The following is a 107,934-nucleotide window of genomic DNA, read 5'->3' as shown; positions in this document are numbered from 1 at the left end:
ACTCGTGACTGTCTCCAGACAGCAGGACACAGCTTGGACCAGCTGGCCAAGGAAACAAAACAATCCTCAGCAGAATCCAATTGACAAATCACTTCAGGTAAACAATCTTCCGAACACATTCCACAGGTGCAAACACAACAGGAGCAGAGAATGGAGATAAGAATTGTTTTCTCTTCTCTGAGGCTTCTTGCTGCCTTTCCCAAAAAATATCCTTGGGAAAAGTTGTGTCTGCTTGCTCTATGGGAAGAGAGCTGTGGTTGCAGATGTGGCTTTATGGTGGTGGGGGGCTCAGGGGCTGCCAGGGGCTCACACCTGTGACTGTATCCACAAATTTCCATGTTCCACCTGACAAATTAATCCAAACACACAGACATCATGTCCTGGTGTGCAGTGGATGTATCTGTGCAAGACAGATGTTTGGTTTTGAGTGAGCATCATTGCTGTAGCAGAGAGGGTGGGAGCTGGGACAAATGCTTTTCCATTGATGCCTCTGATTCAAAGTTTTGAAACTGGTTTTTGAAAAACCAGTTTCAGCTGCTTTTATTCTGCTGGCAGCCAACTCTGGGACTGGGAGCTGAGCTCAGAGCTGAATGGAGCTGGCTGTCCCCAGCTGCAGGGTGGCGTCCCTCTCCAGCTGTCTGACAGGTAATGTTATGCTATCAAAACATCCCTGCCTGCAAAAATACCTGGGAAAGAAAAAAATGAGAGTCTCTGGCTTGATGCAGGCAGTGCTGGCCTGGAGGTCCCTGTGCAGCAGCTCCCTGCAGCTCGTCCTTGGTGCCATCACCCAGCAGCAAGTGCTCTTCTTGCCAGGTAATATTGAACAAACCCACTCCTGTCTCTGCATCTCTGCAAGTGGGGTGACAAATGCAAAGTGCTTTAAGGCCCTCTGTGGGAAATAACTCACTCCTGTTGCCAGACCTGAGTGTGTGAACATCATTTCATCTACAGGGAATGCAGGTCCATGCCTGGTGAACATGGCTATAGACCACATGTCATTAAATGAACCACAGAGGCTGGGAGAAGGAAGGAGCAGTCTGAGACAGGGAGCTAATAAACACTAAACACACACTGAGGTGTTTGCAGGTCAGATGCACGGCACAGAAACCCTTCTCTGCTGTGTCTCCGCAGTGGATCTGTGCCACCTCCCCACAGGCAGGGCTCCTGTGCAGGCTGTGAGACCCTGCAGGGCCAGGCACTGTCACAGCTGACATGGCAGGAGGAGGAACACTCTGCTCCCTGTCCCTCCTGCTCTGCCCCCTGTCCCCTCCTGCTGCTCTGTTCTCTGTCCCCTCCTGCTCTGCTCCCTGTCCCCTCCTGCTGCCATGCTCACCCACTGCTCCATAATGGCTCCATCTTCCCAGCTCTGTTTGTTGCTTTGCTCTTTCCAGCCCAGCTCAGCTGCTTTATTCCTGTGGGGATTCACACAGTGTCCTAAATTGTCTGAGTCTGGGCAATTTCAGCTTGGGCCAGGTCCCAAGGACCTTTTCACCTTTGCACTTTTCATTTGGAGAGGATGAGGCAAAGTGGGGCAGCATTGTGCACCAGGGTACCTGAGGTGGGTACCAGGCAGCTGCACCTCTGAAAGCATCCTGGGTACATGGATTATTATTATTATGATTATTAAATGTTATTTGAGGAGTAGTGTGGTAACACACTGCTATGAAAGTGTCCTTGTCACCATGGCTGTGTCACCTGCCCTCACAGACTGATCCAGGCAAAGGCCCCTTTCTGTCCAACAGCTGTGCAAATGCTGTTTGCAATCCCTGGCCTGCAGCATCCTCCCAGGACAGCACCATCCTCCCTGCCCATGCCTGCTTTTCTGCTGGGCAGCAAAGAGACAAAGGGCAGGGAAATGTTCACCAGGTTCAGGGCTGGATTCATACCTAGTTCTCTCAGCAGGATGAGCACTTCTAATTTATGGTGCCAGAGGGAAGTGATTTGATGTTTTCTGCTGGCTGCACTCTTGTATCAGCCCAACCCTAACCCTGGTGGTGTGAAGCCTCTGTGGAGGCAGCTGCCAGGAGAGGAAGACAAGGGCCCTTCCTTGCAGCACCTTTGCCCAAGCAGCACCATCCTGGTGCAGGGCTGCTCCCTCCTGCCCAAGCCACCAGCTCTGTGCCAGTGACCCTGGCTCACTCCCACTGCGGTGCTGCCGCTCTGGGTGATTAATTCACTGTGAGTAATTTTGGAGCCGATGATCTCATTCACGTGGTTCCTGCTATTTCCCTGGCAGAGTGGAGAGAAGGGGGGGAGAGGAGAGGAGAGGAGAGGGAGAGGGAGAGGAAGAGGAGGAGAGGGAGAGGGAAAGGAGGAGATGGAAAGGGAGAGGAGAAGGAGAGGAACGTGATGTCCATGGGAGTTGTCCCTCTGTACGTGCTCAGGAAGCCCAGAACCAGTTTGATGACCACTTAGTGGTACAGTGCTACAGGCAGAGTGGAAGAAAATTTGCTGGCAAATTGGTTTCTCCCAATAGAGAGCAATTTGATCATTTAGCACAATAGGAGCTCAATTACGGCTTTGTAACAAGGCCAGCATTTGGGGCAGCAAGTGGCTCCTGTGGCTGAGGAGCAGCCTGGCTTGCTGGGCTCCTGGGGGGCTGGGGAGGGCCCCCAGTGTGGGGTATGGCACTGGAACTCTGGGACCTTGGGGACTGCCAAGTTCTGCCCCTGCCAGGGGCTGGGGAAGCTTTGTGAGGAGCTGCAGGGACTCCCTGCAGTCCCCAGGTACCAGCAGGAAAGCCCAGTGGATTTAGAAGCCTCCAACTGCCTGCTGAGAGAGTCAGAGATGTTAAAGAAACCTGTGAGGCCATGTTTGGAGAGACAGGACCTGCACTGAGGTGGCTGCTCCACACTGGCAGCATGATGGGTGCAGGGAGAGTGAGGGCAGCAGCACTGCCCTGTCCCGGGGTGCACCACGAGCAAACTGGAATGAACCCTCTGAAATGGGATGAGATTAACCAAGCAGCTGAATTATTCTAAGCTAATAAAGTACCAAGTCCAGATGGCTCCCACTATGAATACTATTAAAGAGAAAAACTCAGGGTAAATTAGGAGATTTGAAGCTAAGGCTTTTCTTGTACAGAAGATGCTCTGTGGAGTGGACAGCAGTCTCCTCTCCCTGGCTACCTCCAGGGACAGAGATTTGGTGCTGTTTTTCAGCCCTAGAAAAAAAGAGCATGCGCTCCTTTTCACTCAATTTCTGCTGTCTTTCCCTTGGAAACCATGCTTGTTGCCTCCTGGCAGTGCCAGGCTTGGAGCCATGGGGGCATCTTCCTGCCACACACACGCCCCAGCTGCCTGGGATCCATGTGCAGAATTATTTCCCATCCCCAGGAGTGGTGTGAGCCCTCAGCCATTTCTGTGTTAGCCCCCTCTCACTGTCTGATGGGATCCCACTCAAAGCCTTTCTGCTAAGGGAGTAGAAAACATGAATTTGGTGCCTGAAATCAGCAGCAGCCGCCCTGTGCTGTGTTTGCCATGGGAAGGGCTGGGCTGTATCCCTGCATGGAGGGGCTCAGCAGGAGGCTGCATTTAAGGGCCAGATCCAAACCACAGCATGCCAGGGGCTGTTTGTCCATCCCTCAGCCTGGGAAGTGGCTCCAGAGGCAGTGAGTGGCTGCAGAGCTGGGGCAGCCCAGCCCTGAGCTGCTGCAGGGAGTGGGGCAGTGGTTACCAGGGCTCAGGGCACCTGGGACATTGTGCCATGCAGAAGGGAGTGACAGCTTGTGACATGGGGCTGGCACCAGCCAGAGCAGCTCAGGGCAGGGCAGCAGAGCAGGCAGGACCCAGTGGGTGCTTAGAGGCAAAATATTTCCTGCCCACTGTGGTGTCTGGCTGAGGATGGACATTTAAAGCACATCCTTGTTCCAAGAGGGAGGAGAAGAAACCACAGCAGGGAGAGAAAGAGCTGGTTTTGCTCCATCCACAGCCTGGGGCGATAGATGGCTGATGTGTTTAGTGTCTGAAGTACCCTGATGAGATGTATAAGCTTGTTATTTGTTTTAATTAATGAGAAGGAAACTGTTAGAGTGCCAGAAAGCGTGAAGAGAGGGGGAGCAGAGAGGGGAGATGGGGACATTTGGAATGGAAGGATCCTATTAATATCTCTGCTGTTGAATGAAAGGTCATTAATGATCCAAAGAAAAATGAGCGTGGAGAGAAACAAGAGAACCAAATCCCTCCCATCACCCACGTCGTTAACAGAACATCTTCCAAACCCTGCTGCAGTCCTGCTGCCCCTTGTTCTCTGCTTTATTTCTGCTGTCTTTAATCTGCCACCCTCCCCTTGGTGCTGGATGGGGTGGGAGGGTTTCAGGGAAGATGAGAGTTGGTGCCTCACAACACTGACACAAAGCTCCTCAAAACTGCATCCTCCTGCTGAGATCCACAGCAATGTCTCCTGCCTTTGTCCCAGGACCTCACCTGGACACAGCAAGTCTTGATCTCTGCTGAAGGCATCGAAATACCAGCCTTGGAGTGATGTTTGACAGGCAGAGGTGCTGCAACAGGCAGAAAAACCTTATTTCTGGTAATTTTTTCTGCTCTTTTTGAGGTTTCCATGACCAGTGTGTGTTCCCAGCCCTGTGCTGAAACTGTGCTTGCCCAGGAATTGGTTTGTCACGCCTGAGGTGGAAGCAAACACAGATTAAATTTAAGCTATTTGTTCAGTACCTCAGTTACGCAATTGGACATCACAGATTAGGGAAGGTGACCTCCTGTAGCACAGGGGGGATTTACAGAGATGTTTGAGCAAATATTACACTTCCTGGGATCCAGCACAGCTCAGGATAAAGGGAAAGAAGGGACTGGCTGGCTGCCTCCCTGCACAAGCACCTGAATCCCTGTGATCTCTGCCTTCCCTCGAGCCTCAGGCTGGAGGACCCAGGATCTCCAAAGCAGGGCCAGCCCTGGTTCCTCCTGCAAGAAAGAAAAGGAGAAAAGGAAAGATAATTGGAAGGAGAAGGGGTGAAATGAGCCTTTGTAGGGTCTCAGCCACCTGCTAAACATGACCAGCCCCAGGAGATGCAGGATTTTGTTCCAGTCACCATCACCCTGAGACTTTCATGGTGTTGGTAAATCCAAAGCTCGAGGCTCTTGCTTGCTGCAGGGAGGCTCCCAGGGTCAGGGCTGGTCCGAGGGCTGGGGCAGTGGGTGGGGAGCAGGCAGAGCAGAGGACACAGCTCTAAGGAGCACGGGAAAGTTCATTTACTCAAGAGGCCAGCAATGGACCTGCAATTTAAAATTTCAATCCGTGTGCTTAAAAAAGAACAGAAAGGAAAGGAGCCAGCCAGGCTTGGTGTTTGCACTGCAGACTGTCAGTGTGTGTTTGTGGAAAGGCTTTTGACTGACAGCAAAGTTGTCAGAGGCCCCTGACGTCAGAGCTGCACAGCGAGGTGCCGAGGGAGCCGAGGGCACCATTGCCAACGGCAACAGCAGCATCAGCTGCCTCTGGGTGGCTCTGAGCTCTCCTCCTCCTCCTCCTCCTCCTCCTGGGCTCGATTTTGGAGCAGACAAGCAGGCTGCCCCAGCACTGATGTGTACCTGCTACCTGTGGAGCTCCCAGGTGGAGGAGGGAAGGGGAGATGCTCCCTGGATGCTGCACAGCCCCAGAGCCATGGATGTTTGAGAGGGTGACATCCTGGCACAGGCAGGGCAATGCCCAGTGCCACCTCCTTGTCCCTGAGCCCTGACCTCCCCGGGCTGGGACAGGCTGGGCTCAGCCTGCGCCTGGAAAGGGAGAGGGGAGGGGAGCAGGGATCTCACCCAGCACTGTGCCAGAACAGAGTCTGCCTTGCACTTCCCACAGCCCTCCCACTCCTCCAAACCTCACCAGGGTTTTACCCACCCAAGTGCTCCACAGCCCCTTCTGTGGCTTCAGAAAACTCCTGCATAAGCCAAGTGCCAGTGTAACACTAACCCTGGGCCTTCCCACTCTCCTTGCCTGGTTCTGTGCCACCTCCCACACGACCTGGATGAAACCAGGGCTCTACCTGAGCAAACCAGGCAAACCAGATGGAGACCAAACCTGTTTCTGCATGCTTTGGCACTGAAAAAATACAGTATCTGTGGCCATGGCAAGAGCAGGGCAGAGCTGGGACAGAGGGGGAGGCTGGGGCGAAGGCAGCATGGATGGCTCATGTTTGCTCTCTTCATGTGAGGTCTTGCAAATGGAAATGATTCTCCAGGAGCATCTGTTCCTCAGGCAGGGGCTGTACCATTGCAGGCATCCTCCAGAGACACCCCTGGCATACTGTGCAGATAAATAAATCAATAAAAGCAGTGCCTACAGGAAGGGATTTGGCCTTCTTGTCTTGGAAACACCTGGGTCACCCAGGATAATCACCCTGTGGCCATGGCTGGGTGGGTTTTCAGAGCCCTGAGACACCTGCTTGCTGCTGAAGTGGTTTAGCCCATCTTTTTAATGCTGTGCTAGCTGCAAAATTGTTTCTCTGCTTTAGCTTTAAGTGATGAATTGTTGCCTGAAAGATTATCCTTTGTTTATCTCTGTTCCAGTGACCCCTTTGCTGCCTCTCCTCTCCCCTCTGCTTGGGCGTTGCACAGCCAGGGCAGCAGGAGCAGGAGATGTGATCATTCCCAGCCCTGAGCACCAGGCTGCTGACCTTTCCTCTAAGCCATCTCCATTTCCAGATACAGTTCTGCCTCTTGTCCAGTTCATGGTTTCTCCAGAACACACAGAGACTGGAAAAGAGTGCCTGAAATATGGAATAGCTGGGGGAGAAGGGTGGGGAGGAGAAGGACCCAGTGTGGGCGCAGCCTGTGTCACTCCAGCCCCTCAAGTGCCAGCACTGAGGGCACCTCTGTGGCCCAGCTCAGAGGATTTCCTGTTTTCCCTGTGCCACAGAATGGTCTCTAGAGCGGGAATCTGCCAGCTTGATTTGCATTTTAGATTAATTCCCTTAGAAACATCCTTGGGCCATGACTCTCTCAGAAGGGCCAAATGTTTTCTCTCTGGAATCTGGCGTAGCCTGCTCTGTCAGTGCAGGTGTGAAACTGTTAAACATCCAAAGCCAGCTGGGTCTCTGACCCTAAACTGAAGGGAGCAGCAACCCCAAGTCCCCAAACCACCTGTGGGAGCTCCCACTTCATTTGTGTGCTCCTGAGAACTGCATCCTCAATCCCTCTCTATTTCCTGACCAACTACTCGGGAACTAGGTTTTCATGCAAATAAATTCAGAGAGGAAACAGAGCCATTACAGAAAGGATTGAATCTCACTGAGAAAGCTTTGTGCAAGAATAAAGCAATGAAGTGACAGGATGGATTAGTCTTTAATTTGGTTAAAGCTGGGGTGGCAAATCTGCAGAAGGTCACAGTGACACTAAATAAGTGTCTTGTATTAAACCCAGCTCAAGTTTTCATGTCTTGGTAAAAGACTGGAGCATCTATAACTAGTAACAGGTTATTTTTGGCATCCCAACCTATTTTGTAGCTCCCAGGAGGACAAAACTGCTTCTCTTTGACTTTGCAAAGCCTGGATTTCTTTTTGTGTCAGCAGGATGCTGGGATCTGCATTTAAATTCTTCTGACACTGCCTGTCTTAACAAAAACTCCCAGGTCCAGGTAATTACTGCTCTTGCTTGCTTTGCTAGTCCAGTCTAGATGAGGGCTGTGTTCAAAATAACAACACAAAAGCCGTATTGAGTGACCAGTTCTGAGAGGATTTGAAAGACATATAGATGTGGTGTTGTCACAGACATATTTTATGAAAAATCCTTTTGTAAGGATTTTTTTCTCCTGAGAAGCTGGGAAGCTTCAGCTTCTCCATGTATTGCTGCTTTGGAATGTGATTTGGAGAATTGTTTACCCAGCACGTGAAATTGTTTTTACTTGATGACCAATGGCAGCCACCTGTGTCGAGGCTGTGAGCAGACACAAGATTTTATTCTCATTCCATTCTTTCCTTTGCTGGCCTTCTGATGAAATCCTTTCTTCTATTCTTATAGTATAGTTTTAATATATCATTTTCTTTTAATATAATATATATCATAAAATAATAAATCAGACTTCTGAAACATGGAGTCAAGATTCTCATCTCTTCCCTCGTCCTGGCACCCTGCAAACACCACTCCATGGTGTGTCTTGGGAACATGGATTAGTGGTGGTCTGGGCAGTGCTGGGTTAAACTGGGCTCAATGATTTTATGGGTCTCTCGAGTGATTCTGTGATTCAATTAAAAGGTGCCACAGCACTAAAAAGCCTCAATCTTTAGTAGACACAGTGCTGCAAGAGGTTGTTGCCTCCTCACAGGTCACAGGGCCACAGACATTTGTTCAAGGTCACTTGGGAATCAGCTCTGCTGCCAGAGCTGGGCCATCAGTGGTTGCTGGCCCTGTTGTCAGACAGGTTTCCATGGCTCTCCCTCTTCCTGTGCTGTCCCTTCCTGTGGCCCAACTGCACCCACACCATGTTCCCACTCTTCCTGAGGCTGTTTGCCAGATGGGTGCCAGATCTCCAGCTCTGCAATGCACAGTGTGTCATCTGCTCTGCCTTCCCTCCTGCCTCTCCCAAGTGGGGATAGCCAGAAAAATATTGAAGCCAGCATACACAGAGCCATCAAAATCAAAGTACTTCACAAAATTTACTGCTTTTCACTGGAATTTTGTTTTGAAACAAAACAAACAAACAAAAAATCTGGCAGAATCAAAACATCTTGTTTCAGTGTTTTCAGAAGAAAGAAAACCTTCCTGTTCTATTCTGAAAAGGCTTTTCACTTCTGAGATTGTTTCAGAAAATAGCTAAATCAAGCAGAAAGCAAATTAAAAAATCAAAGTCTCTTGGAGATGGATCCAATTTCCAGATTTTTCCCTAACTGGCAGCCAAGAGGAGCAGTGCCCCTTGGGCATCCCAAGGTGCTGGTACAGCACTGCTCTCCTCTGGCTCCCTGGGTGCTCATGGGGGGGACAGGGAAGAGCAGGGATGTGACCCAGGGCTAAAACCTGGGAAAGGCAGGCAAAATCAGGGAAACCCTACTGTTGGTGAGGAGCTTGTCCTCCTCTCATCAAGGACAAACCTCCAGAATAAAGTTGTGCACTGATGATAAAGAGGACTCGAGATGTGACAAGAGCAGATGTCCTAGAGGTGTTCAGACAGCTCCTGCCTCTGCTTGAGGAGGAACTGAGTGGATTTTCCATTGCATCAATGCACAAGCACCCACAGAATAGAGGTGGGGACAGGAGTGCTCCCACACTGTGAGTCCTGTGCCAGCAAGGTGGGGACAGCAGAGCTGGTGCTGCAGCCCCCTGCAGCCCCCCCAGCAGCCAGGTGAGGGGAGCAGACCCTTCAGAGCTGGGCTGCAGCTCAGGGCTGCTGCTGCAAAATCCATTATGGGAGAATTTGCATGGAATTCAGGGCTCTGGCTTAACCCTGCCTTTCAATTACCCAAACATCTCATCTCTTCCCATGTCAATTTTATATGTCCTTCAAATATGTGGATGTGTAGGCCCCTCTAACGCTCACTGGCACTATGGAAAGCAGCTTTGTTAGGAAGCAGAGCCCCTGGCACAGGGAAGCTGGGCAGATGCCTGCAGAGCCATCAGCTGGAGATGGGGAGGGTGTGTATGGGGGAGCAGCTCCTGCTGGCTGTCCAGGGCTCCACATTGCGTGCATTTTGCCTTGAAAAACAAAAATCAGCATCTGCTCCAATAAGTGATTTGCCCAGGGCAGCAATGCATCTGCTGGAGCAGGAGCACATCTGTGCTCAAGGTAAAAGTGGAGCAGTCAGTGGAGCTGGGATGCTGCACAGGAGCAGAGCACAGTCCCAATGGCCCTGGGAAACAGGACATCTCCTGGGGTTACACACCCAGGTACAGCTCTGCAAGAACTGACACATACAGATTGAATTTGGCCCTTTGTTCAAGGAAAACAAAAGTGGATTCAAGCCCCTGGACCCCCCCATGAGCTGCTACAGATGCTGAGGAGTGTGTCATCTGCCCATTAAGTCCTCTGGCAGGTGCTGCTGGGTAAACAAAATGCTCATCTCCTATGGTGATGTGAATTTTAGAGACGCAGGAGAGAAAGAAACTGACAAGGTGTTTACAAAATTAAAAAAAAAACAAACCAAAACTAAACCTGGACCTCCAGGGCAGGGATCATGCTGTCCCCCCAGTCCCTCAGGGATCCAGCCAGGAGCTGGAACAATCTGTGCTGATGCATCAGGAGCAGTGAATCCCCCCTGCCCATATTTCTATGTCCCCCACAGTTTTACTGATATAAACTAAAAGCAATCTCAGACCTTGTAAGACAAGGTAGTTATCTCTACAGCCAGCCAGCAGCAGATTTATTGACCTCTAGGATGCATTCAAACCATATTTGCTTTCATATGACAAGTGTCCTGTTTTATTGAAGCAGCTTTTCAGCAGCTCTGAATCACTGCTGCAACTCCATTTTGTCAGAGGCAAACTGAAGATGTTTTCCACTAGAGTCAAGGCAACTCAGCACAATATCTTTGTGAAATGGGGGACATCAAACCATTAATGATAAGAATTGAAGTAAAAAAAGGGCAGATTTTCAGGCAATGAGGATAAACACTTCAATAGCTGAACTCTAAAGTGAGGGAGTATTTTTGGCAGCAAAAGCAAAATATGGTAAACTGTTTTACAGTACTTTTACTAAGTATTTGAATGAGTAGGACTAATATTTTGAAGATTGGAAGCAATGTGAATGAACTTGAAAATTTTTCCTTGTGAAAAGTGTGAAACGCAGCCTGAATTGCATTAGGAATGCTGGCAACCATGCCCTGAAACAGACTGAAAAAAAGGGTGAATGATTTGATGAGACTGCAAATGTAAAAAAGAGTTGAAATTAAATGTGAAGAAGGGAATAAAAACAAGACGGGTGAGATAAGAAATGGAGTGATATATTCCAGTACTTGGGGTGAAATATAGTGTCTGTAAAAACATGAAAACATTATCTGGATTTTCACTGGTACTACCAGTGTATCTTTATAGGCAGATGATAAGAAATATAATAACTCTGAGAGTACTAAAACAATCAATGTAAAAATATATTTCCAAGACATGCTTGTAGTGAATTTCAGAGTGTGCTGCTTTAATTTTAAGCTTGCAGAAGATACACATTCTGCCCAGTACAGAATCCCCTACATTTCCTTCTATATTTCCTTCTGTAGTTTTCTATACTTAGAGATTTAAGAGAGGAGTTACAACACTTGAAGGAGCAGTCTGTTGATGGCATATATAGATAAGGCATTTTGAAAGGTAGAACACTTTTTTCACTTCATTTTTTGAGGGGGGGGACTGTCAGAAGACAGAATGGAGTTGTGAAGCTAAATGTGAGCTTGCTGGTGATAACTACAACAGGTCATTAAGATCTCTGTTTATTTTCAAGCAGATGCAATGTTTTAGGGTATTATGATCAAACATGTGTTGTCACTTGGTTGATCAGCACTGGCCTTGCTTTCAGTTTGTAGTTCCACAGTTTGAGTCACAGCTTTGAACTATTTGTCTTGTGTAGTGTTCTATAGACAATCTGTTAGGGGCTTCTTATGTAACATTATTCCTCTCAAGTTCAAGCAAGAAATGCTGCATCGTGAAGAATGTGCATAATGTATAACAAATTTAGCCCCTCTGCTAACTGCAGACAAGTGAATCTTCCTTTCCTTTGGGGACACAGTTATCACAGCCTGGAGGAGGGAGGGAGGAAAAAGGCAAAGCAAAACAAGAGAAAGGGTTAAAGCAGCTTCTGTGGCAGAGCCATAAACATGGAAACCCATTTCACCAAACTGCTGTTAGCACTTGAGGTGAGGAAAAGGAATTTTCTCCCTTCTCCATTGGCTCCTAGTGCCTTGCCCAGCACTGTGGGGCACAAAACCCCTTGAGGCTGAGACCACCCCCTGCCCAGGTGCAGGCACAAGATGGAAACACATCTGAAATATCCTCAAGTGCCTGCAGGGATTTGTCCCCACAAGTTCCAGTTGTGCTGCACCTGCATCACCTCATTCCATTAATCTGCCAATGTCCATCCAATCCTGGAGCAAATCCGTTTGTTACAACATTTACAGGTACTAAAACCCATCTGTAGGAAGCCTCACAGAGGATTATTTCTGTCGTCTTCATATTAGAGACTCAGCGGACTCATTTAAAAGAGATATGTCACAAACTGGTTGCCTCCCAGGCTGGGAGCTGTGCAAAGGGGCTCTAGTCCAAAAGCCACTGACTTCAGCAGCATCCATGGCCCTGGTGGGCCCCTCCTGCAGGGCAGCAGAAATGCTGGGATGAGGCAGGTGGCATGAGGAACATTTTGTCCACATGGTTAAATGTTCTGGCAACTGAAGGACCCAAATCCTAACATGAAAGATAAATTAAATTATCATTGGGCTGCTGAGAGGTCTCTGCTCTAAGGGATGTTTATGACAGGGATTGCAGCAAAATCAGCAGGTTGGGGACAGTTCTTTGCTCTGGTGAGACCACTCCTGCAGGGCTGCATCCTATCAGGTCAAGGCATCCCCAAGTGGGTAATAATTAGCAAAGACTCCATGATTCACAGAAGGCTGATCAATAATAATCTTTTTTAAGAAACCCATTGCTCTTTTATAGACAGTTGTCATACAGGTTGACCTAATTGGTCCTCCAATCCAAACACCATCACCAGTGGCTAATTAAGAAACCACCCTTTGGTAAACAAATCTCAGTAACACATTCCCCATGTTCACAATACCAGGTGCTGTGAGTTAATATAAGAATTATTTCTCATTCCTTTCTCTAATCTTCTCACAGCCTTCCCCAGCACAATGCCTGGGAAAGCTGTGTTTCTCTCTGTGGCCAGAGAGATGCTGCCACAGCATCCAGCTCTGGGGACCACAGCATAAGGACATGGAGCTGCTGGAGTGACATCAGAGAAGGTCCCAAAGAAGCTCCAAGGGCTGGGGCCCCTTTGCTCTGGAGACAGGCTGGGAGAGCTGGGGGTATTCACCCTGGAGGAGACAAGGCTCTGGGGAGCCCTGAAGCCCCTTCCAGTGCCTAAAGGGGCTACAGGGAGCTGGAGAGAGCTTTGGACAAGGATTTGCATGGATTGACAGGACAAGGAGAGATGGCTTCAAACAGCCAGAGGGCAGGATTAGACTAGATATTAGGAAGAAAGTCTTACCTGTGAAAAGTCTTACCTGGCACAGATTCCCCAAGGAAGCTGTGGCTGCTCCAGCCCTGGAAATGTCCAAAGCCAGGTTGGATGGGGCCCAACCTGGTCAAGTGGAAGGTGTCCCTGCCCACAGCAGGGGGATGGAATGAGATGGTCTTCAGGCTGCCTCCCAACCCAAACTATTCTGTAAGTTCATAAACCCCCCCCACCCCAAAAAAAAACCCAGCTTCAGGAGCACATTGGGCACAGAGCTCATTTGCTGGGTTTCTCCTTATGAAGGTCTGAGCTGGTTTAGTGCTGGAGGGACTGTCCAGGGCATGGGCAGATCCTGCTATGGAATGCTTCCCAGAGGGGCTGGGAGCTGTTCAGCTCTGAGAGCTTCTGAATGCCAGGTCTGGCAGTAGCTCACAAATGCACTCTTAGCTAAAAAGCTAAATTCACAAGCTCAGAACACCAGAAAGATGAAATATCTGTGATGTTATGATTCTATTTTCTGTATTCCTTCCAAGAAATGCTGTAGCTGCACAGGTAGCAGAACTTCCCAGTCTTGGCACTGAATATTGTTGCTACAACAGTATTTAAATATTTCCTCTCCTTTCCTCTGTGCCTGTGTGAGTGCACAGGGGAATCAGATAGAGACACAGCCCTCGAAGTGCCAATGAGAGAAGCAAGCCTGACTCTCTCTAAGCCTGGCCTGGGATGGCTGCCATTCTATTAATATGTAATTTGGCTGGGTAGTTCTGAGCCATCTTAATTCTCCAGCCATCATTACTTTGCTTGGTTATCATTCATACATTTCTATGTGCTAGTTTGCTTGGAGGGAAGAGATTGGACATTTAGAGTGGATGAGTCTATATTTTTGGAATTGGAGCTAAATTACCCACCAGTTGAAGCATCTTTGTGTTTTACAATAATTGCTGATTAAAATCCAAATGCACTAAATTCCACCTGTCATTCCCAGCATTGCCTCTGTTGTGACAATGCCAACACCACGAGCTGATATGAATGAAAGGACTGAAGGAAATGGTTTGCCTGCAGATATCCATCCTTTCATTCTGCCACAATCTGCCAACCTCCTCTCCCAAACCCTTGGGAAATTTGCCACAAAATGTCTGCTCTGTCGGATGCTTCACAGAATGAAACCCCCGTGGTTCAGGTTTCCACAGCAGCCTCTGTGTTTTTACAGCCACACAGGACAGACACCCACCTGCCTGAGCTGCACCCCTCTCTCATGTGTGGTCAGTCAGCCAGGTGCTCTAAAACACTGACTATTGATGGAGTTTCCAGATGGGCTTCTCTCTTTTTGGAGGAGCTACATGGGCTGTTGGTGTACATGAGCTCCTACTTAGTGTCTCTTTTTCTCCCAGCCACAGGATGTGCCCAAGTCCATTTCTTCAGATCTCTTGAACTTGCCTCTGGCTGCAAAACTTTTCTGGACTGGCTAAACTCCCCAGTCCTTTCCTTCTCCTCTTGTGCCTCCCACACTTCTGCATTTTTGACCTCCTTCTTGCTTTTGATCTTCCATTCCCTTTTCCCCAGATCTCAAGCTTTTCCTCACTGTGCCTAGCCATCTCCCAGCCTGGAGAGCTGGGGAATAGCACAGCCCCGGGGAGATGGTTTGTTTATTGTAAATCAGGGAAGTAGATAAGCAACTACTTGCTCTTAACAGCACTTTCTACATGCAGGTGCTTCCTCTTCCCTTTTGCATGTGAGTGAATATTGCAACAGACAATGTGTCTGCAAATCACCACTACCCTGCACTTCATCAGTCTGGATGTGCATTTTAGTCATCAGAAGAGAATCAGCCTGATTTAACATCCTTTTACTCATCCTGGCTGGCTGAACCAAAGAAAAGCCTGACCCAAACCCCAGCCCTGAGAAGGACACAGTGAAGCAGAAGATGGTCTGCTGAGTTATACCCCATGGGAGTGTCCAGCTCATCCAAACTCCTGCTGCCAGGGCTTGGAAGTCACTGAATGGGCTGAACCCATTCAGTTTTAGTGGATACCAACAGTAAGAACAGAGCACAGCACGTGCTGTGCAGCCTTGAGCTCTCTTGCCTCAGGAAAACCCTGGCTAGACAAACGTGAGAAGCAGCAGGGCTAGCAAGGGACCCGGGGCTGACGGCTCAGCCTCTCATTACTCATCCTCTGGGCTCTGCCTCACCAGCCACTTAGCACCTTTGTGGGCTTGTTTTCGATAGCTAGAGAGGGCGTGAGAGAGATGTGACTAAAACAACAGGATCTGTGCTTTTGGATGGGCTGTCCGGTGGAAGTAAGTGCGGAGCACTGTGAAAGGCTCCACACAGGTAGCAGCCTGGCTGCTCTTTAGGGCATTATGTGGTTCAGCTGTGACAAACCAGAGCGCTCCTGGCTTGCCTGGATCCCAGCCAACAAAGGATGTTGCAAAAACCTGTCTGGCTTATAATTTAATTTTGCTAAGGTTAGAACATTGCTTCTATTAGTGAAAAGCAGAAGGTAGTTTTGAGATTGTGGCAGGAAATCTACAGTCAGTTCCTAGCTCCAACAGAGACTTTCCTTATACAGTGTTGGGCAAGCCAACCAAAACTCATATGCTTTGTACCCTGACCTTGAATTAAAAAAAATTATACTTCCTTCTGTTCTTTGTCTTGGCTTCTTGGACAGAGAGCACTTGGGGAACAGCAAGGCTTTCACTCTATATTTATTAAGGCTTTCACTCTGTATTTATACTGTGCCTGGTTCTTTGAGCCATCAGCCTGCAGTATTCCCTCTACACACATAGCAAGAAAGAACAAATAAGTTAAAATATATATTGTTATGTAAGTGTACAACAACCAAGCCCAGTGAAGCTGTGGTGCTTTGGTGTGTTGGGCACCTGAACCAGTAGCTCTGGGCATCACCCAGCACTAATGCCATGCCGTGGCACCACAGGCCCTTCTCTGGTGTTTAGTCCCTGTTTCTGGGTATCCATGCTCAGCACATCTCACCTCCTGCCCCCCAGCCTGCCCAGAAGGGCCAAGAGGAACTCCTAAGTGGAATCAATTAGAGCCCTGAAGAGCAGGGATTGTCAAGTCTGTGTTTGTTTTTGGGTGCTGGAGAACATTGTGTGCTACCAACCACGAGCTGCCTGGCTGCAGCATCAGCCTTGCTCAGGGCAGGGAAGGGGTAGCACGAGACAGGGAGGAGCCCAACCCTCCTCACCCTGAGGAATGCTGTATTTACTCTGAGCAGATTTATGCATGTGTTTTCACTAGCAGGGCTTGTTTCTGTGCTGCATTTGAGCTCCCAGCATGTGGACTATTTTTTGAGCAAGCAGTGGGCAGAGAGAGCAGAAAGAGCAAACATACACAAATCAGAGAGTTTGGATTTATTTCCAAACAGGCATACACAAAACCATAGGGAGTACAAGAGAGAGAGGGCAGCATATCCTCTTGCTCCAGTATAAAAATGAACTTCCTAGGCTGACCTAGACACCTAAGAGTAAAGGCAAAAATACAAGCTATGTGACTAGTGGGAAGAGAAAGAGCCAGCAGGAAAAATCTATCAGAGCTTTCCATGGTTCAATCAGTCAGAGCCTGCTTCACTGGGGAAACAATCAATTAAGCACTTCCACTGGGGCAGCCACAGACGTGCTGCTCTGGAGGCAGTAAATCTTGGAGTTTATTTGTTCTCGCCTGCACTCTCTGCTTATTTACAACACCACAGGAATCTTCCCCCCTGTTTATCCTCACTTCTGCAAGTCCCTCCCAAGGATCTTGCTGTCCATGGCGATCAATGAAGAAGAACTCTTAGAGATTAACAATTTCCAGCTTCATTGCAGATCCCTGTTTCCCTTAAACAGGCAGCCAAAACAAACAGTTTCCTCCAGGCATCCGGAGGGCATTACTCCTTTAACTGTCCATCCCATTTCCAGCTGTCAGTGCATCTTGGCTCACTTTAAGGCAGATGGTTTTGGTTTAGGATGTTTTGGCCCAGCCAATAATCAAACAGCCCTGCAGGACACATATTTGCCCTGGCTCTGAGGAGCAAAATGTAGCAGTCAAATGAGAAGCAGGTGACACCAAAGCTAAGGGATGATGTTTAGAGCACTCAGCCCAAGCCACTCTGTGGCACACAAGAGCAGGGAAGGATTTGAGCATGGCTGGTCCCACAGATATAGAAAAGAGGGAGGTGGAAGACAGCCTGGAAAAATGCACAAAAGGAGCATTTAGAGAGTGTGACCAAGTGGTGCTGAGTTGTGCAGGTGCAAGGGGTTCAGGCTGTGTCTCTGGAGGAAGCTGGCAGATGGATGAGCATGGAGAAAGGTCCACAGAGGTGGGTGGGGATGATGATGGTCCTCCTCAGAACCTCAAAAGGAGGCCACAAAGCACTAAAAGCAGAAGGGTCTTCAGTCCTAGTATGCTGGTGAAGAAAACAGAGTATTGAAGACAGAGATTCACTCTCCAGGCCTGTGTCTCCCATCACTGTGCTTCCAAGATGTAGTGAAACAAGTAATTTAGATGGACATAGCATAAAGCTGAGATTAAACTCCTATTCCCCATTTAAATTTTTTATTGCAGTCTTTAAATGAAAAAAAATTAACCAACCAGTTGTCAGCACTTTTAGGTAACTTCTGTGCCTGGCAACCTGGAAGCAAATTTTGATTCACAGATGCCTCTTGCTCCTCTGATCGAATGTGCTGGCAGGACTGGTAGACAGGAGCTGTCTTAACAGTTTTAATGCACCTAAATTTGTGCCTGTAGCTGCTCCTAATGCCTTGATTGGTGCTATTGAAATCTCTTCTTAAACATATGGTAATACATTCCTCACTGATTCCTTTGCCTTTCAAAACTCAGACCTGGAGATATCATTGTCTGTAATAAGTTCATTCTGTTCCTTCTGCTTTACTGCCTGCCTAGCCTAGCTTTGATGAAGTAATTCATATAACTCACCAACTCCAGAGCAAATTTTGATTAGTTTTTGAATTAAATAACATTTTTCTTTTAGGAAGTCCTGCAAACTCATCTTGGCATCTGATATTCATATGACCTCTGCCATTCTGGATGCATCACCAGTAATGAAGAACCTGGATGTCAGGGCTGAGTGCACTAGTTGGCTGTAATTGCCCCAAAAATCTTCATTTGGACCTCACATTTACCCCCTCTGTCATGAGATCCATTTAACCTCCAAGCCTGGTGGGCTTCTAGCTTTGCCTGGGCTGTACTGATGTTTGGCTTTCCATGGATGACTTTGGGGCTGATGTGTTGACAGGAGGCACTGCCATCACCTCCTGCTCTGCCTCCCATGGCAGGGGACTGTGCCTGGCCATAGGTTTGTCCCTGCCCTGTGCAGAGGCTGCTCCTGGCACCCCATTCCTGGGAGCAGCCCTGCTCCTGCTGCTTCTGGGCACTGGCGGCCACAAACGCAATGCAGCTCTGGTAGGACTTTCAGTTGACAGAAAACTTTTAATGGATTGATGTATTAACTGTTTGAGAATGGAGAATACAGGCTGTTTAGCCACACTTTTCCTAAGGGAGATATTGCATTCAATATTCATTTTTGAATTAGCACAAGCAGGCCTGTCATTTCAGTGGGGTGACATTTAGTTTTCAGGATGGGGGGACAGACCAAACACAAGGAACATCTTCCTTTGCTCCCTGAGGGAACAGCAACCTTTCTGTGCAGACCACGCAGAACACTCTAATACCATCCCAGGGCTTTGTTGCACTGAATAAATAAGGCTATACTGCATTTCCTTCCCCAAGGCAGGACTGGGAGATGCTGTGATGTCTCTGCCATAGGCAGCACCTGTGGACAGCTGGCAGTCTTGAACCACTAATTCTCCATAAAGCTAGTCGGAAAAAAAAGAGACTTGGGGAAGGATCTAAAATTCTCTCATTTCACAGAGCACAGCAGCTTCTATCCCGTGGTGTGCTGCAGAATGGGCTCAATGCTGAGCCACAACAGGCACCAGCCTTCCTATTTAATGTAACACACCAAGAAAAACCTCCTGGCTTGTGTGCTTTCTGCCTGGGAGCTTGTATACATCCAAATAGTGGCTTTTATACTTTGGGAAGGGATTTTTTGTGTGTCTAAAGAGAGGTACGTGGGAGAAGGCTGGGAGCCAGGCTGCTCCTCCATTCACACCTTACATCCCCTCTCTTTTGGAAGAAACCTTCAGGGTTCTACTCCTGAAACCTTCAAGGTTGTTTTTCTGCTGTCGCACTCTTGAGATGAAAGCCAGGACCACGGTCTTCCTCCTGCATCTCTTCCTCTATCAATTTCACTTTCTCGGTGAATAAATGAGAAATAAATTTCTGTCTATTTCAAAAATAAATAGTTTCCTGTGTATTTCAGCAATAAATAAATAATTAAATTTCTATTTCAGAAATAAATGTCTGTCTATTTCAGAAAGAAATAAATTTCTGTCTATTTCAGAAATAAAGAAATAAATAAATTTCTGTCAATTTCAGCAAGAAATAAATAAATTTCTGTCAATTTCACTTTCCCAGATCAATTCACAAGCAAACCTACACCTGCATTATCCCAGGGATGCGAAGCATCTTTTCCAGACCGGGGAAGGCGAGAACACAGCCGGGGCTGCCCGGCCGGGCTCGGGGCAGGGCGGGGAAGGCGCAGCGCGGAGCCGGAGCCGCCCGGGCAGGGGGAGCGCGGAGCCGGGACCGCCCGGGCCGGGGAGAGCCAGGGCCGCCCGGGCGGGGGATCGAGAGCGGGGGCCGCGCGGGGGAATCAGTGCCGGGGCCGCTCCGGGCGGGGGCAGCGCGGCCGCGCCGGGCCCGTTCCCGCCCCCGGTTCGCGATTGGCGGCGCTGCGGCGGGGCGGGGGCGGGCGGCGCGCAGGGCCGGCCGGGCGGCAGCAGGTGGCTGCGCTCCGCTCCGCGCCGCTCCGCGCTCCCGCCTGCCTCGCCCGCCTCGCCTGCCTCTCCTCTCCTCTCCCCGCCGCCTCAGCGCGGCCCCGCCGCCGCCAAGACGCCGCGGGCCGTGCTCCGAGTGAAGAATGGGGCGGCCAAGCTCGCCAAGCCGCCCGCGGCCGCGGGCGAGACCCCCGGCGGCGCCCCCGGAGCCGGGCTCTTCATGGAGCGGTCGCAGAGCCGCCTCAGCCTCTCCGCCTCCTTCGAGGCCCTGGCCATCTACTTCCCCTGCATGAACAGCTTCGACGAGGAGGACGCGGGTACGGGGGGCCGGGGAGCCCCGGGGGGCGGTGGTTCCCGGGGCTGTGTGTCCGCCCGGGCGGTGTGGGTAGGCGAGGGTGGGTGTGCTCCGTGTCAGCGCCATCCCCGACCCCGCCGGGGGTTTGGGGCCGGGGGTTCATCCCGGCGGTGTGCGAGGGGTGCTGGGGACCGCTGGATGCGTGTGCCTGTGGAGGTTAAAACCGGGAATGTGCTCCAGCGGTGGAACACGCTCCGACTGCTGATCGATAGGAAACACGGGTTATTTGCAAATGGAGGGGCTCACGCTCCATCCTCCTCTGTGAGAATGAAGGGCAGAGCTCAGGGAGGAGGCGCCCATCCTGCCGGGTGGTGTGTCCGCTCTGATTTATACACCATCAACTCTCGGGCTGATTGTTCCCAGGGGTTGTTAGCGCCGTGCACCGTGCTGCTTTTGGGGAGAGAAATAATGGGATTCCGTTTAAAGGAGGGCAGAGTAAATCCCAAAACAAAAGCCTTTCAGAATGGATGCAGTGATTTTTTTTTTTTTTTTTTACCGGCATCAGAAAGACCTTTCTGGCCTCAGACTCCTGACTGTAGTCATGAAATGAGACCAAGCATAAAAAACAAGGGGCGCTGGTAGGGAAAAGTAGGAAAGGCATTGGGTTGAAGGGGCGAGGAAGGGTGGTGGGTGCTGGGGAAGGTGCTGGGAGTAGAGGGCAGCACAGCCGCTGCGTGGGTAGGGAGAGAGGGAGGGAGGGCGCGGGAGTGGATGGAGAGCGGTCGGAGAGCCCTCTGTCCATTCCCGGCGGTTCCCTGATAATTGAGGGGTGTTTTTCCCAGTGCACACTGTACCAGAGACTGAACCTGTGAGCCTTGTGAGTGGCAAATAATAAAAAGTTGGTAACTAAGGCGTATTTTAACACTGACTGTCATGGTTGCATCCCTCAAAATGCCGGCATGCTCCTTTGTCTAGTGGCTCATCCCAAGATGTGCAGATGCCAGCAGGAATGCATCAGCCCGCCAGCTGCTACACCTGTAACGATGTTGTTTTTAAAAGGAGTTGACGTAAGAATCAATTCATCATCTGTGTGATTAACCTAGACTTGTCATCAGCATCATGCAGGGGTGGCAGGCAGAGGATTGTCTCCTCCAACAGATGTAGTTTTAAAAATTTTTATCTAAAAATTTTGCTGATGATTTATTTGCACTTCAGATTTAGCTCGAATACCGAGGAGCGTACAAGACAATAACGGGAGCTTTGGGAAGTCTCAGCGCTGTTGCTTCAGGAATGATTGATAGTGAGACATGCTCAAGTATGAGAACCCAACACAATGCCTGGGACAGCATTTCATTCCCTGATGTCCAGCCCCTCCTGCCCTGAGCAAGGTGATAGTTTAGGTGAATGCTTCCTCTTCCAGCGCTTAAAAAAAAATGTTTTTGCGCTGAATTTTATTTATTCACGCTTAGTGAATGTTCGTGATTGAATGTTAATAAGCTGCTCTTAATACAACACAGGTACTTGTCTCTGAATTAACTAAATCTGCAATTAAAACCTCATTCTCCAGCAGCTCATGAGCAGATCCTGCCTGTGTGAGTTGTCTGGTTAGTGAAGCTGTTCAGGGTGGATTCAGTGTGATGGGGATGTTGCAGTGTTGCTCCTGTATTTCGTGCCTGTGAGTGTGTGCTCAGACATGTATGAGCAACCAGCCAGGAGGAACGTGTGCTGCTTTTTATTGTTGGTGTTAAAACTACAAGTGTATAATTTTCTCAAGCAAGCAGATTACATGAAAAAGAAATTATAAGAGAAATGCTGAAATTGTGCCAGATAAGATTCTATATTATTCATACCCATGCATGCTTCTGAAATAGTGAGAGATTCTGATCAGTTTGGGTTGCAGCGTGATTTCTGTCAAAAAAATAGATCTCGATAGCTCATTCAGGGAGATGAATACTGCACTTGGCAAGATGTTCTCTATAGGAGGAGGCAGAAAAAAAATGAAATTGATCCCAGGGGCATTGACAAAGTAAACAATCCTATTTCAAACAGACACATCATCCATTTTGTCTGAAGCTGGGAACCACATCTGTAAGAGAATAGCTGTCCTACAAAAAAAGGAGAAGAACTGATAAATGACCAAGCTTAAGGGAAATGTGACATTTTCCTCTGAAAGGGGAAAACAGCCTAATGATTGTTTAAATCTACAAACAAGAAAAATTATTGAGGTGTTTCATTTAAGTTGCTATGGGTGGGTAATATCAAAGGAGCTTAAAAGGAAATTTACAGATGTGTGAGAGCCGTGGCTGCATTTGGGCAGTGGTAACAATACCTCTGGCTTCCAGTGTTTCACCCTTTTAGTCTGGAAAAATTACTCTGCTTTTGAAAAATACAGAATATACTTTAACTTATACATTATTTCCTTTTCTGCCATGGCTCTTTTGTTCTTCTTTGCTGTCTACCTTGTGGACATAAGGTGAGAAGACTCTCCTCATCTTCCACTATTCCTTTGCCTGGTAGACCTGCAGTGTGTCTGGACAGGGTTCTGAGGAGTGAACTGGGTGCAGATGATCTCTTCATGTGCAGAAGCAGGCAGCCAGTGGAGGCAGGAAAGCAACAGAACAAGAGACAGGATCACATTTGAGTGCTTCCAGAGCATGAGGGTGGTGGAGTTTCAGATATTTCATGTCCATGTGTCTCTCCAAAGAGGTGGATGTAGACTTCAGGGTTCCAATACCCTTTTCATTCCTCAGCTGCATCTACAAAAGATGCTCTGAGCAAATGCGGAGCTTTTTTAGCCAGGAAGTTGCAGTGGGGCTTTGAAATAGCCAAAATGCACTCAGCAGACCAAGGACTCAGGGTTAATAGCTCTTTTGATCTCAGCATGGTAATGTTGCTGGCCTTCCTGCTGGCTGGGTGCCACTGTCTTTGCTCCACTGAGGTCCCCAGCAATGTCAGTGAAGTTTAAGGATTTTTAAACTGCAGTTATTACCAGAATAATTGTTGGTTTAACTTATGCAAATGTCTATCCTACATTTCAGTTATGGAGCAGTAGAGTAAGAGGAGGTAAAAGTCAGTCATGCACTCATTGTGGGCACATTTCTAGAATGCCTGTTTCTGACACAAATCTTGTGAACACAGATCTGAGCTGTTCTGAGGATCTGCCATACGTTTGGTCTTGGCTGGAATCAGCTGTTTGGAATGCTGATATTCCTGTGGGAACATGTCAGAAGGAACCAAACTGCTGAGGACTGAACTGCCAAGTGGCAAGTGCGTGTAGGTTAATAGCAGGATCCATGATGACTGTGGGCACCTGCCTCGTAGGCAGCTTGTGGTGCACCTGGGTGCAGCTCATAATGAAAGCTGAGGGAGTGGGGTGTATGAAATCCCTCTTTGATGGTGGCCTTAGCACAGCCCTCCCCAGTTCAGAATGAAGGTCACCCTTAAGGCTAATGGTGTGGAGGAGAACCATTTTACTCCTTGTGTGGGGCATGAGGTTTGGAAACGTGGCTAAAGCAGAACAGAAAGTAAATGTTTTGTAGAGAGTACCAACAACCGACTTAGAGCTGCACATGCAGACCAAGCAGGCTTTGAGCAGGAGAGAGGAGGTGGTTTGAGTAGCTGGGACAGCTGATGTGGCAGTGCTGAACCCACTGGGAGCTGGGAAGTCAGAAGCAGTGCTCAGCTCTGGAGGGGTGAGAGCTTCCAGACCAGGACCCCGTGTACTACAGAGGACAAGAGCTACACCTAAAGACAGGTAGGTAAATGCGAAAAACCACTGGAAGGGATGGGGTTTCCTTTCTTGTGCCTAAATTGCGGGACCCAGCAGCACTGCTCAGGTCTGGGTGTGTGCTCCAGTTGTGCTGTGGCCCAGGTGGGTGAGACCCTGCAGTGCACCAGCTCCTTTCATCCTACACCCTGGTTTTCTTGGGAAGGACACCTGCTTGCACTGGCAGAAGGCATCTGTGGCATGCCCTGACGGGGATGCAGATTGGGATGTGTGGAATTGTAGCCATGGGTCACACTGCGCATGCAGCTACCCTGGAATCCAGATCCAACTTGAGCATCTACACCAGGCTCCTTACCTGCACAAGTGTGAAGAGCAGGGCTGCTCTGGTCAGGCAGCAGGGGAAGGTACAGAGCAGCTCTGAGGGACTGGTAAGTGTCCCCTCCTGGTCAGGACCTCAGCACAGGGACTGTCCAGCTTGGCAGACCCCTGTCCTTGCTGCAAGGCAGGAGAATCAAATCATGTCTCAGCCAGCTGGAACCAAGTGTCTGGCAGAGAGAAAATGGTTTCCAAAGTCAAAATGTCTCCTAGATACTGACAGTAAGCCTTCCTTGTGTCAGCTGCTCATTCAGAAAAGAGTTGAATTAGAGATAAAATTCAGCCCAGGCTGCTGCTTTCACACATTATAAAGTACTGGCAGAGGCACTGTGTTACGATCAATTGCTTTGGAGAGAAACTATGTGAAATACTAATTTAATGGATTGATAAAAAACATTTAAACTATTGGGGTGTATGAAGGGGCTGTGGATATTTAGGTTAGTTTAGGATATTTTTTTGTTTGGGTTTTATGCATTGAACTTCCTCATAATTTTAAACATTGACCTGCTCTATAATTTCAAACATTAAGCGTTACAAAGCTATTAAATAGAGAGAGCCCCTATGTGTGTTTTCATGTTGCCATGGATATATCTCAGTTGCAGCACTGTATTGGGGTACATATGGTTTAAAAGAAAATTATGATTCAAGACTTAACTAGTCCATTTTTATTTTTTTTTTAAATATAGCCCAAGTGTGTTAAGTCCTTTTTGGGCTTACTTTGGTTTTGCTTCATCCAGAGTTAATTTTTGGAGCTCTGGAAGCCTCTAACCAGTTTTGTTAGTTGTTTGTAAGCTAGGTAGCCATGCTCATGTGGCCATCATATAGGGAACGGGAGAAATTATACATCCATCTGGAATGTTAGCTATTTTTTTAATCAGTCTTTTATAAATGAATGGATAGTTTATCCCTGCAAAGATAGGCCCTAGAGCTCACCTGGCCATGCATGACCACAGGGGTGCCAGCTCTCCTTGGTTGGTGCAGGAGGCACCAACCCTCTTCTTGCCCAGTAAGGAGTGTATCTTTGGCTGTAGGTTAGCCTAGTGATTGTAAGAAATGCCTCTCTCCCTGCTGGGCACATTCTAGCTCTAGGTAAACATGTTTATTTCATAAATGGATTAAGTTGAAATAAAAAAATGAGAACAGTTCTGGAAGAGCTGCTGCAAATCAGTCTTCCATCAGAGGGAAGTGTATGAAAGGGACCAGCAGCCTGGAAGAGGAGGCTGTGGGTAAGATCTGCAGAGGCTGGTGATCCAGACCTGGTTATGAGTTAATCAGATCCTAAATACAGTGACTGATTCTTGCACCTAGTCAGGCAGAGCTGAGCAATCCTTGCTGTCCCTTCCCTCCCCTGAGCACTGGAGCAGCTTTCTGCTGTCAGGCCCTGCTGGTGCTGCACGTGTGCTCAGGGGACCGCAGGTACAGACAACAGGTTTTGTCTTTAGTGGCCATGGGAGGCTGAGAGTGAGTCAGCACGAGGAGCAAGCGATTGGAAACCTTGTCCTTGTTTGTGTTGCTCTTGGTGTTGTGGCTGCACGTGAGAGCCGTGGTCCTGGGCCAGGTTCATGCTGTGCCTGTAGAAAGGCAAAGCAGAATGTCAGCGTCAGTCGCAGGGCGCTCGTGGTGCGTGGCAGAACCCGGCAGATGGGGACGGTGGGACAGATGGGCGAGTGCGGGGAAGGGTGACGTGGCATCGGTCAGGCCTCAGCGTGCCAGGCTGCCTTCCTGGGCCACCAGCTGCTTCCCACTCCTGTCTCCCATGGGGCATCCTGCAGAGCCCTCCAGCACCCCCCAGCCGGCAGCATCCGCCTGTGCCGTGTTGGGAATTGTTAGAAACGCTGATGTAAGGTGGGGGGAAGAGCAGCAGCTGCTAGCCCAGGGATCTCAAGCGCTGTGCCACAAAGTGCTGTGTAAAAGTTTCCTTGGTGGTCATCTGGGTGTGGGTTTATGGGGGAGAGGGATGTGGATGGGGTCATGGGCCGTGATGGTGGCTCTGTGCTGTCCCCTGAGCTTTTGCAGCACACGCTTGCAGCCGTGGAGAGCCCAGGGTTGTGTCTCCTTCCCTCGAAGGTGGCCTGATGTACTTCAGGTATTCAGAGGATGATGCTGACTTCCAGCCATGTGTGCAGGAGTTGTTGAGGGTGGGTCAGATGTGACCCCTGCCAGCCACAGGAAAAGGATGTCTCTCTCTTATTCTGCTGTCAGCTGGTTTCCAAGTAGAAGAATCCGTCCCTGGAAAGCTTTCTATCTAGGAGACACTGTTTTTTTACTGCTTCTATTTCATGTGCAGTTAATTCTAATGCAACATTTATTAATTCAAAAGCACTCTGTTCTCCAGGCAAAAAAAATTATCTTTGCTCTGTCAGATTCTTGCATCAGGACAAGTTGTGAAACGCTGTAGCTACTTTGCTTCAACATTCCTGTTTGACGGAATGTGTGGATCTGCTTTGTGTAGGGAAGAATTAAGTTTGATTGGAGTAGTTGTCTCGAGGAATAATTTATCTGTGCAATTGTTTTCTGAAGCACTATTTGCTTATATTTGAATGCCTTCAGTTAGATTAGAAATGTGAACAATTTAATTTAGGAAATGGTCTGTAAGTCATTGATGGTTTTGGTGGGGCAGTGAGACCTGACTCACTCAAGGCTCTCAGCCCTGCTGTCTCCTCCTCTCTCCCACAGACATCTGTTGAGAAGCACCATTAGCATATTTGAGTAAGGATTTCTGCTCCTCTGCGGAAGTATTCAACACATTTTGAATATCCCATCTATCCAGATGATGTTCCCTTGGGGTTTGGTTTTATTTTCTGGGAGGTGGCTGTACTGTATGGCAACACGTGTCACAGCTGGGGTTCTGCAACACAATGATCCATCAGTTGTGCCATTGCTTAAGTCATCTGCTGATGACACGCAAATTAGGCATTCTGCTGTCCGTCAAACCATGCCTTGAAATCTGCATTTAAACTTTATCTTTGGCTTTACTTTTGCAAAACAGCACACTTGTAAAGGCTGAGTAGCCCTGATACAGCCTCCCTACACATCTGAATATAAGCTCTGTAGCCCGACCTTATATTCAGATCCAGCCACAGTTAAATAAATCACTGAGATGGATAATGTTCCACCTTCGTGCCATTAGGGTGTTCTGTCAGCTTTGTCCAAAACACAGAGCACTCATACAGCCTTGCAGAAACCAGTCTAAAATGTCTGAGTGCTCAACTCTCAATTTGGAGAGTACACCGTGTACAGAGGTAAATAACACATTTTTCTCAAAACTGTTTTATGACTAAGAGAAACTTAAGCTATTGTCTGTGTCCTTATTCTTGCAAATGTAGAGGTAGAGGGGTCACTTATATCTGTTCCCTAAGTAACTAATCTACTCCTAATCAGAAGAATAGTTTACCCTAAAATTTAGCTTAAATCTGAACAGAAATAGCGGATTGCTATTGCATTGCTCCCAGCAACATGGCAAGCAATTGATCACTGCTCTTCAAAGCAACTCTTCACATCACAAAGCTGTTCCTTCTTGTGCCAGTAATTCCAAGCCAAGAAATGGCTGTAATGACAGCCAGTGCTGCCTGGCATCCCTCTCCCTCCTTTTGCTGTTTGGACCAAAGAAACCTGATGGATGGTTTTGTTTTTGTCAGGTGGATTTGGGATTGTGCAGGAGGAGCAATGTGGACAGTGCCCTGGTTGCTGTCTGCCCCTTGCAGTGAGGAGTATCTGTTTCCCACACTTTGTATGCAGTATTCCTGTAAATACACACTCTTGCTCCTGGCTAACACTCAGGGTATGATCCATGCTATTTTCCAGATTATTCCCAGCATGAGTGCTGTTGGCTACTCATTCCCTTTCTGGCATTTGTATGTTAATTTTTTCAGTGCTCTGAAATTACTGGTTTTTACATATGCCTTTAGTGATTTTCTTTGTGTTGATTTGGAGGGCTGAGCTATTTCATCCCATGGGTATTGGTCTGAATTCAATATCTGTTGTTTAGCAAGACCCATGCTTATGGGATGTTTGTGGGATTGGGAGGTGGGATAAATATCTGTAATAAGATGCTTTATCCCCTGGGCTCCAGAAATGCAGCAATGTTTGTGGATGAATTTGGGAGCTGGAGGAGATGTTCTGTAACGGAGTGAAATGCAGCATCCTTGAAAATCTTTGCTTTCAGAGTGGCCTGTTTTGTCAGGCGCCTTCTCATCACTCCACTCTGTGATGCTCAGGTCAAGGGGCTGCCAGGCTGTCATTCCCAGTTAGCAGCTGGAATGAGGATAATAGTGGTTCATACTGTGCCTCACATTGGTGACATCTGATTTAAGAGGTTACAGTGTCTCTGCCCAAGGAACACATGGTTGTGTCCCTCTCGGGAGCTGCCCATCCTCTGAGGAGCAGCAGCTCAGCTCTTGGTGGGCTCAGACTTGCAGAATGATCCAGCAGCAGCAGTGTCACCAAGGGACAGGAGTGTGGGGACAGGCTGCCCCTCGCTCAGCTCCCTGGGCAATATGGATGAGGCTGACATTTCCCAGTGGTGACAGTTTCCCAGTGGTGTGGGACTTTTGCCAGCTGCCCACCAGCAGTATGCATATTTACAGTTAGCAGGGAATGTATCCTGCCACGTCGATGGAAAACATGTTAATTGTGCTGCAGCCAAGATGTCTTAAGAAGATTAAGATTTATTTTTTTTGCTGTTGTAAATCCAGCTCCTTGTTTAGCACTTATCAGCATCCTGGGAGGATTGTGTAGGTGGGTTTTTCTTTTTTTCTTTTATTTTTACTATTCACCTTTCTTTTCTTGTATTTCATGCGTGTTATCACAGCTCCAGCAGAACGTTAGTAAACCTTCACTCAAGATTGTAAGGTGGCTGCTTTATATCCAAATTTGTGTTTTAATCACATTGTTAGAAGAAAAAAAGAGAAGGCTTTTCCTTTCTAATGCCTGTTGGATTTCCAGCTGCTGTAGTTGATTAATTCCTGAAAGTATCATGACAGCTCAGACCCAGTAACTTTCCCTGTCCCTTAGGTTCAGGTTGTGCTGCTGTCCCTCTGCTGAAGGCGTGCTGCCTCCTGCCCTGAGACCTCTCCAGTAGCCTGTGGGATTAGAGCAACTGCTCTGCACCACTTCTGCAGAGCCCTTCCGCCTTTATAGCAGTTTGAATTAAATTCACAATGAGGGTAGACAGTGCTCCAGACTAACTTCTGAAGCTTGTCAGTATTCTGCTTTCCCCCAGATCCCTCCAAAGCAGAAGGGATTGCAGAATTGCTGTCACAACCCACTGTTGCATTTCAATGGTGAATTTGGTATGTTTGCCAAAAACCCAGGCATTTTTGTGTGGGTTGGTCCCCACACATCTGCCTTTGTGGATCATGTAGTCCACAGTACATCCCCTCCAGATACTGGATTTTTGTTGTAATGTAAGTAAAGAGGAAAGGCTTAGATCACATTATCTAATGTACCTTGAGATAAAACCAAGCATTCTGCCGTGAGCAGTTTCTACAAGAGTCAGTACTTGTTTTAAATATTAAATGTGCAAAGTTGGGCTTTTTCAAAAATGCCTGTGAGTTTTGGTCTCTGGAATTTGTTGAAAGTGAATGGGATTTGGGGCTGTGTCTGCTTTTGGCAGTTCAGATCATCACCCCACAGCTCTGCAGGTGTGGGGCTGAGTCTGCTGCTCTGGTTGTGCAAAGCCAGCTGGAGCAGAGGAGCAGACCCTCCCTGGGACCCTGCAGTTCAAGAAGTTGAACTTGGATGGGGGAGTGTAGCATTCACATTCTCTGAAAAAATCCCTTCACCCAGGATTTTTCTCCTGGGAAGCTGAGAAGCCTCAGAGAAAAGGAAAACAATTCTTATCTCATTTGCTTCTCCTGTGTTGTGCTCCCATGTGGAATGTGTTTGGAGATTGTTTACCCACAGGTGATTGTTCCATTGAATTCTGGTGTGGGTTGTTTTGACTCATTGGGCAATTGGGGCCAAGCTGTGTCAAGACTCTGGAAAGAGTCGCAAGTTTTCACTATTATCTTTTTAGCATTTTAGTAAGTATCCTTTGTGTATTCTTTAGTATAGCATTCTTTAATATAATATGGTATCATAAAGTAATAAATTAGCCTTCTGAGAGCATGGGGTCAGATTCATCATTCCTGCCTTCGTGGGGACATTCCCAGCAAATGCAATAGGGGAGCATTGAGGACGCTGGTGTGGAAAGCAGGGCAGGCAGTGCTGGAAGTGGGCGTGCAGGCCAGCGCTCAGCCTGGCAGACAGAGCCTGTTAAATCAGGGTGATTTATGGAGCAGTTGCTGTTAAAAGCTTCCTCGTGCACTTTAGGAAGCGGAGCTGCCAGATTGGTCAAACTCCAATGCCCAGACAGTTTGAATTGGCTGCCGGCTGCAGGAACAAGTGTGGCAAACTCGCACAGCCGCTTCCTCCTGCCTTTGCAGGCTGCCACATCGCTGCTGCTGCTCGCCAAACAGACAGTGTCAAAATGTTACGTGCTATGAGGACATTGCCATGGCAACCTTAGCATCCCATGACACCCATTCTCCTGCTGCGGTGTCAGCGCAGGCTGTGTCGATGTACTTTCCTCCTCCATCTGGGGCCTTGAGGAGTGCTGTGGTGTGGGATCATGTGGATTTCTTCAGTTATGGGGCTGAGGGTGGAAGAGAGGCTCTCACTGGGCTTTTGGGTGTCTTAAGTAAGGCAGTGATTCCTTCTTCTGGCACAGCAACATTCTCATGATCATGGTGGGGCTCAAAAGCACCTGGATTTGCTTTCTGCTGTGCTGAGGAAGCAGCTTTCCCTCCGTCAGATGGGCACAGCTGCAGCAGCTGTGTCCTACCTGGCATCAGAGCACCCACCCTCCTATCAGGCAGAGCTGAGATCACTCAGTTTGGACAGACACTCTGGTCTTGCTTTGGGACATTCCTTTCAGCCCAGAGAAAGCCTGTTGCTGATGTCCATCTGCAGCCTGCTGGTCTGCTCCCTCCTCCCCTTCCTTAGCAGGAGCCATCAGCTGCCCTGGGCACGGCTGGTTTTGGACACCTGCCTCACACCTTTAGGTGGAGTTTCCTCCATGGCTACCTGGAGATTTCACTATGTCTTGATCAATGTTTTGAACTTGCCTAAAAATATTTCAGTTTTTGCTGCTACCTCTGTGTCCCACCAGGATTTTCAGTATTCCCCAAGGTTTATTTTCCCCTTGTCTTCCTATATTTCTGTATTTCTGCCAGGTATTCCAAAATTAGCATCATGGGTTTTTTTCCACACATGTTTATTGGCTCTTTTCCCTTGACATAGAGAAAGCTGTTCTCAATATAAGCTAGAGCCTTGGCAAGAAATAACAAAGGTGGAGATGTTTCCTGTATGGCAGCCTGTAGACCTTCCACCAGTGCATGTTTCTGACTCCTGCTTGGTATTTTATGAGAGTAGGAGAGAGATCTGGGGTTAGTTATTGTGCATGTGAAGGTTCTGCAAATGGCAAAGAGATGTTTAACTAAAGATTTGCCTGCCCAGTGTGTACAGGTTGTGGATGTGCAATTCAAGGAACGTGGGTACACAACAAGGGTGTTTTTCACACAGTGGTGCTACAGCATAAAGGGATCATATATGATAGAACCCAGAGCTTGTGATCTTCACATCTGGTCTAAAGGGTAAATGTGAGGTGTGAGAAGGCACCTGTTAAAGCTAGGGGAAGGAGCAGAACTTGATTTTTTCAATAATTTCTGTTTGTCCAGACCCACTTCTGAACTGTTTCACAACAATAATTCTCAGCTCTCTTGTCTTGCCCGGTGCTCTGCTTTGAGTCGTGCCAGAGTCCCAAGTTAATAATTCTGTAAACTTGTTTTTCATCTGTTTCCACTGAATTCCTGGCATCTGCCTAGTAACAGGAGTAGGTCTGTTCCTGTGACCTGGCTGCTCAGTCTCTGCAGAAACACTTTTACTGCTCCTGCACAGGAGACACTGCTATGTCCTAAACTCAGTTTTTCCCAAGACCCAATCCAAGCCAAGTGCCTCTAAACCTGGCATTGTGTGGGCCCTATTTCAATATTTTTCTATTTCTGTCTCAGTACTGCCTGGCTTACCTACTAAAACACTCTATGAAATATTGCATGGTTGGTTGAGGCAAAATCTGGCTTGTTGCTCTAGGCAGGCAAATTATCCACAGTCCATTTTATTTGGTGAATTTGACTGTTTTCACAGCCTGTTCACAGCAGCTGTCTGCTGCAGAATGGCAGCAAGCTTGTTGGACAGAGTGACTGTAAAAATCAGGAAGCCTTATTTCAGGCCAAAATTTTGTTTAATTTCCTGAAATCTAGAAAGCTGTGTATTTTCTAAAACATCTTTGCTCTGGACCTCTAAGGCTGGGTTTCCAAAGACTAGGGTGCTACCTGCCTGAAAAATCTTGGTGAGAGGATTGAATCCTGAAGCAGGGACAAAATGATGGTCTGAAAATGCTTCACTGAGCAAAATATTAATAACTTCACAGGCTTGTGCCAGTTTTGTTAAGAATGTGCTTTTATATACAAGCTGACCAAGACAGGAGTGTTCTGTGAATGTCAGTTATGCAGATTAAAGCAGCATTTGGCATCTGATACTCAGTTAATACTCACTTAATGGTTTGAAAACTGGATTTTGCCTGCTTTAATGCTAAACTACTATGTCAGGAAAGATTATCAGCCTGTTATTTCAGTTTACAAAGACGGGGAAAAAAAGCTTAACATCCTGATACAAGTACATCTTGGAGGGTTTACACATCATAAAAGGTTTGGTGACCTGTTCTTTTAACCACTTATAGTCTTCAAATTTGAGAGGAAATTGCAGTCAAAAGTGCACGTTTTAAAACCTGCTGATCTGAGTGGTCTGAGGGTCAACCTGCTTTTTCCTCTTGTTATTCCTCTGCTTAGTCCGCTAAGGCTGCAGTGCAGAAAGGGGGGAAAGAGCTGCAGAACTAGGACAGACTTGGGGTATATTTAACAATGTTCTATTTCGATGTGACAACAGCTATCGAACACCTACAAGATTGCAAACTGTGATTCACTCGGAAGCTGATATAACTGATGTCACGTTGTATTAATAGCTACAGAATTGTAACTGCTTTTAGCACTGAGATTCATTAACAGCCTCTACAAACACTCTTGACAATCAGTTGAAAACCTGAAAATATTAGGTGTATGTAAAAATGGATTATGCCATAAAGGAACCTCCCTGTGCTGCCAAATGTGTTTACAGCAAGTTCTTGAGGGTGTTATGCATAATGATTCGCCTTCATCACTTTCAGGAGGTCTTAGTGATAGCAAAAGGTGTTTGAGGACTGATCCACACTCTAAATTAATTAGGAGCTGCTGATCTAATGGGGTTGCATGATGTGAGTGCATTGGGGGATTATGGTGTCCATGGCATTTTTCTTGGCACGTGGAAGCTGCACAACTTTCCTGCATAGTGCTGATGATGTCTTGGAAGGTATTTGTTCCTTCATCTGTTTTAGCTGCACATTTTGGCTTCAATGGGTGTGGCAAACCATGCCTGGACAGAATTCTCCAAGGGGTACCAAGTGCAGGGAGTTCTGCTCCCCTCTGAGCTGATAGCTATGTCTGAGGAGATGGAAGAACAGGAAATGTTCAGTTCCTTCTATCCTTGAAGATACTGAATTAGTAGCTAACAACGATGGCATATAATGGCCCTCTCCAGCCTCTGGTAGCTCTCCTCTGGGCTGAATGAGTTGGCTGCTCTTCCAGGCTCTTCATAAACTCATCTCTTCATTACACACATGTGGTTTTAAGCTTTGCATCCCCTGCATGACAGGTCGGGACACGGTTGTAGAAGTGAAATGAAGACTGAGATGCAAGAGAGGAAGTGTTCAGGGTGACATTTGCTCTGTGTCAAGTTGTGTAGTCAAGCTTGTCACTGGGAGCGAATGTGTGGACGTGTAAAGCTGGGCTGACATTTCCAGTGCTCTGGGTGTTCCTGGGAGTTGTTCCATCATGATTGGCCACCTACTTCCCTCAGTTCCTTCTTTCCCATATATCACAGTACTTCTCTTCCTTTTGGCCATGAATAATTGCCTTTCCTTTAAGTTTTCAGGTGATATCTGCTCTGTCTCATTCATCTGTCGTCAGGTTTTAGCATCTCTCATTTGGATGTGACCTTCCTTTTGGTGGCCTGTGACTCTTAGGCTGTGGTGTGCTGACTTCTGGAGATGGAGTCTTCTGAGACTGGTAGGAAAGGTTGGCTCAGAACACAGCAAAATTGCAAATAACAGTACTTTGAAACCAGTACTGTCTGCCAAGGAAGCAAAGCTCTGTGTTTTGAGAAGATGGAAACCCTAAGCCCTTTTTTTTCCTTTTTCATTGTTCTTTTTTACAAGATTGGAAATCTTGGTTTTGAGTACATTGTTAAATGGTCATTTGCCCTTCCTCCCTAGAGTTACAGGAAGCTGTCCAGATAATTAAGTACAGTTGATCATCTTCCAGTGACACTGTTTATATTTTAAATATCTCAATAGCAATGGATTCATTGGGCACATAAAACAGCAAGTGATCAAACCACGTCTGGCTCAACATGTCTGTTGAAACAGCCTATGACAGTTAAGGAGTGTAATTAGCAAGACACATAGAATGGGATTGAAAAAAGATGTGAAAATAAGCAGAAGGATTTGAAAAGGATTAAGAATGTTAATGACAAACCAGTAGTTAAATGGTGCATGATTAATGACTGTAGAAGTAAAAGGTTGACTAAATATTGTGACTCTGTAATGGCTGCCCCAAAGTTATAGAAAAATACTCTTGTTCAAAAGAGTCCAGACCTGAATTTATATTGACACATATGCTGACTCTGGATTTAGACCTACTTCTTTGACTTGGTTTAGGTGAGCATCCCCTGAGATGCCTTTCATGGTTGACTTGATGACCTGAGATTCCTCTTCCATCTTTAATATTGATGATCAGGATCAATATCTCGCCATCCCACTGAAATGCTGAATCTCCTTCTGAACTGTGGTATAGCTGGACTGGACAGGCAGTTTGCAGCCCTTCAGTAAAGCTGTTCTGAGGAACATCAGGCTCTGTGTTCAGTAGCTCCCAGCTTACAGAGTTTAGTTTTGTCTCTGAGCGCTAAGTTGCTTTGATTTTAATAATTCATCTCCATCCAACTGTTTTATTGTCACTTGATTTATTAATGAGTTGGCTTAGACATTGTCCTAGTGCTTTCTCACAGCTGGCTGAGACCAAGGGTTGTGCTAAGCACAGATTGTGTGAAAAACACACCATTTCAGCTGGCCCCTGAGGGGCAGCATGGTTAGACTGGATGTGCAAGACCTGGAACTCCCAAACTATGACCTTGTTATCAGTAGCCCTTCCCAGCACTCATTCTCTCTCTCTTGTTGTAGAAGAACTTCAGATCATGCTTTCTTTTTTTTCTAGGAGTGGATTGTGATGGTTAATTAGATAATGTTTGTAGAACAGTGTACAAAACCTGCCAAGGGTCACTGTCCTCACTGGTATTATTAGAGCTGGAGGAAAACTGCCAGAAGGTATTGATTACTTGGTAAAAATAAACCCTTCAAACTTCTTTGGGTTTTATTCATTGCTACTTTTTTATCTCAGCATCCTGCAAACATTTCAGAGGGTGGATTTGTTTGCCAGAAGATCAAAACAAAATGTTGACAACTACTGGTGCCAATTTGTAGCCTTCCCGTGTGGGTGGCATCAGAGGAATTTGTGCAGTGCTCTGGAAAGTCTTTCGAGGCTCTGAATCCCCTTGGATCCTGGAACTGTTGTTTGAGTAGAGCTTCCAAGTGTCCAGGTGGGATAGCACATTGAGTACCAAGCACAAGAGGATTTCTTTGGGGCTTGTGAAACTCTGTTGTGTATAGAAGCTTGTATAAACTTCCTGAAGCTGACATTTTGATTTCTTTAGTGAAGTCTGTCAATTAATTGAGTGAAGCTGAGTCTTGCAAGGCGCAGTGGGTGCTGCTGAGAGTGCTGTGCCTGGCTGGTGGGAAGGGCTCAGTGCCCTCTGTGTTTTCTAGTTCATCTCTCGGCCATGGTTTACACTTCTCATACACCTCACCATGGAAAACAAAATGTCACACTTTGAATTCATTAAGCAGCTGTGACTTTTGAAAGGGAAAGCTGTTCCATATGGCAGGAAAATACGGGGAAAAGTCACGTATCTGTAGCAGAAAATACATGGGAAAGACAAATATTGTGTAATGTTCAGAAGGGCCAAGTCATGCTTCATAAAGGGAAGTTTCTAAGGAGAATGGATACAACAGGAGGACAATTCAATCAGGAATATGGCTTATGTGATAGAAGGAGGATGTATAGTCATTCACGGATCCAGAGGAATAGAATTCAGTAGTGACTTCAAATCAAGTGTGGCCTTGTGGTTTCTCTCATAAAAATATGCAGTTGGAGCAGAAGCAAAATGTTACATCCTTCTCCAAAACAGGCCAAGGACAAAGCACAGACCTCCAAACATCTGCATGTGTTCTGACCTAAAAATTGCTTCAGCAGGGAAACTAAACCAGGCTTTGGTGGAGACTGCAAAGTGTTTTCTGTGCATGTGTCAGACTTGCAAATGGGTTCACTTTGATTATCACAAGTCCTCTTTGTGTTCATTCCAAACCATTAAACTTCTTTGAATGGATATTTGGGTGAATGAGAAGTTTTTAAGTGGACTGACTGTCATCCAGCAATCTTAAGGACTGACTTGTCGTGGAGCAAAGGGCAGGACTTGTCAAAGCTGACCAGTGGTGCTTGAAGGTCCAGTGTTGGCCTGGCCTGCCAGCCTGCTTCCTCAGGCACAGAGCACCTGCTGGGGCTGCACTGACCACTCATACTTTGGTAATCTTGAACAGGTACCAGCTGCTTTGCTTTTAAAATTCAGGATAATTCATGAGCGAAGGAAGAGCAAGAACCACCAGCAGATGCTGTCAACTCACTCCCTCGGTGCTAGTTGCTCAGATTTGTTCCAGAAGTAACTGAGATGTGAGCAAATCTTCCAGCTGCCTGCTGCATAAAGAACGAGTGAAAATGGTTAAAAAAAAAGGCAGATGACAGAATTAACATCTGGCTCTTTAGGTATATGGCTGGTGAAAGGAAAGAATGGTGCTAGTGCCTGGAATTGGCAAAGAGGTTTCTGTTATTAAGATTTCTGTTATTTCGATATGTCACAACCCATCAGTAACTGAAAGATGGAGAAAGAGACATGGGAAATGGGACAGTAAATACCTGCCAGCCCAGTTTTAATGCTCTTTCGGTTGAGCTGCTTAAATGTAGTTGCCTGTTTGAGGAAACCACTCACTATAGATTTTAATGCTTTTGCTGCTTGGTAGGTTCTCATGTGGGCATTGCAAAATCATCCCTGATGGTCCAGGCACAGGTGGAGTTAGACATGAGCATGGGAGAGGAGTGGCAGATACTCTACAGGTGTGACAGGGCTTGCACAGACCATGCAGGGCATTTAGTTTGCACAAACTACAGAGGAGGAGAACGTGGAAGCAGCTTAGGAAATGGATGGGAAGCTGCTACTGTCTGAGGACTGATCTCATTTCTCTGTTGTGGCAGAAGGGAAGGAGTAAGAGATCTTTGTGCTTGTCAAGGTATCTGGAGAAAGTCAGGCAAGATTTCTTAGGATGCTTCTTCAGGATGCTGGCCCACCTTCCACTGATTCATGGCTTAGGAACTTTCTCTTCTCTTGAATTTTTTCCTCATTGATTTATTCCAGTTTCTTTTTGACTCCTCATAAATGTCCATGGTCACCCCAAAGTCCTGCAGTGAGGAGATAACCAGCAGTGCCACTGCCCCTGTTGCCTCATGAGGATGTCTCATAAAGTTGGCATGATGAGTTCTCTGCTGTGGGTTGCCACAGAGCTGTGGCAGGGCAGACCCTAATTATAGCACATTATGCTGGTTTAATGACAGTAATAGAAAGTCAATTTATAGGCAAGAGCAAATTGCCTTTTTATATGGGGAGGAGGATAATTCCTCCCATGTGTTGCATTATTAAATTTGTAATCTTCATTTCTAATGCTTTTCAAAAGTGAATATTAACAGAATCTAAAATGCAGCTCATAAATTTATGAGCTGCATTTTTTTCCCCAAACTCTTCAAGTTCTATAATTTGTCTTAAAAGGTGAACTTCAGCAAGGTTAGGATTTTTTTGTCCTTCTTTGCTTAACTTAATAAATGAAAATCCCTTACTTGCTACCTACCTCTGGACAAGCTTAAAGGCTCTAAAGATACTGCATTTTAAATAGCAGTAATGGATATCTATTTCCATTCTTGCTGAGTGGAAAGTTCTGAATTCAGGCTTATTCCCTGGTGATGAAAGACACTGGAGAGAAAAAAAAAAAAAAAGACACGTTTTCATATGTCATTTGCTAGCAAGGAGGCTGTTATGATGCTCTTTTTTGTTGCCAGGGAAACAGAGCCCTGAACTCCTGTCTCTGCAGGAGGAGGAGGAAAGGATTATTTCATTCCTGAGCTCGGTTTGTAATTGTGACTTGTGATCAGAGGCTGTGAATGGGTTGGGACTGAGGGTCTCACCTTCAAGCTCATTTTCAAAATTGTGTGTCCTACCTCCTTCTGTTTGTTTCCCTGTTGGAATGAGTGTGAAGGGTGGGGCCTGGTGGGGTGGGTGGCTGGCACAGGTCGCTGGCACGGTTGCTGTACAGAGGAGTGAAACAGCACTGGGAGCCCAGGTGGTGATGGAAGGGGATTGTACTTCCCTGACCTTGCCAGTAACATCTTGAGAAATCCCAAGGCTTCCTTATGTCTGCCCAGAACAGAAACATGAAAGTTACCTGCAGGTATCAGAAGGGAGCAAGTGACAGTGATGCAGGCACTTCGTAAGCACGGTGTCCTCTCCTGACCTTCTTCCATTACTGTTGAGCAGTTGTTGCCTGCACATTTTATAAAGAGATTCCCATCAAACTTTTTTTTTTGTGGTTACATTAAAACTATTTTTTCACTCACACACTGCCCTTTAATGCGTATTTGATCTTGCTGAACTGTCAGTGTTGCCTGCAAGGCTGATGCTGGCTGTATCACAATTGCTTCTTCATCTGCTCTCTTTTCTGCTCTCATAGTAGAGGGAGATTAGCAGAGCGCTCTAAAGCATTTTGTTCATCCTTGCTCTTTCTACAAAATTTGTTCAGAAATATTTGGCACAGATCATGGGATTTTGGTGAACTTTCTGCCAGGTACATGTCATGGAGTAGCCATGCTGCAGACAGGTATTGCTTCTCAGGATGCTGTGCTGGTGTGTGGCTGTTGTTCACTGTGTGTGATTAATGTAAATTCCGTTCAATACGATATTGAGCACTGGTGTGCCTCTTCTTCACAAGGGACTGATTCTTACTACATCTAGTTGCTGATAATTGAGAAAATGAGATTTGGTATCGTTCCTGAAGTGTATTAATTAATCTATATTAATTTGGTGATTTTTTGCTTCCATCCTCAGTAATCTACATCCGGGCATGATATTTTGGTTGGTTTCCCACATTCTGCAGTATCTTTCAGCAGAGATGAACACATCATGCTTATTTTCCAGCTCTGGCCAAAAGGCTTTTTCTCCTCTATTGAAAGCTCAATACTCTGCATAGACAAACAGTGAACTGAATTTCCCAAAGGACTTCAAATAATCTGGGATGTTTTTCTATCTGAGTGCTGCTTTTGTGCATGCAGCAAGCAGATGTAGGAGGCAGCTATGTGTCTGCCATGTTCATCTGTGGGAGAGTGTGTCACTTGGATGAGATCTTGCATGTGTCTCTTCAGGGTTTGGGCTGTGAAAATTTTGCTTGAATGTTTTTTCTTAGGTGTCTGCTAGTTAAATTCCAGCGCCTCTGTTTTTGGTATTGGATGGTGTTTTCCATGTGTAACGGCCTGACTTGTCCCCAGTTGAAAATATCTGTGATGGATGATTGGCAGGGCTGTTTGCAGTGATACAAACTCACTTTGATTTCTTAGTCACCCTGAATGACTTAGCAGCGTAAGGAATCGTGGCTCCTGTCCTGCTTCTGGGCATTGAAGCCTGACCTTCCCTTCCAGCTGTCATGAGATATCTGCAGTGAAATTACTGCAATCATGAAGGGCTGGGTGCTCTCCTTTCATTCCACCCAAGCAGATCCAGAACCTTGATCCTGAAAGGGATCTGTGCGAGAGAAACACTATAAGTGCACTGGATCCATTTGCAGGCTTTTGGGAAATGCAGTCACTCTCTGAGCTCTCCCTTCAGCACCACAGGTGTGCTATAAACAGAGGATTTGTACAGTTCTTGGTACCATTTGGGAAGAAAAGGATTCCCTTTAGTGCACCCTAGGCTGTGGCTGCCTGGCACAACAGACACTCCATAGCCATGGACCTGTCATGGGACATCCCTGTGTGAGTCAAAGCAATATGTAGAATTAGAGGGAAGAACATGCTCCTCTAGAATTTGTTACAGGTATTCCATGAAAGCACCTTTGGTGAAGCCCGACACAAGTAGTTGTAGCATCTGGTGTGATTGTCTGGAGTTAGGAACTCAATGCCTGAAGTTGTTTAACTTCTCTGGAAAGCAGACCATTGGCTCCCCCCTCTCTGCTTCCATAATGGATCAAATAATTGCTTCCAAATGGACACAAGTTATTAAGCAGTGTGTATAATTAAAGTTTCACTCCTTGTGAATTTGAGCATTCATTTCCTTAAGGAAAATATGATGAAGTAATTATTACCCAAGCTAAACACAAATCAAATGCTGTTCTAAACACAATTCTGCCCAAGGATTCTAGTTTGTGAATGACTCCAGGGTTCTATGTGGCTTTGTGCCTGTTAAGGAAATGGGGCTGTGTTTTTAATTGTATTTATAACGAGTGAACAAAAGGTTGCATGACTCATGCATTGTGCCAAGACTGTTGCTCTCTGCGCTCACACACACGTGGTCTTGACAAAGCTGCTCGCTCCTAAAAGAGCATCAGTGAGACAGAAGAAAAGGGAAGAGATCTCATTAATAAATATGGCCTTGTCAACTGCTTCCTCTGAATTTTGTCTGTCAAAACTAAACTTTACCTGCTGTGTAGTAGCTGTGATTTTGAGGGAGGCAAGTATTTCTTCAATGCTTAAGCTGCTGTCTTGACTTTCTTCCCATCATTATTGTGTAGCAGATGCTTTATCGTTTCAGCTAACTATGAGGGAGATGTCCAAGATGTGCAGACTCTAAAAATGCTGGAAAAGATGGCTCTGGGTAGAGAGAGACACATAAGCTAGTGCCCCTGGTGGGGAAAGGCCTGATACCTAATCTCAGTTTAAAATTCACCTTGTGGATGGAAGCAGACTGCTGGAGCTGAGCATCCAGTGGGACAGAAAGGTGTGTCAGCCCCTCTGGGACGTTTTGGTGGCTTCAGGAGGCTTGTGACCTGAGTCCTCATCTGCAGCAGGAAAGCACAGTTTACAAACAGGCTGCTGAAGTTACTTTGCCCCTGCTTGCTTCCCAAATGTGAAGAGGTAGATGCTGGGCTCTGCCAGGAGGGGCACTTGGTGAGCAGGCAGGTCCAGCAGGCTGGGGAAGGGCACAAGCAGCCTCATGCAAAATTTCTTGGCTCAGTGAAGCGTAGGCAGAGCAGCTCTTTCATCTCATGCCATCTTTCTCTGCAATGGCTCTTTCTAGTAGCTTTATTTTTGTGAATTCACCTCATTTTTGTGATCCTTTTCTAAATCAAGAGGTTTTCTGCAGCTCAGGCTCATTCATATTTCAGAGCCTGGACTTAAGCAACATCCTCAGTTATTAATAGTGTGAGATGGATGGCAGAATTAGGACATCAGGGTGCTCTGGTTCAACTCTCTTGTAATTAAGTAGAGAACCACACCTGGCCTTCACAACTTATGTTGGTTAGCTGGAGGGCTTCCAGCCACGAGGACATAAATTGGCTCAACCTCTAATTCTCCTTGTGAATTAACAAGAAGAAAGCCCTGAGATGGTGCTGGCACACTAACCAGCCACTCATCTTTCTACTTTGATGTTTTCCTGATACCCACATCTTGATAGCTGGCAAAGTTCCAAGAGTTTGGAACTGAGAACATGGAGAGCACCGCTGGTTGATGTTTCTGTGTATGGCTCTTCCCTCAGCTTTCTAGGGAGTAAATATTACAGTGTTGTAGTTTAAATAAATCAGTTAAATTAATTGCCTGTGCCAAATGTACATGTTCTCTGAGCCCATCAACTAAATTTTTCTTGACTTGGTCCGTACTTGGACTGCAGACCCCCTGGGGTTCCCAGATGGGCTGATGTCAGAGGGGAGTTTAACTCTTGGTGAGGCTTAAAACCCAAAATGCAAGAAGTGGAAAGATTGAATCCTCCAATTGCCATGCAGTGAGAGAGTGTGTGTGTGTGTGTATCTGTGGTTTATTGGACTCTAAGTATCACAGTAAGATTACATTTTGAAGTCATCACCCCTTGCCCAAGCACAAAAGCAGCAGATGAAGAAGGGCCTGGGATGTGGGATGTCTGTCCCAGACATGTCCCAGACAACTGATGCAGCATCAGTTCTGTGCTTGTCTTTCCCTGGAGACCTGGGCTACAGACAGAGCAATGTTCAGGTTTCATTGCTGCAGAAATATTAGAGCAGTGAATTTTCTGGGTGGCTATGGACATTTCATTTAATCAGACTCTACTGCAAAGCCTGGCAGATGGGGGGAAGAGAAGGGGGCAGTGTGTTCCATTTTCTTATAAAAATAAAAATGCAAAAGCATCCATCAGATAAAGCTATTTGGATCCTGCTGCTGCAAACAAAATAGAGACATGGAAAGAATTCTGAAGAGCTGGGTCTAGCTGCAAAGTGGTTCCCATGAAGTACTCTGAAAGAACTAAACATTTTTGTTAGTGTTATGGTACTGCAGCTTTTTTGTAGTGAAAAGTGAAACCATTTCTATGGTAGTCAAAAACTCCATTTGAAAGTCATTGACAGTGGAACATATGTGTTTACCTTTTTGGCTGTTGGCTTTCTCTCTTTTGACAGGGAAGGAAAAAATCTCCAAAGGATTTTCCTGGCTATGTGTTTGTTGCAGAACTTTTTCTTTAGACGCTTTTAAATGAAAATTTTGGCCGTTAAATTTTTTATATAGATGAATTATCAAAAAGGTCACAATTAAAAATAGCATCATGGGAACGATTTGGTTTTAACCTCAAAAGGAGGAGAAAAAATATGTTTAAAATAAGAAAATGGAGCTTTTGAAGAAAGGAGGAAAAATTGATACTCTACCCATGCCCCAGACAAGCTACAAGAGATGATAACCCCTAGTGGCGTGGAGACTTGCTTAACTACAGGCACAGTTGGATTTAAACTAAACTGCAGCTCAGACCAGCATGGAGGAAAAAATGCTGCTTTAAGTGTCTGAGGAGCTGGGGTTTGGGCTGAGTTGTGGGGGAAATAGGGAAGGCAGCCTCAGAGGCTGGTCTTGAAAATAACCCTGTGAATGCTTTTCACTTGTCTTCTAATGGTGACTAAGGTCTTTGATCATATTTACACTGGGTGTCAGCGAAGCAAACCTTCCAGTGCTGTGTGGAACACCTTTGGGAATGATTCTTGGTCATCTTCTAATGGGGGAAGAACAGAAACCTCTGGGTTCAGGGGGAGTTGGTTTGACATCCCCACATCTGGGCATGGGTGGCAGCTCTGCCCGTTGGTGTGGGTGAGGACAGGCCAGTGTGGGCTCTAGGATGAGAGAAAGCTTTGCTGTGCTGAAATATCCATGTGGATCAGGAGCAGTGGGATTGGAACTGCGCTGCAGTGGGAATTTGGAGGTCTCTCATTGGCATCTCCAGAGGTTTCCCATGCAGGCAGGGTGTCCTGGCCCTGCTCTGCATTCAGCTGGAGTTGGTAGCTGTAACAGCAATGCAAATAGTTGCTAATTTTACTATTTTTCTGGCTCTCACAAGAAGAGTTGATGGAACCTTCCTAACCCTGTGAATGTACCTAACCTCCACAGATTAGAATTAACATACTGATTTTTTTTTCTATCCCACAAAGATTCTGTGCTTAATTTGGAAAGAAAGGGTGTGATTTTGTTGGTGTCTGAAACTAGGACAAGGGGAACGAAGCACACAGCCTGATTAGTGCCCCTGCTTATCCCCAGCCATTTTCTGTCATTCTGGTGGATTACTCAGGCTGTGATGATAGCCTGGCATGTTCTGGGGCACGGTACAAACTGCCTCTCTCTAGGTGCTCATAATTCACACTCCATTAGGATGTTGATGCAGGGAATGCTTGGCAGGATGTCAGGGCTTGCCAGGCATGGTGAGATTGAGTTCATCTCGTTAAACTGCATTCTGAAGTGACAATCCAGTATTTATATATATATATATTTTTCCCCTCAGCATAAGCAGCCCCTTAGGAGAGCATCAGGGCTTGCTCTGAACAGAGACAGCCCTGCAGAGGGGCCTGTGCTGCCCACCCTGGCAGCCAGCAGCTCAGTGTGTGTGCCAGGCTGTCACAGGTGTTGGGTATTCATGCAAGGCAGTGGGAAGGCTTCTCTTTCTCTCCTCTGAAGCTGAACAATGGAATTTTTATTAATCTCAGAACTGATTCATGGCCCACAAGTCTTAGTACGTGTCACAGGGAGTCAGCATCTGACTAAACAAGATTTTTTTTTTAAACACTTCAGGAGCAACAATGCAGTGACAAAGTTTCAAGTGGATAAGTTAATGTGCTGACTCTTTTCTCAGAGTAGCTGAAAATAGGTAGGAGGTGGAATGGTCAGTGCTTTAGCAGTCTGGTGGGGAGCTGAGCTGAGACTCCCACTGCTGCATTTTGCCCACAGACATCCCAAATTGTTGGACTTGGGGACCTCCCTCACCTCAGCAGGTGATATTATCCAGGTGGATGATTGATGTTTTCCCTTCATTTTCAGCCCCAAACTGCTTCGTTTTTTCTCAGGAGCAGATCTCTATGGGGAAGAAAGCTAGAAAAAACTCCTGGGGTCAAAACCAAAGATGAAGTTAGTGACTGCATGAAATGAAAGGGCTTGTGAGCCCGTGTTTGAGCCAAGGGTAGAGCAGGCAGATGAGCTGAAAGGAGATAGCTCCAGGCAAATCTCTGCAGGCAGTCAGGTCGTGTCCTGGCTCTGCTCTGCCTGATCTACAGCGTGCTCTGAAGGCTTCCTTGACTCTGCCAGATGGGTTTTTCTGTGGTCCCTTGCTGGAGCTGTCAGTTCTTCATGCTTCATAAGCTCAGGTTTGTATTTGGGAGCAAAGCAGGCGATTCGCGTGCTGAGGAACCCAGGTGTGAATCCGGGGAGCAGAGTCTGCCCAGGCTGATGCCTTGCAGCATGTTTGGGTGGGAATTGTTCCATACTGCTGCACCTGGATAAGAAGAGCAGTGGGAATGCAGTCTCTTTGCTCAAGCTTGGACTGACTTTCTTGGAAAATACAAAAGATTATATTTTCCTGAGCTTTGCAGTAGGAACAAATACAAGTAAACATCCATGTGATTTCCCTTCCTGATTTCACCCCTGGCACCTCAAGCTGAAGTTTGGGAAAGGATAACAGCTGCTTGGTGTTTTGGGTTGCCCGTGTTGGTGCTGTGTGTCCATGTGCTTTGGGTGCCACTGTGCTCTGTGCTTGGGAGTGGCTGGGTAATTTAGGAGCCAGGCTGATTGGGTTGAAAGTCAGTCAATGCCTAATCTCAGGGCTAAATCAATACCAATTAATTCTAAAGTACAGGAGGGTCTGTAGCACATGCATCATGCTGGGTTCATTTTGTGATGGTGGCAAGCTGCGATGGAGGAGAAAATTGAAAACAAAGTGGAAAACAGAAAGATTGTGACAAGTACCTGGGTGGAGGAAAAGGAAGTGCCAAGAGATTAGACAGTGTAGGGATAACAGTGAGAGACACTTCTGTCTCTCAGAAGTGCCATCAATAAACATCTATCGTAGGGTAATTCTGTGTAGGAGTAATAATTATATAATCATGACCTTGTGATGAGTTATTGCAGGACTCTCAGATTTTTCAAGACTTGCTGGCCTCTGAGCATGGAGAGCCCTGTCAGCAGCAGAGAGGAAGAGCTTCAAAGAGTTGTGTGTGGGAGTGATGTAGAAGAGGACATGAGACGTGGTTGCTCTTTCCCTGGGGGAGAGAAAGGAGCAGCACCGCTCTTATTTTTCCCACCCCATAATTTCAGGCAAATCCAGTTCTTGGTGGCAGCCCTTGCACAGGAGTGGCACCATCCTTGAGAAGAGCTGCCTCTTGGCTGGCAGCTGGAAGTTCAGTTAAGGGAGCTCTCCAGAAGATGCTCTGCTCTGCACAGGGCACCTGCATGGTCACCTTGCTCCTCTTCATTTGTTACTGGGCTGCCTGGAAGGAGCTTCTGGTTGGCTGGTCTGACATCACTCAAAGATGAGGGGAAACATGATAATGAGATCTAATTCATATGGAATAAAATCATGGGATATAATTAATATCAATCAAGAAGAATGCAGGGAAAATGGGTCTTGTGAGAAAAATTTTTTGGCCAAGTTTTAGAAGACACAGATACTGGGTAAATGTGGTAAGTGTGTTAGGGTTTTGTCCTAGAACAACATGGCCCTAAAAATCTGATTGTGATAAGTGGATTAAAACCTTGCTTCACATATCAAAAAGCAGTTGTCAAGGAAAGGCCTCAAAGGCAGGAGGCCTCTCTTGATGGCCTGGTGGTGCTCAGTGTTTTCATTTGATTTGGAGCAAGCATGAGTTTAAACCTCACTTAATTCACAGGCGATGTGGACATCAGAAAAAGAGTAAATAGTATGGAGGGTGGGAGAGCTCTATAAAGCTGTGTGGGGTTTTGCTTGCTTTCTCTTCAAATAAATTTCATTTTGTTACATATTTTTTTCTTATAATATTCTGCAAGGTCTTGCCAACAGGACAGGCAAGGGACTGCAGAGCCTTTAGGTGAGGTGGGATGTGACCAGGAGCTTACTGTGATCTTGAGAGATGCCAGCAGAAGTAGTGAAGATGAGAGTACAAGCTGATTTTTACCTCTGTATGCATTTCTGCACTAAAATGGAGACTTCAGTTCTGTTCTCAAAAGGGCGTTTAAAACCTGGGGAGGTTGTTAGAAAGATTCAAGGCCAGGAGAAAAAAAAAATGCCAGAGCATGAGAGACATAGAGTTCTCAGTCTGTTTAACTTGTCAAAATAAGATTGAGAGATAACTCATCTGCACTGCAGAAAAGTCTGTATAGTGAGAACACAAAGCAGCTCTTGGGGTGGAGAAGGGCACTAAAAAAACCTGATGTGTGAAAGCTGAAACCAGGCAAACTTAAGCCACATCTCTAAATGTCAGGTAGTAAAATAAACTGTGCAGGCAAATGGCAGATTCTTCATCTCTTGATATTCTTCACACCCAGAGTGGATAGTGCTTTAGAAGATATTCTTTAGCCAAACATAAATTGTTTGGCTGAGCAGAGCAAAATCAAAGCACCTGTCAACACTGAGAGCTTGGCAGAGTGACTCCTGGGCCCTTCTGGTTGTTGGCGTCAGCAAGGTGCTGCGTATCTTCATCCTGGATATTTGACCAAAAAATTTCTTCTTCCCAAGGTCATCCCGACTGAAATCCTCTCTTAGTGAGGTGTTGCACTGCAGGCTTGACTGACTGCTTAACCTCTGTTGTTTGCTGCTTAATTGGAAGAGGTGCAGGGAATAAATGTGGTGACGCTGCAGAAAATGTCAATACTGCTCTTACTTGTTTCAGATACCACTGACAAATTAAGACAAATGATTTTGCCAGGCAACACCCACATAGATGCATATCATTTACCTTCTGATTAGCAAAGGTGTCAAAGCACAAAGATTTCAGTGAAGGGAGGAGGCACAGCTCCTATGCCATGCTCCACACTGACCAGGGAAGGTTGATGGTAGGTGACTGTTGCTTCTGAAATATTTTTTGGCTCACAGATTAGAAGTGCAGTGTCATCCATATTTATTTCTTTTCCAGGTGTGCTATCCCTGATCTGTCCTCCTCTCCCAGTTGATGGGGATGGATAGTTTAGGAACCTGTATCTCCTTTCTGATGGCATCTCTTACCCTGTTTCAGTCATGCCTCTGGCAACTGTGGTTTGGGAGCTTGCCTTTTTGACAAAAAAAATTATTCTTCTTCTGTTTAAAGGAAACTTTCAGCAAAAAGAGACTGTAGGGAGAGAAAGGTTTCTCCAACCTTTCTCCAGAATAATGAGAGATCATTTGTAAGATGCAGGAGTTGCTGTGCATCCCTGTCTGGAAGAAGAGGAAGGAACAAAGGATTTTTATCCTTTATTCCCATTGTCTTGTTTTATAGAGATTCTTGATTAAACTTTTGCCATTTCTCCCTTTCTTTTGTAATTTTTTCTTTTTTTTTTTTTTTCAATTTGCAAAAGCAATCAGGACTACTAGAAGATGACCCACCCAGCAGTGGAAAGCTGTGCATGTGGTGCTTTACAGCTGAACTTGCCCTGTGCCAGCTAAATCTCTAGTACAGCGCCCTGGTGCTCCCACAGTGCTGCCTTTCCTTGCCTTTGGGCCCTTCTGCTTTATTTCCCTGGCTTTCAATCAGGAGATAGTTGATAGAATAGAGCAAGCACCTTGTATTGCTCCAAACCCTTGCTCTGTCCCAAGCCTCTTGTTTGTGGCCAGCTGTGGATGAATAGTCTTTTAATTTTGAGTGTCTCCAGGCACATCTCATTAGATGGGGAAAGAAGGGATTTTTTTAAGCAGATGTTGAATAGCTGGGCAATGGGGCATTTTTAATTTATTTCCTACATTTATGTCATTTGATGCTTTGACTCTGGCTGCCAGCAGAGCTCTTGTGAGGAGTAACCTCAAAGGGCAGGAGGATGAGTGCTCTGAGTGCGCACGTGGAGGAAGGATGGGCACTGGTGCATGTGGATGACTCAAAGATTGTTTGTGGAGGTGAATGCAAGACAAGTGAAATGGACCATCAAGCTTGCCCACATGGCTGTGGGATGTGCCCTCAGAGGAACCTACAAACCCCATCAGAGGCTCCAGTGAGCTGCACAAGGCTAAAGAAGGTGCATCAAAGGGAGCTGCTCTGCACTGATTGGGAGAACAAGCATGGCCATTTCACAGAGCTTCACTTTTGTTGGTGCCCATATTGATATTCTTGCCTGAAGGTTTGGGTTTTGAAGGCACATGAGAAATATGTTTTACGTTTATGTGACTTCCTGATTTATACAATGTGCTTCATGCATTGCCTCTAGGCACACAAACAGTACAAACTGTAGTTAATGTTAACCCAGGATGTGCAAATTCGATCCCCTCAGCTCACAGGGACATGTGTATACAGGCTGCACCATATGTGGGGACAGCAGCTGGTACAGAGCCCTGGGGCCAGCACATTTACCCAGTTGGAAACATCATGATAGTAGAGGAAAAGGTACTTTGCAGCTGTATTGATAGGGGAATTTTTGTCTTTGCATTTCCATGTAGATATAATTGGAGAAATGAGATAGGAAGCATTTCTGATATCTTAGGGAATTTTTTTCCCAAAGTCTCTCTTCCCACCAAGATGTAAAGAAAAGTATTTTAGGTCAAGCAGCCTGCCACAAATAACAGTGTATTTTAGGCTGGTTATTACAGATACCCTCATATTTCTAAAGTAGTTCAGAAAGTGATTCACCAGAAGTTCCACCTGAATATAAGGAAGAACTACTTCACTGTGTGGGTGCAGTGGAACAGGCTGCCCAGAAAGTTGTGGAGTCTCCCTCACTGGAGATATTCAGGAACTGTCTTGACGTAATCCTGTGCAGCGTGCTCTAGGATGACCCTGTTCCAGCAGGGAGGATGCATCAGATGACCCACTGTGGTCCCTTCCAACCTTACCCATCCTGTGATTCTTTGAAAGATTTGCTTTCTTTAATATTTGGCGATCCTGAGTTCTCCAGACTCAATAGCTGGGTCATTTCTCCTCTGGAGGTGGTACTCGAAAAAGTTGGAAGGTTTCTGAGAGCACTGTGGGTCAGAGGTTTGTTGCCTGAATCCAGGGTAATGACTGAGCATCTTTAAAGGATTTAGATAATTTTGCTTTGTTCAGAAAACTTGTAGCAGATGTGTTTCAGGATGAGTGCTCTATGTGGGATGAAATCTGGAGCTTCCTAACACCAGCTACAGCAATTAATAGTAATGGTATTCATTACATATTCATTACATAACATGGTTTGTTCTGAGAAACAGACTGCTTGAGATGGAGGATGAAAATAGCAGCTGTTAATTTCAGAGGGCTGAGGCTCTGAAGACTGCACCCAGGAGGAACCAGAACCTACTTAATTCCCTCTATGCTGTGGCTGAGGGCGTCTGTCAAGGGGAATAGTCCTCTCTGGGGTTTTCCACTGCTGGTGCCTTTCTGGTGCCACCAGGGAACATTTTGGCTGTGCCCAAGTATTCCTCTGTGGCGGGTTTGGGAGGGCTCCTGCTTTGACAGCACCTCTGGTGCTGCCTGGCTTTTCCTCCCCTCGATGCCCACCAGGACCTGCCACTCTTTGTGCTGTTCCACACAACCTGAGGCAGCAACATGGGCTTTGGGAAAGGCTTGGAGGCATCAGCTGTGCCCGTGGTTGCTGCTGCTGTGTTCCCTGACTGGGTAGCTCTGGGTGTAGCCAGCTGGTGTGGCTGCCTTCTCAATGGATAATTAATTGGTACAAATGGTTGGAGCAGGTAGGGAGGGTGTGCATGCTCTGAGTGTCTGCTGGGCCTGGCGTGGTGGAGCAGTGAGTGTGTTATTAAAAAATAAATATATAAACAAATATATATTTATATAGAAATATATTTATATATTATATTAATAATCTATAATAAAATAGATAATTTATTATAAAATTTTATATTTTATAATAAAGGAATAAAGAGATATATTTCCTATATAATAAAGGCATTTATTATATATAAATGCCTTTTATAGATATATATCTCCTATAATAAAGGAATTTATTATAATGTATATATTATAATAATATATAATATATATAATTTATTATAAAATTTATAAATATATTTTATTATAAAATATATTTTATTATAAAATATATTTCTTTATTTCTTTTATAATAAAGGAATAAAGAAATATATTTCCTATATAATAAAGGCTGGTCTTCCAAAAGACCTCCTCTGCTTCTCTGTGGCTCTGTGAGTGCAGAAGGCTCTGGGAATAGAGGCTGACTGCCTTTTCTCCCCTTGTGTTCCTAGATGGTGATGGTCGGAGGCTGAAGGGAGCCATCCAGAGGAGCACAGAGACCGGCCTGGCCGTGGAAATGCCCAGCAGGACCGTGCGCCAGGCCAGCCATGAGTCCATCGAGGACAGCATGAACAGCTATGGATCAGAGGGAAAGTAAGTCATCAAAAAGGAGCTGGCTAATCACTCGTGGGATGCACTGTCCCTGAACCTATTAATTTTCCTGCAGCATGATGGACGATGTGTTTTTCTGACTTGCCTGTGCTGCAGGTGTACTGCCCATGCAATTAGAGCACATCTCTCTGTCTGCGTAGCTGGCACATACTTGACTGTTTATATACTTTTTTTAGTGTCCTCATTACTCTGAGCTGAAGCAGATACCCATTACTTTTAACCACTTTGCCTTTGGATGAGTAATTCAGGGTCAATAGCAGAGGCTCATTACTGCTCGTAAATGATAAGCCAGTAGTTTTTAATGTTGCGCAATAGTTCTCCATTTCCCCTGTTTAAAAATAGCCCTTTGGTTTGGGGCAGGAGGAAGTTTCAAGGTGCTGAAAAGGTGAAAGTTATAAAATACATGATAACATAGCAAAATTCTGATATCAAGATATATATTTTGGAGCCTGTGTACTTTGGTAAAAAACTTAGTTTTGTTTCATCTGAGTTACAGTGTCCTAAAAGAATGTGTTTCAGAAAAGATTTTTGACTCCAAGAGAAGTTACAACACGCTTGCATTTAGACTTTATACCAGAGTGCAAAGCAGGGGATATTTAGGCCAGAACTTTGGAACCTGACTTGTCTCCAGTTCTGGTTTTTGTATTTCCATTACTTGAAGCCATATATGGGAATTTGATTATTTTACTAAGATGACTATTCATGGGAATCTTTGGAAGCAAAAAACCCACAGTGTTTAAAGAAGAAGGCAGTACCTACCATCTGATTTTGTACTTTCTAGGTGTGTGGCCACAATGTTTCTATACCTAAAAGGTTTCCTATTCAAGCCAAGGACTACACTTGGCATCACTCTGTACACTCTCTCGAGTCCTGTGTGGTATTCCAAGTACACTGTACAGCTAAAATGCTGAGATAGTCCAAAGGCACTCTCAATTAATGTGATTCTGGTGTTAAATAAGTAACAAGCTGTAAATTAAGAGAGACTTTCTTTAGCTTTAGAAGTAGGCTAATCCTGGAAAGGCATCATAGATCTGTGCTGAAGGTTCAAAATAGTAATGAGGCACAGACTGCGATAGCAATCTTGTCACTCCAAAGCTGTGATGTACCTTATCTCTTCTGTGAGCTGCTGTCTCCAGGGAAATTTTCCTGCTACACCAGCACAGTCCTGTGGCTTGGAGTTCTGCCTCCGCTACTAGATGCAGAGGATTAGTGATTAAGTTCATTCCCTGGGCAATGAGGAGTAAGAGTCTGCTTTCATGCAGGGCAAAATTCTTTCTTTTTTATATTTACATAGCTTATCCTCCGGGGAAGGGATGTAATTCCCTGGATGGTCTGTGTCCTCTCACTGCTTCCATCAGCTGCTTTTGTGGAGGGGGGAGTATTTCTGCCAGCAAAGTACTGCACCCCTGCAAGTGCTGTCTCACCCTGAGGGCAGGTGACATGTAGCTATCAGCTGGACAGAAAAAGGAAAAGCCTGTCTTGGAATCCAGTTGTCTTTATTAGAACAAGCCTAAGGTTTGGTATTCCAGCCTTGAACCCTGCCAGATCATTCTTGCCAGCACCTCAGCCAGGGATGGGGTGGTTTCCTCCCTTCTCTGAAAAGTGTGATTAAGTGGTTCCTGGATGCTTTGTTCCTGGGTGGGATAATTAATCTCTTCTGGGAACCCGGTGGGAATTGCAGCTATCTGTCTGAGCCACAAGTGATAAGCAAACAGGGCTGAGAGTACAAAGAGCTAAGAGGGCTCAATTCTCTTGAAACATGGTGGGAGGGGAGTTTCTCTGCTTTCTTTTCCTGCAGCAAAGAATGGAATTGTTTGGGGAATAGCTTTGAGGAACAGAAATGTGTTCTCCTAAATCAGATTTCTCTTGACCTCTCTCATTTGCTGTAGCTGTCTTCCCAGGGAGGCAGAATGAAGATTCATATGTCTCTGTTAGCTGTGGCAAGTTGATTTTCTTTCTAATAAAAGCTGGGTTTGTGACTGGTGCAGATTCTCCTGGTCTGAGGTTTTCTCTCAGACTGGTCAGAGAATTTTCAGCAGTGACTGTCAAACCCCTGGTTTTCAGCAAGGCAATGCTGTTCTAGCTCTTTCCACCCGTACATCCCTTTGGTGTGTCCACACCTGGACAAAGATGGATTCACAACCTCTCAGCTTCCATGTGTTCTTATAATCCTTATCAATTTAAGGACTGACAGGACAACTTCCAAAGGTGGCATGCTGAAGTGATCAAAGATTTGATGAAACATTGCTGCAGCAGACCTAAACACCTGCCCTCAGCCATATAAACTGCTTTTAGAAAGTGTTGCTCACTGACTGCTTTTCCATGTTTGTTGCAGGGAGCTGCTCTCTGCTAGTGCAAGGTACCACAGTTAAAGGATGTTCTGAAGTGCATGGTTTTGAGCAATGCTGCTTTCATGTTAACACCAGCATGCATAAAATGTAGATTTTTTTTCATGGAGACGCTTATTATGTAGGGGTATACCTCTGAGGTATGCTAGGCCTTCTTTTGAATACTCACTTTACCTGAAGATGGAGTATACTGGAGACTAGCTGGGCTAAATGATGCATCTCCTGCAATTAAAGCTCATACAGCATGCCAGGAAAAGCTGACATTGTCAACACACTGCTTTGTGTAAAATTTTGCCAGACAACAAGTCCTCCAACCTTCTTACCCAGATTTTCTATTGCACAGTTGTTGTGCACTAGTTTAGGAAATTAATATAATTAAACTCAATATGAGACTCTGTAGAAGGAGAAGTAGATATTTACCATGAACAAAACTGTTTTCAGTCATTCCCATTCCAGGTTTCATTCCCTCATGCTCTCACCGCCCCATGTGGGCACCAAGCCTCATCAGTCCAGGTGCTGGAGCCAGGCTGGGTTGTGTGCTGCAGGGAGGACGTGGGACACCATCTGCCAAGCCCTCGCTGTGTCTGCTGAGTTGTTCTTCACAACAGACTGGCTCTTAGACTGTGTTTTTCTTACACTTTCTAGAACTTACCTGCTATTTTGGAGTGATCTTTCACCTCAGGGTCTTGCTCTTTTTCATCTCTGTAGATCTCAAGCAGCACTGCCACCTTTTTGTTCTCTTTTTTGGGGGATCTTTATGGCTACAGTCTGCCCTCAAACAGGGTATGGGAGTGATGTGCTCTCTAACCTTGTTGTCTGTTCTTCCCCTGTCACTGGAGAACAGATCTGCTGCAGCCAGGTTGGTTGTGCTTTCACATACACAGATGTTTCCATTCATAATTCATCCAGAACAATCTTAGCACTGGTTACAAATCCTACAGCAGTGAATATTTTCTTCTATGTCTATTCTTAAAGATTCACATGAGAAAACAGTTGCCCACTGTAGTAAGTGCCTGTGGGGTAGTCTCAGGACACCAGGATTGCTGCAAGGATACAATTCCCAATATAGGAATAACTCACACACAGCCCTGTGAGATTGAGCGGAATCTCAGCTCCATCCTGGCTCTTGCACCATCTACATCTTGTTTTGGCTGGGTTTTGCTGCAGCTGCACGAGACCATGTACAGCATTCAAAAAGCAGTAGATTCTGGACTTGCATGTAACTTGTTCCTGCCAAACACTTTTCTTCCTGAAAATGGAGCAGAAAGATAAAAATGGACCTGGAACAAAAGCCTGCTAGCTGCCATAGTGCCTAGTGAGTGGTACTCATAGGGTTTTTGTTCTTGCTGGCTACTGCTGAGATGATTAAGTTCTGGAGAGATCAGGTGATTTTTACCTTAGAAAAGCACAGCAGGTGGTGACTAACAAAGGCTTGAAGGATTGTTCTCATATTATCTGAGATGAGTGTGCAGGTCCAGTGAGGAAGCATCTTGTTGTTTCCATCTCACCTCTCTTCTCCTTGGTGAGGGCAGTGCTGCCTGAGCTCTGCCCTGTTGTGCCCTGGGCAGGAGCAGGACACAGCCTGGCACAAGTGCCACCTGCAAGGGCATCTCACGCCTCTTGGCTTCCTTCTGTCTCTGGTACCAGCTCTGCCCCTGGGCTGCTGTGAGCCAGCACTGGGACTTAGGCTGGGGGAGCTGCCCACCCTTCTCTGCTTCACTGAGGAATAATAATTAACAGGAAGCAGGAGAAAATACTGGCCTGGGTTGTGACCACATGAAAATTCACTTCCCTTCACCAGAAATTATCCATCAACATTCAAGAATGACCAGAAGACTTGATTCCTGAATGCCCCATTCAGGAGATTCACATTGCAGCTATTCCCTGAATGTTTCTTGTTTGATTTCCAAAGCCAGGAGACTTCTAGACTCTTTTATAACAGATTATCTTCAGGCCTCTTTTTATCTGAGTCCTTTAAAAAAATGTAATGAAACATGTTAACATCAGTTCAGGCTGTAAGAAATCTGTGTCTTTTGAGATGGAAACCAGGAAAGGCATGGAGATTATTTCTGTAATATATCAAGGAATTCCTTAGCCTGTTCAGCAACAGCACATCCTTTTGTGCAGGCAAAGCTTGACCAGCACAGCTTGGAAAGGATGTGACCTTGAGAGCTGTAGTTCCAGCAGGAAATAAAGTGAATCCCACCTTCAGCAACCCCTTGGGAACAGACAGAATTGCTCACTGAAGACAGGTAGCTATCTTTTATTCAGTGCATCTAGATGACTAGTGATTGCTAAAAATGGAGCTAGCCTGGCAAGGTGGGGAGGGGAGTGGGGGAGGTCTTTGTGCAGAATTCACTGCCTAGTTTTTATAGCACTGTTTCAGTGGCAGAATTCATAGAGCAGAGCAGAAGGAGCGGGATACGCGAGCGGAGTACAATGTGTTACAGCACAGAAGACAGCACGTCACAATGCTAAAAATGCTGCAGAAACTGGAGTGGCCCAGAGAGAAACAGAGCTTGTTGAGAGGCAGAGTTGGAGATCTTGCCTGGCACAGGAGAGGTGTGCAGTTGGTGGGGTTAGGGTGGGTTTGGGTCATGGAAAACCTTCCCAGCCAAAGTGAAGGCTCCTGCAGCATTCACATCGACTTTGACAGGTTAAGGGGCTCTGTGCCCAGTCCCTGGACAGTGTAGCTGGATGCATATTGCTCCTGCACACCATAAATATTTGAAAGATGGGGTAATGGACATTGGCAAGTTCTGCCTTCCTCCTTAGCTGATAGATTCTGCTTGGCTCCTGCCTGGGAGATGCGATTTAAAAGACGTTAACATGCAATATGGATGAGTGTGATTGTTACACAGAACATTACTGCTCCCTGAAATTGGAGTTCTGATGGGGTTTTTTTAATGCTCAAATAAAATAACTGTCAAATATGTTATCAGTCTCAGAGGAGACTTCCCTCTCCCCATTTCTTCTGGCTGAAGGAATCTGTTGCTGTCCCTGTTTTTTAAAGATAGAACTGGAGAATTTAGCTCCATGTTAGATGTAGATGTGTGGTGTATCTGTTAGTTCAGCTGTGCAAGTCAAACCACTGAGATGCATGGCTGTGTTTAGGCAACTTGCTTATTAAATGCAAGTTTGTGCCATGAGAGGATAAAAAAAAAGAGGCTTTTTTTACTTACAAGAACAGAACAGTAATTTCTGAACCCTGGGCCCGGACACATCCGTGCACATACCAGACACAGTGGAGCAGCTCTTTAAGAATGTATCACCTCTGGAGACTTGAGATGATGGCAAATAGGAGTTTGTGTGGATGGTGTAAACGAATCCATGAAAAGAACAAGGCAAAATGTTATCTTCTGAAAATAGCTGTTGTCTGGGTGTGCCAGGGGGTGGCTGTGTTGAAGCTGTCTGGCCTCACCACCTCGCTGAACCCGGAGCAGTGGAGTTCCGTGGGAGTCAAGGTGTGCAATGTGTGAAACAGAGAGACAGGAATGGGGATTTGGTCCAAGGGGAGGACATGAAATTCTCTTATCCTGAGAGAGCTCCTGGACAAAAGGGTGTTAGACCCAGCCTGTGAAGGGAGATGAATGCCTCGCTCTATATTTCTTCTGCACAGGCACAGCAGCAAGTGTGGCCATTGCACATTAGTACAATCAAGACCAGTCTCCAAGTCTTGTAAGACTTATAAAAAAGTATGATATCAAGAGGAATAGAAAGGAGTATGTGGTCTGTTTTTCAAACTGATAATTCACAAAGGATGTTTAGGACTCGTGTAGAGAAGAAAAACTGGGAAAAGATTTGGAAGGAAAAAGTAAAATAATGCACAGGAATGAACTCTCAGGGAAGGATTTTAAGAACAGATTAGAAAAGCAGCTGTCCTAGATGGTGTAAATAAGGCTGCTCTGGTCTTGCGACCTGGGTGTGACTGGCTGACCTGTGGAGATGCATTCTGACCATATTTCCTGTGAGTATTACAAGATTTTGACAAGCTGATTCTGCAAACGCTCTCAACGGCATAATGGGATACCTGGCATACAGAGTCCCAGGAGCAATTTAAAAATAGATTTAGAAAAGAGGTCGGACAAACTCTGCACGGACAGGAAAAGAAATTAATGATACATTTTCCCTAAAAGTGTCTGCCTCTGTGCACTCTGCATGCTAATCTGTAGCCAGCAGCAGGTGAGAGTGTGGAAGGGACTGAGCAGAGCCACATATGCTGTGTGAGAGGGATCAGCACAGCTGCTCTGCATTTTCTTCATAGCATTTTGCATTGAAATCAGTGTTGTCCATCTAGGCATTCAAATCCTGATCAGTTTACAAGCAAACTCTGAAAAGCTGGTTCTCCATCCAGTCATTTATAAGGAGGAGCTGCTGTGCCATGAAGGGAGTGACTACATGATTTGCCCACAGAGGGGAAGGACATGGATCTTTGCAAGGAGTAGGTCAGGAAATGCTGCTACCCTGAAAGAGCAGAGAAGCAAGCAGCTGGCAAGGAGCCTTTAAGCCACTCTTAAATTACTCTACAGAGAGACAGATTTCATACACCCTGACCTACAGCATGCAGCACGAGAACACAGTCTTCAGAGGCTGCACAGATTTTGTAAATAATCAGGATTAGGAATGTTGTGTTTAAAAGAAGAAGGTCTGGGCAGTTTCAGCCCCAGTTTGAGTACACAACTTCTAAGATCCATAGAATGTAGAATATGCTGAGTTGGAAGGGACCCCTCAGGATCCTCAAGTCCAACTCCTGGCCCTGCTCAGGACACCCCAGGAATCCCACCCTGTGCCTGAGAGCAGTGTCCAAACACCTCTAGAACTCAGGGCTGTGACCACTGCCCTGGGGAGCCTGTTCCAGTTCCCGACCACCCTGTGGGTGAAAACCTTTTTCTAATATCCAGCCTAACCCTCTCCTGGCTCAGCTTTATACCATTTCCTCAGGACCAGTCACTGCTCATGAGAGGGAAAAGATCAGTACCTGCCCCTTTGCTTCCTCTCATGAGAATGTTGAAGACCACAATGAAGTCTCCACTCAGTCTCCTCCAGAATGAACAAACCATGTTACCTTCAGTGTTTCCCATAAGGTTTCCCCTCCAGTCCCATTACCATCCTTGTGGGATCTTTTGAATAATGTTCTCTAATAGCTCAATGTCTTTTTTATATTGCTGTGCCAAAACTGCCCCCAGGACTTGGGGTGAGGCTGCACCAGGGCAGAGCAGGGCAGGACAATCCCCTCCCTTGCTGGCAATGCTGTGTCTGATGCCCAGGACAGGGTTGGCCCTCCTGGCTGCCAGGGCACTGCTGATCATATTCAACTTGCCATCAACCAGAACCCCCAGGTCCCTTTCCACGGTGCTTTTTGTTCCCCTGTCTGTAGACACAACCAGTCTTACTCTGCATATTAACGTGTCACAAAAAGACAGAAGGGGTTTGTGGGCTCTGTCATGTGTGCCATAAAGCCGGGCTGGTGGTTGGTACCTGCTCTGCACGGGCCCCGCAGGAGTGCGGGAGCTGCGGCGCTGCCGCGGGCTCGTGTCTCCCTCTCGCGGCTGGCCCGGGCTCCCTCTGTCGTTCGGTGTGTCCCTGCTGTCCCCAGGCATGTCCCTGCTGTCCGTAGGTGTGTCCCTGCTGTCCCCGGCTCCCTCTGTCCCTAGGTGTGTCCCTGCTGTCCCTAGCTGTGTCCCTGCTGTCCCCGGCTCCCTCTGTCCCTAGGTGTGTCCCTGCTGTCCCCGGCTCCCTGCTGTCCCTAGCTGTGTCCCTGCTGTCCCTAGCTGTGCCCCTGCTGTCCCCGGCTCCCTGCTGTCCCTAGCTGTGTCCCTGCTGTCCGTAGGTGTGTCCCTGCTGTCCCCGGCTCCCTCTGTCCCTAGGTGTGTCCCTGCTGTCCCTAGCTGTGTCCCTGCTGTCCCTAGGTGTGTCCCTGCTGTCCCCGGCTCCCTCTATCCCTAGCTGTGTCCCTGCTGTCCCCGGCTCCCTCTGTCCCTAGGTGTGTCCCTGCTGTGCCCAGGTGTGTCCCCGCTGCAGTGCCTGCTGGCTCTTGTGCAGTTTGGGCACAGCAATGATTATTTGATGCTGAAAATGATGCTTGCAGCCTGTGCTGAGCCTCGGTGGGAGCTAGTGCCTGTGCAGCCAGGGTTAACCTTGCTGCAGGTTTCTGCTGTGTTGGTGGGCTCAGACATCCCAGGATCAATAGTATCCAGTTCTATTATTATTGCTAGTATCCAGTAATATTATCTTTCTGCTGTCCCTGCTCTGGCTCCTTGCCTGGAGCTAAAGATCACGATCTGAGCATCCTCCAGCAAAATGTCCTTCATTTGTCCTTGACACACTGGAGGCATCACTGACCTCCCCGTGCTCTCCCTCTGCCTTCTGGCCAACAACAGCATTGCATTCAACTAAGGACCAATTCCACAGCAAACCCATAATCTTTAACTCTGTTAAAATCATCCCCATTTGGCTGTGGCAAAGCAGAGCCTGTAAATCATGATTAGTGAAAGCAAAGGGCCAGAGAAGAGATAATTAATTTCGCTTTGCTGTTCAAAGGCTGCGCTGCCCTTGCTCAGTGGAGGATTTGTGCCCTTTAGACAAAAGGCTGACAAGTGTCACCTGTTAATCTTCTCTTCTCTGTTTGCAGCGTGAGATGGTCCTGTCACAGGGCCCTGCTGGCTCTGGCAGCTGCTATTTGCAAGTCAGCTGCAAAGCTCTCCCTCTTTATTCCTCTGGCTATTTTTAGCATTTCTCTTTAGATGCAATAAAAAGAAGACATCTCATATCAGTGATAACCAGGTTGTAGTGGTTGTTCCCCTTAAGGGACAGACGTGTTGGGCAATGGGAGGGGAAGGGCTTTCCAGGATTGCTCCAGTGTGTGTGAAACATCTGCTGGCTGTCACCCAGGGTGGAGACACCACTGTCACCCGCGGCAGATCCCTTCAGCAGCCTGTCTCCAGCACATCCAGTGTGTGGTGGTTCAGCTGGAGAGCTGGTTTCTGCATCAAGGGCAGGTCAGAACAGCTTGGTATATGCTAAGGGCAGGCAGGAAAAGTCTGCTGAGCCTGCAGCATGCTCCAGAGTGGCAGGGAAGGGCTCTTGGGAGCATCAGGGCTGCATTTAAGGGGTTAAAAGAAGTCACAGTGCTCCCTGGAGCTCTTTTCCTCCCTGCTTTAACTGCAGGAAAAACAAGTGAGGGAATGGGGAGAGCCTGTCCCAGCAATCTCACCATGCATGTCCCCCTCACGTCACCATCCCAGCTTCTCTCTGGGCATTTGACACACAGCTCACCAAGATGAATTTGAGCATCTGAAATTTAGTCTATTCTGCTAAATCGTTCCTGCTGGTTTTAATCCACATTCATACTAAATTTCTACTGTTTTATTTTCCCCTTCTCTCTCCCCTCAAGGGAGAAGCAGTAGCTTTCTTGGAGATAGCTTATGATTTTTCCAGACAGAAATTGTTTCCATTCCAGGGTTATTGGCAATACCCAAATATATGTCCAGGAATTGGTCAAAGCCAAGATTTAGAGCTGCTGCTGTAGTGTCTAATAAAGCAGGACTGCAAAAGGTCAGCCTCTGTGCAACATAGCAGCCAGTTCCACCAGCTAATGGCATAATCTATTATAGAAGTAATTCCTATGTCTTCCCTTCCCAGTCAAATATAACAACAGTGGGGAACATTAACTGTCTAATTTAATACTGAGTTCCTTATAGTGCTAGTAAACCCATTAACTAGGGCTGTTATCCAGACTGATTGAGTCTTGACCTTGGCCTGTGTTTTTAAGTGAGCTTTGCCATTCCCCTTGGGATCAGCAGCTCCATTCAAGCAGCAGCTCCACTGCCCTCCTTGCAAGGCTCTGAGCTGGTGGCCCAGCCTGGGTGGCCCTGCAGCAGTGCCCTGCCCTCTTGCTGTAGTTTGCACTGCAGAGCATTCATCATTTCAAGGTCATCCAGAGCTCTCTGACTCCTGAATTTATGGAGGATAGCAGCAGCCTTTGCTTTGCTGTAAGCACTTCCAGTTGCCATTGGTTCACCTTTACCCCAACAGTCCTTGTTCTTGTGCTTTTTAACACTGTCCTTCATACTCTCCTGCTTTTTTCCTCTATATCATCAATGCAGGCTGCAGCATCAGCTGCTCTGTTAGCAGGTGCTTTTGCTTTCCCCTGAGCTGCCCAGCTGCAGGGCAGAGCCTTTGCTATCAGCATTCATAGATAGCATCACATAACAGCTTGGAAGGGACCTTAAATATCATCTGATTCCAGGCCTGCTGCCTTGGGCAGGGACACCTCCTGCTAGAGCAGAGGAGGGGTGGGCTGGTGTGGGAGCACAGGTGCCTCCTCTCCACTCAGGGATAGTGCAGAGCAGTGCTTGGCATCAGCCTTTGATGTGATTCTCTCCCTGGCAGGTAAGAGGAAATGGTTTATTGAATTGTTCTGAGTATTCAGAGGCCAGAGGGGTTTCTGTGGGTGGTCTTCTCCCACCTTTGTGTGTCCTCTGCAGTAACATGGCTGGACTTCCCCCTAGAGAGGAATTGCTCCAAGACCTGGTTCTGGGTGTGCTGTGAACTCTCATAGCCCTCAGCTTCACTCAATCCTGGGCTTCCCCCTCCTCTGTCCTGGTCCTCAGCATCTTGCTAATTAGCCCAAGCATCTGTTCTGAGCACAGCAGTGAACATTTCCCTGAACAGCTATGAGTTGTCTTGCCAGATCGTTATTTACGTGCTGGTTCAGGTCACACACTCCCCAGGGCAGGAGTGAGACCCGAGTTTGGCCCATTTGTCTTCCATGAGTTGAAGAGAATAAAGAAAACATTTACCTTCTGGCTGATGGTCCATTCATCTCCTGCTGAATCTTACGTCTTTGTCTGTCAGATCTCCCTTTTTCCTGCACTATTTTGAGTTCTCTAGGCACTAGTTTTCATCCTTTTTTGACTCTCTGTGTGCAGCCCAAAATGCCTGAGCCAGCAGGGTCACGGAGTCTCGCTGGTCCTCATGTGCACCAGGACTCACTTCTTCCCTCCTTGTATGGGCAAATCTCGAGCTTGATAAAGCCTGTCTGGCTCTGGGCTCCCTCTTCTCTGCTTCCCCCATCCCCTGTCCCTGCAGATTTTCCAGCTCTGGGGCTCTCTGTCTCTCTCTTTGTGCACAGTTTATCCTGGGGAACCACAGATCCAGCAGCTCTGCCCTGGTCCCAGGGATGGCTGCCACGGGGGGCTGACAGATGCCAGGTGGGTGGTGGGGCAGGAATTGTGTGCCCACAGGGAGCAGAGCGTGGCCCTGGACATTGGGGATGTATCTTGTGCTGGTAAGGAGTTGGTGATACAGGAAAATGAGGAAAGTGTTGAGCCTTCTCTTCAACAAATGCCAAATAAATGCTGCTGTTTAGGTTGTATCTCAAAATATCACCTGGAGTGTTGGTGCAAACAGTGGATGCAAGGTGAAAAAACACTGAACTGAGGAAAATACACCCAAGCAGAGCCCTTCCCAAGCCTGTCACCCAGGACTCCGAGACTCCCTCATCCCTTTGCACAAAGGTGACATTTGTAAAGAGCTCAAGGGCAGGTTTTCCATGCTGATGGCTCAGCAGCTCTCCCTGCCCAGCAGCAATTACCGGTTTCTCAAAGAGCCAGGTAGAGGGCAGGCGCAGTGTTCTGTGGAAAAGTTGGGCCATTTAATGCAGTGCCTCTGTCACAGGGAGCTAAACCACCCCATGAACCCATGCTAGTGGCATGTCCTCTTCAGTCCCCACGTGTGGTGAGCTGCTGAGGTGTGTGCGCTGGCATCCTCCTTCCCTGTCAGAATAAATAAATACTCCCATGGGGCTGAGAGCAGGTCTGCAAATAGCTAATGAGAGCTGAAATCCCAGCCTGAAATTAACACACTGCTGGTTGAATGAGGTTGGAAAAGAATTCCTTTTCTTTTTAATGTCTTTTAAATGTACCTGGCTAGCAGGGGGGCATCACCAAGGCTTTGTGGCTGACTCAGCTGTGTGAGAGCCTGCCCACCCTGCAGGCAGGGCTCCTCTCTGCCGTCACTTGTGCCCAACCTGCAGCCTCCTCACAGCATCCTTTGTGAGAAAGGGGTTTGGGGGACGGGGGCTGCATCACTCCCTGGGTAATTGCCCCCCTTTAGGGAAGTTTGGAGAAGTGGAGGAGGTTGGTAATTGTGCCTGGCTTTGGCACGCAGCAGGCAGAGAGCAGCGCCCGGCACGGCAGCGTGGGTATCCCGGCACAGAGCTCCTGACGTGGCTCAGCAGCTGTGTCATGGCTTGGCAGATGCCTGTGGGACAAATGTAGGTGTCAAATGCTGGCCTCAAGCCTCCTCCTTACCATTTGCAGCAAATTCTTCTGCAACCTCCAAAACAGCTGCGTAAATCAGGGTACAACTGGGTAAATCTTCATTTGCATCAGCGTACCACAGAGTTTGACTCTTTTGTGTTCCTGCACACATGTCCCGGTGCAGTGACCAGCACCTGTAGCTTGCCACGGGCCAGCCTCAGTGCCTGGAGATGAGTTTTGGAGGCTCTGTCCTCGCAACAGCTTTTGTTTTGCTGTGGTGACTGTGGCAGAGACACTGCTGGTGTTTGAGGATGTTGTCCTATTGCCACCCATATTCAGATCCTCTTCGTGGTTACAGTTGTGGAAGCAGATATGAAAACCACAGTGTGGACAGGGTGGATGCTTCTGGTGTTGAGCAGGAGGAAATGGGACCCTCTAATCAAAAAGGAGATGTATTGCTGTGTGTGTGTGATAAATGGATAGGGAATTGAGTCCCAAGGGGATTGATGCTTGCCCTGCTCATCTCACTTTTAACTACTGCTCTAGATGGATTATTTCCTCTGCAGAAATGAGGATTGGGAAGGGATAGCTACCAAGAGACATCCTATAAGCTATTCTAGGAATCTGTTACCTGAAGACGTGACAGCCACATATGAGATAGCAGAGATTTTCCTTAGAGGCAATTAGTTATAGCTAAACAAATATTGACCAGCTGGTATCTGCAGCCATTATTGGGGTTTTTTGGACAGGGAAAGAGATTTTAAATGCATTCCATCTAACTAAACTGTGTAGAAACCATCGAGTTTTGCTCAAAAAAAAAGGCTCCATAGACATCATTCATTTCAAAGATAAATCTGGTTCTTTAGTTACTGAGTTGCTTTAAAATGCAGAATAACCACTTGCCAAAATAATTTTCTTTTGCAGCTTGAATTTCAGTGGAGTCCATCTCGCATCTGCTGGGCAGTTTAGTGACTTCCTGGGGAGCATGGGCCCTGCACAGTTTGTTGGCCGTCAGACCTTGGCCACCACCTCGATGGGTAAGGAACACAAAGGAGTTGGGTGGCTTTGACTGAGCCTTGAACAGGCAGCTCCTACAAGCCACCTAATAATGTATCCAGCATCTGCTGATCTAACACTGTCCTGCTCCATTTCTCTGTTAAATCGAGTGAGCTTGGCTGAAAGGTTTTGCTGACTGCAGCAAATGTGGCATTAGGAGGAGAGCAGCAGCTTTATGCTTTTCTCCCTCAGCTCTGAAAGGCACAGACTAAGTAAAATGCAGCTAAAATCCTGAAAATGCATCTTGTGGGGTTTTTCTTTCTGTAAGGCCCTTCAGGCTCTGTAAGAATTTTGTTATGGTCCACTATAATTGCATTTTCCAAAGCAGTTTGCAGTCCTAGATTCTTCCATTTGGGAGAGATGAGAAACTTGCTGCCACAAAGAGTAGGAGACTGAGCCACCAAAGCCATTTTAGAGGGCTCCCAGTCAAGTTTGCTGTTGAAAATGTGGCCAGGAATCACTGTGGAGCTGCTCCAGAGTAATACAGGAGGAAATCAGGCACATACAGTTGTTACAGCTTGTGCAGGAAGGACATGAGGATTGTTTTTTAAAGATTTTTGTAACCTAATTATGTATTATTTTGAAAATCTTCTATGTATTTTGACATTTTGGTTTAGGAGACGTGGAAATTGGCTTGCAAGAGCGAAATGGGCAGCTTGAAGTGGATATCATTCAGGCTCGAGGACTGACACCAAAACCCGGCTCCAAAACACTGCCAGGTAGGATGCTTTGATCTCCTAAAGCACTTCCCTGAGCCTCAGCCTCCCACAGTGCTTGTGAACAGGGAAAATCTGAATTTTTGCTTGGCAGGACTAAGCAGCCTGTGCGTAGTACTGGAAACAAGGTTGCTTGGGCAAATCTTTTCCGTTCTGTAACTGTCTTGTTTAGAAACACCTGAGACATGGCACACTGTCTTTTCTAAAGTGAGCATGAAGATTTTCTTCATATTTGACCATGTTCTTTGTTCCAGCTGCTTACATCAAAGCTTACCTGCTAGAGAATGGCGTGTGCATTGCGAAAAAGAAGACAAAAGTGGCTCGCAAGTCACTGGATCCTTTGTACAATCAGGTGTTGCTGTTTGCTGAGAGTCCCCAGGGCAAAGTATTACAGGTAAGATGAGCAAGTCTCAGGTCTGCCCCTCTCTCTCTTCCACCTCTCATGGAAGGTACTGACTCCTGTCATGCTGGTTAATTAACATAGATGAGAAAAAGCCAATGTTTGCATTGAACCAAATGCACTCAATATGAACTTAACAAAGGGAAAGGAATCCCTCTTTCTTCATACTCAAGCTGATGATTATTTGATACCTTGCCAGGTACCATGAGTGCCTAGCAGGAGAGGATTGATTTAACAATATTTTTAATTTTTTTTTCCCCACCAGTTAGGAGATGGATGGTACCTATAGGTGCTCAGATGGTCTTGCAGCATGGGTTGCCTTCCGTGCTTATACACATTCAGGGCACTCTGCTTTGCCATCACCCAATTACATATCCTGCCTTTTTCTGCCTCTTTTCTGTTACTGCTATATGTTTTCTGCCATACTCATATTTTCAGCTCTGTGTGTATGTTTCCAGAGCAAAGAGTGATTTGCATTGTTAAATCATATAAAACTAATTTCCATCCAATAAAGCCTGGCTAAAATCTATTTGTAATACTAATGTAATTAATCCATGAGTTTCTATTCTTTACCTCCATTGGTGTCTAAATTGCCAGCTAACCTGCTGGACCCTTTTCTTCAGTGACTTCTACCTCATTTGCCTTGATTAGAAGCATTTTCCCCTGATGCAACAAAACCTGCACATTTATGACTGAAATGGAGTGGGACCTGGCTTGGTCTGCTCTTGCCTTGCATGAGTTTCCTTACCTGCTGCCTTGCTGCCAGGAAAGGCACTTATTCCAAGAATAAATTGAGGAGCTTGGCTTTTTTGCTAATGGACATGTCACCAAACCCACTTTGTGCGGTGGCTTGCTCCATCTCCTGCTGAGATGTGAACTTTTGGTTTTTGATTGACATTCATTGTCTCTCCTACCTCATTTTACAGAAAACTGTAGTGTTGTGGTTGTTAGGAGCCTGGGGAAAGAAACTGTCAGGGTTAGCCAGAGATCACTAATTGTCATCATAACCCATCCTACTCATCCTCTCCTCTTCAGAGCACGGACTCACTCTGCAGTCAGTCGTCACCTTTGTCACGACAGGGCCACCTGGCCACGTGCAGACCTCCAGCATGCCTAAGCCCGTGACCCTCACTGCATTTGTTCTTCCACCCACTGGTCTCCATCGTGTCGTAAGTGTGACTCAGCTTTCCCTGCTCCTCTGCCAGCTCTTTCATTGCCCTTCCCCTGTGTCTGTGAGCCGTTCTGAGCCGTCTGTCCTTCTTGCCCTGCATGTCACTCACGTGTGCCCCTCGTGTCGTGTCCCTGGCTCCTGCCCTTCCTCCAGGTGAGTGGCCATGCCTCATCTCCATCTGCCCCATGGCACGAGCTCTGTGTGCAGAAGTTAAAACTCTTCTCCTCAAACTGTTGGCTTTTGGCCCAAGTTGTTGCCCACCTTTTTTTTGTTGGTTTATTTTTCCAGATCAGGAGCTCCTCCTGCCCTTATCCCCCAGGCCACCTTTTGGTGTCCAAGGCCTGTTATATGCCAGGACCAGATTTTACCTGCAGGTGTTGGACTGCAGCCCTGAGGATACTTTGTGCAGGTGCTACCCCTGCCCAGCAGCATGGTGTCTTGTCCATGTGCACATTCACCTCTGTTTCATGGGGAAAAAAAAAAATCTGATCACATTAGGGTGTGCAAACATGTGTTTAAAATAAAAAATTAATATCATCAGGCAGAGCTTCACGTCACCTGTTGGTAGACTAAATATTTCTGCTCTTCTCAGGCTGTAGCAAAGCTCCAGGAAACTGGATGAGTAGAAGGATTGGTCAGACTTGTGCTTCCCAAGGAAATGTAAGAGTTGGAGGATTAACTTTGCTCCCCCTTCTTGTCCCTAAGGTGATAGTCTGGGGAAACTATGGACGCATGGAGCGCAAGCACTTCATGGGAGTGGCCAGGGTTCTCCTGGAAGAACTGGATTTGTCAACTTTAGCAATCGGCTGGTACAAGCTCTTCCCAACTTCCTCGATGGTAGATCCCACCACAGGCCCGCTCCTGCGTCAGTCCTCCCAGCTTTCCCTGGAGAGCACAGTGGGACCCTGCTGTGACAGGTCTTAGTGAGTAAGGAAGGGGGAACTGCTTTTGTTTTTTAAACATGCTGTCAAGGTTTTGTTTGCTGGAACTCTGACCTCAAGCGCAATGCATGTTCAATCAGTTCTTGTGGAGCTGGAAGAGGAGGATAACCCAGTGACCTTAGACAGAAGACGAGGGGGAGGGCACTGTGCCCTCTCCGTCCGAGGAGGAGGTGCCATGGGGCATGAGTCCTAGTTGTCAAATTAGACATACACCTCTTGTTTCACTTCTCTCGCTGTCATTCTTGGACCCTTGTTTCAGATCAATATTAACCCTGGAAAGTTGCAGCATTCGAAAGAATTTGGAGGAGTAAGGAATTAATTTCTCTTAGCTGTGCGTGTTAGAAATTTCTGCTATGAATTCTTTCACAAGAAAGTACCTGAAAAATTTAGAGGTCATCATCTGGCCTAAAAAGAGCAGGAACGGAAAGTTTAAGAGGAAGCATTAGGTCTTTTTATAATGTCTTTCTTTCTGAGAGGAAGAAGAAGAAAAAAACCTGCAATTCTTTCTTTAGAATCAGTTCCCTGTCACTGAGTCATGTTAGCTGTAACACTGTCGTTGCTGTGTTTTCAAACTGTGCCAAATTACCAGCAAGTGTCTTTACTGCATTACGTGTCTAACACTGCTGATGAAGCATACTTGGTGGGAGAACAAGTAGCACCCACTTAGAGCAGACAGTTTAAACAGAGTTCGAGTTTAGCAGGCTAATTAACCACAATTTTGCTCAGAAAAAAACCCCAAAACACTAGAAGTGGGAGTTGAACATCACACTTGCAGCTTGAGGTGTTTTGTATTGTCAGATAAGGCATTCTGCAGTTTGCTGACTCCCTTACTTGTTGCTGTGCATCCTTCAGTCATGATGTCTTCTATCTCCTGCTTTTTTCCTTCATCTCCTTGGTACTGGTACATATCTGCTGGAGATGCTGCCCTTCCTTCCCAGACCTGAAACAGGACTGTTTGTTTTATTCCGCTATGGGAGAGGAAATGGGGGGTTCTGGGGGTGCACAAGAAAAGAATCTTAGTTTGCCATCTGAGAAAAAGGTGCTGGAGAGCTCATAACCTTCCTTGTGGAGAGAGAGGAGCTTTAGGCAGTCTTGGCACTACACAGGCATTGACAAATGTCCTGCAAGAGGAAATGTGATCCCCAAAGTACAGAGAGGTGGTGAGTGAGGAATGTGATGACACAGTGGTCACAGCACGTGTGTTCTGTTCATGAAATGAGTAAAGCACATTTGCTGAGCTGTGGCAGCTGCTGCCAGCAGAGCCGTGTGCTGGAGGAAGTGCTCTGGATCCTTCAGACAATTAAATTATCCAGAATCACAGAGAATCTCCAAAGATTTTCTGTTGATAGCTCTGTTTTGGCTAGGTTTTGTCTTAGTTCCTAAATGAGGATTTGATGACTGCTGTCCCAGAATAAACTTTTAGAGATGTTTTACTTTGTGGTTTAAAAGTGAAGGTCCCGTGTCCCATGTAGGAATGAGCAGATTCTTGGCCTGTCATAGAGAAATACTGAGCATTTATTTCTGCATGAGGACCTCAGCTTTTTTAGAGTAAAAGCATGAGTGTTGAGTGGATGGTAAAAGCAGTTGCTTTTGGTCCTAGCTTGTCTATGGCATTTTAAATTATTTTGAGATAAATTACAGGATAGATGCAAAAATTATATAGGCCTTAAAATAATCTGTAAAAAAATTATATATTATAAAGGAGAGGGAAGGAGGACAAGGGACATAGAATGACTAATTTTTTGAGTCTTCAGTGGCAAAAGCCTCAACATTTCAGATAAATCTCTTAATTTCCTCGATCAAATATGTCTCTGGCCTCTCACTAATTATTTTTTCTAATGTATTAGACAATTTCTATATATTAGCTGAAGGAAGTTTGTTGCATGCTGGTCTAACTATGTTGTGGCGCTCTCTCTTTTATTTTTATTTTTAAAAAAGAAGCACATTTACTGTAATTCAAGTCAGCATCTTTTCCTCTTGGTATGTAGTGAGTACTAGGCAATCTTGTACAATATGTGTATGAACTAGAATAGATTAGGTAGATTTAGTGGTTTGTAGCACTGGATCTTTTAATAACTATGACTTTAAAAGGACTGTGGGGAGCTCCAGGTACACGCCAGACCTGGCAACAGGGCTTCTGTCTTAAATTATGCCAAAAGCTTTGTATTGGTACTTAGTTTGGAGATTATCTACCAGTAAGAGCTAAGTTAATCCTGAGTTTCCTGTGCCCAGTAAGACGAATGCAGCATTTTTGCAGTTTTTAATGGGGAGTAGGAAACTATAAATGCCAAAAATATTTCCCCAGAAAACTTTGTTTAACGACTGTCTGTCGAAAAGCTCAGTTCCTGTGTGCCTGGCAGATGCAACTTGTCTCTGTTTCCTGCCCCTCTGAAAGCTCTGCAGGCGCAGTGATGATCGATTTAGTTACCACAGGACTCCTTAACACCGAGGACTATCTTCTGTCTGGTTTTAATCATGCTGAAGGGTCACTGTCAGGGTGAAATAAAGAAGTTATGGTTCTAGTTGTGTTATTTTTGTTAACATCTCCAATTCTGTAATTTGGAGGCAGTTTCACAGTCTGCTCCATCAGATTTTCTTCTGCATTTTTTACGTGGTTGATTGTGGTCCAGTGCTTTTGTTTCACTCACTCCAAGTCCTGTTTCTCCCCAGTAAGTGAACCCTGCAATCCCTGGCTGCCAAGCACAGCACAGTCACATGGACTGGCAAGTGCTTCCTTCACAAAGCAGACTCACAGGAGCCCCTCTGTAAGTGCCCACAGGACACACAGTGAGGCTGGGGGAGTTGCATGGTACCCTGCAGTTTAAATTCTTGCTTCACTCACACGCATGATTCCTGCACTGGCCATGGTATATTGTAGTCAGAAAAGAACTCTGCTAGTTGCCCATCGATTTAAGACTCCCAGTGTAGCATCCAAGACAAGTCTCAGGCTTGGAATAGCCTATTTTTATAAAGCCTAACCCAATTTTACCCAAAAAATTTGTCTGGCCAGTTTCTGTCTAAGGTGATGTGGTGTGAGAGTTGGGATTACCAGTGTGGTCGTGTATAAAGCAGCATTTTGCCATAGTGATGAGCAGCTGAAAACGGAACTTTTGTCCCCTTTGCAATTCCTGGCTGAGTCTTTTCCTGTGCCTGAGTCTTGTTGTTGGTTACAGTCAGGGAGGGAAAGAGGAAGAGCAGGAGACTTAAATAAAAGAAAAAGGTGTCACAGTATTTTGGTGAATAATTATGAGGGATGAGACTGAGGAGAGATAAATACCTGCCCAACTCAGGGGTGATTATCTGTTCCTTGTGTGTGAACTGCTACATTGTAAAGGTAATGGGAGCATTGCTGGCCAAAAAACCCATGGAGAGCCAATCCCTAAATGTTACCTGCATTATGGAAAACAAAGAAACCTTGATGCTGAGAGCAGAATGATCTCTCCCCAGTGGGAGTCCCCTGCACACAGGGAGAGCAGCCTTGCATGTGGCTTTGTCCTCTTTGTGCTCTGAGCAAAAAGCAGCCATGACCATGGTCCTGGTTTGTTCAGGGAAAAAAAATGTGATATTTTCCCAGTCTCCTGGTGTTTCTTTCCCTTTGCCCCAACACAGCTGGGATGGCCAAGGTCCTCACTCTGCAGTTCAATCCATGGGTCCTCATCCTGCAGCTGGAGCTGCTGGAGCATCCCTTTGCACTGCAGGCATTGCGGGCAGGGTAAGGGCCACATTTCTTGGCCATGGATTGTTTCAAAGGACACTGCAGAATTATTTGCTTTGAGTGAAAATATATATTTATTGTTCCTAGCTACCAGATCCTTTATCATTGTACTGTTCTAAATTTGCAGGTCTTCTGGAGTATGAATATCACAAGTTCCTGTAAAGGAGCTGTTTTTAAGATGTTGAGGCAGTTAACAGAATCTCAACCTAAGCATGTTTAGTAATGTTTAGACAGCAAGACAACTTTTTTATGAAACTCATTTTAAGTTAGTTTATTACATGCTGTTGGTAATATTTTAAAACAGGAAAAATATTTTTCTTTAAAGACAAAATGATATGTATGTTTTTTAACAGGTAACATAATTTAGTGTTTTCAAAAATGTTTGATGTTCTTGGTATGAAGTTTACTCATTCTTTTGATTTCTATGTTCCTTGTTATATTTTATCAACTTTTTTCCAAAAGAAAAGAGGCATATGTAAATAAACACCAGAAAAGAGTCCTATAAGAAATTCTGTTCAAACTGGCCATAAAATTATTAGTAAATATTTGTTATTGTTCATTAACTCTCAGCTACTTTGTTGAAAGAATAGATGTTGTATTTTCAAGATGAGAACTACTTAGCTAGTTTTGTCATAATCCTGTACTCTGTATAAAAATCTTTTTATAAACAAAGTCTAATAGGCTACCAAGCAATAATATATTCCATTGGGTGTGCACAGATTGTGACTTGCAGGCTGTAGTACATATTGTTGATACAGTTTATAATTGTCTTCAATCTGAACAACATCACTTTTGAAAAAGGTCCATATTAACTTTGATTGTAAAAAACAAAGACTGGGCTGTTGCCTTGTGAGATATATTCATTCTATAGACTTCTCTGTGAGTGTCTGTGCCCATTGACATGAGATCTCTCTTAGGTGAAGAAAGAAACAGCTGTAGGTGACTTCATACTACAGAGGTAAAAAATAGTTTCAGTATAAACTTCATGACTGTTTCAATCTCCTGTTTTTCTTAGGCTATCTAGTATTTGTAACTTGACGAGAATGGTTCCCACTGCCATTGTAGCCCTGATAAAGCAAAAAAGCCTTTGCACTCTGGGGCCACTTGAGTTCTGCCTGACAGCTGCCTATTTTCCTCAAGATACCTGGGGCAGGCTAAAGGGAGGGGTTTTTTTCAGAGCAGCAGATTGGGCTGCTCTTCTTTAAAGGCTCTGTGGGTTATTTTGTCCATTTCATAGGTGGTATTTGTCCATTTTGTTAGAAAATTCCACCCAAGGCAGAGAGGTTGCACCTTTGCAGGGGATCACAGGGAGACCAGGGTATAAAACAGGCACAGGTTGTTCTGTGCCTTGCTTCAGAAATTTGCTAGTGCTGGGCTCTCTGATTTTTCCAAAGTGGCAGGATCAGGATACTGGATTTTAAGTCAGCTCCATCGTTGATGCAGTGATGGAATAAAAGAGCTTCAAAACAGCATCCCAGTCCATTGCCTGTGGATTCCTCCCAGCATTTCCCACAGGACATGTGTCCATGTTGTTCTCAAGATTGCCAGGCTGCTGGCTGTGCAGGCAGCAGGTCCCAGTGGTGCTGGGAGCCCCAAGGAATGCTGGAAGAATTCCTGTTTTTTGTGAAATGCTCTTTGAAGAGAGAGAGAGAGATGTGTGTGAATGCAAAGTGCCATTGGTAGAGGAGTCCAGGGCCTATTGTGACCTGGAGGGAGCATCTAAAATGAAATTGCAGCTGCCAGATTTGAGCCAAGCACTTAGAAAAGAGGATGATCAGTGAAAAGAGAATGATCAGTGAAAGGCTTTTTGTGTTTATACCCCAGTGCACACCAGCCAAGGTGTGTGTTTGTGAACACGGTAATTCCACAGGGAGTTTGCAAGTGATTAGGTGTTCTCAAAGTGTGGCTTCAGCTCTCACTGCCAGACTCCTCTGCTCAGTGGCCACGTCCCAGTCACCACCAAGCAGCCTCAGATCCATCCCCAGCTGCTCACCCACAACAGCAGCATCACACTCACCCCTGGGAACCTCCACTCTTCCCACAGTACAGGCACCCTCTGCCCTCCCTTCCCCGTGGTAGCTGCTTTTATCCTGGTGGAGGAGAGGAACTGGGGAGAGTTTCTTTGTAGCATTTGGTTCTTTGCACTTTAGTGGCTGAAACAGAAGGACCTTGCACCAGCCCTTTCCAGAGCACCAGCAAACGGAGGCCATGACCCAAGGACTTTCCCTTTGTGACTTTCCAGTGGCTAAAATGGCAACCAAAGCAGTCCAGCTTGGCCAGGTCTGTCTGTCTGTCCATGGACAGCCTTGGCATTCACTCTGAGCATGTTAGATGGGCTGAGCCCCCTGTGCAGGGGCAGGGAAGGGCTGTGCCTGGCAGAGAGGCCGTGTGGGCACACACTGAGCCCAGGCAGCTGTGAGCTCCACTGTGAGTTGTGGTGGGAGCAGAACCAACCAGGAGAATGACTGAGGCACACCTTGCTGAAGCCATCCCACAAGCTCTTCAAGAGCTGGTTTTTGTGGTTGCTTGGGCACAAATGTTACGATATCTGCCCACAGGGACTCCAGGTCCCACTAATGCCAGCCTGGAGCTTCAAATCCTTCAGCAGTTTTTTCTTTGGGGCTGGTGTTTCTGACCCAGTGCTGCACGCTGGTCTCTTTGGTGATTCCATCCTCTTGACCTGGAGCTGGTTTTAGCTTTGGAGCCAAGGAAAGTGAGCTTTGGAGGGTGAATCTTAAGGCATGTAGCCTCACCACACTGGAATTGTCTTCCTCCTGCTCCCTGCATGGTGAAAGGGCATCCTGGGGATGCAGTGCCTCCCTGAGACCCCCTCACACAGCACTGCCATGGCCTGCCACCCACCAGGGATGCCCATGTCCTGCCAATGTATTCAAACTGCTTCCTTTCCCATGCTTGGAAGGAGCCAGGGCTCCACTGCAGGGCTGGGCAGCCCAGGCAGGCGGGATGTGCCATCCCTGACAGCCAGGAGAAGACAGGGAGCTGCCTCTGGGCTGGGAGAAGGGAGCTCCCAGCGAGCTTTCCTCCACCTTCCCTTTGCTTTCCCCAGCACCCTCTGCTCCCTCCATGGGTCCCCACTGCCCTCTGGACACGAGGCCTTATTCCAGCCCGAGGGGGCTGAGGCTGCCCACACATCCCTGCACTGACACATCCATCCCCCTTGGTGCAGCAGAGCTGGCCTCTGCTCGGGGATGGATCAGCCATCCCCCAGCCCATCCCTGCCCCTACCCCACTGCCAGGGCCTGGCCACTGCAGGGAAATCTGCTTTCACAGGTTAAACCTTTTTACTTCATTAGCTGCTCCACAAAAGTCACCCAGTGACTTTGCAGGCGCACTACAACACTCCTCTTGCTTTTCCCTAGGAGTGGGGGCAGCTGAGATCTGCTCTTTTGGCCTCTGTAACCCTCTCCAAAACTTTCTGGAGGTTTTTAAAATCATTGGGTGGGATGTAATCTCTGTGGAGCCAGAGGGAGCACAGGCAATGGAGCTGGCAGCCTGCTTGCCCAGGTGGCTTGGAGGTGCCTGGGCTGCCTTGGGTGGAAGGTGGGACAGTGGCCACTCGTCTGTAGTCAGGAGAGGATTCTGCTATACTTTTTTCCTGTCTGTAGGTTTTATTCAGACAATATGTAATGAATAAGTGATTTACAATTCAGTGTTAAGCTAATGAAAACGTTGATAATGGTGATAATAAAACCTTTTTTTTTCCTACGGTGTGTTGGAGGTTTTCTGTGGAGTGTGTCTGCCCTCTCTGTTGTCACCACTGTTATCTTCAACCTGGGATTTCAGCTGGACCCTTCCTTCTCCTTGTGTCTGTAGGGAATGAGAGCAGCTCAGCCTGGTGTGTCCAGTGCTCCATGGAAGGGCTGTCCCTCCAGCTCCCTCAGTCAGCCCCAGCTTCAAACCTGCATTTCCCTGAGCCACTTGTGGATGTAATTTGGCTGTGGGCATCTCCAGGCACAGAGCTAAGCTTGCTCCCACTTGTGCTCTGCTCACCACCCCAGTCTAAAGCTCCTGCTGTTTTCTTTCCAGGACCCTTTGTGGTCAGCCCTGGCCATTCCAGGGTGATTTTGAAACCCTGGAGGTGAAGACTCTACTGGCAGAAAAAAGCCACCCCTGGCCCAGGCCCAGAGTGGATGCAGGGGAGCCTGGGGACCCCAGGGAAGGACACCCTCAGATGTTACTGGGTGTGCAGCTGCTGCCTGGATGAGCTGGAGCTGTGAGGCCTGGGGTGGGAAATATCTGGGGGATGCTGCTGGAGGGGTCTGTGGAGGAGGTGGTGGTGCTGAGAGTAGGCACCATTCTCTGGGGAGCTACTCCTTTTCCTGTGGGAATGAGGGATCACAAAGTCATAGTTCACTAAGAATTTCTTAGAAGGTGTTTGTCATGCCTCCAAATCCCTCTGCAGGTCATCAGGGTGAGACCAAGGGGCAGCTTCCCACCTGCCCCAGCTACAGCCCCTGGGGGAGCAGTGATGGAAGAGGAGGAGGAGGAGGAGGAGGGTTTCTCTAGTGTCAGGGGGCAGCCCAGCATCTCCCACCCTCAGACCACCACCAGCCTCCCAAGCAGGAGGGGGCTCAGGCTATCACTGAGCAGCCAGGCAGTGCTGCCTGGAAGCTCAGGCCACAAGGAAACAGCAGCTACAGGCAGCTGCTGACACCACCAGCACTGCCCTCCAGGGTGTGGAGGTCACACAGCCAGCCCTGCTGCCTCTGCGTGGCTGCATCATGGCTCTGGGACACAACCACAGAGCCACTGAGCTTGGGCAGTGCCCTGCTGAATCCAGAGGGAGAGTGCAAGGTTGGCTCAGCCTCTGGGGTCAGGTTTTCTCCTGCTTCCAGCTCCACCAGAGGTGGATCTCACCAGGGCAATACCATGCAGATGACTTGAGCAGGAATCAAGGACCTGCCTCTTTCCACAACAGTGGATGATGGTGAGAGGTGCAGCCCCATCTTGGCCACTGGGAGGATGCCTAAGGCTCAGCATGGAAAGAGGGAGAGATTTCCATCTGCTCAGCTCTGATGGCAAAGGGCAGCACAGCAACAGCCAACCCTTGGGCTGAAATCCGTGGGGAGGGTGGGGGAGATGGGACATGGCAACAAAAGGGCTGAGCTGGTGGGATCAGTGTGAAGTGACACGCTGAGGAGCTGAGAAGCCAATGAAAGCCTCATTTTTACGCCTGTTTTTCCACACTCACAGCCTGCTTTGTTCCCCCCTCCTCCCCCTTTCCCTTTAAACCAAGGCTCACCCAGCTGGGCCAGGTCTGCCCCACTGCTGCAAATGAGGCAGTGGTTGGAGCTCCCAGCCCCTGGAATGTCACCCACCCAAAGGGCCTGGGAGCACCCTGGGGAAGGTGTCACAAACCAGCCCCTGGTGGCAGCCCAGCAGCACCTGCATCCTGCTCTTTGCCTGAGTGCCCACAGGGAGCCAGCCTTGGGCTTGAACACATCCCTTTGCTCATCTTTGTGACAAATAATCAACCACCACCTGATGGATTCACCTTTTATTAAGCTGCCACCCAGAACAAAAGGAGGAGAGAGCAAAGCCTGCCCTGAGACCTTCGCAATGCTGGCAACTCTGCATGCCTTCCCCACCAGGAAAAGGGGCTATCTCTCCACAAAAACCCCCTCAGAGGGTATTTTAAATAGAAATGGGAGTTAAAATGTCCATTATTGGAGGAAAAAAAAATCAATAGAGCTCCTACCACTGTCAGAGCCCTGCTTTCATGCAGATGAGAGAGGATGGACAAAGGCCACTCTGGGGTCACCAGCTGGAAAGAGCTGCCCAGGTGTGGCTGTGCAGGTACCACATCCCACACGGGGATGAACGTGGAGATGGGACCACCCCCACCTCACATAACCCCAGCAGCAACAAGCACAAACCCATGGACTCACAGGGACTGGGAGGAGGTGAGGAGCCAGCACAGCTGCTGGGCTGCCAGCTGGAGGAAAGGTGGGGAAGGAAGGGGTGATTTTAGCTAAGAAAAAAAAAATCTGCTTAGGACCAAGCTGTTTGCAGGTGACTGTAGCTCAGGAGGCTCTCCCCGGGGCTGCCCTCAGTACAGTCTGGGCTCAGCACAGAGGAGAGCTGGGGCTGGGCTGGACTGGACTGGAGGAGTTCAGCTTCCCCTGGGAATGGGGCACAGTGTCCCTCCAACCATTTCAGCCAGGAGGACCCACCCATGGTGGGGAGGTAAAAGAGCCAAGGTGTGCTGGTGGGCAAGTGGGTGAGTGCATGGGCCTCCAGCTTCCAAAAGCACTGAGCTCAGACCCAGAGGGCTGCTCACAGGAGGTGAAGTTCCTCCATGAAGCTGTCCCCATGTGCTGAGCTTCAGGACTGCAGCCCATTCCCTCCTGCCCACCTCTCCCTGCCCACCCCCAAGCTGCAAACCTACGGTGTGGCACTGACTTACCTGCACCTGGGGCCAGGGGACAACTTGGTAGTCCCCAGCCTTGCAAGGCTTACTCACACACACTTGGCTTTTGACACTCAGCAAATGCAACCCAGCCCATGGAGCAAGAGTCATGTGCTGGCAGCAGCCACAGCCAAGGCTCAGCGGGGTGGGAGGGCAGCAATGCAGCCTTTGGGGAGCAGGGAGGTGGGAGAGCAAACCTGCAGCTCACTGAGGTGGGAGGGGGGAGGCTCTTGCCAGTCCCAAATGTTTGAACCTACTTGGGAGGAAAAAGCAAAGAAAAACTAACAATGTCACTCAGTGCCTGCAAAAAAGGAATCATTATTTCCCAACAGGATTTAGAGGCTCCTGCTGGGGGGAGGGAGAGGAACAGAAGAAATGAGTAAGAAGAGCCTGACATCTCTGTTCTTAATTTATCACCGTAGTAAGACTGGAGTGCTGAGTGTGGCTCAGCACACACTCCTAGATGGATCTCCTCCGCAGCCGGGGGTGCTGCCGGCAGCGGGGGCTGCTGGAGGACAAAGTGCTCCCCGGGGAAGAGCCGGTCTGCCCCCGCGTGCTCAGGGACACCTCGTCGATTTTGTAGGAAATGGAGTTGTAGTACACGGGGTTGGTGTGGCAGCTCAGGGTCTCGGGGTGGGAGGGCGCCGGGCTGCCGCACACCTGTGGTCTGTAGCACAGGCAGGTGCAGAAGGACGGCACCTCGGCCGCCGATACGGCCGACTGGCGCCGCTGCCTCTCCGCCTCCTCCTGCACCAGTGGGATCAGGTTCATCTGGCTCGTCCTGTCCTCTGCAGGGAGAAAAATGGCGTTGCTGCTGCGGCTGTCCTCCTTGGGCTTGAGGTGGATGTTGTTGCGGGCTCTCCTCAGCGAGGCTCGCTCCTCGGCGTCGCGCCGCTCGTCCTCCGAGTTCATGGTGAGGAAGCGCAGCACCACCAGGTTGAGGAAGGCGCCGATGACGGTCAGGCCCACCAGGATGTACATGAAGCTGAAAGCCACGTACGGGGGCTTCTTCTGCAAAGCCTCGTTCTTCTGCAGAGCCACAAAGTCTCCAAAGCCAATAGTGGTCAAGGTGATGAAGCAGTAGTAATAGGCATGGAAGAAAGTCCAGCCCTCGAAATAAGAGAAGGCTGCGGCGCCGATGCACAGGGTGCCCATGCAGGACAGAAAGCCCACCAGGACCATGTTCTCCATGGACACATGGGTTGTCCTCATGCCCAGACACTTCTTGATCTTCTTGAGCAGCAGCCTCACGACGGTGTTCATGCGCTCCCCCAGGCTCTGGAACATGACCAGTGTCAGGGGGATGCCCAGGATGGCGTAGAACATGCAGAACACTTTGCCAGCGTCTGTGCCTGGAGCAGCGTGCCCATAACCTGTGAAGGGCACAGGGAAGAGGAAAGGCAGTGTCAGGCCCTCACTGGGGTTTCCAGCAAGGCTGCTCTGCGACCAAGAGGAGCAGTAGAAAAACGGAGGGAAGAATGGAACTCAGTAACGTATCTGTAGGCAATGCTAATGGGGCCATGGCATGCCCATCCTTTGGGATGATGGCACATTTGTGTAGGCAGAACCCCATTTGACCTCTAAAGAGAGAAGGCACCCTCCTGATAGCCCCAGTGTCACAGAGGCCAAGAGAAGGCAAGGGCTGGACTGGGGTCTGCAAGCCTCCTGCAGCTCACAAATAATTCCAGGATGCTGTGCCAGTGCCAGGTGTGCAGGGTAACCTGAACCCCACAGCGAGGGGGAACAGAGGCTCTGCAAGATGCTGAGACCAACAGTGCCAGATCACCCTGTGGGGAGGAATACACCCAGCCAGGACCATCCACAACTGCCCTTGCAGGGGCATTGCCACCTCCCCTGTCACCTGCTCCTCCTCCCAAGCCATCCAGTGTCACATGCACATTTGAGTCTCATCTCCATGGGCACTTGCTATGTGGAACCCTGCAACCCTGTGCTATAGGGACAGTCCCCACAGGAGCAGCTAAGTCTGGAAGGACCCCTGTAGACCCCCTCCAGATTTATTCCAGTGTCCCTAAGACTCAGACCTAAAGCACCACTGGCCTGTTGGGGAGGAAGGGCTATGCTGGTTTAGATGCAGGGTAGGGAGCATTTATGTCACCGGTAAGCCCTGTCAGCCCTTTTCCTGGGGACAAGGAGCTCCAGGACAACAAGGTTCTCCTTGAACGCCTTCTGAGATTTAATTTCTCCACCTTGGCCCAAGTTTCAGAGCTGTGACTCAAGGACACACACAATTACACTGTGAGGCACAGTGAGGTATTCACTGCAATCTTCCAGGCTCCAGTGATTCCGTGCCCACCTCAATTACAGCAGCTTAGCAGAAATTGGTGGCCCCTGACCTCAGAGGATGAGTAACAAAATCAGAGCAAGGGAGTCACATGGCGTGGGGAGTAATGGCATCCAAAGGCATCCAAAGGCATCTGAGCCTTTCTTTGAGTTGCTTCTACAAGAAACTACCAGGGCCTGAAACTTCCCTTCTGAAAGTGCCTGCAGAACAGTGCCAGCTCCTTCCTGCACTGCTGCCAGGCCTTCCACAAACAGCTATTTGTATTTTCACTTTCTGCAGGAATTTGTGTGACTTTTGCATGGAGAACATGGGGAAAACACCCTCTTGTTTTCCCACAGTCTTCTTTTAAGTGGTGACTTGGCTTCACCTCAGTCCTTGCTGCCTGTGGATTTCCAGGATACTTGGGGAAGGTGCTGCACCCACTGATGGAAGGGCCAGAGGAGGATAACCATGTTATCCTGGGCTCCTGAGCATACCTGCTTCAGGAAACTCCTGCATGGGACAGGGCTGAGGGGCTGAGGACAGCATTGTCCTTCACCATGCTGTGCTCAGAACAAGCCAGCAGGCAGCAGGGGACCAGCTTCTAATTGCTCTCTCTGTTCACAAATTCACACAACAAAAAATGATGGATTTAATGCCTGCATGCCACATTTCATGAAATAGAGAGAAGACAGGAGACTGCAGTGGCAAAACCTCCCAGTCAGATCCAAGCTTAATAACTGAGTGCAATCACCAGGTCCCAGGCTACAAGATAATACAATGACAGCAATGAGGATGTAAAGATAATGATCCACAAGAGCAGTAAGTGGAAAAACAATTGTTATACCCTGAGAGACTGTTGGAGTGTTTGAGTGATGGTTTTGAAATGACAAAGAGAATTAGAAAGAGTAAACACAGCTACAACAACATTAAAACTGAGATTTGGAGCACAGCCCAATATAAAGAGATATAACGTGTCAGTGTTTGAGAAATACAACACCTGGGCTGAAATTATTTATCACAGGGGGTGTGTGATGAGCACAGCCATTGTTTGTCACAGCCAACAGGAAAATCATGTAAATGAAGCTATAACCTGTCAGGTGATGATGGGGATTTTTGCTGAAGCTGTTCATCTTCGCCTCCTGCTGGGGTCTGACCTGAACCATGCCCTGAGCCCACTGTGGTTTGCTGACCATGTGTGTTCCCAGCTACATAAACCCCACAGAGCATCCCATGGGAGCACAGGGAGACCCCAGGCAAGGCCTGCAAGATACCTGTCCCTCTTCCACCTCTTGTCCTCTGGTAACACAGTGCAGCTGATCCCACCAACCCCTTGTCCTGAGGGATGATGCATCCAGCTACCAGAGGTATTTCAACCATCCCAAGCCCTTTGGGAAGGCTGAAGTCCTGTCCTGAAGAACAGGAGGGGGCTGCTGGCTGTACCAGGGCAGGATTTGGCCTCAGGATTCCTGCCTCCAAAACACATCTGCTGAAATTCCAGCACAAGCAGTGACACAAGCACAGGATCCCTGTCTACCCCCACGGGATGCCAAGGGTGCATGAATTAATCAAAGTGGATTCATTAAACAATGCTCAACTCCCATGTGGCTAATCTCACCTCAATTAAGGCAACCCTCATTCAATTCAGTTTCATCCTCTTGCAAAATTGAAGCGGACAAACCAAGGCACTGGGCTCTAGTATGGATAAGTGGGTCTACAGAGGAGCTTAATGTGATTCAATCACTCCCCTCCAAGCTGACATCCGTGTTTCTGCAAGGTTCTGTGCAGGCAGAGCAGCGGGCAGTGGCTCATGGCTCTCTTGGCTCCGTGAAGCAGATCTCACACAGCCAAATACCCAGAATTTTGAGCCAGCAAAGAAGCCAACAATTCTTGCCCAGCTCTTCACCCAGCTCACTGGCTAGAGCCAGCACAGGGAACAGACATAGCCCCTACCTCTGTCCTCCCACGCCGCTGCCAACTTTGGCAGCTCCTGCTCCAAAGGTTCCTGCAGGAGCTCCCCAAGCTGCTGTGGCTGGGACAGTGCCGTGTCTTGTGGCCCCAGCCACAGCAGCACCCCCAGCACAGGGTGGCCCCAGCCTGCCCGTGGGTCACCGCGCCCACCACTGGGCACTGGGGTCCCACAGGGTCAGAGATGTCCCAGCCTTGCAAGGGTGACACCTGCCTCTGCCGAGCGGGCACCCCCCAGCCTGCCCTGGAGGTGTGGGGCTGGAGAAGGATGGGGCGCAGGGACATGGAGGGACATGGGATGCAGGGGCGTGTGGATGGAGGGACGCGGGGTGCAGCGGTTCAGCGATGGAGGGATGCAGGGATGCCGGGCGCGCCGGCCGGGCTGCCCGCACTCACCGATGGTGGTGATGACCGTGATGGCGAAGTAGAAGGAACCGGCGAACTTCCACTGGCGGCCGGCGCGGTGCGGCTCGGCCTGCAGCACCAGGCGCTCCAGCTCCCGGTAATCGTCGGCGGAGAAGCGGTACTTCCTCCGCAGCTCCCCGCGCTTCTGCTCCAGCAGCCGCTTGCGGCCGCTCTCCGCCTCCGACTCCAGCGCATCGAAGACCGCGGCGCCCACCAGCAGGTAGGAGAAGATGCAGAGGATGAGCGCGGCCGTGCGCAGGTTCTGCCGCTTCATGGCGAGGGGCGGCCGCCGCGCTCAGCCCGGGCTCCGCATGGCCCCGCCGCCGCTGCCGCCCCCCGCCCGCCCCCGCGCACCCCCGCGACCGCGCACCGCCCCCCGCGCACCGCCCGCGCACCGAGCCCGGGCACCGCGCAGAGCCTCCTGCCCGCCCCGGCACCGGCTCCGCCTGCCCCGGCTCCTGCTGCCTCGGGCACCGGCTCCTGTGGGCTCTGGCTCCTGCCTGCCCCGGGCACCGGCTGCTGCTGCCCCGGGCACGGGCTCCTATGGGATCTGGCACCGGCTCCTGCAGGCTATGCACACCTCCGGTGTGCCCCGAGCCCTCCCAGCCTGGCAGCCCCGGGCAGTGCCCGACTGCAGGTGAGCCCTAGCGAGGCCGCAGTTCATTCTCGTGCCAGTGACAGCAGTAACGTCCCTGTTCCCCGAAGCTGCCCCTGGATGCTCCCAGGCTGGAGGAGTTTCTCGTGCTTACACCCTCTTGGCCTGCCCTCCCCAAAGCAAGGGCCTTTGGGGCTGTGTGGCTGTCCCCAGGTACCCTGTGCTATCATCCCTGTGCTATCATCCCTGTGGTATCACCCCTGTGGTATCATCCCTGCATGGGCAGCCCTGGCTCCTGCTGCTCTGCCCAGCTCTGGGCGACTTCACACCCATGGCACGGAGGAACACTGAGGTGTTACCTGTGTAATCCATTCGTGTTACCTGTGCAATATATCTGTGTTATCTATCTGTGCTGTGCAATCTATCTCTGTTATCTATCTGTGCTGTGTTATCTATCTGTGTTAACTGTGTTGTATATGTTATCTATCTGTGTTATCTATCTGTGTTACCTGCGTTATCTATCTGTGTTATCTGTGTTATCTGTGTTATTTGTCTGTGTTATCTGTCTGCTTTATCGGTGTCATCCTTTTCCCAGCTGGTTACCAGAGCAGAGTCTGGCCTGCTGTGTCCAGTGCTGTTTTAAGAGGGCAGAAAGGAAGAAAAACAGATTCAATGTTTCTGCTGCTTTCTTTGGCACATTGGTGAGAGGCTGCAGGCACAGGGGATGTGGGGCCTGTCCACCCTGTGCTGGTGTGGCAGGCAGTGAGCTCAGCCTCTCTGCACTGATGTACTGTGGACAGCCCAGGTCAGCCCCAAGGAGCAGGGAAATTAGCTGTGGTAGGAGGCAGAGCCCACAAATTGAAGACCCTGTTTCTCATTCCTGGTTACCATAGCTTTTATGTAACTCCTATACTTCACTTTTAAAAATAGAAAGATACTTCTGAGTTGTGTGTTGCAGGCGATAGTATCTCTTTCGGGAAAATAAACTCTTCTTCTTTTGGCTGGGAATAAAACCCACAAGTGAAAAAAACAACAAGGCTTACATCCCTCTTCATCCATCTTGCTTCTCTCTCTGGAGAGGAAAAGATGCTTTGGGATTTAGTTGCACCAATGAAGGTTTGAACTGGACATAAGAAGAACTTTTTAACCATGAAGACAGTGAAACACTGGAACAGACTGCTGGGGGAGGTTGTGGCACCCTGTCATTTGAGGAGTTTAAAAATAAGATAAGCAGATGTCTGGGTGTCTGCTGAAAATGCTCTGGGCGCAGTGGGTGCTCCTGAAGGAGGGGGTGACTCAGTGCTCTCCTAGAGCCCCTTCCATCCCTGTCCTCAGCATTCCCATGGCCAGCAAAGGGACACAGTGGCCTTTCCTACTGTAATTGTGAACTCTTTTTCACCCTGGCCACTTGCCATTTCCCTCCTCCTTGCTGAGTCTCTGTGCCAACACCATTAGTAAAAGTTGTTATTGGACAAAAAATAGACTCCAGCATCCATCAGGAGCAGCAAAGCTGTCGGGTGCTGCTCGACATCTCAGGGCTTGCAGCCTCCTAAATCATGGGGCAGAGCCTCTGCTGGAGGAATGTGTCTGCTTTGTGTTCTCAGCCCTGCTAACAGGGCCTGGGATACTGTCAAACCTCCAGCCCCAGACACGTGTGGGGGCCTCCTGCTCATGAAGATACACTTCACCTGGTGCTAGTAATTTTTTCCACTGGTCAGCAATGACTTTCCACCTTGGAGACAGGAGCCAGAGCTGCTGAGTTTCTGTTGCTTCCATTGCAGAGAAGGAGATCTTATGATGATTGCATCTCTAGGTGCCTGTCACATATCTTTTAGGAGGGGTTCTGGGGCCTCCAGTGCCTTGCAGATGAAATTCTGGGGTTCCTGGGTGGTATTTGATGCTGTAGCCTGTTATTGAAAGGCAGCTGCTCTGAGCAGATGTTGGGCCAACATGCCATTGTAGGTTACAGCCTGGAAAACCCTGCGAGATGCTCTCCACCAGTGGGTGACAATAGACACAAGGTGCTTGCCCAGTTTCTTTAGGAGCAGCATCAATCTCAGCTGATCATCAATTAAATCCTGCACACTTTGTTTCCAAACCTGTGTTTATGATGAGAGCCAGCAGTGCTTGGCAGAGATGGTACAGCATGGCTTTCCTAAGGTGCTGCCTACACAGGGAGGGGTCTGTGGGTGCCATTTCCCCCTCTCTGGGGCTGGGGACACTGGGGACACCGGGGACAGGAGGAGCACCTCTGCTGCCACAGTATGAGCAGCTCTCAGTGCTCCCTTCTGCTAGCCCTGTCCTCTTTGTGGCTTGTGGTGGGCTGACCTTGGCTAGCTTCAAGGTCTTCTCCTGGCCCCAGAAGAAATCTTTACCTTGCAGGGTCTTGGGACATGGGTCTTCCCTCAGCATGGCCTTTCCCTGATGCTCTGGGAGTTATAACGATTGGGATGTCACTGATTTCCCCTTCTGGGGCTTGCTTTGACCTCTTGCAGGTCAGAGGCCCCTGTAGAATAAATGCTGTTCAGCAGGAGAAAGGGTAGCAGGATCCATCTCCTAATGAGAACCCCCCAGTAACAAGCCAGGGCTGTGTTTGGAGTGGGACTGGACCCTTCAAAATTCAGGCTGGATTCAGCCTGCATTGCCTCTCCCTGCTCACACACTGCATTTTCCTGTCTGCAGTGATCACAGGGATGAGTGACACCAAACTGTGTCAGATGGCTGTTGAGGAGGGCCATCCTGTCCTGTTCTCCTGAGGCACAGGAAAGTTTCACAGTTTCCTGCTGGGAAACCATAAGTTCATTCTTTGTGTTTCCCTGGACTTCACTCTGCTTGAGGAAGGTCAAGCTGGAGCCGTGGGTTCAGGGCAGGCAAGGTAATGTACTTTATCATTGATTTTCAGTGAGAAGTTGCATTATGAGATTAAATGTCTCATTTTTATTGCATGGGGAGGCAAAGAAAAAGCAGGAGCTCTGAAAATAAAGCCTAAGTCCAAGTGCTGTGTTTGTGTGGGGAGGTGCTTGTGACTGGGAGGGAATGTGACTTTTTCCCAATCCTTTGGAGGTGAACTTTGAGAAGCTGCTTCCTCTGAGGCTGATAAACAAAGTCAAACCTCATCTGTGTTTAAACCAGTGCCTAATTAATGTGTCTAATTGGCCCACATCTACTAATTCCAAGCTGGCAGGGAGTTTATTAAATAGCTTTTCTAGTTCTAATGGATTGAAATAAGCAAAGCTGCTTAGCAGTCTCAGATGAAAAGCACTAAACAGGGCTCAGTTGTGTGGGTCTGCTTGAGTCAATCCCAAATCCCACCAGGTGTCAGCCCCTTCCCTGGTTTCACTTGTAAGGTGCTCCAGCTCTCTGAGGGCTTGGGGAGCATCCTGATGTACTCTGCTTCTTTTGGTTATTTTTAAACACACCAAATTGATGTTTTTGTTTGCTTTAGTAAAAGCATCAGCTATTCTAGCTTTAATGCCATTAATACTTAGATTATAGATAGCCTGGCAAAACCACAGGTTATTTCTAAAGCGACGGATTAGTTAATTTCCAGAAAGTATTAGGTGTCAGGGTATGGATAACAACCAGCTGCCCTGCCCAGATGATGCCCTTAAGCCACAGCAGACTCCAGGCTGTGCTGGGCTGCCCCCAGCCAGGCAGCACCATGAGCTGGGCACAGGGAGAGATCCCTCCTCTCTGCATGCAGGGCCATGGCAATGCCTTCCTCTGCAGACACAGCACCCCTGACTGCATCCAGGCTGGATGGAGTGTTTGCTTCTGTCCCATGACTCCACAAATCATCGTGTAAAACATCCTCCTGCATGCTGCAGCTGCCTTGGAGCTGTCCTTTGGCCATGCCCAGAGTTACTGCAGGCCCAGGAAGCTCACAGCTTTCCCTGGGCTCTGAGAATTCCTGCTGCCTCCTTCCTGGGCTCTTTGTAGCTTGGATGGCTGCAGGCACTCTGCTCTGCATTGTGATATGGTAGCTCAGCAAGGGAATCAATGAAGCATTGGATGTAAACTGGTTGTAAATGCAGATTGCCTCTATGTGCTCTCCCATGGATGTGACTTCCAGGTTTCCAGCCCCAGAGCAGCTGGAAACAGTTCCACCTGTGACTGTCTTCAATCACTTACACAGTACCAGCCATGCTAAAGCTCATCATGCCGCCTCCTAATAGCCCAGAACTCATTGGGAAGCCTTTCCCAACCACCCTTCCCACCCAAAATGGGTTCTGTGAGGGGACACACAGCCCCATCCTCCCACCCTGCTCCCCACAGCAGCCTGATCTGCCAGTGCTTGTACGCAAAGCAGACCTGGGCTGGAAATGCTGACAGTACTCTTGAGAGTTGATGGTCACAAACTCTATTTTCAGCCTAATAAGTTTTTTATTGCTTGGAAAGCTGTCAGTTGAACATCAGCCAGGCACAAAGTACCTGCCATAAAACGCCTGGACCACAACCAAACGGGAAAGGTGCTGCTCTGCTTTAGCAAGTTCTTGATCTTGGATGCTTTAGCTGGTTCATTTATTTTGTTTGAGGATCTTGGCTTTAATTATAAAATAATAAGATAAAATCATAATGCCTCTACATAAAAATCTGTGGAAATATTTGCTGAGAGCCTGTTAAATCAAAGCTGTTGGCCAGTCAGGATTGGGTTTTGGGGCTGGGAGGTTCTGTGAGCTGCTGTCTGTGCCAGAGCGGAGCAGTCACTGCCAGGAGACCCTGGATCCCTGGGATGAAGGAGAGAGGCTTTGGGAGTGTGTCTGGAGAAGGGTCCTGCTTCTGGGCGAGGTGAGTCTGGAACTGAGCTGCCATGGCCCCCAGCACAGCCTCAGTGTAGGAACATGGCCCCAGGGAGAGCAGGGCTTGAGCCCGGGCGTGCCTCTGCTCCCAGCAGCATCACAGTGCTATAAATGACTGCCCTGCATCACAGCCCATGGCACTGCCAGCAAGGTCAGGGCTGGGGGGGAAAAAGGCTCTGGGAAGGAATTACAAATATGTGAGGCTCTTCTGGAGGGTTCCTCGGTGACAGCTTTGCCCCTATCCTACAAGGCACGGTAGCATAGCTCTGCAGGGATTGGAAAGGTCCTGGACAGCTGCAGGGATCCTGTGGGACACCCCAGGGGGAGGGATGGGTGTAGGAGCGTCGGGAGGTAGGACGGTGGGGATGGATGGAGACAAGAGATCTCTGCAGCCAGGTCTGGAACTTGGGGTTTATTGCAAAGGGCCTGGATGCAGGGCCCTGCTGGGAGCTGCCAGCCACAGCTCGGAGCAGGTCTGAGAGAAGAGAGGGGGAGAGAGGATGAGAGGGTAAAAGGGTAAGAGAGCAAAAGCGTGAGAGAGTAAAAGGGGTAAGAGAGCAAAGTTCCCGTTACAATACCATAAATCTTCTTCTGTGTTGAATATTCTAATTCTCACTAACCAATCTAGTACAATATACAAATCCTATAGCATTGACATACAGCCTATAAAAATCACTACATTACCATACTGTGTTACATTTTAAACCCTAAAAACTCCTCTTTGGACCCCTTCTGCCGAGCTAGTAGGGTCTGCTCTGACCCTTGGACCTGTCTGCAGGCAGAGGGAATTGTTTCATCAAAAGGGGATCACCTTCAGCCAGCCACATCATTGTTTTCCAGTTGTTCAGTAACTCAGGTATCTCAAAGCTTGCTTTCATTTCAATCTCGCTTATAGTTTCTGTATTCTCGAAATCTTTTTCCAGACAATCATATTTATAAGGCCTTCCTGTTTCATCTTCCCCAACAGATGGGCTCTGCCATGCTGGGTGCCCTCAGTGCAGGGGTCTCTGCCCGCATGCTGGGTGTGCTCAGCATGTCCTCCCCACCCCATGGCACTGCCCTTCCCCACCGGGGCTGGTGGGGCAGGAGGCAGCGCCTGTGCCTGCCTGGATGTGCCTCAGGCAGGGCCAGACGTGGTGATTTGCGTAGGGAAACAAAACTTTACAACTTTTGTGAAAGTATGTTTATTACAGCGCTGGACGCATGTGGGAATCGTTCCCCTAAAATGACATGTGTACCTCTGGGAACTCCAGATCGCCTTTTATTTCCTTCTCAAATCCATATGTGTCCAATTTCACAATAGGTTCATACATATTTATTTCACTGATTTCGCGTGGCACTTGCTCCTAATTCTTCTTTATCAGAAAGAACTCTTGGGTCAGGTTGCTCTGCTTTGTCTGCTCCCCCCTAATCTCATGTCCTTTGGCTGAAGCAGTGTCTCCAAGCACAGGCCCTTGGTGAGAACAGGCAGTCAGTCTAAACAGCAAGCTACAGACTTAACTGAAAGATGTACATTTCACCTAAAACAAAATGGATTTCTACTCTGGAAAATTTCCACTCAGTGGGTGGGTCAGCCGGGGAACTGAGCCCCGCTGCGGGCGGGCCGGGGCCGTGCGGGGCCGTGTGGGGCTGCGCGGGGCCGTGTGGGGCCGTGCGGGGCCATGTGGGGCCGTGTGGGACTGCGCGGGGCCGTGTGGGGCCGTGCGGGGCCATGTGGGGCTGTGCGGGGCCATGTGGGGCCGTGTGGGACTGCGCGGGGCCGTGTGGGGCTGTGCGGGGCCATGTGGGGGCCGTGTGGGACTGCGCGGGGCCGTGCGGGGCCATGTGGGGCCCGGGGCCGGGGCGGGGCCGGGGCCGTGAGGGGCCGTGCGGGGCCGTGCGGGGCCGGGGCCGTAGAGGCCGTGCGGGGCCGTGCGTGTTCGGGGCCGTGCGTGGTCGGGGCCGTGAGGGGCCATGCGGGGCCGGGGCGCTGCCGCAGTCCCGGCTGTGGCCCCCGGAGCTCCGCTTCCCGGGCAGACAGTTTACAGCTAATAGCTCCTTTCGATGCTAAAAATAACCCGCTGCCCCACGACTTCAACCGGAGAAAAGTGCATTTGTTAGTAAAACTCAAGATGTCCTTTCCTGTTTTTCTCTGAAGAACCGGTGCTGAGAGGCTGATTGAGCTTCCCAGCCAGGCACCGGTTTATTTCAATGCAGGGATTGATTCCTCCCAGATTCATTTTTCTTCCCCTGCTAGTGATGCTCCATGGCTGGTCCCACACTCCAGTAGCCAGAACAACTCTGGGTTTGGGGCCACGAGCGATTTCCCAGCCAAGGGAGCTGTAAATGCCCTGTGAAAGTGCTCCTGCTGCCCATGCCTGACAGCACAGCAGGTTCCCAGTGGGGAATGAACAGAACAAAATGAAATATCAGTTTTCTCTTGCAGTGTAAGCGCCATTTTAGTGACTTGTTTCTTCCTCCACCTTAAAACTGCAGATTTTACTAAGTCTTGTTTATATACAAAGAGTTTCCAGCTGCGTCTCTCCAGGCTTTTCTCTGGAAGGACTAACTGGGGAGATAAGACAGATCCTCTTTGCATTGCAAATGCAAAAACATCCCTGTGTTTTCTTGGCCCAGTTGCTTGTCCCCTGCTCCAGCCCGGGCCCTTCCTTTCCAGCCATGCTCAGGGGCTGTGTGGTGTCCCTGGGACACAGCAAATGGTGGCACAGGAATCACAACTGTTCCAGGCACTGGGACACCAGGTCTGCCATGAATCTGAGGGAATTAAATTAACAATAGGCTTTTTTGAGGCTGGCAAACCAGCTGAGGCAAATGGAGAAATAAACCAGAAGCTTTTCAGTGATCTGAAACATTTAACTGACTTTTAGGTGCTTTGTGTGAGTGTCTTTTGAGACAGGTGCTGAGGCAGTGACAGGAGGTGATGCTCTGGGTATCCCTTGGGCCTCTCCACACAGGCTCAGGGATGGCCATTTGGGGGTTTCTGGCCTGAGAACCACGTGTGAAGAGCCCCCTTTATGGAGGCAATGAGAACATCCCCGAGGCTGGCATTGGCAGCAGTGGCTGCAAGTCCAGCACTCATCCCTGTGCTATGCCTTTGGGAGAGGATGTGTCCTGTGCTCCCAGCTGAGTCTGCTGCTTTGTCCATGAGCCACCCTCTGCTTCTACATGCCCCACTGGAAAGGAAAATAAAGTTTCAGCCCATGGAGCCACTCTCCCTCACTGTGACCCTTGTGCTGCTGCTGTCTGCCCTGGGGCACCCTGCCAGAGCCTTTCCCACATCCCAGCTCAGTGCAGTGGGATAGTGGCTCCAGAGATGGATCTGTTGTTTCAGCTTTGCACACAGAAAGTTTCTTTCCTCCAACAGCCCTGAGGAAGCTGCAGCATCTCATGATGGGTAGTGCTGGGGTTTTGGATAGCCCCAGGCTCATGGAGGAGCTGCATCCCCATCTCCTCTGGGCTCTCAGCATGGCACTGTGTAGCCAGCACTACACACTTTCAAAGAGGGGTTTGTGCCTCCAAACCAAGTAACACTTTATTGAATGAGAATTCCTGGCTCTTGGCACCCCCACCAGTGAACTGCCCCTGAGCTCTCCTTTGTGCCAGCAGCTCCCCACAGCCATGGGACTGTCTCCCCACTGCCTGCACTGGACACACAGAGGTTCTGCAGGGTGGGCTGTGCTGGTAGAGCAGCCTGGGAGCTGTGGTGGGTGGCTCTCCCCACCTCTGCTGGGCACAGAGGTGCTCCTCTGCACTTCCACATGTGAGAAAAGGCAGCCAGGACAGAGTTAATCTGTCTCCTGTCCTTGGATGTCCTGAGCACAGCACGGAAGCAGCCTCTCCAAGGAGGAGCTGTGGTGCCTTTGGAAAGCCTGGGAGCTCTCTGATGCTCCTTAGGGTAAACTTTTTGCCCATAAGCCCAAACAAGCAGAAGAATTTCACGCTGGCTGGGCTGTGCGTTGGCACGAAGGGCTCTTCAGGGAGCCAGATCGGATCTGAGCGTCTCCTGTTCATGACAGAACGGAGGTGTTGGGCAAAATTCAAATGATAGCTTCCTCCCAGGATGCTGAGGAGGCAGCACAGGTCGTGGTGCACCGAGCATCTCCCGGGGCTTTCTCACTGCCCCGCTCCTGTGCTGGCGCCTGCCTCAAGCAGCGATCCGGAGCAAGGATCTCTTGCTGCGGGGGGATATTTAAAGGAACGGCGTAAAAAAACGCCACAATTCTTTTACACCTGGGCTGGGCGAGTCCTCGAGGACAGCTCGGTGCCCGCAGGGTGCACCGCAGTCGCTGCGCAGCGCACATACAAATGCGAGCGGGGCGGGAGCGGCGCCGCGGCCGGAGCCGCCGTGCGCTCCTGCCCTCCCGCTGCCCGGTGCGCGCAGCACGGCATCCATCACCTATTTATAACTGCAGGCACCGCAGAAGGGGCACTGGACTGATGGCTTCACACAGGCACGCTAAGTGTTGTTCTATTTCTGTGATTGGCTCTCTTCTGCACAAGCTGTTGGTCCCTCGGATGCCAGAGCACTCCGTGTAGTGTAGACAACGACTCAGCTTTTCTCTGTTATTAAAATATTCACCAACAGCACCCCAGTGGCAGGTATATTTACCATTTTCCCAGCTCACCTGGATAATTGCATCTACTATTCCTTCCCAGTCTGATCGATACCCTTGGTAAATAAGATAACCTGTCAGGTCTGTTGTCACTGCAGCCAAAGGTACTTTAGCAATGAAATTGTTTTGCTGAAGAAATAAATGGCTCTCACAGAATCTGAGAATGCTGTGACCTTTCATTAGTGACCTGAGTGACTCATCCCTTTTTTGAGTGCACACTACAGCCTCCCACCATGCTGCTAAAGATGCTCCACCAAAGTCCTTCTGCAGGGTGCCTGTAGCAATGGGGACCCAAATCCTGTAGGAGCCTCCTGCTCTGGCTGCTTCTCCTCCAGCTTCACACAGGCTCTGGGCCTGAGGACTCTCACATTATGGCCATGGCCTGTTCAACAGGGACCTGTGCACCATCCCAGTGCCACAGTGATGTCCCCAGCGCCCCAAGCCCTGTGTGCAGCAGCTCCCCTCTCTTGAGCTGTGGAAGTCTCTGACACAAAGGCACGAGCCCACATTCTCAGCACAGGGCAGCCAACCCACACTTGTTCAGCAATCAGGGCTCCACTGGCCATATCAACACCCCTGAACTGAGTCAGAGCCAGATTTTATCTAATGTGTGCAAAATGAAATAAAGAATTAATCAGAGTTGAGTTCTATGCATTTAGATGTTGCTGATAGCAATATTTTCTTCTTGTAGAGTGCTTTGCATGCCAAAAAAGAAAAAACTGTTCAGCATTTTGGAGGAAAAAAGTGGTTGTACATCTGTGCATCTGTATGTGTGCCTGATATTTCTGCCTGACTGGCTTCCCTGGGCTGTCAGCTCAAAAGTTCTCTGTAACATAACAAACCTTGACTGTGTTTGCAACATATCCTCAACCAAGAGCGGTTTATTTAATGAAGCAAGAAATGCTGCCAAATTTCCAGGCTTGATCCTGATCCCATTAGTGTCAGGAGGAGTATTCCCACCATGTTTGATTTATTGGTTGGGTCTAATCTTGATAAAGGAGTTAAAAATCTGCTTTCAGCTTGATTTTCCAGGCAAGACCATTGCTCCATGCTGCTGCAGCAGAGAGGCTGTGGGAAGAGCAGAGAGTGCAGGTGGGATTCCTCTCACTTCCTTTTAGACATTTTCAGAGTCTGGTAACAGATAGCCAAGGGAGGGAAAGGAGAATGTTCAGCTGGCCATAAGGCAGGAGCCCAAAAGGGGTGATGATTCAGGAGATAACCATGGCACAGCTTCTCCAGTGACACTGGCCCCTTCCTGCCAGCAGCAAATGCTTGTGTTGGCCCTGCCAATGTCTGGCAGAGTGTTGGGAGAAGGGAAAGAACAATTATGACAGCTCCCTTCCTTCCCTGACTGTTTACTGACTCCCAAAATTTCTTCCCATGCCACAGGTGGGACCTGGGACAGGCTGGGTGCTGCCCTGGTTGCTCCAGGCACAGTCCCACCCTCTGGTTCCAGGGATAAAGAGCCCTGGGAGGTTTTGAGGGGGGAGCTGTAGCATCTTAGACAGAATCCATGTGTGAAGATGGAAGAGCTGGACAGCTTTCAGAGGCGTGGGTGTTTTTTGAAGAAAGGAGAAGAGTTCAGAGCTCTGGGGAAGCCCAGATCTGGAGCATGTGTGCAAGGAGCAGGGACCAGGTCTGATCCTAATGTCTCAATCTTCCTCCTACAGAGAGGGAAGATCTCATTGGTGAATTTATGCTTTATCTTTGGTTTTCCTCTGGATGAGGTGGGAGCTAGACATTTCAGGCTCTGCTGGACCCCTGAGTGGTGCTGAGCAGACTCCACAGATGGCTGCCTGCAGTCTCCCAGCAGTTTTCTGTCTGCAGAGCACTGGGAAGATCATCACCACTCCCTGAGCAGGCAGGCCCCTGCTCCAGCCCACAGGCCAGCTGGCTCCCAGGCTCCCATAAAGCTTTAAAAGAAGCCAAACAACTCACAAGTGAAAGCATGAGGTGTTTATTTGCACTGCAGACATATTAACTGCACTGAAAGCCAGCTGTGCTCCCTCCTCTGCCCAGCTAAGGTGGGTTTGGGTGAGGAACAGCTGACAGAGATAAATGTCAGGAAAAGAGCCCAACATCCGTCCCTGGGCCAGTGCTTTCCCAGAAAGGGCTGATTTTAACTCACAGTCCACTTCCTTCAGCTGGCCTCCAAAAGCTGCTGCTGCTGCAAATCACATTATTGAATTGAAGTGTTCGAGCTGGTCGTAGTGGGTAACACCGAGATAAAAAATGAAAATACTGCTTGGGAGCCTCTACTGACCTTAACAGCAGAGATCTGTCACCCCTGGTGATGATAGATCTCACTGTCACATCCTGCCTTCACAAGCCTTCATGTCAGTGCTGCTTCTCTTTTTATTTGCACATCTAATTTTTACAAGTCATATCTAATACCCTCTCAAGGCTGGATGCAAGATGCAAGCACCCACCTGGAGATTTGCAAACTCTCTTGGCATTTTCCTGCTGAAAGCAGGAGTTCAGTCTACTGCTGTCATTCACCTTCCAGAATAAAAGCCCAACCAAAAACTTTAAAATGCCCATTTGTTAGTTCTGCTATGTGCTCTTCCAAAAGAGAGGGAGTGATGCCAAAAATGTCTTTTTCTTCTGCAAAGGAGGTGGGCAGTAGAGGATCCCACAGATCCTGAAACAGCTCAATCACCCAGGAACTGGCACAGCTTAGTAATGTACTTAAAACCTGATTTTTTAATGAATATTTCCATTTCCAAAGCTCTTCCTCCACTGCAAAAATTTGCCCTCTCCTTAGGTGAAAGAGGGAATGCTGTCTCAAACCCATGTACAGTAGAGAGGATACAGTGGAGGGACAAGGTGTCACTCCCTCCATCCCTCAGTCACACAGGAGCTAGGAAGCAAGGGGATGTTAACCAGCTCAGCCTGCTGCAGCAGAGGCTGGAGGGAAATACTTTGGACTGGAGCAAACGTGATCATCTCTTTCCATAGGCAGAATAGTCGGGTTGAGTAGTTTTGCTTCTGAAATCTGGTCCCATTTTTCTCTCAGATGCTGACAGTCCTGCCTGTCCCTTGTGTGCACAGAGCCCATGATGCTGCTGTCACCATCTCTGCAAAGCAGGTGTCGAGGTGGGGGCTGCCCCCAGGGAGGTGCCAAGCGCAAGCTGATGCGGCACAAGCAGGGGGATGTCAGGTCCCTCAGAGCTCGTTAGAAGCCTCCCCTTTACAAAGAATGTTGTTCCTCTTCTTCTCAGCTGCCTGGCCAGGGGTTTTGCTCCGGAAGGGTGGCCTCAGACACTGCCTGGCACTTTGGCTGATGCTTCTCACTCGTGACCTCCAGTCTTTGCTGGTGATCACGTAGAGCAGGGGGTTGAGGGCACTGTTGAGGCTGGCCAGGCCCCGAGTCACCTGGTAGGAAACGTAGACATCCTTTGAAGCCTGTGTGCAGGACCCTTGTGGCCGCCAACGAAAAAACAAGTTGAGGTTTCTGAAGATGTGGTAGGGGAGGAAGCAGATGGAAAAGAGAACCATGACGAGGATCACCAGCCCGATGCTTCTCCTCCTGAGGCTGGCGTCCACGCTGTCATTCCTGCAGAGCACGAACACCACGTGGCAGTAGCAGCCGATGATGATGAGGAACGGGATGACAAAGCCCGTCACGGTGACAGCAAAGGTGTAGGGCAAGTAAACATCCAGGTGCTCCTGTCCCGTCGTGTCGTGGCACTGCGTCTTGTTGCCGTCTGCCTTGCTGAAGGCGAGGTCGGGAGCTATCTGTGCGATGACCCAGAGCCACACTGCCACGCTGAGCCACACGGAGGAGGCGGCACCCCGGCACCTGCCCCGCGCCTTCAGCGGGTGCACGATGCCCAGGTAGCGGTGGATGCTGATGCAGCTGAGGAAGCCGATGCTGGCGTAGAGGTTGAGGTGGAAGAGGCTGCGGGTGAGGCGGCACCAGGGCTGCCCGAAGATCCACACTCTGCCTTGGCGGTAGTAGCTGACGAGGAAGGGCAGAGTGCTGACATAGAGCAGGTCGGCCAGCCCCAGGTTGCCCACCAGCAGGCTGAGCGGCTGGCGGGCACCCTCTCGAGGTCCTGTGCAGAGGTGCCACAGCCCCAGCCCGTTGCCCAGCAGCCCCAGGGGGATCACGGTCAGGTACACGGCGGGCAGGAAGCGCTGGGCGAAGGCGGAATCCACGGGGCAAGGAGCCCGAGTGCCATTGCCGGGCCACGTGGAGAGAGCGTCCGCGGCCATCGGGCGCTGTGGCAGCCGTGCCAGGGTGGGAGAGCTCGGAGGCGCCGGTGCCGCGGCAGCTCCGTGTCCTCTGGCACAGGCTGAGGCTCCCCTCACCTCTCCGCTCCGGCTGAGCCCGGCCTGGGGCTTCAGGGCGCTGGACTTCCCCCGGGACACGGGGAGGATGTGCCGAGAGCAGCCTCAGCCGAGCGGCTTCCGCCACTCCCCCGGCGCCTCCCCCAGCCCGCTCCGAGCCGGGGTCACGCAGCCCCCCGGCTGGTTTGGGGTGCCTGGAGGGAGCAGGAGGCAGAGGGGCGGCAGAGGGGTGCCTGAGGAGGGGAGCCAAAGCTTTCAGCCTGTTTCTGTTCTGTCCCACTCGCGGTCAGGAGAAACCTCCCAGTTTTCCACACCGGGGGATGGAAGCTTGTACCCCATGAGCCACCCTCACTGCCATTCCTGAGAGCCTTTCTCCTGGCTGCGAGGCTCAGAAATACCGGGAGGACACTGGCAGTGTTCCATGGGGCTCCTGCTGCCATTGCCCCGGTGCCGCAGGCAGAGATGCACCGGGCTGTCTGCCCCCCGCTCAGCCAGAGTGAGCCCTGCTCCAGAGCTGGCCCTCCCTACAGCTGCTCCTGCTGCCTACTTCAATCTCCCTCCCCAAGCACAAAAACCCGTTCCCCGTTCCTCCTTCCAGCCGTCCAGACCCGTGCAGGGAGGACCTGAGATGGGCTGTATTCTTCCTTTCCTGTCACAGGAGACACCCAGAAAATGCAAAACTCGGGCAAGGGTTAAAAGCAGCGAGCCCAAAGCAGACCCCGGGGAAGGGCAGCCCCGATCGCATTGCTGAGCAGCTGCTGCAGCATAAACGGGGCCAGAAGTCACTCGGACCTGCAGGCGCGGGAGTTAACGGGGAAGCAATCAGGGTTTACCCTCATGAGCCATTTCGACCTTGGGGAAACGGCTTGAGGTGAAAGGCTAGGCTCTGGAGAGAGTGCGTCCGCTTGCTTTCCGGGAATTGAGTCCGGGCAGGGGCGGGAGGAGGCTGGTATCTCATCAGCCAGTGAGGAGGAGGAGGAGGAGGAGGAAGGGTGAGTCCTGCCCAGCCGTCCCGACTCGCGTCCATCCCTCCTCGGGAGCGGCCGAGCATCTCCGCTGGACCACGCTCGGGGACACGGTGGGCAAGCCCAAAACGCAGATGGGATGGGGGTTGGCTGCGTGTTGAGGGTACCAGTGTGTTTGTTGACTTCAGAAAGCACTTGCTGGAGCAGATAAGCGGCGGGAAACGTGTGTTATTTCCTGCCGGTGCAATAAAATCTCACCGTTCACCGTTATGGGTGTGCCGCCGAAAAGCTGAAGTGTGGAACTCTTTCCTTGTGGTGAAGATACAGCTTTGCTGCGGTTTGCAGATGCTCTGGTGGGTGTGTGCCGCTGGAGTGACAGCAGCAGGGGGGGTCCTTGGGGATGCACCCCTCAGGGAAGTGACCCCGTCCTGCCCTACTCCTGCCCCCCTCGCCTCTGCACCTCAGCTGCTCCTGCAGCCTGGGCTTGGGGCGGCACTTGCAGAGCAACTTCATGGAGCTGTGGAAGGGCAACAAGAGGAGAGGAACAGTTCCCTCTGTCCCAGAGTATCAACCTTTGGGGAAACTGAGGCAGAGACAGCAGCTGGCTGGGAGGGCTTCTGTGGTCGTGGGAAGGGTCATGATATGCTCTCAGCAATGAAGGCAAAGCTTTCTCTGTCCTGAGAATGAAAGCTTGGAGCTGGTGCCTCCTGCCATGGGAAGAGAGGAGGAGGGCAGGTCATGGGGAGCTCTACCCATGGGGAGAGCCCCATGCCCTCCACATCTCCTGTTCTCTGGACCCTTTGGAGGCACAATCACAGAGCTTTTCCCTTGTGCCTGCCTCCTGTGTGTATTAGGTGTTCACTTGACCCATGGTTTCACTCACAGTACAGGTGCTACTGCCAGCTCTGCCCAAACATCCTGCATGAGGATGCTCCCCTCTGCCTCCTGGCTCTGGCAGGCAACAGCAGTGCTGATGTCAGGATGAGAACAAAGGGCCAAGACAGCTCCTGCAAACACAGAACCTGAATCATGTGTTTCCAGGAAAAATAAAAAACCCATTTGATCCACTCGATTTTTTTTTTCCAGTTGAGCACTGCATTCCTGTGCTCAGTTTCTGAAAATGTTTCACAGTAACAAGGAGCTCATCCACCTCTCTCTCACCCAACTCTATGCATTTAAAAATCATTGATCATGAGAATGGCTTGGAAAAGCAATTCTGATGCATGTTGTTTACTCATCCAGCAGGACAGTTTTCCTTCAGCTGCTGCGTGTGCTTGCACAGAAATGAGCTGTGCTCTGCTGCTCATCACTGGCTCAGGAGTGTGGTTGGCACATCCCAGGCTGTGTGCAGATGTGGTCTTGTGCCTTGAGGACAGGAGTGAATTTTCTTTCAGTTTGGGGATTTTTATCTTTACACATCACCTGTGGATGGGGTGGAATATTCCTCTGTTGCCCCACATGAGCAGGCAAAGCCAGGACCCTGCGTCAGAGCCTCAAATAACCACGTTTCCAGGGTAGCAGGGCTTTAGAGGGAAATATTGTGAGACTAGCAATCAAACTGCAAGAGTTGATTTCCCTGTATTCATAGGGAAAAATAACTCTGATTTATTTGGAATCATTAATTCATTATTTAGATGCTTAGTGAATCAGGGAGACATTCTGCGGGGGGGGGGGAAGAGATAATTATAGCAGAGGTGTGTTGAGTCATTTGTTTGAGATGAGAATTGCAGGTTGCTGCCTAAAAAGTGACCTTCTGATTTTTACCATCACCCAGAGGTGGCCAGGCAGGATCTGGGAGTGTGTGACAGCCCTGGCAGCTCACCCAGCCTTGGTGGCCGAGTCCCAACATGCTTGAACAAGAACTGGCTTAAAACCAGGATTTTCAGTACCCACAACATGTTTTATCCATGTCAGTCAAGGAATGTGGTAGTTTTGAAGTCTACATGAGCTTTGGGTCACCACTTGTTTGGCATGGCCACCAGAGAACTGAAAAAGCCAACCCAAGCTGTTTGTTCTGCAATTTGCTGCCTGCTGGAGGTTCACCATATGCCCCATATCAAACAGAATTAATTATTTGTATTCAGGCTGAGCACCAGATGATTGCAGTAAATAATTCTCTTTGTAGGCAATGTGTTACTGCAAGAGCAGTGAGGTTTCTTTTTTTCTTTCTCTTTTATTTTTACCCCCATGAGGTGGCTGAGCCGCATCCTTGACTTTCATTTTCTTTTCAGTTCTTGCAGGGCCTGAGGGAATGAATGAGCTGCCTTGGGCCTGCTGCATTTCTGCTGCTGCAGGGGAGGCTTTTCCTTGGGCTGGAGAGAGGAGCTCCCCCTGCCATTCAGCCTGTGGTCCCTTCAGCCCCAGATCTGCCCTGGTCAGGAGCACAGTGAGCTGCTGATGGTGCTTGCACCATGCTGGGGAAATCCCAGCCCAGGGGAATGAGGGAGTGTGGGCCTGGCAGCAGGAGGGATGACCTACAGGGGAGTTTGGGCATTGATTTTTGGGAGCTGCAGACAAAGCAGCAGTGCCCTGCCCTGCCCTGCTCTCCTGCACATCCCAACACTGGAGATTCGGGCACTGCTATGGTCAGGGCTGTGCCATCAGCAGAGCTTATGGCTGGGTAAGAGTGAAGGATTTAACCCAGGATGTAATAAATTGTAATAATGTGTTCAGTGCTTTGATTCACAATTTTTTTTCTTTTTCCTTCTCTTACTCTAAGCAGCCTGAACTGAGGTGCCTCCAAGCTGCCCCACCCTGTGCCAGGACTTTCCTGCACCCACCGAGCTGGCCCTGAGCAGCCAGGCTGGGCTCGCCCTGCACAGACAAGCTCCACTCCTGGATGAGCACATCTTTATTTTTAGTTCCAGAAATAGCCATCTAAGAAGTCCATCTCTCACCTGGACACGTCACCCAAACCGCGGCTCCTTCCAGCTGCGCGTTCCCTCTGCACATCTGTGCGAGGCCGTTAGAGGGCATTTGGGTTTCACTTTCCATCACCCAGAAGCACTTTTTACTGGGACAAAGTACAGCCAGAGCAGCCGAGCAGTTCTCCTGTGCCGACTCCTGCATGGCTGGAGCAGCTCCAGCCCGTCAGGAGACGGCCCCGACTCATCTTTGCGATTTGTTTTCCCTTTTCCCTCTTCTCCCTCGGCCCCGGCTCGCGGGGAATGTGCTTGGATGGCAGGCGGGTCTGTCTGCTGCTGTCTGAGCTCCTGGCTTGCCGAAGGCCTGCCAAACCACCAGAGGAGGGGGCCAGGCAGAGCGGGAAGGCTCGTGTTTATTCTGGAGGGATGAGGGGAAGGTGAGTTAGAGGTGCCATCAGGAGGACCCTGCCCATGCCTGGGAAGGCAGGGTGGGTACCATGGGCTGGCTGAGCTCCTGCGTGGCTGAGCAGCTCAGCCTGGTGTGGCAGTGACTTGTGGGGTCACAGGGAGCTTGATGAGCTGCTCCCTCCCCGGGGGGCCAGGGCATGAGGGTTCCCTCCAGGGAGTTTTGGCTTCCAGGTGCTGGAGATGGTCTTTCCTGAAGTCCCTGCAAAGCAGAGCTGCATGATGTGGCAGAGAAGCAGCATCATCTCTTCAGAAGCCCCACTGGTCCAGGAAAGGACCAATTCCTGGTTTCTTGGGTGGGTTTATGCTTGGAGCAGGATTTCCCCATTTCATTCAGCCTAAGGAACTCGGAATGCTGCCCAGTACCCCTGCCTGGGGCAGCGGGGTGTGCAGAGGAGGCAGGTGAAGGGTGACACAGGGATCTTGTTCTCTGTTTCCAGCCTCCTTTGCAGCCCAAGTCCATCATTTCTTCTCTGTTTTCCCGGTGGAAACACCCTCCATCTTCACCATAACCACAGTGCCATGGGTTTGTGCCAGACTCTTTGCCAGGATGAGGCGTTGGCTCCAGGGTGAATCCGGGGTGGGCACAGCTACAAACGACCTCCTCTTGCCCTCTGGAAAGGCAGAATGGAGATCAGTGGGGAGATGGAGAGGGCTGGTGGTGTGTCCCCTGCATGTAGCATGGCAGTGCAGGGGGAAAGAATTGGGCAGAAAGTGCCACCTGCACACCAGAAAGGCAGATTAGCACTGTGTCCACACTGGGGATGTGCCAGGCTAAAAAGGGTGGCAGAAGCACCTCCTGGGTGTGCCCAGTGAGCCAGGCAGGAGCTGCAAATCCATCTGTGGCCATAGGGGCAGGCCAAGCTCACCTGCATGGGATACACAGATATCCAGAGACCCCAACATTGGGGTCAGCACCTCCATCGGCTGTTTCAGGAGATGGTTCGTGTGTCCTGAGACACGCTCAGCTCGTGGCTGAGGAGGGCTGATGGGGGCCCACAGGTAAGAAGCGCTGCTGGCCCTTCCCTTTGTCATCACCCGTGTTCCCCCCGGAGCAGCAGCTCCCCCAGCCTCACTCACCGCCGGCAGCGCTGCGGGCAGGGCCGGGCAGGGTCCGGCCGAGCAGAGCCGCCGCTGGGTCTCCAGCCGGCACAGGCGGTTCTGGTTGGACACGCGGCTGGCAAAGCCCAGCCCGCAGGTGGCCGAGCAGGCGCTCCACTCCGTGCCCCACGGCGGGCAGGGGTACCGCAGCAGCGGGGACACCGCCCCGGGGGCTGCAAGACACGACGCGGGGGAAAGGGGGGTTGGAGGCAGGTGATGTGCACGCTGTGGTGCTGCAGGCAAAGCCCTGCGTGGCAGAGAGACCTGGGAGGTGTCCCCTGCTGGCGTTTCACAGCCTGGGGTGACGGGACCATCCCCAGAGATTCGCGTGGGCATCCCTGTCACAGACATCTTTTATGAAAAATCCTTTTCTTAGGATTTTTCCTCCTGAGAAGCTGAGAGGCCTCAGGAACAAAATGTAAATGATTATCTGCTGCTGTGGAATGCAACAGGGGATCTGTGATTGGTCCATGTTGGATGTTTCTAATTAATGGCCAATCACAGCCCAGCTGGCTCGGGCAGAGAGTCCGCGACAGAGCCTTTGTTATCATTCCTTGCTATTCTATTCTTAGCTAGCCTTCTGATGAAATCTTTTCTTCTATTCTTTTAGTATAGTTTTAATGTAATATATATCATAAAATAATAAATCAAGCCTTCTGAAACATGGAGTCAGATCCTCATCTCTTCCCTCAACCAAAAACCCCTGTGAACACAGTCAGACATCCCCTCCCTGGAGCTGCCCTGCATCTCACCTGCCCTGGCATCCTGGGGCAGGGGCTGCTCCTGGGCACCTTCACAGACCCACTCGGGGCAGCACTTCCCTGGGATCTCCACGCGCCGAGGGAAGGGGCAGTCGGGGCTGGGCAGCCTCACATCCTCCTGGCACAGCGGGATGCAGGTGAAGCCCCCGTCCAGGCAGTGGCACTGGATTTTGCAGCTGGGCTGGAAAACCTCCCCGTCTCGGTAGAGCCGGCCGTTCACCTCGCAGCCCTCCTCATCGTCCTCAACTGCAAGAGACAGCCGGGGAGCCCGTGAGGGACAGAGAGACAGAGAGATGGGGATGGCAGGGGCAGTGCTGGGGGTAACTGTGGGGCTGGACAAAGGGATTGAGGTGGAGACCACAGAATTGACCGAGTGGTGTGCAGGGCAGACATGGGTGTGCAGCAGCAAGTTCATCACTCAGTCTCCTCCCCTTCCCTGTCTTTTCTCCTCATCTCTCTGTTTTTTCAAAGCAACAGCTCACAAGCTGTGAGAGCCCCCTGCCCTTTGGCTCTGACCCTGCCTTCAGGATTTCCAGGCTGGGAAAACTTCTCTGAGATTTCTCTGCAGGACCCCCAGGCTCCAGCCTTGGCATCCCTGGGACCCCGCTGTCCATTTTCACTGAAACCACCCTGAATTCTCAGCCAGAAAGCAGCACAAGAGCCGGCAGGAGATGGGGCACAGCCCCACGGCCAAGCTGCATGAGCCATCCTCAGGAAAGCTGCTCTCCCAGCCTCACCCACTCCCCTGGTGGTGCTGTGGGATGCCTGTAGCCATGTGAGGCCCTGGCTGGAGGGGGGCTGTGTGCTGGGCTGGACTCTGGGGGTACCCCTGGGGAAAGGGGGCACCCCTGTGCTCACAGTTGCAGGTGCCTCCCGTCCCCGCAGGTGCTGAGCTGTAGTCACAGACGAGGCCCTGGCTCTGGTCACAGACGTGCAGGAAGTCGCAGGGCTCTCCCAGGCGCCGGGCACAGACCTTGCAGCAGCCACACCCATCCAGGACCAGGGGGGAGCCGCGGGGACAGCGGGGTGGCACCCAGGGACAGTAGCACGGCCTCCGGCACAGCTGGGCACAAACCTGTGGAGGCAAAGCTCAATCCATACAGGAGGTTTTGGGCTAGCAGCTGCTTTGTCACTGGGACAGCCAGGTAACTTTGTCTCAACCATGGGGGCAGATTTTTGGTGGAGGGAAGCTCCAAACCCATGGGAATATCTCAAAGCATCCTACTGTCCCCTTTGAAGGGCACCTATGGAAAACCATGGAGAATCAAGGATGCTCAGAAGCTCAGCACTCTGAAAGATGGGAGCTTTAATGTGCCACTGCTCTGAACACACAGGAGAATGCAGCTACAAGGTGAACATCCCAGACAGTGGTGGTTATTTAGTGAGGTCAGCAGCCCCAAACAGCCCAGTGGGAGAGAGGAAGGGAGGGAGGTAAAGCAGCCCACCCCCATGCCTGCTCCCAAGGCAGCAGGCTGTGCCCAGCCCAGGAGAGGTGGCTTTGCAGGGACTGAATTCACATGGAGAGTGCACAGCACCTCACTCCTTACAGTCTCAAGAGCTCTCATTCATGCCAAGAAACAGGACATTGCATCAGCAGTGGGGATCTGAAGCCAGGAAGAGCTCACTGCATTCCTCACTGGTTCAGCTGCATCCTCTGCTTGTCCCTGGCTGCAGCATCCTCACCTGGCCTGGCCCACTGGGCAAGGAGCCCAGAGAAAGGCACGTTTCAAGGACTGGGAGCTGTTTTCCCTCATGCCTAGACTGAGTAATCACTTTGGCAGGGCTGTGCGCTGCAGTCCTTTGCCTGCTCAGCCAATTGTCTGCCAGGGAGGTGCCCACAGGAGTTCACCTGGGCAGGTGGATTTTATACCCTTGGCTCATCCTGCTTGCACAACCACCCTGGCCCCAACAGCTCTTTTGGGCAGCTCCTGAGCTCCCATCATGTTACACGTGACAGAGCTATTGCATATAGAGCCTGAAGCCACAAGAGCTGGCTCTGCAGTTTGGAAGTGAATCCTTCACCAGTGCTGCCCTGACAGTGCTGGGAGCCCCCTGGCAGCCCTGCTGCTCAGCACCATGCACGTGCTGCTGGATGCAGGGCAGCACAGCAAACCTGCAACCAAAACATTCATCCCTGCCCTGGTCCAGGTACTGGTGTGACTGCAGAGTCTGCCAGGAGAGAGATGGGTTCAGACAGACCATGTAGGTTTTAGATGCCATTTTTCTTTTTCTTTCTCCCAGTGGCACCAGGTCTGACATGGTAAGTCAGACAGAGAGGGTGGCTCCTGCTGCTCTATCTGCTCCCCATTTGCAGCTGTTCAGATGCTTTTCGTGGGGCTGTAGGAGTGTCAGTGCCAATAACTGGAGTTAAAATATGGATTGGGATGGGGTGATCTGGGTCTTGTCCTAGTTCTGCCAGTGAGCAGCATTATTAATGTGGCAGGGACTGAGGGACTGGCTGTGGTGGCCAGGTTTGGGCTGGCAGCACGATGCTCCAGGTGATTCTCGTGAGCACCTGGGGCAGGAATCACTGCTCTGTTACAGCTTACCCAGGCAGCCAAGGGCATTTTTCATTTTTCAGGAGGTTGTTATTACAAATCAATGTTTTAGGAAGATTAGCCAAGCCATAAATCCATTTCTCCCTGCTCCTTGTAATTTACTTATCTTTAGGTGACAATGTGGCTTCTGTCAGAGGTCTGAACTCTGGGAAAAGAGTCAAATAGGCACGATATGGCCACAACATCCATGCCTGGGGATTCAGGCAGCAATTAGAGCTTGGAGCTGAGATGTCCCAAATTTTTCAACATTCCTGTTCTCTGCACAGGCAAATATTTTCACACAGAGTCCAAGAGAAAAAAAATTAATAAAACCTCTACAACAACCCAAATCCCATTGGAGGCACTGGCTTGGCGTGAGCATTCTGAGAAGTGGGGAGAGCTGAGTAATGCCAGGGCTGGTGCTCGTGGCTTGGCCCCCGCCTCGGGAGCCTGGGCGGGGATGGAGGAGCCGGAGCCTGGAGGAGCCTGGAGGAGCCGCTGCCGCCCAGCTGCTGCTCGCTGCCTGGCGGGGACCGGGCGCGGAGAGCGGCAGGGGCGGCGGGTGCGCAGCGCATTGCTGGCATTCCTGTGCGCTCCGGGGATTCGCAGCGAGCCTCGGGCCCAGGAACGCTCGGACCCGGCTGCTTCATCCCAAACTCCTCTCCGAGCACAGCTCTGCCCCCTGCATCAGCACAGCCCGGCTGCCGGGCTCGGTGGTGGTGACACCCCAGTGCCTCCTGCAGCCCACGCTGCCAGAGCCGGGGGCTCCTCGGCTAAAGCTGCCCCGGTGCCCCTCTGCCTTACCTTGGAGAGAATGCAGAGCAGGGAGAGGAAGAGGAGCTGCTTCTCCAGCTGGAGGCTCATGCTTCTCTCCCTGTGCCACTTCAGCACATCACCCCCCAGGCAGTTTGGAGGCAGTGTTCGCAGGTTTTAAAGCCCAGAGTAGGTCCTGCTGGTGTTTATACTCTCCCTGCTCTGATGTCACTCACAGGCTCCAATATAAACATGAGTAGGTTTGGACAGGCCTCAAGATTTTCTTTTTTTCCTTTCATTTTTTTTTTCCAGCCCACATTCCAGCTGCCATTTCCACTCTTCTCAAGGTGAGAATATGCTGCGCACAGGGACAAGGAGTGAAGGGAAGGGATGCTGTGCTGTCCCTGGGGAGCAGGCTGGGGAACCAGGCTGATGGGGTGATCCAGCTCCCTTCCCCTAGCCTGGCAGGGAAGCTTCATGCCCTGTCCCACTGGCACGTCTGCCCAGGCAGAGCTGGCACTTTCCTCCTGGGATTTGAAGGGGTTGGCAGGGCTGTCCCTGCTGCTGCTGTGGGACAGTGCTGTGACCAGGCAGCAACAGGGCATCCACCCCTGTATTTAATGCTGCACCCAGTGCATGGCAGGCTGTGGAAGAGAGGTCACCCAAAGGAGCTGGAAATGGATTTGCTGTGGTGATGCTGCCACATCATCCCCACCCTGAGAGGGACTGTGGCCACCTGGGGAGGCTGTGGGGTGGGGTGGTTGGATGCACATCGTGTTGCATTGTCTTGGGTACCTGATGCAGAGAAGGCTGCAGTCTGACC

At 48.9% G+C, this 107,934-nt stretch overlaps 4 protein-coding genes across 5 annotated transcripts; 1 reads left to right on the top strand and 3 right to left on the bottom strand.

Moving 5' to 3' along the window:
* The first annotated feature begins 19,961 nt into the window (after positions 1–19,961).
* Positions 19,962–76,008, top strand: RIMS4 (regulating synaptic membrane exocytosis 4). 2 transcript variants are annotated; one of them, XM_030963353.1, is made up of 7 exons: positions 19,962–20,264; positions 51,513–51,654; positions 65,207–65,319; positions 65,956–66,057; positions 66,309–66,448; positions 67,490–67,623; positions 68,331–68,432. In XM_030963353.1, the coding sequence occupies exons 1-6, from the start codon at positions 20,168–20,170 to the stop codon at positions 67,577–67,579; spliced, it is 684 nt and encodes a 227-aa protein (XP_030819213.1). In that variant the 5' UTR covers positions 19,962–20,167; the 3' UTR covers positions 67,580–67,623; positions 68,331–68,432. The 2 variants fall into 2 exon arrangements, with proteins under 2 accessions (XP_030819213.1, XP_030819212.1); XM_030963352.1 differs by lacking the exon at positions 67,490–67,623 and having other exon boundaries at positions 68,331–76,008.
* A 2,844-nt stretch (positions 76,009–78,852) lies between these two features.
* KCNK15 (potassium two pore domain channel subfamily K member 15) lies at positions 78,853–83,648 on the bottom strand. Its single transcript, XM_030963372.1, has 2 exons — positions 83,357–83,648; positions 78,853–80,084 (listed from the first exon to the last, which is right to left on the bottom strand). The coding sequence occupies exons 1-2, from the start codon at positions 83,637–83,639 to the stop codon at positions 79,171–79,173; spliced, it is 1,197 nt and encodes a 398-aa protein (XP_030819232.1). The 5' UTR covers positions 83,640–83,648; the 3' UTR covers positions 78,853–79,170.
* Positions 83,649–96,537: 12,889 nt separating this feature from the next.
* On the bottom strand, positions 96,538–97,727 carry LOC115912098 (P2Y purinoceptor 1-like). Its single transcript, XM_030963479.1, has one exon. The coding sequence runs from the start codon at positions 97,588–97,590 to the stop codon at positions 96,538–96,540; it is 1,053 nt and encodes a 350-aa protein (XP_030819339.1). The 5' UTR covers positions 97,591–97,727.
* Positions 97,728–101,569: 3,842 nt separating this feature from the next.
* CCN5 (cellular communication network factor 5) lies at positions 101,570–107,277 on the bottom strand. Its single transcript, XM_030963401.1, has 5 exons — positions 107,163–107,277; positions 104,680–104,896; positions 103,813–104,067; positions 103,040–103,233; positions 101,570–102,573 (listed from the first exon to the last, which is right to left on the bottom strand). Exons 1-5 carry the CDS (start codon positions 107,220–107,222, stop codon positions 102,550–102,552), a joined length of 750 nt encoding a protein of 249 aa, XP_030819261.1. The 5' UTR covers positions 107,223–107,277; the 3' UTR covers positions 101,570–102,549.
* Positions 107,278–107,934: the final 657 nt, after the last annotated feature.

Source organism: Camarhynchus parvulus, chromosome 20 (assembly GCF_901933205.1).
Source record: "Camarhynchus parvulus chromosome 20, STF_HiC, whole genome shotgun sequence".
Lineage (NCBI taxonomy): Eukaryota > Metazoa > Chordata > Aves > Passeriformes > Thraupidae > Camarhynchus > Camarhynchus parvulus.
This window is presented reverse-complemented; position numbering and strand designations above follow the sequence as displayed.

What these genes read in the sequence shown, in the direction of transcription:
- RIMS4 (XM_030963352.1), top strand. Translation starts at nt 20,168, where the DNA reads ATGGAGCGGTCGCAGAGCCGCCTCAGCCTCTCCGCCTCCTTCGAGGCC. An exon ending in AGCTATGGATCAGAGGGAAA is followed by an intron (nt 51,655 to 65,206) that starts GTAAGTCATCAA and finishes TTTCTTTTGCAG; the next exon opens with CTTGAATTTCAGTGGAGTCC. An exon ending in CTTGGCCACCACCTCGATGG is followed by an intron (nt 65,320 to 65,955) that starts GTAAGGAACACA and finishes ATTTTGGTTTAG; the next exon opens with GAGACGTGGAAATTGGCTTG.
- KCNK15 (XM_030963372.1), bottom strand. Translation starts at nt 83,639, where the DNA reads ATGAAGCGGCAGAACCTGCGCACGGCCGCGCTCATCCTCTGCATCTTC. An exon ending in CACGGTCATCACCACCATCG is followed by an intron (nt 80,085 to 83,356) that starts GTGAGTGCGGGC and finishes TGCCCTTCACAG; the next exon opens with GTTATGGGCACGCTGCTCCA.
- LOC115912098 (XM_030963479.1), bottom strand. Translation starts at nt 97,590, where the DNA reads ATGGCCGCGGACGCTCTCTCCACGTGGCCCGGCAATGGCACTCGGGCT.
- CCN5 (XM_030963401.1), bottom strand. Translation starts at nt 107,222, where the DNA reads ATGAGCCTCCAGCTGGAGAAGCAGCTCCTCTTCCTCTCCCTGCTCTGC. An exon ending in TGCTCTGCATTCTCTCCAAG is followed by an intron (nt 104,897 to 107,162) that starts GTAAGGCAGAGG and finishes TTGCCTCCACAG; the next exon opens with GTTTGTGCCCAGCTGTGCCG. An exon ending in GCCCCAGGATGCCAGGGCAG is followed by an intron (nt 103,234 to 103,812) that starts GTGAGATGCAGG and finishes CGTGTCTTGCAG; the next exon opens with CCCCCGGGGCGGTGTCCCCG.